The sequence below is a fragment of the Vipera ursinii genome (assembly GCF_947247035.1).
Source record: "Vipera ursinii genome assembly, chromosome: 3".
Lineage (NCBI taxonomy): Eukaryota > Metazoa > Chordata > Lepidosauria > Squamata > Viperidae > Vipera > Vipera ursinii.
Genome location: NC_139516.1, coordinates 148,709,314 through 148,853,492, shown reverse-complemented (window position 1 = coordinate 148,853,492; position 144,179 = coordinate 148,709,314). Strand labels below are relative to the sequence as shown.

The 144,179-nt window shown below is 38.1% G+C and overlaps 5 protein-coding genes across 11 annotated transcripts in view; all 5 read left to right on the top strand.

Moving 5' to 3' along the window:
- The window catches only part of TPMT (thiopurine S-methyltransferase), an 18,453-nt gene extending 2,205 nt beyond the window's left edge, over nt 1–16,248 (top strand). The window contains exons 2-9 of one of the 2 annotated variants that reach the window (XM_083357343.1): nt 110–261; nt 2,275–2,367; nt 4,446–4,578; nt 5,306–5,358; nt 6,742–6,816; nt 8,073–8,158; nt 8,976–9,020; nt 15,954–16,248. In XM_083357343.1, coding sequence (XP_083213469.1) covers nt 122–261; nt 2,275–2,367; nt 4,446–4,578; nt 5,306–5,358; nt 6,742–6,816; nt 8,073–8,158; nt 8,976–9,020; nt 15,954–16,075 — 747 coding nt within the window. In that variant the 5' untranslated portion in view covers nt 110–121 and the 3' untranslated portion in view covers nt 16,076–16,248. Of the gene's footprint in view, nt 1–78; nt 262–2,274; nt 2,368–4,445; nt 4,579–5,305; nt 5,359–6,741; nt 6,817–8,072; nt 8,159–8,975; nt 9,021–15,953 lie in introns of both variants that reach the window. The other variant, XM_083357344.1, reaches the window with a different exon arrangement.
- A 7,432-nt stretch (nt 16,249–23,680) lies between these two features.
- On the top strand, nt 23,681–24,883 carry NHLRC1 (NHL repeat containing E3 ubiquitin protein ligase 1; the record flags this gene model as incomplete). Its single annotated transcript, XM_083357342.1, has 1 exon — nt 23,681–24,883. The coding sequence occupies one exon, from the start codon at nt 23,681–23,683 to the stop codon at nt 24,881–24,883; it is 1,203 nt and encodes a 400-aa protein (XP_083213468.1).
- Nucleotides 24,884–34,831: 9,948 nt separating this feature from the next.
- Nucleotides 34,832–113,717, top strand: KIF13A (kinesin family member 13A). 5 transcript variants are annotated; one of them, XM_083359352.1, is made up of 40 exons: nt 34,832–35,401; nt 36,021–36,114; nt 51,689–51,701; nt 53,352–53,412; nt 55,858–55,950; nt 56,866–57,046; nt 57,879–57,966; nt 59,497–59,631; nt 61,481–61,593; nt 64,119–64,230; nt 64,587–64,799; nt 65,189–65,299; nt 66,933–67,067; nt 68,285–68,415; nt 71,041–71,127; nt 72,337–72,506; nt 72,992–73,202; nt 74,576–74,738; nt 75,750–75,890; nt 77,148–77,297; nt 78,677–78,841; nt 80,622–80,795; nt 82,738–82,889; nt 82,987–83,119; nt 83,219–83,365; nt 88,011–88,052; nt 89,874–89,973; nt 90,784–90,910; nt 93,231–93,286; nt 94,037–94,161; nt 95,249–95,425; nt 97,387–97,479; nt 97,626–97,778; nt 98,387–98,464; nt 99,378–99,422; nt 100,077–100,188; nt 101,856–101,992; nt 102,451–102,555; nt 109,068–110,100; nt 112,247–113,717. In XM_083359352.1, the coding sequence occupies exons 1-40, from the start codon at nt 35,347–35,349 to the stop codon at nt 112,522–112,524; spliced, it is 5,889 nt and encodes a 1,962-aa protein (XP_083215478.1). In that variant the 5' UTR covers nt 34,832–35,346; the 3' UTR covers nt 112,525–113,717. The 5 variants fall into 5 exon arrangements, with proteins under 5 accessions (XP_083215478.1, XP_083215477.1, XP_083215479.1 ...); XM_083359351.1 differs by having other exon boundaries at nt 109,065–110,100; XM_083359353.1 differs by lacking the exon at nt 88,011–88,052 and having other exon boundaries at nt 109,065–110,100.
- Nucleotides 113,718–118,586: 4,869 nt separating this feature from the next.
- On the top strand, nt 118,587–131,184 carry SIRT5 (sirtuin 5). Of its 2 annotated transcripts, none has more exons than XM_083360495.1 (9): nt 118,587–118,963; nt 121,353–121,481; nt 122,782–122,915; nt 125,129–125,354; nt 125,667–125,754; nt 126,656–126,709; nt 128,229–128,346; nt 129,970–130,085; nt 130,472–131,184. In XM_083360495.1, the coding sequence occupies exons 2-9, from the start codon at nt 121,367–121,369 to the stop codon at nt 130,533–130,535; spliced, it is 915 nt and encodes a 304-aa protein (XP_083216621.1). In that variant the 5' UTR covers nt 118,587–118,963; nt 121,353–121,366; the 3' UTR covers nt 130,536–131,184. The 2 variants fall into 2 exon arrangements, with proteins under 2 accessions (XP_083216621.1, XP_083216622.1); XM_083360496.1 differs by having other exon boundaries at nt 121,350–121,481.
- Nucleotides 131,185–134,213: 3,029 nt separating this feature from the next.
- NOL7 (nucleolar protein 7) lies at nt 134,214–141,464 on the top strand. The gene is made up of 8 exons (XM_083360497.1): nt 134,214–135,103; nt 136,337–136,397; nt 137,230–137,285; nt 138,115–138,140; nt 138,733–138,808; nt 139,774–139,895; nt 139,981–140,058; nt 141,254–141,464. Exons 1-8 carry the CDS (start codon nt 134,925–134,927, stop codon nt 141,319–141,321), a joined length of 666 nt encoding a protein of 221 aa, XP_083216623.1. The 5' UTR covers nt 134,214–134,924; the 3' UTR covers nt 141,322–141,464.
- Nucleotides 141,465–144,179: the final 2,715 nt, after the last annotated feature.

Below are 144,179 nucleotides of genomic sequence, written 5' to 3'. Positions count from 1 at the left end.
ATGATTTTAGTCTGAGGATGCAGAACCCATTATCTTAAGAATGTAGACAAAGTTTTTTAAAGGAATGTTAATTCACAGATAGTTTTTGAATGTCTCACGCTGTACAAAGGTTGTCTAGACCATGGAAAATTCCTCCAGCTCCTCTAGAAATGAAGATTGTGATGATCCAAAGTTTCAATGGGATCGAGTGATGACTGGAAAAGAATGGCTAAACTGTTGGGAAACAAACAATATTGGATTTCATAAAAAAGAAGAACATCAGTAAGTATTCTGCTAGCCAAGGAATCCTCATCAGTTTCAACCTGATGGTCACTTAAAAAAAACATTGCCACTTTGCAAAATGTCTTAAGAGCAGCCAGGGCCATTTGCAACATAGCTGCCAAGGGGCATATGACCTCTTTTGAAATGCCTGTTCATACTTTACCATCTTTGCTTTTGACTGCAGTCAACAATTAGGTTTATTGAACCCTTTTGGGCTCAGAGATATTCTTGACATAAAAGTGATACCGCAGCTTGTATTTTACTTTAGGATGTTCGCTTCTGTTTATTACATTTTTATACAGTGGTACCACAGTGTTCATCGTTCATTGGTTCTGGGAGGTGCAATGAGTACTAAAAACTATGAATACCAAGCAATTTTTCCCCATAAGGAATAATATAGTGAGTCACAAGGCAGCCAAAACCAACAAGTTCTAGCTTGAGTACCCAACAAATGATGAGTACCAGGACAAGAATTTCACTTTAAAATGCATTGAGTATCAAATTCAATGAATTTCAAAGCAGTTGAATACCAAAGTACCACTGTATACAGTATAGAAGAGTCTAGAGACATTCCTGAACTACACCTTGGTATAAGGTACTAGTGCCATATAACGATGCTTTTTAGGGCAGATTTTTTTTCCTTTTTCCATCTCTTCCCTCCGTATCACAAAAGACTTATTTACGCTCATAGCCATGGAAATATATTTTGAGGACTATTAATTCAGGAGAATTAATTTTGCTTTGCAGAATCATAGTTCACTTATAGAAAGAGGTATTATAATTATAATTATAATTAATAATAATAATCTATAGTTAGACTCACAACCTAAGATTGGTGGAAATAATTCAAATACTAACCAAGGACCTAAAAATTCTTAAGGTAGCATCTAAGAATGTAGACAGTTCCAAGCAGGTTAGTGTTTTTATGTGTTCAGGTCTGATAAATTCAATATTTCCAGATGTCAAGGAAATCCTTTAGGTATTGCTCCAAGGATTTCAATCATGATTGGTATAACAGTGGATTTCTTTTCCCCTAAGTCAGGGGTGTCAAACTGTCGGCCCGTGGGCCAGATGCATCATGCCAAAACCGTGCCCACCCGATTGCCAGCAATGGAAAAAAAGTCATGATATGTCGCGTCACGTGACGTGAGTTTGACACCCCTGCCCTAAGCATTCAACTTTGATCTGCAAATTCTGATATATTTTGGGGTTTTTTTCCGTTGTTTTTCCTCAATCCTAGCATCGTCCGGAATAGCGACATCAATGAACCAGACTATCTTCTTTTCAACAGCTGTTATATCAAGGCTGTTGATGCCTACTTGTTTGGATCTTAAAATCCCATAAGATCTTAACCTGCTCATTTTCCAAACCTTCTGAACTTGATGGTCCCAATAATTTTAACATATTCCAGTCCACACCTCTGGCAAAAGTTCCCAATGAATAATTCTGGCAATTCAAACACGATGCTGGTTATAGTCTGTGAAATTTGGCTTCAGCCCACTGATCAAATGGTCAATGCATTCATACTTTTTACTACAAAGCTGACATTTGCTATTGTTTGTTACATATTGAATTTTCCCCTTCGTGCAATTAATTGGCTAAGCTTGTTCTTGAGCTGGTAAAATAAAGCCTTCAGTTTCTTTAACACTCTCAATCTTAACTAACTTCATGTGGGTTTTTTAATATTTTTTTTCTTCTATATCCTTCAAGTATTGACCACACATTTGCTTGTTCTTCTAATTAACCAATTGCATTTGGGTTGGTTTTTTTTTCTATATTCAGCCTTTACTTTTGTTTTCAAGAGCTTTCCTTGGTTGACTGCCTTCAGTAAGAATCCTTAGCTTTTCTTAATGTAGTCTTTCAGGCCATGCTAAAGAAAGCTCAGTATTTAGATTGGTATTTTCCAAATTTTTAACTGATTATATAAGAACCTGAGTGTGAAGATCAGTTATTTTATGTTCTTTTTTTTTTAAAAAAAATAACATTTTCTTTTCTTTTTTTCCCCCCTTCCAGACTCCTGAAGAAACACCTGGATATTTTTGTCAATGGCAGGAAGGAATTAAGAATATTTTTTCCACTTTGTGGGAAAGCTGTTGAAATGAAATGGTAAATGAATCATCAGATCATTTCAGTTTTATCTAGATTTTGTTATACTACTTCATGAGTATAAACAAATAACAACTAATAAAACATGGGGGAGGGAGATTGGGTACTTTTGCTGAGACCTTCATGTATTTTCAGTTGTGTGATATTTTCCTTCACTAGGCAAACTTAATCCCTGTACAACTCCACTGCTTTGAAACTCATCGAATTTGGCACTCAGTGCATTCTGACATGAACATTTTGTTCTAGTACCCATCGTTCGTTTAATACTCAATGCACAAACTAGGACATGTTGATGTCAGCTGCCTTGTGACTCACTACATTATTTCTTATGGGAAAAATTTGTTTGGTGCTCCTCGTTTTTGGTATTCATCGTGCCTCCTGGAACCAATTAATGATGAGTACCAAGGTGCCATTATATTTTAAAATCTGCATCAGTCATTCTTCTCAAGCCAAGAAATAAGGCAGCTTTCTTCAACCTGCCATTGTCCAGAGCTTTGGGCTGTAGCATCCATCATCCACAAACTTAACAGGCCAGCTGGGACACATGGAGCTGGAATCCAAAACATCTGAAGGCTGTCTGGTTGTGAATATGGATTAGGATTGAAATAATTTAATCTTAAATCCAATTTAAAATGTCTTCCTTTATAACGTAATCAAATTATTGAGATAGGCCATTGTCTGTTAAAACAAGCAAAAGCTGTGCGGAGACTCTAACAGTCAGTTAGAACCCTTACAGATAGCCAGAGATGTTAGCTGAGAGTAATAGAGCGTCAATAGAGAATTGTGATTAGAAGAGTTTGAGGTTGAAAAACATGTGACTGTCCATATATTGATTAACCATACAAGAAGTCCTTGACTTACAACCATTCATTTAGTGATGATCTAAGTTACAACGGCACTGGAAAAAGTGACTTACGACCGTCTTTCACACTTAACGACCTTTGCAGCATCCCCCATGGTCACATGATCAAAATTCATCTGCTTGGCAACAAGCATGCATTTTTTTTCAGTTGCCGTGTCCCAGGGGATCATGTGATCACCTTTTTGCAACCTTCTCAAAAGCAAAATCAATGAGGAAGCCAGATTCACTTAACAACCATATTACTAACTTCACAACCGCAGTGACTCACATAACTATGTCAGGAAAAGTTGTAAAAGGGATCAAAATTCACTTAGCAACTGTCCTACTTGGCAATGGAAATTTTAGACTCAGTTATAGTTGTAAGTCAAGGACTACCTGTAGCCCCTAAGCCTAATAGCTCAACAACATTTTGGAGGGGCAATAACTCCCTGCGCCTAGAATAATCAATAAAATATGAAAATTTTGTTTCGATAAAATCGCCATCTGTTGGGACGCACATACATTTTAATGTATTATAGAAGTAAAGTTTTTATGTTATTCACAACACCGCCAGCATCAAAATGGATTTTTCTACATAGGTTCGATAGTCATGAAAGGAATTAATGTAATTTGGGCTGTGCCTCATTTTGTACAGAATGGGGAGAGAGGAATCTCATTCATTACATCAGTACACTGATAGTTTACGATGCTGTGTTTTGTCAAATGTTCCCAGTTTTATCAAGGATCCGCCATCTGAGCGAATTTAATCAATGTGGAAATAAACTTTTAAAATGTAAATTAACAATGTTGGCCAGTTTTATATTTAAGGCAAATGCTCTACTCCTCCACACATCTACAGCTTGATATTCCAATTTTATTACGTCACTATTGGGGGAAAAAGGGGAGGAAAGCATCTTATGCTTTTAACTTAATGGGGAAAAAATCCCCATGATATTTAGCAAGTTAAAAAATCTTACAAAAAATTAGAGAAGCAAAGTAGAACAAACCATTCAGTGCTTCTTACCATTCCATTGCATTGTGCTTCGGTTTCTTCAGTCCAAAGTTTTATTTGCTTTTTTTAAAAAATACAACTTTCTACAGATAATATTCTGATTGTTACAGTATGCAGTTGCCCACTAAAACCAAGAGGACTTTGATCTATCTTCTTTTATTGTAAAAAAAAAAACACCCTCAATAACATATGAGTAAACATGGCATATTTTATTGTTCTGTATAGGTTAGCTGAGATGGGACACCATGTATTTGGTGTGGAAATTAGTGAAATTGCATTGAAGGACTTTTTCACAGAACAAAATCTTTCATTTTCAGAAGAAATAGTTCCAGAAATCCCTGGAGCTAAATTACTGAAAGTATGTATTGAACCCTATATTTTCTTTGTAGAAATGTAGTTTATTGGTGTAGCTAAGCCTAAAAGTTTATCAGTGGCTGAAGAGAGATATATCCCTGGTTTATTGATTTAAAATATAGATCCTTGCAAACCATGAATTAAAATAATCACAATGAGGACTGGGCATCATTAAATTACATTTAATGAAATAATATTTATTATTCCAAAGGTAGTATAGTAAGTATTTCATAGCAGTAGGGTATTAATAATGAAAGTGAAATTAAAGTCTATAATCATTATTGAAAGTATAGAATTTCTTGATGATAGACAGGAACTCCTTGATGAAAACTGTAAAAAATCATCCCTGTTTCTCCTTTTGAAGTTCCTTTATTTGAGCTGAAATGTAAATAAACACCTGTCATGTTTAAGGCTAGATACTTCACTGATTTTAAGCATTATATAATTTAATTTAATTTAATTTATATACAATATTTACATACACACATTTATATATATTAAGTTCATCTTAAGTAAAATTTAAAACATGTTATTGCTTTAATTACGTTAATGCTGAATTATTTTAATGCTTAACTTTGTTTTGTGCCTATAGAAGCAATATAGCATTACCAGTAAGAAAATACAACTACCGTAATAATAAAAAAGATAGAATGTTTAGATGATAGAAATGTTAATTACTTTTTTTGTTGCTTTATCTTTTTTTAAAAAAGTTCATTTATTTTTCATTGTAGTGCACATCTCTGAATATTTCTCTGTATTGTTGCAATATATATGACCTGACCAGGTAAGAAGAAATTAATACTGAGTCTTTCCACACATTTAGCATATTTGATGGCTTTCAACTCCACCTGTAATGCAGCATAGATAACATCTATGGGAAATCTTACTCTGGCTCAGGTGCATGTATGATGGGTAATGAGCTTTTCATGCCTTGAAAATAGACATTGGCTGAGCTCACACATCATGCTAATATTTGATAAATGGACTAGATCAGGGATAGGCAAGCTCGGCTCTTTTATGACTCATGGACTTCAACTCCCAGAATTCCTGAGTCAGCTATGCTGACTCAGGAATTCTGGGAGTTGAAGTCCATGAGTCATAAAATCTGAGGTTGCCTACCCCTGGGCTAGATTATATATAATACAAAACCAGGGATCAATCATCTTCTTAGGGACTAAGCACTGTGGCATAATACAGGTAGCCCTTGACTTGCGACTACAATTGAGCCCCAAATTTTTGTTCCTAAGTGAAACATTTGTTAAGTGAATATTGCACCATTTTACAATTTTTCTTGCTACAGCTGTTAAGTGAATCACTGCGTAGTTGAGTGAATCACTGCATAGTTGAGTTATTAAGTTAGTAACACGGTTGTTAAGTGAGTCCGGCTTCCCCATTGACTTTGCTTGTAAAACAGTCTCAAAAGGTGATCACATGACCCCGGGACACTGCAACCGTCATAAACATGAGTCAGTTGCCAAACATCTGAATTTTGATGGGGATGCTGCAGTGGTTGTAAGTTTGAAAAACGATCATGTCACTTTTTTCAGTGCCATTGTAACTTTCAATGGCCACTAAATGAACTGCTGTAAGTTGAGGACTACGTGTATTGAGTAATTGCACAGGTCTCTGAAATGATTTTAAAATATTTTAAAATGGCCCCAAATTCGCTAGTTCATCAAATCACCTGATATTTTGTTCCTTGTATCATAAGGTCTCATGCAAGAATATTGACATTTTATAAGATCTAGTGATATTAGCAGAGTTTGGAAATTTGTAAGAAAACTTAGTGAGGACTTCCTGGATGACAATTGGGGTTCTCTAAGTGCTGTGGCATTTGTCATGATGCATTTTGGTTCACAAAGGATCCTAAGTCAGAATGAACACATCATATTATAGCCTAGCAATGTGCAATTGAAGCAATTATTTCATTTTCTGATCCTTGGATCATATTAAGCATATTGCAATAAAATATATTCTCCCTAGTTCTGTAAAACATTCTGCATCTCTAACAAAGCTGTATCTTTAAGCTGTTTCTTGCTTGTGTGGATTTTAAAACCGTTGTCTTCTGCATGTTGGGGGGTTTTTGTATGCAACATTGCTTTTCTGGTATGACTAAAAATAGTACTTACTAAGCATGGTGTGATTTTTTTTCTTTCTCTCCCTGTAGCTCTGTGACTGGTCATTTTGATGGGATTTGGGACAGAGGTTCTCTAGTAGCTGTTAACCCTTCTGAGAGAGAACGGTCAGTAACTGGGAACTGCATTTTATGTTCGTATCAGGAACTACGGTGTTGCTTGATGAGGCTTTGGGTGCCAAGGAAATTGCTCTTTCTGAGTGATTAACTTGTTCCAGTCATTCTTTACTGGGGATACCTTCACTGAATAACTTTTGCAAAATTAGATGAAATAATTATTGAGATACATGACATGACACAGTCATTACATTTAAATCACAAGTATGCTGTAAGGCATGGTTAGGCTTGAATGACAGCCCTTGACAGCAGTACTTTCTTTTCTCACAACTCCTGGTGTAGCATTGCCCTTATAGGAGATGCAGTGCAGCAAGTTAGTGCAATGGATGAGAGACCCATCAAGACTTTGCTGATGTATATAACTGTTTGCTTCAGGGTTGATTTTACATCCGAACACCTTGGTATCCAAAATAGTTCTCTACAATTCTTTGACACTTTTCTCCATAATTGTGTCATTATTCTTTTAGCAAAATATTGGGTATTGCTCACATCTGGCGTTTTGGAGTGTTTGGCTTTTTGAATTTAATTGTTAACCACCTTGGATGATGTTACTTACTTCTGGAGATTTTGATTGATTTATCCAAACTGTGATCTGTGCTTTCTCTGGACAGTGCTACTTGTCTTTCATTGCACATAGATCTACTATGACATAAGCAGGGGTTTAAAAGTATATATTGTGTATATGTAAAACCAAACAAAATATGCTGTGTTATAGCACACACAGCCAGCCAGTATAAAGCCGGAATCTAAAAATTTAAGTAACATCCTGCATCTTTTTCCCTCCCCGCGCGTACACACACACACACACACACACACACACACACACACACACACACGAGATCCAGTGTGTTAATGTGCCTCAAGTGTGCCATAATATGTATTAATGTGCCACAACCTACCTCACAGGATTGTTTTGGAGATAAAATGAACACTGTATATGTCTCCTTCGGCTCTTAGGAAAAGGAAGCAGCGGCAGCTGCGTTATTTCACACCATGCTAAGCTGCAACATAGTTTTGGCTTAGCCTAGTTATAGGAAACAAACCTTTGCAGAAAGTCAGCTATGCTTTAGCATTATTAGCAAGACATCTGTCTGCATCAACCCCAATTGTGACTTTAAAAGGTTTAAGAATCATAGCTTATCATTGTTATGCGAATCCAACTTTTCTCATGTTCCACTTTTTCTATTCCTTCTTTGTAATAAAATATCAGTTTTCCCCAGTATGTGTTTCTTGTCCTTTCCTTTTAGCTATGCCCAGTTGATACTATCACTAATGAACAGAATGTGTCGCTGTCTTCTAGTTACTATGTTGTATGATGTAAGGAAACACAAAGGTAAGATATTGGGACTAAAAGCTGGATATTGGGAAAATCTTACAGTGATTTACATCCTTTGCAACTGGAAGTAAGCTCTTAAGATTAATATGGCATTGGTCTGGCATGATTAGAGGGCAGGCACAGCAAGTCTAAATTCCTTTCTAATACTTTCCAATGCTTTTATGGTATTTATTCAACGACATGCATCTTTTTCATGGCTTTAGCTTTTAAACTAGTCAACCATGATAATTTATTTTTAAGAAATCTATTAACAGATACAATTTACTGCAAAATATGATTACAACAGACCAGATCATTAATGCATAAGAATATAATATAATGAATAATCAAAATATTCATGACTCTCTAGGGCAGACATATCAAACATGCGGCCCATGGGCCAGATGCGGCCCGCACAGGCCACACCCACCCCAGGCCCACAAAGGCAAAACAAGTTCTGATATGTCACAATACGGCCCATGATGCGATCGGATTTGACACCCCTGCTCTAGAGTATGGCGACAGCAAATCAGGTTTTTTTAAATCATCTATTCAGTATTCTAGGAATCTGCCATAATTTTTATAACATTCAGTTCAGAACTAAAACTGGAGTACAGTTTTAGATGTCAAGAGAAAGCCATTGCACAAGGTTTCTCAAGTGACTTGTCTTTTTCCCCTCGCATTTCTATTGACATTCACCTACTTTTTGAAATATAAATGGACTGTTACAGACTGAATTGACATTAAACTAAGTAAATCCCTGAATTCTCATTTCTTAAAAGGGCTTTGGCTGGGTTTTCTTTCTGATTTTCTAACTTCATCTTTTCTGTTGTAGGTCCACCGTTCTATGTTTCTGATTCAGACGTGAAAAGTTTATTTGGTGAGTCAGTGAAAAAGAAACTTTAACCTATGCCAAATGTACTTTACAGTGGCCCTTGCCTCTTCAGGAAAGAAAATGCTTATTTTCTTTTTTTTTATTAAAAAGTTTTAACATACAGTTTATCTTTAACAATCCCCCCTCCCCCTCCCCTCTCCCTCCCCCCCTACCCCTCCCCCCCCCCGACTTCCCAGAGCTAAATACAAGGTATAAAAAAGAAAAAAAAAACAATCATAAACAACCATATACTAACAACCATAAACTCTAAAATCCATCACTCTCTAGCTTGTATAGGATAATACAAACCTTAATGATATTAAATATATAAAGAGGAAAAAAAAGAAAGAAATAAAGAAAAAGAAAGAGAAGGAAGACTTATTCAAATGCTACATGAAACTTCTTAACCCTATATTTGTTCTGGATATACTCAATCCATTTTCTCCATTCCATAATATAACGTTCTTGCGAGTGATCTTTCAAATAAGCCGAAATCTTTGCCATCTCTGCCAGGTCGGAAACCTTTAAAGTCCATTCTTCTATGGTTGGCAGTTCCTCTTTCTTCCAATACTGACCTATTAAAAGTCTTGCTGCCGTAATTAAATTCAACATCAACTTAGTGTCCACAACCGTAGCATTGTAATTATTCCCAACAAGAAGAGTTGCGGGCAAAACTTTATCCTTTGCTTGAAAATCTTCTGCATATTCCACCAAATTTTTATCCAGAAGGCCTTAACCTTTTTACAAGTCCACCATACATGAAAATATGTTGCATCTTCATCACCACACCTCCAACATTTTGGTTGATAATTCGGATACATACTTGCAAGCTTTTTAGGATCTAAATGCCATCTATAAAACATTTTATAAAAGTTCTCTCTTAGATTTTGAGCTTGTGTAAATTTTACGTTCCTCACCCAAATCTTTTCCCACGTGTCCATTGTAATAACTTCTTGAATATTTTGGGCCCATTTTATCATACAATCCTTAACAAGTTCTGTTTCTGAGTCAATCTCTATCAATGCAAGATATATCCGTTTAATATGTGCTGAACCCTGATTTCTGATTTGCTTTATCAGATTTTCATCAGTCATTGTAAAACCATTTTTCTGATCTTCTTTCCACCTGGCCCGTAGCTGAGTATATTGAAACCAATTCTGAACAATCTTCTCATCTCGCAAGAGACTATATGATTTCAAACACCAGACATTTCTTTCCAGACTTAGAATCTTCTTGTACGTAGTCACATCATGCTTAAAACCAGCATGTATATTTTCTATTGCGTGTTTTGGAATTGCCCACAATAGTATCTTACAGTCTAACTTATGTCTGTACTTCTTCCAAACTCTCAGCAATGCCTGTCTTAAAATATGCACTCTAAACACATTATCTACCTTCTTATCATATAGCAAATATGCATGCCAGCCAAATATCAAGTCGTGGCCCTCAAGATTTAATAATCTCTCTTGTGTCAAATTAATCCAATCACTTATTCCTGCTAACGCAGCAGCTTCATAATATAATTTAAGATTGGGCATTTTAAGACTACCTCTTTCACGAGTATCCTGCATAATCTTGAGTTTAACTCGTGGCCTTTTCCCTGCCCAAATAAATTTATTGATACCTCTCTGCCATTCCTCCAAATTAGAATCTTTCTTAAGAACCGGTATCATTTGAAATAAAAATAAGAATTTAGGCAGGACATTCATTTTTACTGCTGCGATTCGCCCCAACAAAGACAGTTGCAATTTTTCCCAACTCTCCATTTCTTTTTGGATTCTTCCCCATAATTTTTCATAATTATTTTTATATAATTTTGTATTAGAGGGCGACAAAAGCACCCCCAAATATTTGACCCTTTTGACAATCTCAAATCCAGTTAACCCTTCTAAAAGGGCCTTTTGCAATACTGTCATGTTTTTGGCCAAGATTTTAGTTTTTTGTACATTAACTTTAAATCCAGAAACCTTCCCATACTGCATTATTATCTCCATCAGGTCCACAACGGAGCTCTCCGGCTGGGTCACTGTAACAACCAGATCGTCTGCGAACGCTCTCAATCTATAATCCTGATCTCTAATCTGTATACCCTTAATTCTTTCCGAATTTCGTTTTTTTACCAATAATATCTCCAATGTTAACACAAATAACAAAGGCGATAGCGGGCACCCTTGCCTTGTACCCTTCTCAATATTACATACTTCTGACAAACTATTGTTAACTATTATTCGAGCTGTTTGTTTTTGATATAATGCCCTAATTGGTTGCAAAAATTTATCCCCAAAATTCATTTTATCTAAAACTTTCATCAAAAATTGCCAATTCAATTGATCAAAAGCTTTTTCAGCATCTAAAAAAATTAGCGCCGCAGGGATCTGGTTGTTCCTTTCCAAAAATTCCAACACATCAACTATATGCCTCACGTTATTTTTCATTTGCCTACCAGGAATAAACCCAGTTTGATCCCCATGAATCACCCGTTGCAGAACCCTCATCAATCTATTCGCCATCACCTTAGCAAATATCTTGTAGTCTGTATTTAATAGTGATATCGGTCTATAGTTCTTTACTTGAGTAGCATCTTGGTCTTCCTTTGGAATCAGAGAAATAAAGGCAGTTCTCCAAGATGGAGGCACCTTTCCCCCTCTCTGGATTGTCTGGAACAATTCCTTTAACGGTTTAACCATCTCTAATTGTAAATTTTTGTAGTAGGCTGCAGTCAAACCATCCGTACCTGGCGCTTTATCGACCTTCAACTCCTTAATTGCTGTAAATATTTCTTCTTCTGTAATCAATTGATTAATCTCCTCTTTTTGTACTTGCGTAAGAACCGGGATGCTAGCATTCTCCAAATATTCATCAATGTCTTTTTCCTTAATCTTCTCCTTAGCATATAGTTTAGAATAAAAGTCCACAAAGGCTTCCTTAATAAGATCCTGTTGAAACACTACCTTCCCCTTATGTTCAATTTTGTCTATGTTGGAAGCCCTCTGCTTTTTCCTTAGTCTATAAGCTAGCCATCTACCTGGCTTATTGGCATTGCAAAATGTATTATGCCTGGCAAACCTCAAATTGGTTGCCACTTGATCAGCCATTAATTTATCAAATTGTCCTCTTAATAGCTTGATAGCCTCTTTAATCTTCACATCCAATGGATTCAAAATCAAAGCATTCTCTTTTTCCTTAATTTCATTCTCCAATTCTTTCCTTCTAGCTTCCAAAATACATCTATGTTTGTTATTCATATATATCAACACTCCTCTCATATAGGCCTTGCTAGCATCCCAAACCATATCCATAGAAGTATCCTTATTCATATTAATTTCAAAAAAATCCTTCCTTCGCTGTTTACACTCTTCCACATTTTTCTGGTTTCTAAACAAATTCTCATTTACGCACCATGAGCGCCTATCTCTGTTGTCCTTATTAATTTCTAACCATACTGGGCTATGGTCAGAAATAGCTCTTGCACAAATCTTTACCTTCTTAATCCTAGAAAAAAAATTATTTGTCAGCAAAATAAAATCAATCCTAGAAAAAGATTAGTGTCTATCAGAAAAAAAAGTATAGTCCTTTTCATGCGGGTGTGTGTCACGCCAAATGTCTCGCAATTCCAAATCATCCTTCATTTCAAAAAAAGACAGGCAGTCTGGCATGACACGGAATACGCTTAAAAAAACCAGACTTATCCATCTGTACGTCCAAAACGCCATTCCAATCCCCCATAAAAATAAATGATTTGTAATCCAACTGAGTAAGCTTTGTGTGAAGTAAACTGAAGAAGTCAGCCTGTTGTTGTTGTTGATTAGGAGCATACAGTCCAACTAAAAGCGTTTTTTTGCCTTCTAGCAACAAATCTATCATTACATATCTTCCATGCTTATCTGCTTCAATTAAGTCCGCTGTTATAGCACTTTTAACATAAACAACCACTCTGTTTTTCTTATTCATTGCAGAAGCAACAAATTGCGTACCCAATCTTGAGTTCAGTAAAAACTTTTGGTCCATAGCCCTAATATGCATTTCTTGCAAGCAAATAACATCAGTCTTAAATTGTTTTAAATATTGAAAAACTTTCTTTCTCTTCTGAGGCGAATTTAATCCATTGACATTCCAAGTTAAAAATTTAGTCGCCATACTTGTCGCCCCGAAGCTTTTGGAGCACCTCATCAATGGCCCTGCCTCCTTTAGGCCGCGCTCCTCCCACTGCCTCGCTGTAAGTGCGCTTTGAAAGTTCCATAAACTTCTGCTGGTCTTGTTCTTTTATTTGTTTTGCTCTTTTTAAAGCAGCACGCGTCACCCTCAGCTCTCCAACATCAGCCAACAAAGTTGTAGTTTGATCCCCTCCAGCACCATCCTCCTCTGTCTGGCCATCTTCAGCTTGATGAGGTTTTTCTTCACCAAATCCCTTTGCCGCTTCCAGAAGTGATAGTGGGGTTGCTTTTAAAACATTATTGTAGAAATCACGCGCCTGTGCCACAGTAACCAGACGATATCTTTTACCTTCATGCATCGCCACCAGCCCTACTGGAATATATAACGTTGCTTAAGTTCCTGCACAAGAAATGCAAAGTCCTTTCTTCTCCTTAAAATCTTTGGAAAATGCTTATTTTCATAGACTAAGACAGACATGTCAAACACAAGGCCCGGGGGCCAGATCCGGCCCGCAAAGTGGTTTCATGCGGCCCACGAAGCCATCCTGGAAATAGTGAGGGAACGGCCCCCACTGCCTTGGCCCTGGCCCAGAGACCCTCCTTCTGCCAGAGACCCTCAGATCTGTCCCACTCCTGCCCAGGCCCCCATAGGCACCCTTGATGAGAACGATGTAGAGCTGGCCACGCCCACCCAGTAGGCCATACGCACTCTAGCCACGCCCACCCAGTAGGCCACGCCTACCCTGGCCACACCCACCTGGCTCCCAGAGGGCAACCGCAATGCTGATGCGGCCCTCAATGAAATTGAGTTTGACACCCCTGGACTAAGAGGAAGCAGAGCCATGTCAACTGACCCCCAAACCAATAACGTAATATGGTACTTGGGGAATGGGGTGCTATTACATCCAAATGCAGAGGATAAATATCAATGACCTCAATCTATTTCTGCCAAATTTTTGTTTGAAAAACGAGAAACTTGAATCTGGACTTCTAGCAAATGGATACCATATCCTTCCAGTTCAAGGTTACTTTCCATGCTGAGTTCTAGTAATTCAATCTAAATTCTTGGATTTATTCTGACCCTTTTTAAATCACCGGTGTCATACTATAAATTTAACATTCTTTGTGTTCACCTTTCCTAATTACTTTGGACAAAACCTACTTTGCAGATCTAAGACAGGGACATTTTCTTTTTGCCTCAATCTGTATCCTGTTATCGACTGTGCCAATGGAAATGACTCATTTCTCTGCACTGCTTCAAGCTAGTTTGGATCTAGAGTGACGCCAGCACTCTTGTTGCCATGGCCTTGTGCTTCCAGAAGGCTGTACAAAGGACAGCAAAGAATGCCTCGTATTTCTGCTAGCCTTGTGCTAATATGCCTCATGACATATTGAGCAAAGCTTTGTGAGAACAGCGCTTGAGAAGTTGGAAGTTGGCGTATGGCAGCAAACATGGTACATAAGAGATTAGAACAAAACAGAACAATAGAGTTGGAAAGGACCTTGGAGATCTCCTAGTCCAACCTCCTGTTCAAGCAGGAGACCCTATACCAGGGGTAGGCAACCTTGGCTCTTTTATGACTCGTGGTCTTCAACTCCCAGAATTCCTGAGCCAGCTGGAGCCAAGGTTGCCTACCCCTGCCCTATACCAATTCAGACAAATAGGTAGCTGTCCAGTCTCTTCTTAAAAACCTCCAGTGATGGAGCACTCACAACATCTGAAGGCAATTCCACTGGTTAATTGAGATGGCGCAACTCCTTCTACTAGTGTGTATATTAAAATACTGGGTGAGTCCTTGTTGTGGCATGAATTTTGAGAGACTGGCCAAGGTTTTTTTTGCATGCATAGTGTTAAGAGAAGCACAGCATTGTTTTTAAATTCTCATTTCTCATGCAAGACTCTTGTTTTAATTGGAAAATGCATTCCACGTATGTAGGGGCTGTCACTTGTTAGTAGGCTACCTCTGGGTCCAATTTTTAGCAAGAATAACATCTCAATATAAGTGCACATAATTGTATTCTTACTTTTGCCATTATTTGCTATGGCTGCCTGGCTGCACTCATTGTCTTGGTTTGTTTTTAAGTTCAAAAGCATGCAGAGGAAATAGCTTGACAATCATACACCATATTTAGGAATTTAGTGAGTATCTGGTGGTCAAAATCGCTCAGATTCGGGCTGGTCTGCACTCTGGCTGGGTAGTATCTGACAAGGGGGAAGCGATGGGTTTGGCCGAGAACATTTGGGAAGAGTTTGACCCTGTGACTCCGGATGAAGTGGACAGGATCATGGGGAAATTAAGTGCAACCACGTGTCTGTTGGACCCGTGTCCCTCCTGGCTGGTTTATGCAGCTCTGGAGGTTACACGAGGCTGGCTCCTAGCAGTTATCAATGCTTCATTGAGTGAGGGGTGCTTCCCTGCCGCCTTGAAAGAGGCGGTGCTAAGGCCCCTCCTCAAGAAACCTGCCTTGGATCCAGCTATTTTAAATAACTGGATTTTTACGTGCTTTCGAACTGCTAGGTTGGCAGAAGCTGGGACGAGTAACAGGCGCTCACTCTGCTACACGGCACTCGGGATTCGACCCGCCAAACTGCCGACCTTCTGATCGACAAGCTCAGCATCCTAACCCACTGAGCCACCGCGTCCCTATTGTTGATGAGAGATGTTAAAAAATAAGCACTTTTATAATGTGTAACAGAGGAAGGGGAAATAACAATTTACATGAAACCCAAAGAGTAATGATTGTTGTCAAAAACCATTGAAAGTTTTTTTCTCTTTCCTTCCAGGAAAAGACTGCGATATTCAATGTCTTGAAAAAGTCTATTGTTTGGAAGAGCGACATAAGAAGTGGGGTATAGATTATTTATGGGAGGTTTTATACTTGGTCACATTGAAAGAACCCAGATGACTACTAGACCTTCCCCTCAGAGGATGAGGAGAACCACTTGGTTGCCAGACACTGTAATGTTTCTGGACCAAGGATTAATCATTCTTGAGATACTTTCTTATATTATCAATATCTCTGAGCATAATTTTCTTGAAATTTGCCTTTGCAAATAAACCTACGTTGTTAAAATGGAATACCAAGAGTTACATCAGGATTTGTGCTTTCTCCCCACTTTCCTATCTATTGTGTTCATCCTAATAATCAGCATTATGCTGTGCTAAATAAATATGCAACATTATGCAATATTGACTTTGCTGGAAAAGGTTACTTGGCTGTAGGATGTCTACTGGAGGCCTTCCGTTGCTTGTGTGTTTGCTGCCTTTTGTAGTATTTCTATTTGGTTCACCATCTGATGCAGGGCACACAGCTTTTCTCTTGTATAAGGTAAAGACTTCTGTATAAGGCTGTATAAAGTAAAGACTTCACTCAAGTCAAGCTTAAAATTGGATGACTCCATGGATGTGTGTGTGTAGTTTTTATGACAAGGATATGGAAGAGATTCCGCACAGTGGCTTTTCAAGATTTTTCTTTTTTTCAAACACCATTGGGAGATCTTGGTGATCTCTTACGCAAGGATCAGCAAAGGTCAGCTTTGTGCTGGCATCTGCTTTGAGGAAGAAGTACAGCCAGGCAATCTGAGGCAGGAAGAGAATGTGCCAACGTGAAATTCCAGAAGTCAGAATGATTGAATTATTAACCAGTTCGTACAGATTGGGGATTTTTTTTCCCTGCATGCAGTACTATTGCTGATATATTTTCAAGCAGTGGTAGGCATGCCAAACGTTTGACCTTGTTTAGGAGAATGAGTCATTTCCCATGGTAAGAAATCACCAACTGGGTGAGGGAGAGATAATTAATTTAATTTAATTTAATTTATTGAGATTTCTATACCGCCCTTCTCCCTAAGGGACTCAGGGCGGTTCACAGGGCATATATAAATAACAATACAAAAATTAAAAGAAAATTAAACCAATGCCCAATTAAAAACAAGAATGATAAAATAATAAAAACCTATAAAAACCCATATACCCCCATCAGGCCAGACCCGCTAGTTCAAATAAATGGGTCTTCAACCCGCGGCGGAAGGATCGGAGGTCCGATGCCGTCCGGAGCTCAACTGGCAGTTGGTTCCATAATGCCGGAGCACCCACAGAGAAGGCCCTCCCCCTGGGGGCCACCAGTTGACATTCCTTGACCGGTGGCACCCTGAGGAGGCCCTCTCTGTGGGCACGCACAGGGCGGAGGGGAGTTGACGCCGGCAGCAGGTGGTCCTCGAGGTATCACCAATAAATTATTGGCAAGGCTTAGGAGACATTCAACTCCAGTAACTTATGCTGATACCATCCTGCTTGGCTGCTATCACCTGTCAGTTACACCAAGCTGTCTGGAAAAAGAGAGCACAATATATCAGAAGCTGACTCATACTTTATGGGCAATTCTCTTTGTGATGGGTAGAGTCCACAGCTAACACGTAGGCTTGGTTTTGTTTGTTTATCCGTTGTTTATTTGAAAAAAATATTAGTAATTTATGAAAGATTTCCAGCAAATGAGACCTGCTCACCTGTTTATAATCTGAAAAGCACGATATAAAAATATAAAAGAAATATGAAGAAGAAAACAAATGTGAGCATTGGGAGGTTTGTTAAATATTGTGTTAGAGTTTATTGTAATATAAAATACAAATACTGCCAGTTGAGCTCCGGACGGCACCGGACCTTCGCTCCTTCCGGCGCGGTCTGAAGACCCATTTATTTGAACAAGCTGGCCTGGCCTGATGGGGGACGTTAGGGTTTTTAATGGGTTTTTATATTGTTACTGTTTTTTATCTGGGCAATTGTTTAATTCTCTTTTAATTTTTGTATTTTTTATTTATATATGCCCTGTTCACCGCCCTGAGTCCTTCGGGAGAAGGGCGGTATACAAATTTAATAAAATAAATAAATAAATAAATAAATGGAAATAAGGATTAAAGGGGAAAGAAATGTGAGATGAAAAGAAGAAGGTAAAAAAAGCAGTGACTTCTGACTCTTCACTGCAGTAGATTAGAAAATACAGTTATGGCCTTCTCTTTTTACTTTATATTTCTGATAGATATAAGCCAGATTCACTTAACAACTGTGACAAGAAAAGTTGTAAAATGGGGCAGAACTCACTTAACTGTCTAAAGTAGAGGACTACCTATCCTCTATGGTAGTCTCAAATCAAAGTCTCACAGCACCATTTAAAACATTTTTATTATAAGGCATAAGCTTTTGCCAACACTTGGCACATCTGATGAAGTCAGGTGGAGTTCACAAAACCTTTATGCCTTATAATAAATGCTACTAGACTGGATATGAATATGATCTTTGCTCAGTGAAGTCTAAGTGTTAGGAAACATTTGCTCCTCCTGCTTTATTTCAGGAAACAATAATAGAGAAATGACAGAAAATAACATAAAAGTGATGTTCTGATCTTCAGTTAAAAACAAATGCAGTATAAGCCCAAGCCAGTTATAGGCACTTGTGCATGGGGAAGATGTTTCACAGCTGGGGTTCTTCCCTCTTTAGTCAATTTATGGGGCATCTACTGTAGGCAGCTCCTGTAGGCTATGGCCTTTGCCATCTTTTCCATCCACCACCACCCCGCCACACACACATATGTGAAATTAGAAATGGAGACTCAGTTCTGTGTTAAAGTGTCATGAAGGAATTTCACCCAGAGAAGGTTTTGTTTATATACTGCCCTCTTATCATGATTGCATCTTTGATTATGGCATTGGGTCATCGGATACATATCAGGGGTAACTTGTTATAGCAGGGGTCCCCAACACCCATTCTGTGGACTAGTGCCGGGCCAGGCAAAAAGCGAAGTCCCGTTCATGGTAGTCAGGCAGCATGCAAAACCACGCCCTCTTCGGTCTGCGGAAAAAACTCCACAGAACTGGTCCCTGGTGCCCAAAAGGTTGGGGAGCCGCTGGGTTATAGTACTCTGTTCTGCCCCAATGTGGTCCCCATAAGAGATTAGCTATTGCTAAGCACATTTGATTTGTGCTTAGATTGTAGGCCGCCCTGAGTCTTCGGAGAAGGGCGGGATATAAATGGGATTAAAATAAAATAAATAAAAAATAAGAGATCCTGGAATGTCAGGTTCAGGAATCTATTGCAGTTTAGGGGTGAATATAGCCAAGTAACAGGAGAAGACTACAATGGCAGCTTATGTTAGGGGTAAGTCCACTACATCCACAACAATCTGCCATACTGAATGGATAGTAAATTGAGCTGCGCGTTGCCAAATCTTTCTTGTCCTCTAGAATTAGCCACTGAAAATACCAGAATGGGAAAGCCAGTATTATGCCACAGTGGCGTAGCGTGGGTTGTCAGCACCCGGGGCAAGGCAAGTAATTTGCGCCCCCTAACCCGTGGATTTTAGCACTCGAGTCTCTTCCACTAGCTCAGGAATTCTGGGAGTTGAAGTCCATGAGTCATAAAAGAGCCAAGGTTGCCTACCCCTGAGTTAGGTTCAAGGCAAAAAAGGGTCTCTGGAGAAGAGGGAAAATGCTAGTTTAAAACTGAAACAAGGCAACTTTAAGGTGCCTCAGCTGTGATTTAGGATGAGACAAAGAGAGGACATGGCGTTGAAAATGGTTAATGGGGCATGTTTGTTCCACTCTTAGTGGATGTCAAGATAAACCCCACAAGAGAATGACCTTACAACAGATGTGAATAGGCTTGGACTACGTTTGTAGATTGAGTGCATACATCACATGGAGCGATGATGGGCTTCATCAAGATTTATGATCCCACAATTGGCTAGTTTTCTCCATCTTGTCCTAAACCCTGGATACCAACCACGGTTTATGGCTTAGCATGTGGTGTGGGGTGACCCAACATGTTAGGCAACAAACAATGACTTCCAACTTACAATGCCTCAGCTTCCCAAGGTTATTCCAAATTGTCCATATTCCAGATTGTTGCCTCCTGCAGACCCACAGTCCAGGCTACCCCCTTCCTCCCCCTTTCCCCTCCCAACCCGGGCTCGCTCAATGTCCTGGATTTCAAGTCCCAGTCATCACCAATTCGTCCAGGGTCAATCAAGGATGAGGGATGCTGTAGTCGAACGTACTGGGAAGTCTCTGCTTACCTGGGAATGAATCTCACGGAACTTGCTTCGGCTACTTCTCAGCACGGAGGGGATTGGACTATAAAGTGACCTTATTAAATTCAACACGGATTCGAGAGTGGGTCTTGTCAATTTGTCGGACCTACCCCCCAAAGGGAAAACTCTGAAGTCCCGTTGACTAGTCAATTTGAGGCAGATTCCTCTTCCCAACTAGGACTAGGACAAGCGCCGTTCTCTTCCTTCCTTTTCTGGCAGAGATTTCAGGAACTTGGCGCTACCTGGACTTCCGTCCCTCTCCAGTCACCTTCCTCCTCTCCTCAATACCTTCCGGACAAGGTACATTGCCCCCCTCCCCCTCCTTACCCCACAATAGAAACCCAGTGAAACCAATTGCCCAAAGATAGCGGCTGTCTCAAAAGTGAACTTCCACGGCCGAGGGGAAGCTCCTCCGAATTCTCAACCTGGGAGCTCCCGTTTGTCTTGGTTAAGAGGAAGTTCAAGATCAGGGGCAGCCGCCGAGTGATTTTGAGAACCGCCTATCCGTTCCTCTTGCTTAAATGGAGGGTGATGGATTGGTTATTTAGATTTAACACCGACGCCTTCATTCAGGCCCCGTGAAGACGGGCGTGACCCGGCGAGTTCACGACTTCAGCAACCGGGTCTTCTGAATCTAAGAGAGATGGGGGGATCTCATCTTTACCTTTACCTCCGGGAAAGGAGATGGGGGCGGGAGCTGGGTCGGGGGGGCGGGCTTGCAGGTTGAGAGCCAAGCGGAGGAGAGCCGCGGCGGGAGAAAGAGAGGGAGGCGAGATGCCGCCAAGCCTCCCCACCCCCACCCGAGAAAGGAGGCGATCCGCAGCCGCGAGAGGACGGGATCCCGCTCTGGCTGGGTGCAGCAAATGCGGTTGCTTTCTATGCTCCGCCCACTCGCTCGCTCCTCCGACCCTCGGTGAAGCAGAATCGTCCCCCTCCGGCGAGCTTAATGGGCGCCCCCCCAGATGTTGCACCCGGTGCGGCTGGCCCCCCCTGCACCCCCCACGCTACGCCACTGTTATGCCATCAAGAATAAAAAATAGTTGCCTGTTTTAATCTAAAAAGAGTGCAGTGAGGGATTATTGCTTCCTAACCTGTTTCTCTCTCCCTAAAAAGGCACGATGGGTGCATTCTAAACGTGTCCTTACAAAAGAAGACTATTGGACCAATTATTCCGTATATCAGAATATTGATATCATTCGTTCACTGAATTGTCTTTCTACCTGATCTGTTGCATAAAGGAATCCAGAGCAGCAGTTTCACTGATCTCCGTCTTTGAGATTTTTTTTCCTAGAAGTCTTGACTACATGGGGACATGATGGCATTTAATCTTATGTCAGGATTACGATTCAGAATTGACTTATGTAGCAGATACCCAGCAGACAGAAATGGGTAGAAGGGTAGAAGATTGGTTGAAAAATTGACATTGCTGACCGATATAGGGAAATTTGAACCCACTTATTCTCAGGTGGTTCTGCAGATCCCAAACCATGGAACCAGACTGTCTTCTAAGTAATGGTATGTGGGAAAGACCTTGGGAAATGGTACGAAGAGATGCTACCTAGGGTACAGTCAGGTAAGAGGGAGCATAGCCTCCAGCTGCATAGTGGGCGGAATAAGAGGGTCAGGAGGGACCCTCCCTACATTATCAGGCTCTGAAGGTAACAGCAAGAGAATCTAGCCTTGGTGGAGCAGTGGGCTAATGCCTCCAGCTGCCTGCAATTAATGCAGGTTCGCGTCCCACCAGGCTCAAGGTTGACTCAGCCTTCCATCCTTCCGAGGTAGGTAAAATGAGGACCCAGATTGTTGGGGGCAATTAAGCTGACTTTGTAATAATGCCGCTTGGGGTGTGTGTGAAAGCCCTAATAAGCAGGCATATACATAGAATGAAGGCTACTGCTAAGCTTGTAAGCCGCCCTGAGTCTTCGGAGAAGGGCGGGATATAAATGGGATTAAAATAAATAAAAAATTGGGGTCTCAACCTTGGTAGATTATATTAATGTAGCATTACAATAAAGTAGAATTGACTTATTTGGTCCCACCTGATCTACCTGCTAAGGTTGATAGCCTCTTCTTGCCCTATCTGCCAAATTAGCAAGACTTGAGAGATTGAAGGTGGCGTACCTACTTTTACTCTTTAAGGTACACTGCTTCCTAGCATAAAATGAACACTAGGAAGAGCTAGCCGTCTTTAGGAATTCTAAAATACCTTCTGCATGCCAACATTTCCTTTATGTTTGCTGTAATTCCTTTGGTAGGTAATTTGTCCCAGTGACTTCCTATAATTCTCTTTTTGATACTGATCTGATCGGTGGCCAGTCAAGTTGTTTATAAAAACTACTTCCCTTTTTATAACTTGTGTAACGTAAGGTATCTTGGTATGTGGAACTTTTGTTTTTCTCACTATAGGTACCATACAACTACAATGAACATTAAGCTACTGAAAGCACAGGGAATTACTTTACCATTGTTTTCTTCCAATATATCTCTTCTTTTTTTTATTTCCTAGTCCAGGCTACTGCTCTTGGATTTCCTGGTTGTCCTATGTTTTTTTTTTTGTTTTGGGGGGGGGGGATCAGCCAAGATCAGTGCTTCCACCTAGTCATTCCTGGCTTTTTAGATTTTTATTTTTTTAAAAAAAATAGCTACCAAAGTACTTTATAGATAATACATTTAAGGGAAGGATGTTTTTAGCAAAACTATCAATAGAGGTAGTCCTTGCTTGGTGACTGCCTTATTTAGTGACAAATTGCAGTTACAGTACAATGATGATGAAAAAGTAATTTTGCAACCAATGCCCACATTTACAACTTTTGCAGGTCTGTAAAGCAAAAATAAAATTGAAGTAAGATCGTAAGCACAGTCACAGTTTCATATACCCACAGCTTTTGCTTAACAACTGAATTGCAAGTCCCAATTGTCACTAAAAAAAATGACTTATATTGTTAATTCTAATACGCCGAGACTGCCAAATCAACTTTCATCCTTCCCTGCTTTATATATTTTAGTGGACTTTAGTCTTACGTGAGTTGTGAATACAATCAGACTTGCTAGTTTTACAACCCCAAACCCACTGGAATGAATTGTGAAAGTTATGTTTATATGGAGTGTATTACAATTGTTGGGATTCATCCTTCAGTGATGCTGGTGCATAGCTCTATCTGCTTTCTCTCACATTATAATTAATAATAAAAAACGGAATGCATCGATTATTTGCATCCAGATGTTCATCCCAAAAGAACTTCTGTGAATTTCCTCAAGAGGGCACCAAACATCAACGCAAGATCGCATTATGGCCTGCAGCCCTCCCAGCAATATGCGCAAAGGCCTCTGAGGTAAGAGGGTCTTGTGACCACACCAATGTGACCAGATGGCACGGCACTCCCCCCCCTCCTCAGCAGCACAACAATCAATCCTCTTAGACTCGTACTAATGACTGCCAAAGCTGCTGATCAAACAGAAATCATGACAGAGCTGCTAGATCAGTCTGAGAACAATCTGCTCGAATGCAAAGTGTGCTTTGAAAAATATAGCCCGGAGAAAAAACATCGACCGAAGAACTTACCATGCGGGCATGTGATGTGCCTGGAGTGTGTCATGTCACTGGCCCACCCTCGGAATTTCAGGCTGGAGTGTCCTTTCTGTCGCAGGGCTTGCAAATCTTCAGAGACCAGTGACTGCTTGCCGTTGTTGCACCTGATGGAAATCCTGAGTCCTTCAGCCAATCAAACTCCAGTGGCAGGAAGGACAGTGGGGAGAAGGGAGGCTGTGGCTGCCCCTGGATCTCAAGTCTTCACGTTTCATCTTTCTTTCGGAGGCTGGGGAACGCTGATCAACCCCACGGGGCTGGCCGTGTGTCAGAGCTCGAGCTGTTTAGCAGTGGCCCATGATGGCAAGAAAAGAATTAAGCTGTTTAGCTTCAGTGGCAACTGCCTACAGCAGTTTGGAGAAAAAGGGCAATCAGGAAATGACCTCAGGTACCCAACTGACGTCGCGGTCACTTTGGATGGTCATGTTGTTGTCACCGATAGTGGGGATCGTTCGGTCAAAGTGTTCAATTGTGATGGCAGGAGCAAGATGGTCATTGCAGAGTCCTTTTCCTTGCCGTGGGGCCTGGACACGACGCCTCAAAATGACATCCTCATGACCGATTCAGAGGCAGGTGCTCTGTACCGCTTGTCAGCTGACTTTAAAAAGGGAGAATTGAAGAGGGTGAAAAAGTTATACTCTAACCTGTGTCACCCAAGGAAAGTGGCTGTTTCGCCCATCTCCGGAGCCATCGCAGTCATCGAACATCTGATGGACAAAGGGCCCTGCTACGGCAATACCAGGCTGAAAATCTTCAACAGAGACTTGCAGCTAATCAGTCAGGTGGACAGTTTTGGCCTGAATCTTGTCTTCCCTTCCAAAGTCCATGCCAGTGCGGTGACCTTTAGCAGGGAAGGGCAAGTAATAGTAACTGATGCTTATAACCAAGCCGTTTTCTCTCTTGGAAAACCTGAAGAATTCCCTATGTGTAAACCTTTGATAACTCAGGGTCTTTCCTATCCTTTAGCATTGACTTTCATATCAGACCATTCTCTAGTTGTTTTGGATGGTGGTGATCATTCTTTAAAAATATATACTCTCAGCTAAACACTGTTCTGGGTGGGACTCAGCTCACAATTTCAAGGAAGATTATTCAAAATGCTTACCGTAATTCTCCAGCTGGTGGGTTTGAGTGGCTTAGCTGTAGTGGATTTCAGTTCAAACAAGTTGAAACAAACTTAGCTCTACAGCTTTATATCTCCCTCCCTGAATGGAAGTCATGTTAACTTATTTCTGAGTAGAAGCAAACTGCCAAATGACCATCCCTACTAGAGTTACTGTAGTAAAATATATAAAGCCAGATATGACTTACTTTGAAACTGTATACATTCAGTTCTGGATAGGATGAGTTTCTCTTGGGTTATAGATGATAGAAAGCCAGTCTATTTGATCTTTACACCAGAAACTTAGGGTTTCTTAAAACAAAATAAAGGATTCTTTTCTTTTCTGCGTTACTAAATAATTCTGATTTGTGTTCGTTTTTCTAACCTGATGCCCTCCCGTTATGTTGAGCATGCCAATCACATTATTTCTAACCAATGTGACTGAGGATTCTGGAAGTTGATATTTCATTTAAATTTGTAAATTTAGAAAGGCTGGTTTATAACCAAGATGGACCCAGGAAACATCAGGAAAAATGATATTTGTCAGTTATTCTGGGAATAGTTGGCTTCAATAAATACTTTGCAGTGTCACCATGTAAGTAATTTAGAGTGGAACAAAACAGGGTATTGGAGTGACATGTTCACAGCTAGTCAAGGCATGAGGATGACTCACATCCATACCATTATATTAATTTACTTTAAATATCTTGCAGCTAGTTAAACCAGTGCAAACCTGCATGTGGAGAACATTAAGCAGTAAGCAAATGTTAAGATAATTCTGTACTAGCTACAGAATATCTGTCAAGGAAAAGATATAGTTTAAATAAACCATTTCATCAATGTAAGGGGCAAACTACTGTACATATGCAGAGCTACGTTTTACATCATGTAATGGGTGTGAATGAAATACATAACACATAATAAATAGTGATATTTTTGATGCATTTCTATGCAGGTAACCAGGGCTTTTTTTCTCATAGAACGCTCAGAACGGAGTTCCGGCACCTTTTTTGAATGGAACCTTGTAGGGTAGGCAAGGCGGGTTGTATGACATGTGTGAGTTCCAGCACCTTTTTCTTTTACAAAAATAGCACTGCAGGTAACATATATCTAAATGTATTAACTACTTGTGTGTGTGTGTGTCTGTGTCTGTGTCTGTGTGTGTGTGTGTGTGTGTGTGTGTGTGTGTGTGTGAGAGAGAGAGAGAGAGAGAGAGAGAGAGAGAGAGAGAGATTCTTCAGAACTATAAATTCCATTTAAATTGAAACCTTCCCTCCCAAAATAAACAAGGGAATTCTGGCAATTTTCCTTGGAGCTATTTTTCTGCTCAGTATTATCTACCATGATTGCTTTCATCCAATAAACATCCAGAAAATTAGCTTCAAAGAATAAAATATAGTTGGAAACCCATTATTACTTGGGGCAGGGAGTGGGAGGGGGAATTTAAGCATTTTTACCCCACCCTCTTTTCCTTTAAAGGGTAAAGTCTCAAAAAGCATGCTATTTTTTAAAAAAAAAACAAAAACAAGCCCAAAATACACATGGTTGCAGCTAAGATATATTTGACTTAGATTTAAACTTCCTTCAAAATCAGCTAGTTAACTTCATTAATGCACCCATGGAAAAATGGGTGAATAGTTTGCCATTGTTTTCTTTCAGAATTTTTTCCCCAGTTTTCCAGTCTAGTCTACAACTAGATTATTCTCTGTGATCTCCCATCCAATTATCAACTTGACCCAATCCTACTTAGATTTTATTTTTATTTTATTTTAATTCCATTTATATCCCGCCCTTCTCCGAAGACTCAGGGCGGCTTACAAGCTTAGCAGTAGCCTTCATTCTATGTATATGCCTGCTTATTAGGGCTTTCACATACACACACCCCAAGCGGCATTATTACAAAGTCAGCTTAATTGCCCCCAACAATCTGGGTCCTCAGATTTTAAAGTTACACATGGTTAAGCAGGTGCTGCTTCCTGCTTTTTCAGTCTTGGTGTTGTTAGGATTCTAGAATTTACAACAGGGGTCTTCAAACTTGGCCGTTTTATGACTTGTAGACTTCAACTCCCAGAATTCCTCAGTCAGGCCTGCTGGCTGAGGAATTCTGGGAGTTGAAGTCCACAAGTCATAAAAGGGCCAAGTTTGAAGATCCCTGATTTACAACATAAGGAATGCAAATGTATTCCTCACAACACAAGACATACAGTTGTTGCTGTTTTCTAAACAAGAACAGGGATGAACGTAAAGAATCTGTGTTAGCAAATTATTTTCCACTCCTAGGGGTTTAGAAAAATGCAGTGCACTCTTCATTGGTTAATCTGGTGGAATTTTTACACTTTACGTAGCATCCTTATATAAATTAAAATTGTTGCATATGAAAAACTCATGAGAGGCTATAAAAACATCATATTCTTGGAAACCCGCATGGAAAAACAATTCTGAGTCAAATGACTAAATTGCGTCCAGAGTTCTTCTGAGTGGAAGAATAAGGAAGGCAATATTTGTCATTTCTCCATCTTCTCCTTTATACTCTGGAAGCCTGGGGCATTCCCTTGAATAGAGAAGCACTAAATTAGAACTTATTGCAATTTGGGCCCCATTCTCTACTCTCAGAGCAAACTGCTGTTAAATCTTAGATCCTTTTGCCAATAGAAGAAAACATTTTGATTCATCGGAAGCTAATTCTGGATCCTTGCCACGATTTGTACAAAATTTACCATCTGGTATGTTGTAGTTAGAACAGGAATGGAATTAGGATAAAAAAATAACGTTTACTTTTTTTCCCCTTGGTTTTTGGAGAAAACGTTGGCAGTCAAGTATCCTACAGTTACTTCTGGCAAAAAAATAAGTTTCATATCAGCACAGACATGATACCATCAGAAAAGTATCTCCATGTTCATTTACAGAAGTAAAGCTTTATAGTATCTTCCAAAACTGACAGGATTAAGAAGTATTTTCAATACTAGTTCCATGTACTGAAAAGTAAAATAAGGTCAACAAATTGACTTCAACAGGCAGAAGTGTGTGTGTGTGTGTGTGTGTGTGTGTGTGTATACATATATGTATATATGTATATATGTATTTGTTTTCTGAGGTTTTCGTGGGTGTTCGTATGTGGTTCTTTGGTTATTTGGGTTTTTCCCAGCGTAGAACTAAAGGTGTAGGGGCGACGTTTCGACGGAATCCCATCCATCATCATCAGGCTAGTGGCTTCTGCTTCCTTCTTCTGGGAGAAGCATGTGGCTGTTTGTTCCTCTTTTTTAAACTGCCAGAGGGGGTGTGTTCTGTGGGTGGAGGTGTGCTCTGATTGGGTGGGGGAGTAAGTGTGTTCTGATTGGGTGGGAGTGTGTTTTGAATGGTGGGTGTGTTCTGATTGGGTGGGGGTGTGTTTTGAGTGGATGGGCTGGTCTCAGCTGCCAGCCTTAGACCTGAGCTGTTGAGTTGTGCTGCTTTTGTTCGGCTTCGTGTTTGTGGTGGTGCCATGTTTTTATAGTGGGTGTCAGTTTGCTTATTGTGTGGTTTGGAGGGGTTTAAAGTGGCTGATATTGCAGCTGTAGTTAGGTTTCTGTTTTGTGGTTGTGCCTCGTTATCATTGTGGGTTCGGATTTGCTTTTTGAATGGTTGTGTGGTGGTGATGTCATGTGGTGTTATCATGAGTTTGGGTCTATCATTCTTGGTGGTTGGGACTCGTCTGTCAATCAAGGCGGGTTTCCAAATGGTTGGTAGACGAGAGGTATCATCTCGTTTGTTTATGCTGTGGGGGCGTTTTTCTATCTCAATGGCTTCTCTGATTATTCTGTTGTTAAAATGTTCAATTTTGGCGATAGTTTTATATATCCCACATCCACAAAACAAGTATTAAGTTTATTTTTAAAATAACCTATAAATAATCACAGTAGCATTTGATTCATTTAATAGCTGTGGGCCAAAAGAGATGTAGTGACAGTAAATTGAGTTGGATCTCTTGAACGTTGTTTTCATTTCTGCCAGGAACTCTTTCATTCCAAAAATCTATTCTATAAGCAGGAATAAATGCAGCCCTGAATCACATTCAGCTTGCCAGCATTCCTATATTGGTGGCTTTCAGAATCCCCCAGAACAAAGGGGAACCAGAAACATTACCCCTTTTTAAAAAATTGTAGGCAGGTAAGAAAAAAATATCTTAAACACAGAGAAAGCTTAAGATATCCATTGTATGCCACAATATCCCCCACCTACCTTCCCATATTGGGGGAAAAAGTTATACTTTTTGGAATGAGATTCCTAACACAAAAATTACAGCAAAGCTTTCCTTTTTCATCTGCATGCTCTTATAAGGGTCGAGAATCTTTTCCTGTCCAGTTCCTCTGGATTGTGAGTAAAAATGAAGACCAAAATGGGCAAAGCCACCCTTTACTTATTTTATTTCTCTTTCTCCTTCCTTCCTTCCTTCCTTCCTTCCTTCCTTCCTTCCTTCCTTCCTTCCTTCCTTCCCTTCCCTTCCCTTCCCTTCCCTTCCCTTCCCTTCCTTTCTGACACCAACACCAATACCCCCTTTAATTTTGGTTTGGTTTGGGTGTTTTTTGTTTTTTGCTGCAAAAGGAGAACATAGAACAACTCTGGAAAATTAATGTTATTTTCTCAAGGGAGTTACAGGTAGTCCTCACTTAACAGTCACAACTGGGACCACCAACTCTACTGCAAAGCAATATGATCATTAAGCAAGATGTAACTATGATGGATTTATAACCTTACTTCTACTCAATCATTAAATGAGTCACTTGTGGTTGTTAAGCGAGACGTCATGAGTGCAACTTGCAATTTTATTGCCAGATTCTCCATTGACTCTGCTTGTCAGAAGCCAGCTGAGAAGTTCACAAATGGCAATCACGTGACTGTGGGATGCTACAACAACCATCAACACCCACCTCAGTTGCAATGTGCTTGAAACTTCACCATGTGACTGTGGGGATGCTGTCACGGTTGTAAGTGCAAGCACTGATCATAAAGTTACTTTTTTAACACCACCATAACTTCAAACAGTTGCTAAACCGGGTAGTCCTTAAGTGAGGACTACCCATATGTTCAATAAATTAAACTTGGTATAGTATGACATACAGTATACTGACTATATTAAGGTAGCATATATGAGAAAATTGCCTCCCTTTGTCATATTCTTTGCAAGATTACATTTCATAATAAAAAATAACCTTCAACTTTGGTGCTGTTCAAATTATTTCAGGGCAACATAACCTAAATCCATCAGAAAACACTGCAGATCTATTTTGTGTTAGAGTGAAAGTATTTGCAGTTTTGTAAATGGAAGGAAAGATAGCCAGTGAAAAGAGAAGAACTTCCATTCTACCCTGTCTCCATCAGTACCCCAAGTTGGACTTGCTCACCTGATTAAGCTAACAGCTCAATGTTATTCTTGTATTTGTAGATTTGATTCGGAACTGACTTGAAATGAGAGTGAAAATCAGACACGTATAGGCAACAGGCCGTGGAAATGACCCTTACAGAATTCAAACTCAAAAAAGGGGGCAAGAATGGAGTTCCCTGCCCTCATTCCTCATCTCTCCATTATCCTTTACATTTTAAAGAAACACACTGAATGGTTTTTATGGACTCGCAAACTGCATATGGGACAAATATTATCTATTGCTTACCTTCAAGGAAAATAATAAAACCCCATAAACATTCTAAAGAACAATAGTACAATATTCAAGCAGCACCATTTCCAGAATTTAGGAAACTGAGAAACGACATATTGGATGACTTCCTACAACATTTTACACTGTGCTAAATTGGAACGTGATAGTCTGTTCTTTTGAACACTGCAAGAACTTAATCTTCCTTTTATCATGTTCTTGTATGAGAAAGGGCAGCACATTAATCCATAATTTTGTTTAGCTGGATATGAATTATATGAGACCCAGGTTTCGGTTTTAGTATGTTGCGTAAAATCCTCCGTTTAAAAACAGCTATTGCTCAGAAACTGCCATCCTTTAGGGATGTCCTCTTTTTCCAGTTCAGGGACATCACAATCACATGGAATACAATGTAGCGACGTTACACAGAGCAAAACTAAAGTCAGAAAAAATTGCGAACAAAATCCTGCTGAAGCATGATTGCGTACAATGTCATATTGCTATTATGATATGTTTTACCTTAATCTTTTCCCTCTCCGTGGGATCTAGTGAAATAACCATCCATTTCAAGAAATGAAGATCGTTAGATTTGCGGAACTATCAGATTGTTCACTTAGATGAGGACGAGCAAGGGGAACAGATTCTGACAATTCTTACACAATAAAGAAATCAATCACTGGGCCATTCTACATGCAACATTTGTACTAATCTGGGACAAATGTTGTGCCCTGTGTTCTTTTAACATGGGAGCTTGTTGGCAGTTCTCCAACTCTGTTGCAATGCAGGAAAACATGGTGAAGAGAGTTTTTGCAATGTTAATATTGGAAACTTCCACTGGGGAACTCTATCTTATCTGGAAGCTTTTTCTCCCCTCCTTGCTGAAGTCAAAGAACCATAGTGCTCTACCACTCTTTCCCTATATATTTTTTTTCTTCATTGGAAAATAACATTGAGACAGGATGCTAACGGGACACTTGATTTCATATATTTATAATGCCTTCATCAATGCATCAGATTTGCTCCATTCGGGTCATCAGAATTATGATAGTAATTATATCCCTGGCAATATATTGTAATGAAGAGGTGCTTCTTATCTTAACTAAACTTTCCACCAGCCAGCTTCACAGAAAAACATGGTCCTATTATTTACCCCAAAAGATATTTTTAAATTCCCTTTTACTTTTTCCTAAAAGTTGGTCCACCAGTTTTGATTACACCAATTGCTTCTTTCTGCATTTTGTAACAACTTCCTTTGTAAGATATATTTTAGCTAGAACTGCACACGTTCTAACTAATGCATTCCAACTGTGGCCAGTCTAGAGATTGTATAAAAGCATTGTTAATACAAGGACTTCTTTATGTTTTGCATAGTTCTATGGAATTGGGTGCCTATCTATTATGTTAGAATTTGTTATTTTTTTATAGTACAAATCTACAATGACACACAAATGGGCTTCCCATTTATAGAAAGGCATTTTAGTTTTAAGCAAGACTTAAAACACGCCAATTATCTTGAAATACAAATGCTATGGTTTCTGTTGTGTATATGATTTCAGAAAGTATCTTTGAAAACTATACATTTTAGATATTTGTTCTAAATTTCTTTTCAGATATTGGCCTCTTTAGTCATGAACCCCTGGTGTCAGTTCAGAATCCATGTTCATAACTGAATGATGGGGATCTGTTTCTTGCATACCAGACATTCTTTTGTCATAATGAAGAGTGTATGATTTAGGGAGGGGCAAATAATGGAAGTCTTGTTTTCTCTATAGTTCATGCTAATTTGTGTTGAATATGTCTGAAACTGAAAACGGGTTGCTAAATGTTGTATTTATTTTCCAGTTCCAGAATAGAGAAATGAGAATGAAAAGTGAAGAGAGTAAGAACAATGACCATCCAATTAGACATTAATCATTATGCTTTGCAATAAAAGGAAGTACTGTAACATGATGTCAATCTCAGTATGCTAATTTCTCCCTCACACACACTTCTTTTGTCTGCCTATCATAAAGCATACCACCATAGGGACATGCATGGAATTGATATAGTATTGATTAAATAAATAATAATAATAATAATAATAATAATAATAATAATAATAATAATAATAATAATTGATTAAATAATATATAACTTTTCCTATTGTTTGAATCATGTAGTATGCATTTGCATCACAAAGCCTAGAGTTCCTTCCACACCAAAACACATGGCTTCAAGGGACAAACAGCACTCATGTGTTTAATGACTGTGTCATTTTTTTAAAACTACAATGTACTGAAAAAGCTCTTGTGGTTTGTTTGTTTTTTCATTAAGAAGTAAGCTATAATTGGGAGAGCCAGTTTGGTATAATGGTTAAGGCACCAGGCTAGAAACCAGGAGGCTGCAAGTTCTAATCCTGCCTTAGGCATAAAGCGAGGCTGAGTGATCTTGCACCAGTTACTCTCAGACCTAGGATGGAGGCAATGACAAGACTATTTTTGAAACCTTCCTAAGAAACCTGCAGGACTCGTTCAGGCATTTGCCAGGAGTCAAAAACTGATTCAAAGATTCACACACACTCACAAGCTATAATCAGATAATACATAATCAGCAACAAGTCAAAACACAGCATACGTACATTGGGCAGAACTAGCCTTTGGCCTAGTTCACATCCTGTGCTACGACATGTCACATTGGTGGTGAGGATCAAAACAGAGAATTTGAGGCACTATAGATTTTTATTAGTCATAGATCAAAAAGAAAAAGATTTTTTCCTAAAACATTTAGGGCAAAAGACAGGATAATAATTACTGTAAGGGTTAGGGCTCAGAAAGGGTAGTGTTTATACTCTATAAGACAACTTAGCAACCTTTCAGGTGCATGCATGCACTTAGGAAGGGGACAAATCCACATTCTTCTCTCAGTATGTAAGAGTTGAGGGCTAAATCAGAAGTATGCAGGTATTCCTTGACTTTTGACAATTGAGCCCAAAATTTCTGCTGCTAAGCAAGACAATTGAGTTTTGCCCCATTTTATGTCCTTTCTTGCCATAATTGTTAAGTAAATCACTGCAGTTGTTAAATTAGTAAAAGGGTTGTCAAGACTTTGCTTGTCAGGTCACAAAAGGTGACTTTCATGATCACATGACCTCAGGACACTGCAGTCAGTTGCCAAGCTCTGAGTTTTGATCACTTGACCACAGGGATGCTGCCATGGTCACAAGTGTGTAAAAGGGTCCTAAGTCGCTTTTTTTTCAATGCCATTGTTATGTTCGGACAGTCAGCAAACAACAGGAGTTCCTGTATGTCTGCATTCATTCATCCTGGTCAATAGAAAAACCATCTTGTGCCTCAGGACCCCATTCTGCCCTGCTCTAAGCTACTTTACCAGCAAGGAGAAAAGACTTGACAGAAGTTAAGGCACAAAGCACTCCTTGTAGGACAAAATAAATAAATAAAAATAAAATAAATCCAGCCCTTCTAGCCCAGGGGTTTACAAACTTGGCCCTTTTATGACTTGTGGACTTCAACTCCCAGAATTCCTCAGCCAGGCAGGCTGGCTGAGGAATTCTGGGAGTTGAAGTCCACAAGTCATAAAAGGGCCAAGTTTGAAGACCCCTGTTCTAGCCGGACGGGGGAAGTTGTTCACAAGAAGCGGCGGACCCAGAGAAGGGAGGGAGGCTGGCAAGTGAAGAAGGAGGCGAAAGAAGAAAGCAGAAAAGGGGACGATTTCTTTTTGTAAGGTGCCCTTTGTTGCAAACAGGGCTAAAAGGTGGTTCCGTGATCTCAAAAACTCGGGACTAGCGCCGCACCCCGATTTCTTAAGTGATTTATTCAGTCCCGGCGAGTCGTAGCTGAAAAGAAAGAAGGAAAGAGCGCAGCCTGGATCCCGAGCAGACCGGACCCGCGTCCATTTCATTCTTCCACATTCCACGCTTTTCCTTCACACGGGCAATCGCTCCCGCGCTATTTCACGCTCGTCCCCGTCTCCCACCGTCCGCCAAGGACACGCCGTCCGCCTTTCACTTGCTGCTCCGTCGGGCGGCGAAAGCTCTCCGTCGCCGCCCCATTGCCTCTTTGCAATCTCGACCCCGCCGGCAGCCTCCAGGAGGAGAGGAGCGAGCAGAACCACCCGCCTTCTCCCCACTGACACGCGTCCGATTGCGCTTGCGCCAGCCGCCCTCCCGGCTGGCGGCCTGGGAAAGTTCGCGCATGACTTTTAGCCGCCCTTCGGCAGTTGGCTGGGCCGTCGAGTCCTTTCCCCCCCCCCCCGCCACCCCACACGTCGCTTCTCAGGGGCGAAGTCGCTCGGGTATTTCCGACATCGGCCCTCGCTGCCCCTCCCCCCCCCGGCCCTGGAATCTCCACAGAGGGACTAAGGCAGGAGCCGCCGGGCGCCGCCGCCGCCGCCGCCGCCGCGGAAGCTGGAAGATGGCGGTGGCGGGGGAGAGGAGGAGGAGGCGGCGGCAGCAGCAGCAGCAGCAGAGGCGGCGGCGGAGCTTGTCGCGCAGGCGAGGCTGAAGCAAAAAGCGGCTGCCTCGGCGTCTCTGGGAAACTCTTCTTCGAGCGGCTGCTTCTCAAGCTTTGCGCGGCTTCCCCTGACTTCCCCCCCCCCCCCTCCTCCTCCTCCTCCTCCTCGCCCCCCCCCCAGGCCGGGATGACCCTCGTCGGCGCCGCGCTCCTCGCGCTGCCGGGGCGGCTGCGGCGGCGGCGGCTCTGAGGCGAGGGGGTCCTGTGAAGGGAGGCTCCAGACCCGCGTTCGCTTCTGCGGGGAGGATTCACCTTGGCTGCCGGGAAAGATGTCGGATACCAAGGTGAAAGTGGCCGTCCGAGTCCGGCCCATGAACAGACGAGGTAATAAATCCGATGGAAGAATAACGAGGGTGGCTCATTTCTCCCTGAGTGACCCGCTTCCTTCGCCCCCTCTCTTCCTCCTCCTCCTCCTCCGCGGGCAGACTTGTGTTTGCAGAAGGCACTTGTTTGCCAAAGGGTTGGGGAAAGCGAAGGTTCGGAGTTGCAGCTTTGTCGGGGAAGCGGGTGGTGTTGTCCCGACTTCAGCGAAAGTCTTTTTGGAACGGCGGGAGGTCGTGGGAAGCGGGGGTGGAGAGAGCGGACCTGCGAAAGCGAGCTCGGGTGGCGCGGCGGCTCGTGCGAGCGCGGAGAGCGCCGTGTAAGCAGAAATCTCGAGTGTCTTTCTTGGCTGGGCTTCTTCTCCCCGCGCTCCTTGCATGATTTTTGGAGAAGAACAACGCCCATCGCGTTTCCTACGCTTCTTAGTCGTAAATGGGAATGGTGTGCTAGGCGTGAGAAAGAATCAGGATAAAAAAAAAAAAAAGTTCTGCTGGCTGGCGATGAAGTACGTATCGATCGATCAGTCGGTCGGTCAATCGATCAAGCAAGCAGAATAGAGCTGGGAGGGAAGTATCCTGGGGGGGGGAGACAGAGTTCTGAGGTCCCTTGTGTTACATTCTAGAGTTGGAGTTGAATACCAAGTGTATTGTGGAAATGGAAGGGAATCAGACTGTGTTGCATCCTCCGCCTTCAAACAACAAGCAAGGAGAAAGCAGGTAAAGAACAAATCCAAACCTGTGTTCTCAAGTCCAGCATCTTTTGTTATCTGCACATCAGCTGCTTCTGTAATCTGCCTCTGTTCCAAAAAAGAAAGAAAGAAAGAAAGAAAGAAAGAAAGAAAGAAAGAAAGAAAGAAAGAAAGAAAGACGAAAAAAGATGGTTTTGGCCATGATCCTCCTCTGACTCACGCAGGTGCCAAATAGAATAAGGTTAATTAACTTGCACTTGAGTATTGAGCTGCATGAACAAAAAGTTATTAATGCTATCTTAATCTAAGGGATTTGCATTGCAGTAATGTGTTTGTGATGATCTAAAAGAAAGATATTTAGAATTTCAGATAACAATGGGTTCTGTTGGCGCTTAATGCAAAGGTTTAAAAATACATGCAGATAATCTACTGGTTTCTTTATTAATTGTGGTAAGAGTGGCTTTTATTTATAAATCCCTGAAAAGAGCAATTGGAAATCATCCAAAATAACTTTAAAAATAGATCAGTTTTTTTTCCATTCATTTGAGATTCAAAAGGAGGACTTATGCAGCAAACATGCAGAAGGAAAATTTACATTTTCTACTTTTTGATAGTGATCTCCTGGCTATAATACTGGCATGAATCTGTCTCTGTGTGTTTTTATTCAGTGGATCTGAGTTACAGCTTTCTTATAAAAAAGGAAAGTTATATTATTTGAGTCTCTTTAAATGAAAGTTACGTGTCTTAATTATGGAGATGAGAGATAAGTGAACTATTTAATATGTAAGAGATACTTCTGTATAATGTTACAGCTTCTTGTGTTACTTATATTCCAGCGTTTTATATTATATCAAGACAGTTGTTTCAAGGAATTAAAGGAAATATTAGGGCTGTGTGAAATTTGGATTCAGAGATTAGATGGCAATTAATTTGACTCTCCTAGTTAAATTAGCTTTCCAAATCAAATCAGAATGCCAAAATTGATGCTTTTACATTTATGTAAATTATTTCAAAATCTCTGCATATTCCCAGAAAGTTTTTTTTTAAATTCAAATGGAAATTCAAAACAAATTGACCCAGCTAAGCTCAAATAACTGATTTGGATTGATTTTCTGACTCTCTTTGATTCAACGTCAAATTTACTTTCTAAATCAGATTCATTTGAATCGGCTCAAGTTGATTATCTTTTTGAGCAATTGAGACTCTGTCCTCTATATCAGTCCAGTACCAATTGTATAGTTAGTATGGATTACTGTGCTTGACTTACAACATTATACTAGGAATGCAAGTCACTATAATGTAAAGTGTAACATTGACATCTGAATGCATTAAACAGTAGGGCTTCATATGGATAGTTTGCTTCAATGAAAGATAAAAGAAAGCTCGTTCTGGAATCTTTTTCTTGAAGAAACATGGCTCCTTCACTTTTCAGAACAAATTGAAGTGGCCATATTGCTTTGCTCTCTTCCACAGCATCCTGCAGCTCCTCTGGCACTCATAATTAGCAAGAATCTTCCAAGTCAGCTAGTAAAAGAATTAGAAGAAGTTTCTACACCAGTACAGTACCTTACTGAAACTGTACTAACTTTTGCAAGTGCTGGAGGAAATTGCAAAATGCTGGGAAAGATTGAGGGCAATAGAAGAATGGGACGACAGAGGATGAGGTGGCTGGATGGAGTCACTGAAGCAGTAGGTGTGAGCTTAAATGGACTCCAGAAGATAGTAGAGGACAGGAAGGCCTGGAGGAACATTGTCCATAGGGTCGCGATGGGTCGGACACGACTTCGCAACTAACAACAACAACTTGTTCATACAAGTGTTAGTGGCTCCATGTTACTAATTATGTTTGTAAATAGCTCTCCAGGTAGCTTATACTGTGCTGAAAACGTATGTAGGTAGTCCTCGACTTATGACTGTTCATTTAACAATGGTTCAAAATTATGACAATCTTGGAAAAAGTGACTTATTGTCAGGTGCAAGAAACCAGAATCATTAGTGAATACGCCCAGGTAGATATTTTATTGTTGATCACCTATAATTATAAGAATCTTGCCAGAATGACTGTATTCCCTTGGGAATGGTCAGAAAAAGCTTTAGGGATTCTGAGATAGGTCAAGTCTGGAGTTTTCCGCAGTGCAAGGATTCCCCCTCTTAACACATCCCTCCCGTATAGCTGGAGTTTCCACCACAGTATGGTTTGGACCTCAGTCATTTCCTCCCCCAAACTGATTCCATGCTGGGAATGTCTCTTTATTCCCCCTAGACCTAGAGGGTCCCCCTCTCCTCCACCGGTAAAATTCCACCATACTTACAATCTGTACTCTATTTACAGCCATTGTATCACCTCTACAATCATGTGATCACAATTCAGGCACCTGACAGCTGGCTTGCATTTACAACCAGTTGCAGTGTCCTATGGTTATGTAATCATGCTTGGCAGCTTTTTTGTCCATTTCTGGCCAAAAAAAAAGTTCTTTAGGGAAGCTGGATTGACTTAATAACCGTGTGATTTCCTTAACAACCACAAAAATTGGGCTTGACTCAATCTATGATCACAACAACTTACAATGAAAATTCTGGTGCCAATTCTGGTCATAAGGTGAGAACTATCTGTATAGTGTAGTCTAATAGTTGAAATAAAGATCCACAGTGAAAATATTATGAAACAACGCAATAGGTGAATTAAAAACTTGCTTTACAGCTTTTTCAGAAGAAAGAGCAAGATAGGACTCTTGCAGGAGGTAATTGTAGAGTCTGCTGTCCACTGATGTGAAATATCTATTCCCTCCTGTCCATTGATAGAGCTTCAAATGGAAGTAAGCTGTGAACCAGATTTTTTCAGAATATCACAACAATATTAGGTCTGGCTGAATTTTGTACCAGCCACAGGTTCCAATTATTTCTGAAAGCACTCCTGTATTTGGCAATAATATACCTGCTTTAGTAACAGCTCCAGGTGTAGTATCACCAAAATCTGATTGGCAATTTTTTGAGCCATAGTATCTTATCAGCCCATGAATAATGATGGTTCCAGAAGCGCTTTCACATCAGACCTGATATTACTAAAAGATTCCTATCTATCCACTGACTTAGTTGCAGTTCTTAATTTGTTATCAAAAACCTAATGAATCTATAGTCCAGTACCATCTAAAATTAGATATATCCAAAGATAGTAAAAGTAATAAGCTTCAATATGCCCAGTTCTGCTATCTGGATACTATTACTTACTGTTAGTCTTGCTTAGTGGCATGGTTCTTTTGTATTTCACATGTTCTTCCAATAAAGCTTACAATGTGAAAAGACAGGTTGTTTATTAGCTGGCTGTCACTGATTAGGCTTCTATGTCTAGGACAGGGGTAGGCAACCTCGGCTCTTTTATGACTCATGGACTTCAACTCCCAGAATTCCTGTCAGCATATGCAATCTTTACTCTATATGCTGACTCAGGAATTCTGGGAGTTGAAGTCCATGAGTCATAAAAGAGCCGAGGTTGCCTACCCCTGGTCTAAGAGAAGACTAAACCTGGGTCTTTCCACTCTGAGTTCACCGTGCTGGTGCTTACATAGAATCAAGTTGATAACAACGAAATAAGTCCCATTGTAACATAATTTATATGTCTTTAAGATTTAATAATTTTTGTGTGCTTAAGTCATAATTGTTTTCTATATTCTCCAATGCAGATTGAAATGATTACTATATTTAATGTAGGAATGTACAAAATATTTTGAGTTGAAACACCCAGTATCTAGTTCAAAGTGAGTTATTCAGACCTATCTGAAAATGTTTCAAGCTCAGAAGAGTTATTTCCAAGTTCAAAATAATTGCTTTAAGCTGGAACAGGGCTTCTAAACATTTCTGAGGTGATTGATGCAATGTATTTTGGACATGAAATATTTTGATTTTAAAATATTTTGAATATCTTTAACAATTTGTATTTTTTCATAGATCATATGTTATGCAGAGATTTTAAAAACTATATATTTAGATAACACTTTTATTGTACTTTTAATTAACTTTTTTAAAACCACTTTTTCATTAGAAGCATATACATACCATTTATAGTGACTGATGTGGTTATTTATCATACCTTCAAGCTTTAGACCTCAATAGGTAAAAGTTATAACTCTGTTGAGTTAGTAGGTCATTGTAAAACCCTCAATTTCATCTTATCTAAGTGGGGTGTCTGGTGAAATGAGACAGATACCAACTGTTTCCTTATCCAACATATTATCAGCCAAATAGAAACTGCTATGCAGGCCCTCTTAATATCACCTGCCAAAGCAGTGGATGGTATAACAGCTGACTGCATCTTTTGCCTTTATTTATAGAAAACTAAAACAAAGTGATTCTGACTTCTCTTAAATAGGTCATCCTGTTCATTTTTTCAGTTTATAAAGTATTAAAATATTGTTAAATAGAAACATTTATCTGTTAACTATGTTACGGTACATTTGTCTCAGATGTTGGCTGAAATACTAATCAGTAGAGTGTTATTCTAAAATTATGAATTATTAAAACCCAGGTCCTAAGATTTCACCTGTGGCAATATTCTTAAGGTATTAAAATAAGGATCTGATTTTTAAAAAGCTTTCTTTTCTGGTCTTGGCCCCTATTTAGAAATATCCCAGTAGATTTTCCCCCCAGAATTTGTAGGACTAAATCTCAGTTTAAATAAATTATATCTTCCGATATTATTTTTGGGGTTTAATAAAAAAATTTTCCTGAGGTCTTCAAGAGCTAAAAATTACATTTTTGGTTGTAGGGAGATTTTATCCAGTGAAAGAAAGTATACTTTACAAATGTTGGAAATATGGTTTAGTTATAAAAGAGCAAACATCTCATTTTGATAGAGTGTTTCAATATTTGCAGTTAAGGATGAGTTAGGTTAAGGTACAGTGAGATATAAAAGCAATAATGATACATCAATCAGGACAAAAATATATTACCGTATTTTCCGGCGTATAAGACGACTTTTTAAACCCATGAAAATCATCTCAAAAGTTGGGGGGTCGTCTTATACGCCCAGTCGTCTTATACGCCAGAAAATAGTACATAAATCAATCGAGCGCCCCCGTTCTTGCAAAGCAACTTCAAGCCTCCTTAGTCCAGTCCCCCCTCCAACGTGACCCTCCCTTCCCACCCCCAAGAGCCTCTCAGCCCCTTCCCCTCCCCATTGCAAACGCCAGACTCTGGGAACTCTTGCGTCTATTCCAAAGGGTGGGTGGAAGAAAAAACCCCTTTCGGCTCCGGCTTGGCTGCAAGTCAGCGAGCCCGGGAAGGCACGCCCTCCCCTCTCACTGCGGAGGAAGCAGGGCAGGCTGGCGTCTGGCGAGAGCCAGCAGGTCAGTCCTGCGCACGTGCGCTCCCCGGCTCCTAAGGAGTGCTCCTTAACAGCTGGGGAGCGCGCGCGTGCGCAGGACTGCCCTGCTGGCTCCCGCCCGACGCCGGATGGCTTCGCCGGTGCCACCTCAAGAGGGAAGGGTGTGAGGCGCCTGCCATGGCTCCCCGAGGACTTTTTAGGAGCCGGGGAGTGCGCACGTGAGCAGGACTGCCCTGCCGGCTCCCACCAGACGCCAGCCTGCCCTGCTTCCTCCACAGTGAGAGGGGAGGGTGTGCCTTCCCGGGCTCGCTGATTTTCTGGCGTATAAGACGAAAAATCTTGAAAATCATCTCAAAAGTTGGGGGGTCGTCTTATACGCCCAGTCGTCTTATACGCTGGAAAATACGGTAAATAGTATAAGGATGATTCCTTTAGGTATATCCAACATACAATGATGCAGGGTATTTGATAATAGCAAAACACAAAACTTTACAGATAGTCCTTGATTTACGATCACAATTGAGCCCAAAATTTCTGTTGCTAAGTAAGACAGTTATTAAGTCAATTTTGTCCCATTTTACAAACTTCTTGCTACCATTTCTAAGCGAATCACTGCACTGGTTAAGGTAGTGACACGGTTTGTTAAGTGAATCTGGCTTCCCCAATGACTTTGCTTGTCAGAAGGTCGCAAAAGGGACCTGGGACACTGCAACCATCATGAATATGAAGTAAGCGCTAAAGTTTGATCATGTGATCATCTGGATGGAGCAACAGTCATAAATGTGAAAAATGGTCATAAGTCACTTTTTTCAGTGCCATTGTCACTTTGAACAGTCACTAAATGAATGGTTGTAAGTCAAGGGCTACCTGTAATTTGTTAACATCCAAAACAAAAAGATGACATGTTGCTGTTCCCCTATGTCTTGACTCTTTGCCTTGAATCAAAAGCAAGCAAGTCCTAGATTTTTCTATTGAAAATACAATAGCATATGATCCACTGCATCTATTACATCAGGCTTAAATGTTCTAAATATAATATTAGTCTCAGATAGAGATTTTGGGACCCTCCATGAGAGGTTTCAGAAAAGTATTCAATCAATCCAAACTAAAAAATTTGTACGACTCTTGGATATCTGGATATATAAACATCTTGCTATAGTAAAACCCTCTTTTTGACCAGAAATTTTAAATTCAGGTTTCAAACTCATATTTCTTTTTTCTTTAAAGCTATTTTGGAACTCTCCATCCCTAAAGAGATTAAAAATTGGATTGAAAAAATGATAGAAATCCACCATAGAGAATGAAGTATATATTTTTGAAACACAGACATTAATTTACCAGTACATTTCCCTTGTGCCATGTTTTATGACAAAGTTAGTTATGTAAGGACTGGCATTTCAGGGACAATTTAATTGTTGGTATCAGTAATACTATCTGTGAGCATAAACAGAACAGATAAATCCTCACTTACCAAACTCAGTTTGGACTGGAAACTCCATTGCTAAGCTGTGTGGTCATAAAGTGAAAAATATGACTACCGATTCTGCTGACTTACAATACTGGCTATAGTCATTAAGAATGATGTCATGTGACTGTGACTTGATTTACTGCTGGCTTCCCCATTGACTTTGCTTGTTAGAAGCCAGCTATATAAACTTGCAGATGAGATCATGTGTCCACACGAAACTCCAGCTGCCACAAGCTGGCTGCCTACTACCTGAATTGTGATCACACATGACTTCAGGGATTTTGCGATGGCTGCTTCTTCAAGTACTGGCCATAAATTTCCTTTTCCAGTGCTGTCGTAACTTTGAATGGTTGCTGAATGAGAGTCAGTAAGTGAGGACTGTCTTTATGTAGACTTATGAATTTGACATTGTGTTTTTAAAGGAAGCTTGACTGTTACAAAATATATATAAATTGGCATAATCTCATCATAAGTATTTTTAACATAGGGTTTTTTTCCTTCAAAATTCCATGATTTGTATCAGCAGGGCTGGAAGTTTTTCACTTAGAAAATTTTAACCTCTATAAATATTATTTCATTAATTCTTCAGAAAGGTGATGCCCATTATTGTTGTAAAATCAGATGTAACTCAGTTAACTATTACTTTGCAATTTCCAATCCAAATTGTGGTTGTAAGTAGAAGATTGCCTGTATTCCAAGTTTTCCTTGTACAGATCCAGTAAAGGAAAGTCTACTTCCCAGGGTAATTATGCTACACTAGAAATTCATTGTCTTTTCTAAGTATCTTCTCCATCTCCTTATCCAAGTTATTTATGAAACATTAAAGGGTTCAGAATCTGTCTGAACTTTGTGGCACCCTATTGTATCATTCTTCCAGAAATCACTAATTACTATTCTTTGAATAATAAATTTAAGTCTGCTAGGTATTAGCTGTCTGAAATTGCAGAATCTCATGCAAATTAGTATAAAATTGATCTAAAATTGGTGAAAATCTGATTGTTAGAAAAATTGTTGTCATTCAGCAGTAAATATGCCAGTAATATATAGTCTCCTTTTGGATAGTAAAGTTTTCACTCTCCCTATCATAATCCTTTACGTGCAGTTGAATATAAATATGTTAAGATATTTTAAATTAGTCATTTCCTAAATTCTTAAAAGAATTTAACTTACTAAAAAGCATAACAATAACAGCAAATGGCCTGTTTAATAAAAAGAGACTTAGATGCATGCACAAAATGTTTTCCAGTATTATAACCTTGTTTCAGTATCCTCTTGATTCAAGTATACAGCAACTAAATGTAGTCCATAAATTTTGAACCTGCTGAAACCTGCAACTTCCAAAAAAGCATGAACATAAATACGATTGTGACCTAGATTAACACATGTAGTAAACAATCACTTCCATACTGATGTGATCAGTTAAAACCATGGGATTGTAATGTTCATTAAGCAGTAAGCAAAAGATAATGTCAATGGGACTAGAAATGAACAACAAAATGAGGGTTGAATGAAAATTGATGCTTCCAATGTTATAAATCACCAACAGATGGCAGTACTGACACGCTAGAACAGGCATGTCAAACTGCCGGCCCACAGGCTGGATGTGTCATGCGGAAACTGCGCCCACCCTATTGCCAGCAATGGGGAAAAAGTCAAGATACGTTGCGCAATGTCACGTGACGTTGCGAGTTTGACATGTCTGCACTAGAAGCTCTGGTGTGTTCTCTCACTTTAGTTGACAAGAAGTTACTGTGAGAAAAAGTTGCTATTGTGAAATTAAAAACTGTAATGAGATCTTGTCAATTGCTTCAAAGATATACCACCCTGGGCCAAAAAATATAAAGTTATGAACCAGGAAGAGCTGATTTGTGTGATTAAAAACCAAGTGGAAGAGTTAACAAGTTTCATATGAAAAAGATTGATATACTTCCAGGCAGTCAGCAAAACAGTCAAAGGAAATTTTTTTGTCAATCTTGGTATTTCACAGAAAAGTGATTCCATTGTTTATGTTCTTCAATATTAGAAAGTCTGTGCTAGATGGCCATGGCAAAAATTAAGCTTCATAAGTTGAAATTTGCCCATAATTGCTGTCGCATTATCAGAATAAATATGAGGAATTTCTTGACAGTATCACGACAGCTGCCCCCCTCCCCCCCTGCAAATAGGCTAATTGTTATGGCTCAGAAAAAAACATCAGTCCATGAAGTATCATCACAAAGCTGATAGAGAAAGAGAAAGAGAGAGAAAATAGACCTCAGATCTAATTGCACATGAGGAGGTACATACGATGTTATTCACATTGATTTTCCTTCAATCTGCCACCACAGTCAACTCAGTGCTACACTGTAACATTCAAAATTTGAAACTACAATTTAGTAGCATTCAGAAACACAAGAAGGAAATGTTCTGCAACATGAAAACACTGCCTCACAAGTCACCCAAAAGGCAGTTGTGATATTAATTCTCACTGCTAGACTATCCAGACCAAGTGCTTTGCAAATCCCACCTTTTTGCAAAATAATAATAAAAAAAACCATTGTGGGTATCTGTTTGACTCAAATGAAAAGATTGGAAGGTTTGTCAGGATCTGCTTGAAGGGCAAACTGTGGAGTTCTTTCATGAGGGCTGTAAGAAGCTTGTCCCTTGTTGACAGAAGTGTGGAGCAAGTAATGGTGATTATGTGGAAAAGTAAATACAGGTAACAAAATAGCTTATTTCAAGAATTATTTTCCTGTTTCATTTATTAATGTACCCCAAATTAAAACTAAGGATATGGAGGTGAAGCATTACTTTTCATTCAACCATCATGTAGTAGTAACTTTTTTTCTTTCTTTAAATCATGTCTGATTCCTCTTTACATTGCCCAGGCAAACCCCTGCATTTTTCAGAAGTGGTTTGCCATTGTTTCCTTCCTAGGGCTGAAAGAAGGTGACTGGCCCATGATAACCCTGCTGCTTTGTGCCCAAAGCAGCACTAGAACTCATGGTCTCCTGGTTTCTAGCCTGATGCCTTAACTAGGTAAAGGTAAAGGTTCCCCCGCACATGCGTGCTAGTTGTTTCCGACTCATCTCCGTTTCAAAGCCGAAGAGCCAGCGTTTGTCCGAGGACGTCTCCGTGGTCATGTGGCCGTCATGACCAGACGCCAAAGGCGCACGGATCGCTGTTACCTTCCCACCGGAGTGGTCCCTATTTTTCTACTTGCATTTTTACGTGCTTTCAAACTGCTAGGTTGGCAGAAGCTGGGACGAGTAACAGGTGCTCACTCTGTTACGCGGCACTCGGGATTCGACCCGCCAAACTGCCAACCTTCTGATCGACAAGCTCAGTGTCCTAACCCACTGATCCACCGCGTCCCTAGATGCCTTAACTACACTACACCAAATTGGCTTTCAGTATAGTTACATGCAAAACTTTAAGCGCCTCTGGATTTCAGTGGGCACAATCATCATGGAAAGCAACAGTGTACAATCGGATTTACTGAATCACAGTTTGAATACAATTGTTAGTTTTATACACTTCACAATTCCAGTTAATAATTGAAGGTAGATAACATTGATCAACATGGTTTTTCCCAAGCAATGGGGTTCTGTAAATTAGCCACAGTAGCCCAAAGTTCTTGATGCTGTCTGATTTCAGAAAGCTATCCCAAAGTAGAAAAGATAGCAAGAAGAAAAAGCTGCCAAAAAGCAGTAAGCAAAATAGTATGCTTGACACACACACACACACACACACACACACACACACACACACACAGAGCATACTCTACTAGTTCCTCTTTCAGCTTTATAACCAAAAAGTATTGGACTCTGACCAGTTGGTTTTTATCAGTCTTGTCTTAGAACAATGTTACAATTTAAAATGCAATTTCAGGAGGGGTCTGGCTGTTTTTAAGCAGTTCTGCATCTTGAAAGTTCATGTCCTGACACTTGGCACTATAATCCATTAGTCATACCTTGATCAACTTCTGGTTTGTGCGTATCATTGTTTCTGTCCACCCTACGGTTAAAAGATTATTTGCTGGACAAGGCTGCAAAGAGGTTTCATTCTTCTGAAACATAATTTCTCTCTGGTTCAGCTAGCAATGTCCAAAGTACCCTTCCAACTAGAAGAAGCTGATGCAACTTCTAAACCTTTCTGCAAACCTGAAGGCATATTTACTGTGTGTAAGTTGTTTACAGATCTAGAATAAGAAAATAATATGAAATTGCAAAGGTTTGGATGCACTTTCAGATAGTTTAAGACCTCTCTTGGCAGAAATAAATATTTCCACCTTGCTGAGTCTTTCAGGTCTTTCTGCTGGATTTCCCCCTCCCCCCCTATTTTTTTTTCCTTGCAGAAATACTCTTGTCTCCTTGGGTGTATGGCATGTTGCGATCACTCACAGATTTTCAATAATAATAATAAAAATTCCAAAATCTTTACTTTTCTTTCCTGTAAATACTTTGTGGTAGATTTGGAGGCATTTTCAGCTAAACTGACTTCTGAAATATCCAATATCTTTTCAGCTTCAGTTTGTTCACTGACTGTGAATAGGTTGATATACATTTTTAAGATTCTTTGTTATCTGTGAAAAAATTTGGCCAAGAGTTTTCTGCCAGTTTTCAGTTGAATTTACTATGTTTTTCAGTTTAATTATTTAACTGCATTTTTCATAATACATTGCTTCCTTCCATGGAAAAGCTGTCTTATCACATTAAATGCGACATGACAAATCCTTCTTATGTTTCATGTGACTCATCTCTCCATACAAAGTACATACACTATGTACAACTCATCACTAATCTTTCTACAAAAGGAACAATGAGGGGGGGAAATTGATCAAACATCTTCTCCATCTGTTAAGCAGTCATAATATAGAGTACAGCAGAAGTCATTTTATTGTTCAAAACCTGAGGCTGAGCCTTAATCAGAGATTCCAGATAGAATAGTGCAACAGTGCATTAGTGAGATCTCAAATGCATATAGGTAGTCCTTGACTTATGACTGGAAATTGGCACAAAAATGTTGTGAATTCATGTTCTGGTCATGTGGGTGCCACAACTTACATAACAATTGGGAAATAGGGTTTCAGTTGCGATCATAAGTTGAAGATTACCTGTATTGAAATATACTAAAGGAGTATACGGCTGTGTTGCGTAAACATTTATTTGTTAAATTTATTTGCTGCTTATCTTGTATCTTGATTTTTTGATGTTATGTTTTTATAAATTGTCTTATGATTGGAATGATTGCAAAACCGCTCCAAAAGGATCTTATGATCAGTAATATTGAAAGGTGCTAAGAGGTCGTAAGAATTAATAGAATCATATTCTTCCTTGAGTCTCTCTTAGGGAATGTCATCTCATAGTATGTTCAAACTAGTTTCTCTGCCAAAACCTAACCTTGACTGACTGAAATCATTTTAGAAAATAATGTTTCATTCAGATGTGATCTGATTAACCAGTTTATTTAGAAATTCAGGCTCTATTTCTTTTTTCTAAGTGTGGCTTCATTTCTTTTAAGAAATAGTTTATAATCGCCTAGACTCAAGCCAAAAGGTATTTGGCCATATTGTATCCCACACTTTTTCTCGTTAAAGGAAAAGGTAAAGGTTGTCCCGCACATGCGTGCTAGTCGTTTCCAACTCTAGGGGCCGGTGCTCATCTCCGTTTCAAAGCCGAAGAGCTAGCACTTGTCCAAGGACGTCTCCGTGGTCATGTGGCTGGCATGACTAGACGCCAAAGGCGCACGGAATGCTGTTACCTTCCCACCGTAGTGGTCCCTATTTTTCTACTTGCATTTTTTACGTGCTTTCGAACTGCTAGGTTGGCAGAAGCTGGGACAAGTAACAGGCGCTCACTCTGCTACACGGCACTCGGGATTCAACCCGCCAAACTGCCGATCTTCTGACCGACAAGCTCAGTGTCCTAACCCACTGACCCACCGCGTCCCTTGTCTCGTTATCATACCTTTAATAGTTATAACAATACTTTTATAAATCTGATCAGGTAGTGCTTTGGACAGAAATTTAACTTCCAAAATTGTAGAGCATATGTCCTGACATATATGCATCCTAGATATTTAATGACAAAACCAAACAAGGCATTTGGTATTAAGAGTTCTATGGAATCTCCCATTAGGCCATAAAGCTTCCAAATGCTAAAAAAAAAGAGAGAAGTTAACTAGAATCTAGGCAACCAACTTGCCAGGCTAGTAAAGTAGTTCAGATAGGAAGTATGCCCAGATGAATTAATTCTACTTTATTATAGGGTTAGATTAATAGAATCTGTTAAATCTGAACGTACATTTCTCCCCTGTTGCCTTTACATCCCAAGAAACTAGAGAGAGTCCCTTTTGAGGCATTTGTCACACCCACATTCCTTTTGTAGATTAAGCTTCCTCTTATCTGACTGTTCCTCTGGCTGCAATTCTTTCCCAAGGTGATTCCCACATGCCACTATAGCAACAGAGGGTACACTGAAAATACAGTTGCAAGAAAAAGTATGTGAACCCTTTGGGATTACGTGGAGTTTTGCATGAATTGGCCATAAAATGTGCTCCAAACGTCATGTAAGTCACAACAATAGAAAAACACAGTCTGCTTAAAATAATACTACACAAACATTAGCTGTTGTCATGTTTTAATTGAACATAACATGTAAACATTCACAGTGCAGAGTGGAAAAAGTATGTGAACCCCTAGCCTAATGGACCTCTCCAAGAGCTAATTGGAGCCAGGAGTGAGCCAACCTTGACTCCAATCAGTGTGATGATATTGGATGTGTTGCTGACAGCTGTCCTGCCCTTTAAAAACACACACCTGTTTTGGGTTTACTGGTCTAAAGAAGCACTGTCTGATGTGAACCAGGACAATGACCCAAAGCATACAAGTAATTCAACCAAACAATGGCTTCAACAGAACAGAATACGCCTTCTGGAGTGGCCCAGTCAGAGTCCTGACCTCAACCCGATTGAAATGCTGTGGCATGACTTTAAGAGAGCAATTCACACCAGACATCCCAAGAATATTGCTACACTGAAACAGTTTTGTGCAGAGGAGTGGTCCAAAATTACTCCAGATCGTTGTGCAGTTCTGATCTGCAACTACAGGAAACGTTTGGTTGAGGTTATTGCTGCCAAAGGAGGGTCAACCAGTTATTAAGTCCAAAGGTTCACATACTTTTTCCACCCTGCACTGTGAATGTTTCCATCTTATGTTCAATTAAAACATGACAACAGCTAAAGTTTGTGTAGTATTATTTTAAGCAGACTGTGTTTTTCTATTGTTGTGACTTACATGACGTTTAGAGCGCATTTTATGGCCAATTCATGCAAAACTCCACATAATCCCAAAGGGTTCACATACTTTTTCTTGCAACTGTACACTGGTGTTCTTTTTAAATTGAGGTTCTTTCTTTATCACTGCAGTTTTGAGAATGAAATCTTATTCATGTTTTATCAGATTCCATTGAGGGTTTTTTCTAGTCATCTAACTTTTTATGGTCTTACTAAATAGAAATATCTATTTTAATTGCAAATCAATACCTTTCCCCCCATTTTTACTGAAATTAGTTTTGCCTGTTTCCCATTTTAGAATGGAATAAAAATTTTATTTAAATGATTGATGTCATTGGTTTAAGATAAATACACATTTTGAAGCCATCAGCATGCAAGAAAATTATCAGATTAGTGTAATCTGTATTAGAGGACAGTTCAACCTTAGTTTATAGCTGAAGATGTCTTACAGGTGGTTTTGGGGTCAGTTTCCTCATACTTTTTCCAACATTTTGTTAAAATGTAAATTCTTTCATAATTTACTATGAATCATGCATAATATTTGTCTTCAAAAATTATTTTTTTTGATGATATTACTATGCCCTTCATAATTTATGTATATTTTTTCTTCATGGAATGATTGAAATTTAAGAACATAATTGTTCTTCAATATAGTCACACATTGTTTTAGTGGCTACCATATTTAGCGGCTATTTGCAAATACAACCATAAAAAAAACATTTTCAATGAAAGCATGCATTTATGACCTAATTTCATGCATCTACATCATTGTAGTAGATGCATGAAATTTGGTCGTGCTTCTGCAAAGGGGGCACAGTGGCTCAGCTGTTAAAGTGAGTTCCCATTACTTGTCCGAGCTCCTGCCCACCTAGCATTTTGAAAGCATGCAAATGTGAGTAGATTGATAGGTACCACTTCGGTGGGAAGGTAGCAGTGTTCAACGCTCTTTTGGCATATAGCTATGCTGGCCACATGACCACAGAAAATATCTTCAGACAACGCTGACTTCCTCAGTCAAGAAATGGAGATGAGCACCGTGTCCTAGAGGTGGACATGACTGGACAGTGAAACCTTTACCTTTTACCTTTACATTACCAGTGTACATTGTACATTGAAGTGAGAATAATGCTAGCATAGCTATACAAGAGAACTTCATTAAATGAAATGGTAGCAATCTGTGATCTTGACAGCATATCTCTCTCTCTCTCTCTGTCTCTCTCTCTCTGTCTCTGTCTCTCTCTCTCTCCTTATGCTTTATTAGTAACGATTTTGCTTCTGATTTAAGGAAGGGATTGCAGTCACCAAATGAGGAGAGGATGTAATGTTACTAGAGTGCTAAGCAGTTATTCTTATCTAAATCTTGTTAGTGTAACTTTTTTTGGAAGAAAATATATTTTTCCACTATCCATGGATATTAAATTCAACTATCTTTCACACTAGAAAAACAATATATTAAAGTGATCTAATAGTTACCAACACTAATCAGATATCATTTTTTTTAATGCCTACTCATCTTCCACTTGAATTTCCATACCACAGGAAACTACCAAAGGTAAGCAACTTATTTGTGTTCTCTTTGATTTTGTACTTTCAAATCAAGATCATTTGCTTATAGTGATACATAATACAGATCTTGGTTTTAAGCACTAAAGCCAGTTTGCTTTATGAAGATCTTATATTCTGCTCACTTACTAATTCATTGAAATACATAGTTTTCATTAGGGGCTGGATGCCTAAGCTTTCACATGCAGCTGTATTCATACTGATCTCTAGTAGGGCTGATGACAGCAGGAATCATGTTTTTTTATATTCTATGTATATAACACATAGAAAATGTATAGTAAATTAAATTTGGTAACTAACACCCAAGAGAAAAGGAGCATCAACTTTTTTTTTATTATGTGCGGACTCTTTAAGGGGTGTGGATTTTTAAAAAGAATCCAGGAAGTCATCAAAATTCTTCCCTCAAGTTTGAGAAATGTTTGGCCTGATGCCTAATGGTTAAGGTTTGTCCTGAAAGGATATTTCTGTGATTATCAACATTTGAATTTGCCATGGCCAGAAATTTCCAACAATTTTTGACAACTACTTTAAATGCACTTAAGAATGTTAGCAAGACAAGAAATATATATGTGTGATAGAAATACGTTGGTAAAATAATACACACAATTGCCAACATTCTGATACCTACCTAGAGATGAATAATTGAATGTTTAATGCATTGTTGAAGATTGAATTGAAGATTAAATTTTAATTTAATGTGTTATATAATGGAGGGGAGTTGAACTCTTCAAACAGAATGCAAAATGGAGCTCAAATCCTGAAGATCCAAGCTCTGTTCCTGCAATCTGCCAGAGCAGTTCCCTTCCTTTCGTGGAAGGGAGCTGAACTCAGCAGGCAGCTCTTTAACTCCATCCTCTTAACAATGTGGGATGTCCCTTAATGACCACAACTAGGAGTGCCATAATTGCAGTCATTAAGCGAAACAGTCATGTGGGCATCTTGTTTAATCACCACTTTGTTCAACAATCAAGATTCTAGCTCCAATTTTAGTCATAAGTTGAGGACTACCTGCATTCGTATGTGTTCCTGTCAACTTGCTTATTTAGCCCCTCTTGCCAAATCTTTTTTTACTATACGTTAAATTAGATTTGTAAAGGCATTTTTCTTTTAGTTAGTTGCCAACCAGAATCTAGCTATCTTGACTTCCAAATGTAGTTGTCCCTCAGCATGGATTAAGGTTGTCAACCCAGATAGGCATTGTCATGTAAAACATCAAGCTTCTCTGCAGGAAGCAAGGGGGAAGGCACACCTCCCCTCTTCTAATCCCATACAGGAAAAATTCTGTGGGGCTGAGTTGGTCTATGAGAAAATGACTGGCTCAGAGATACCCAGTGAGTTTTCATGTCTGATGATCCACTAGAAGTAGGGTCTTTCAATGCTGCTCCAGGGCCTTACCACTGCTGCCCTATAGACGGACCATAGCTATTTAGTATAATTTAATATGAAATCTTCACTAGGAATAAAGGACCAGCATATTAGACTGGATTTTAGTGTCTTATTTTTGGTAAGAAATCAGTTGAAATAAAGTAAAACTAAGAATTAAGAAACTAAATATGTAAGCTTAATTAACTTTTTAAAACGTGATTTGAGGTTCATATAGTGCAAGTAGTGATCTAAAGTACAGTATGTTTACCCACAGGTATTTGCCTTTGATTACTGTTTCTGGTCTATGGATGAATCAAACACTGCCAAATATGCAGGTATGATTTTTTCATTCCTACTATTTTTAGCTGATTCAAAATCTTCTTCTCCATTCCTGATTAACATAAAACATTCTTGTTATTTGTGCTAATATATTTTGGCTGTACAGGTAATCCTCATTCACTGACCACTTGTTCAGAGATTGTTCAAAATTATAGTGGTGCTGAATGAGCGCTACAACTGTTTCTTGAAGTTTCCTTCATTGCAATGCTGCCGTGGTCATATAATTGTGATTTGGGAGCTCGGCAACCAGCTTACACTTACGATGGTTGCAGCATCCTGTGGTTATGGGATCACCATTTGTGACCTTCCCTGCTAGCTTCACAAGCAAAGTCATTGGGGAAGCCCACAGGAGAGGTTGCAAGATGGTCTGTTAGGTCCTATCGACCTTCCAATCATTGGTCACACATCCTCAGCCAAGAATCAATCCTAACAACTAAATTTTGGATTCCATTAAATGAACTGGTGCCAATTTACAGTTCACACTAAATTGTAACTGCACTTGCGGCCCTATCTAGACCGGGATGCCTTGCGTACAGTCACTCATGCACTCGTGACCTCCCGTTTGGACTACTGCAATGCTCTCTACATGGGGCTGCCCTTGAGGACTACTCGGAGGCTCCAGCTGGTGCAGAATGAGCTGCATTGGCTTCTGGTTGACCTCCAGGTAAGATTCAAGGTGCTGGTTATGACCTATAAAGCCCTAAATGGCATGGGTCCGGGTTACTTACGGGAGCACCTGCTGCCGGCATCAACTTCCCTTCGTCCAGTGCGCTCCCACAGAGAGGGCCTCCTTAGGGTGCCGTCGGTCAAAGAGTGTCGACTGGCGGCCCCCAGGGGGAGGGCGTTCTCTGTGGGCGCGCCAGACCTTTGGAACCGTCTACCGGTAGATCTCCGGATGGCTCCCGACCTTCGCTCCTTCCGACGGGAGCTAAAAAAACATTTATTTGAACAAGCCGGCCTGGTCTGATGGGTTGAGGGGTATTTTATAGTTTTGTATTAATTTAGTGAATAGGGCTGTAGTATTTAATATTTTTTTAATTTTTGTATATTGTATTTTATTGCATTGCCCCGTACACCGCCCTGAGTCCTTCGGGAGAAGGGCAGTATCTAAATTAAATTAAATAAATAAATAAATTAAATTATTTATACTTGCACTAATCATGACCTATCTGTATGTCCTTCTCCCATATTTCCCTCGGCTAGCCCAAGCTTTCTGCCAAATTTCCCTCCACCATCTTGAGCCTTCTTTATGAAGCAGTGGGTTCTGTCCTGTTCTTCCTTTCCACTAGGAAGTGGAAGCGAATCAACTTCACTCAGAAGACCAGCAAGAGACTATTATGGCTTATTCTCTGACATTATACGTCAGTAAAAAGTAAAAACTAGATTATGGCAGCAGAATCTTAAGTCACTTAGGTGAGATAGGCAGTATACAGGTAGTCCTTGACTTAGGACCACCATTGAGCCCTAAATTTTTGTTGCTAAACAAGACAGTTGTTAAGTGAGTTTTGCCCCATTTTAAGACATTTCTTGCCGCAGTTGTTAAGTGAAGCACTGCAGTTGTTAAATTAGTAACCCAGTTGTTAAGTGAATCTGGCTTCCCCATTGACTTTGCTTGTCAGAAGGTTGCCAAAAGGGGATCTCTGACCCTGAACCCTGCAACCGTCATAAATATGAATCAGTTCCCGAGCTTCCAAATTTTGATCATTTGACTATGGCGATGCTGTAAGTTTGAAAAACGGTCATCATTTTTTCCCCCAGTGCTGTTGTAACTTCGAACGGTCACCAAACGAATGGTTCTAAGTAGAGGACTACCTGTAAATAAATAAATAAACTGAATAAATAAATTAAACAATTATTGATTTATTTAATATTTATTTATTTAAATAAATGAATAAACTGCAACATAAAGCAGATATATAGACTTTATGCATAAATAAATTTAGATAAAAGGAAAAATTGAAAATGGCACAAAGATCCACTCCTTTCAAGCATCTTTTTATTTTAATCAGTAATTTAAAAATGGTAAGAATTTAATAAATCTCTTTATTACAAAGGAATATAAATCTTATTACAAACATGTTATGTTATTCCTTATGATCGAACATTTTCCCCTTATTATTGCTCTCTTTTTTTTGCCTTGAGGTTCTATTTTTAATTTCAGCTGAGTTTTTTCAAGCATGTCTAGCATCAACACCTTAACATAAAATTGATAACAAAAAATAGATAAAAAATACTTTTACATTTTTATTTTTATTTTTTAAAAAGTAAAATAATCTCCCATATATCCCCCTTCTAATTTTTGTCTCAACGTAGGTTAGAATTGCTGTCGGTGAAAAGCAACAGTGGTAACCCTAGGAACGATCTGATTGATACAGAGCGGGCAAAGTGCATTGCAGTATAGATAATTCCATCTCAGTTGTGCCTTTTCTTCTTTTTTGTAGATCAACAAGTTGTGTTTAAGTGCCTTGGAGAAGGAATTCTTGAGAAAGCCTTTCAGGGATATAATGCTTGCATTTTTGCATATGGACAAACAGGTAAGAGTTGTGTTTATAAGTTCCAAATGGAAACGAGATATTTTGCGGAGGTTGTCGCCATCTTCTGGGAAAGAAGAACCACTCACCAGTGTCTTCTTTGCTGTGTGAACCTCTTCTTAAGGTCAGGACTTGACCTAGGTCCAATAATCCCATCCCCCTCACCACTGCTCTGCATTAATATGGCTTTTTAATATATAAACAGAAAGGCCCTGTCCTCTCTTGAATTTTCCTTGATCCAGTTATTTTTTGTTCTGGATTTCTTGCCTGGTTTCCTATTGTCATGTTGCTTTAACCCTGGTGGTTCTCTAGAACAGGGTCCCCAACCCCCGGTTTGTGGACCAGTACCGGACCGTGGCATGCCAGCAACCGGCCACACAAACAAACAAATCCCCATCCGCAAGATGCAGGGACCACATGAGACCACACCCCCTCTGATCCTCTCTCCACAGAACCGGTCCCTGGTGCCCAAAAGGTTGGGGACCTCTGCTCTAGATCTCTTGGAGGCTGAGTGAGTGGTCAGGATTGAGCATTGGGAATATTGTTTTACAGTGGTTCTGATCTTTCCTGTTGGGTGTTAAGGAAAAACAGGGTTATGTGGAGATATGAAATGTCAAATTGAATTGAAATGTCAAATGTGATTGTGAGTATATGTGGACATGCATGAAGCATCTTTTGGGAATACTGTAAAGCAGCCATTTCCCCCCCTGAGTTTATGAATCTTCCCTCTGCAGCTAACATGCATTCTTGGGAAATAATACTTTGTTGTATGCTACCTCCTTCACTTAAATACACATTTTCCTGAGATGGTGCAATTTATACTGTTTATTATTTGTTACTTATCATTTTCAAAAGAGACAGCAATTGATAACTTTTCCATTTTTAAATATAAAATGCATTTTTATATTCCTCTTTTAGGCTCAGGAAAATCCTTCTCAATGATGGGAAATGCAGAGCAGTTGGGTCTGATCCCGCGCCTCTGCTGTGCTTTATTTCAGAGAATCACTTTAGAACAAAATGATTCACACACTTTTAAAATAGAGGTGTCCTATATGGAAATCTATAATGAAAAGGTCAGAGATCTACTTGACCCTAAAGGGTAAGTGACCCTCCCAGCCCTTTTTTATTCTAGATGTATAGTATGTTTGAGGGAACTTTAGTCTCGCTTTATAGTTTGTATTTTTCATTGTTTTCCTAATAGTATATAAGAATAACAATGATTAATATTTGTTTACCCTGCTAGTTGCTGTGCCAGGTTCAAATAAGAATTTCTTTTTAATTTGACAGTCAATTACACATCATGGCTGTGTCACCCCATCTTTAAACTTAACTGTTCTTAATGAGGAAAATGTATACAGACAAGAATGGAAACTATTTTCTTAACTGATAGCATTTCTATTTGTTGCCCTTCTAATAGCCCTCTACCACCACTTTATCTAAATTGGAGAAACCAGTTTGAAGTCACATCTCTGCTGCTGGGATGTGTAATGTAAGCCTGACCCTGTTTATTACACAGAGTTATAGTTATTCAAGCAGAATTGTCAAGGGTCTCTAGTGAGTACTGTAGTGCTTATTAAGGCTACTAGTTGTAAGATTTTGTCTTAAAAAGAATACACATATGCCAGTTTTAATGGAACAATGGGATTTTTTTAAACAATTATGGAGATGTTAGAAGGTTACTTAGTACCTTTACAAAATTTGTAAAGGAACCAGATTTTTTCAAGGAGGGTGTTAATTTCATTGTCCCATTTTCTGTTTTTCCATTCATCTAGCATATTCAAGTCTTTTTTTTAGTAAAAATATTTATATTTCTGATAAATGTATTTTCCGTTTGAGAACAAGTTTATATGTTCATTGGTCTATAATGAGTTAATTTTACTGATTCATTTTCCTAACAAAGTTTAAATTATGACAATATTTTTATTTCAAAGGAGTCGGCAATCCCTCAAAGTTCGTGAGCATAAAGTTTTGGGTCCATATGTAGATGGTTTGTCTCAGCTAGCTGTTACTTGCTTTGAAGTAAGTAAAGTATAAGAAATTGGCCAATATAATGGTATCCCTGGGTTGAAGAATAAATTTGCACAGCAACTGCATCATACTACACTATGCCATGTTAGATAAACAATTGGCTGAATATAGGTACTTCTGTGCTTGTAATGCAGGGTGAGAAAAGAAGCCTGGGGGCTAATTTATATATGGACAGTATCTGTGTAAGAAAGTAATTTGTGCTAAGACAGATTCACTTGCATAAAAACATGCATGTGTTACACACATTGTTAAAGGAAACAGAGATCGGAAATGTGCATTAGAGGAGAAAATGTAAGCTATATAAATGATTAACAGTAATGAGTATTTAAAACACAGCCACTAATACATAGAATGAAGGCTACATACATAGAATGAAGGCTACTGCTAAGCTTGTAAGCCGCCCTGAGTCTTCGGAGAAGGGCGGGATATAAATGGAATTAAAATAAAAAATAAAATAAATAAAATAATACATTTTAGATGTACTGATCTAAATACGTTTTCTTTAAAAACATTAATTTAGATTTTCAGTTGACTCAGCTATTTTGGAGGAATGGTTTGAATTAGGTGTATCAAACTTTAGACAATTTTGCAAATCACATACATGTATGTATGTGTGTGTGTGTGTATGTGTGTGTGTGTGTGTGTACACACACACACACATACACTGAGTTTTTATTTTATGCTTGTGGAAACTTTTGAAATGGTTTGGCCTCTGATCTATTTTGGAATATGCACTTTGAGATGATTTATAGGTTCAGTTAAGGACAGGCAAAAGTGTTGTGAGTTTAAATTTATTTAGATATCACATTATAAAGGTTTAGGGCAAGAAACGCAACTCCTTCAGTCAGCAAAACAGCATAAAATTATATTTACAAACATGGAAATTCCTCCATCTTTCTAGGGTTATTTTGAACAGCAACCTCAGGGAATAGATCTCAACCTTGCTTTTGAAAGTAATGCAAATGGAACTTTAGTAGGTGTAGAATGGAAAGGAGTTCCATAAGAGTGAAAAAATATAACATGCATATAATGCTTTAAGTTGTATTTGTTTATTTACATCTAAAATAATAGGTTTATATAAATTGCAAACGCTGCGACTGGAAAAAGGAAATTGTTGTGTCCAATGTTTTATGTCAGGGGTGCCAAACTCAATTTCATTGAGGGCCGCATCAGCATTGCGGTTGCTCTCAGGGGGCCGGGTGGGTGTGGCCAGGGTGGGCGTGGCCTACTGGGTGGGCGTGGCCTACTGGGTGGGCGTGGCTAGAGTGCGTATGGCCTACTGGGTGGGCGTGGCCAGCTCTACATCATTCACATCAAGGGTGCCTATGGGGGCCTGGGCAGGAGTGGGACAGATCTGGGGGTCTCTGGCAGAAGGAGGGTCTCTGGGCCAGGGCCAAGGCAGTGGGGGCCGTTCCCTCACTGTTTCCAGGATGGCTTCGCGGGCCACATGAAACCACTTCACGGGCCGGATCCAGCCCCCGGGCCTTGTGTTTGACATGTCTGTTTTATGTTATTCATCAGGATATAGAATCACTAATGTCAGAGGGAAATAAGTCCCGGACAGTTGCAGCAACCAACATGAATGAAGAAAGCAGCCGCTCTCATGCTGTCTTTAACATTATCGTCACTCAGACACTTTATGATCTGCAGTCTGGCGTAAGTGAATTAATTGAAGACATTTGGGTAATATGTTAAAAAAATTAAATCTTGCCCAGTTGATTTCAGTTGTATAAATGACAATGCATTCCCACCGAAATTTCTACTATTACAGGTGTACATAATATTTTTTAATCTGGAATTTTGAGGATCAATTTGGTGTAGTGGTTAAGGAATAAAGGACTAAAGCGACATTGGGTGATAAAACAGTTTTAAAATTAAAATGCTTTGACAGTTAAATTCAGCCAAAGAAGGCACCGAGTTTCTAATATGAAAGTGAATACAGATTTCTGATGCATACTACAGTTTATTTTTGCATTAAATATCAAAATAAATATTGAATTATAAAGGTCCAGTATGACACCTAACTACATTTATTTGATATAGTTTTTCAATGTGTGCCTATGCAAACAAACAAAAATAGGCGCACTCAGCAATCTGGAACTTTACGTAAGTAATTTATTGAAGAGTGTTGGTCAGTAGTCATACCTTAGCTCTGTGATGGCGAACCTGTTGGACTCCGCATGTCAAAAATTCAGAAAATGCTTACCTTGCCTGCTGGCATGTCATATCACCACCTGCATCCTGGCCAAAAGAGGCCTCTCAGGACCACCTCTCTGGACTCTCCTCTCCACTCTGTGGATCCTCAAAAGTCACATGAGAGAGCCTTGGTTTCGCAAGGCTTCTGGAACCTCAGAAAATTGTGTGAGAATCCTTGCATGATTTTCAGATGCCTCAGAGGCTGTGCAAGAGAAAGACCCTCTCAGATGAGTTTCAGGGGGTCTGGAGGCCTGGCATGTCACCAAACATGGTGTGGTATGTCACCTGTGACACCCATTTCATAAATTCACCATAGCTGCCTTAGGTGTTTGGTGGTAAGAGAGTGACAGACTGAGGTCAGTAAACTCATCTTTGTTGCATGCAACTTAATCTTGTCTCTTGTGATTAAAGTATCGTGCAAATTTTATGAACAGATAAAAGAAATTGGTCCATGTTTAGAATCCTGATGCTACAACAGTTGTAAATGTGAAAGACGGATCATAAGTCACTTTTTCAGTATCATTGTAACTTTGAATGATCAATAAACAAATGGATGTAAATTGAAGACAACCTGTATATGTCCTTTAACCTTGTCTTCAAATGTAGTATATGCATAATTAATTTGTAACTTGTAACTTTTATAGTATAGTAATGCTCTGTGCTAAAATGTTATTTGAATATGAAGAAAATTAAAATATGTAAACTTTTGTGCTATAATGATAAGCTCAATAACAATATTTGGGTATTGTTTATAGTACATAGTACTATGTACATCACTATAATACATAGTACATTATTATGAAATGCTTTGAGAAGCTAATAAAAGACATTATTGTATCTAGCTGCCCGCCAGCATTTGACCTGCTTCAGTTTGCTTACTGACCAAATTGTCCAGTTTGCCTACTAGATGCAACAACAAACGCACATGAGTATTTCTTTCCTCTAAGTGCTTCAGGCTCAGATGGAGAACAGATGAAATAGCATGCCAATTTGGCCAGTAAGCAAACTGAAGCTGGTCAAATGCTGGTGGGAGGCTAGATACAATAATGTCCTTTATCAGCTTCAAATAACATAATAAAGGTGGCTTATCTCTAAAGGTTTTCCTGTCCTATACATAGCTTTATTTAAAAAAAAAAAGTATTCAGCCATTTGGCCATCAAATTTCAGCAGCGAAATCTCTCAGTTTTGGGTGTGATCAGTGAGGTGCTGTGGATGTACATGTGCGTTCTTAGTTTTTACTTCTTTTGTAAATTATAATGTCCATTAATAAAGCTTCAGCTTCCCCCCCCCCTCATTTTTCCCTACTTAGAACTCTGGAGAGAAAGTGAGCAAAGTTAGCCTGGTTGATCTGGCTGGTAGTGAGAGAGTATCTAAAACAGGAGCTGCCGGAGAACGTTTGAAGGAAGGCAGCAACATAAACAAGTAAGGCACTGATGAAATTATATTATCCAAATAAATTGATTCTAGCTGCACTTATAGGAAGGCCTTCAAATCACGTTTCTGGTCTTTTTGCTACCTGCAAATTGTATTTTTATGTTCTGGATGTCCTATTTTTTCCCCGCCCTGCACTTATTTTCTGTTGATGAGTTTGAAATATAACTGAGACAGGATCTTCTGCTTTGAAGCAAATTCACTGAAATCAGCCCAAGCAGTTCCCGGTATGGCAACAAGGCGAGATTAGGTTCACGGTTACAGACGTTTTCGAACTATTCTTTCCACGGGGTTTTAAAATATAGTGATAAAATGTAAGAATAGTTAACAGGGTACAGGGACACGCTTTCAAAATGTATACCTGTTAAATAAAATGGGAACAATCATAACTGAAGGGTTCCTTCACACAATTAATGTACTTTTCGGAAACAAATAAATGATGCAGTTTTAACTAAGTATTTTTTTTTCAAAAGAAAAGGTTCTGATCCAGAACTGCCTTGTTTGCCTTAAAATTGTCTTATTTGCTTCCACTAAAGCTATTTACTGTAGTCTTTTTTTAATGAAACAAAGGATAGCTGATGAAATAATTATTTCTTATATGCTTTTAAGCCCCGCCCCCAGCCCACCCACCCCAGTCCTTACTTTCTGGAGTTGATTTGTGGAGCTCACTGCCCGGCCGGTGCACCTATTGGGCTTGTTTTGGGCTGTTTCTTTTGCAGAGTGTGGTCAGTTTTCCTTCTCCCATCTTTCTCTTCTGTACCTCAGCAATCTTGGAGCATGAAGACTTGCAGTTTTGCTTCCGTATCTGGGGACTGCCACTGAGTTTCTTGCCTCAGTGTTGGACGCTTTTTCCCTACTTGTCTGCTGTCTTCCTGGCTTGATTCCCTTTTTCCACACCCACACCCATGCCTGATTCATCTGATTCATTTTATGTAACAAAGTCTCCAATTACGGAGCGGTTGGGTCTGTTTCAACCCTCGTTCCTAGTCAGCACCAAAGTGCTGGATCCCAGGAGGAAAGGAGTAATGCCTGCTCACTCTGGGTAGCGAGTTCATTGTCCCTCCTTGGTCAATTTTATTAGTTGATTTTTGAACCTGATGTTTTGAGAAAGAGAGAAGTTTTCCATGTCATCCATGGTTTTATACTCTTTGATCATTTATTCATGTATTTATTTTAAGACACGTATGATCTCCCATCTCAGATATAATAATTTAACATCAACAGCAACAAAGATAAATAACTTTAATTGATGCCGTACAATGATACTGAGATCTGAATCAGTCCCTTCTCCCCAGATGTAAATCATAAAACCAGGTTTACTTAACATCCTGGCCCAGGGCATGGGGATACATCCAGGTGTTAAGACTTTGCAGAAGACCCACAAGGGGAGGACCATCCAGATCACAAGGGGAAATAGTGTCTATAGGGCAGGCAAAATGAGGGAGAAGGCACACTTCCAGGATCCCACACTTTCATCGTCACTTTACTTGGGTCACTCTAAACAGGCCCTCTAGTTAGCTCTCGATGGACACAATAAGGGTGGGAAAATATTTACTTTTTGCCATCCATATGGCCACAAAATAATCCTTAAGAAAGATTCTTATCAATGCTTGGTCAGCTTCACGCTTCATCTATTCTTCATCTTCTCTCAATGGCATTCTAGAGCCATGTTTCTCAACCTTAGCAACTTTAAGATGTTTGGAGTTGGAACATCCACTAATACCGTTCTAAGCATTTTTATATACTCTAAGAACTTGGATAGATCACTGCTTTCCTCATTTCTTAATTCTCTCCATTAAAGAAGGCATTTCAGACCCGGGGATAATTTTTTGTGTGCAGTGTCTCACAATATACTAAGATATTTTGTTATTTTAATTCTCTGTAATTGTGCCAATTCTCTCCCTGAAAAAGTCAGAACTAGTTCAAGTATTCACAAATACTAATGCTTTCCATATTTAACTGAAAGGATATGCATTCCAGTCGATGTGTACTTTCCTCTGTTCTATGACATGCTCATGTGTACAGGAGAGGATTAGTGTTGCTTAGCTTTACATTACATATAACAAAGTTTTACTTGGGCAAAAAAGGAGAACAAAATCTGAAGACTTAAAAAGGCTTTTTTTTAATGTGGCTGGTGTTATTATACTACAAAGGATTTTTTCTTACTGTATGCTATGCTATATGAAGCAGTTTTAAATTACAAATAAACAGTATTAGAAATCACACTGTACCAAAACTAATCATATTTATCAATTAGTCATAACATTACTACATTTAAAGACTTTAAATAATGGAACTAAAATAGGTTCATTTGAATACTTTTTTATTACAAAGAAATCTTAAACTTGCATGTATGTATAGTGTCATCTTAGCATTCTACAGATTCCTGTTCCCCTTCAAAAAGTTTATCACATAGTGTAGAGCCTGCTTTTTAAAAATAAGGCGCTGTCAATTGTAAATGTATTTCCAAATTATGTGTCACATGCCCAAATTGATCACATTTACCATTTTAATAGGTCCCTTTCAACACTAGGCTTGGTTATCTCATCACTTGCAGACCAAGCAGCAGGAAAGGGGAAAAATAAATTTGTGCCTTACCGAGATTCTGTACTCACTTGGCTTCTCAAGGTAAACATAGTTATATTCTATTCCTATTTAAAAATGGAGACATCATTTATTACCCTCAAGTAACCATGCACATGGGTGTACAAGCTGCAGCATATTTAGTAAAAATGAGAAATACTGCAATAAGATCTCCAGTGGGGTTTGTATTTTTCCTTTATGATCATTGCAACAAAATTTATTCTAATTTTTATATACTGATTTCTAATGCTGAATGTTAGAAATGTCTAAGGGTGACCAGATCAGTTACAGCTGAAAGAGACTTTAAAATGATATCTGTTAAGAATAAAAAATATATTTCAGGCATAAGAATACTTTAATTTTGTTTTACGCATTTTATCTATTCCTAATAAACCTTTTAGGACAACCTGGGAGGAAATAGCCAAACAGCCATGATAGCTACAATCAGTCCAGCAGCTGATAATTATGAAGAAACATTGTCTACATTGAGATACGCAGATAGAGCTAAAAGGATAGTAAATCATGCTATAGTGAATGAGGATCCCAATGCTAGGGTTATCCGAGAACTACGGGAAGAAGTAGAGAAGCTGAAAGAGCAACTTTCTCAGGCAGAGGTAAAGCAGGTGAAAATTTTGTTTTATCCAGTAATATTTAAAACATGAGTAAAATGGAAATAAGAGAAAGGGACAAATGCATTTACATTTAGACAAAACTTTGGAGTTTTCTATGAACTTTGTATCAGAAAAGGGCTTTGCTGAAGGTTGATATTTTGAGTTTCCAATTGAAAGGAAACAGAGAAATATAACTCAGTATACATTCTATGATTCTATGAAAGAGAATGAAAAGTAATGTCTGCAGTTTACAAATATACCCCAAAAGAGTGATTTGGTCTGAGCTCTCTGTTTTCCAATTTTCTTAATTATAATTTTGAAATGAAAATATTTGATATAAACCACTCTGGAATTTTGAGAAAGTTGTAACAGGTGTATTTTGAATATTAAAGGCTATGAAAGCGCCAGAATTAAAGGAAAAATTGGAGGAATCTGAAAAACTAATACAAGAATTAACCATTACCTGGGAAGAGAAATTAAGAAAAACTGAAGAAATTGCACAGGTATTTATGCAATTATGCATTTAGTACTTAATTGAGATGGATTAAATTTATATTCCTATTTCTTAAACGTTCCAGGTGCAACATATTTTTAATTTTTGCAATAATGTTACAGAGCAGACATGTCAAACTCGTGATGTCACGTGATGTTGCGCAACGTATCGGAGTTTTTCCCCCACTGCCGGCACTGGGGTGGGCGCAGTTTCCTGGTGATGCATCTGGCAGTTTGACACCCCTGTTATAGAATCAATACACACAATGCTGGAGTTAAAGAGGCTTTGAGTCTTATGTATGCTGTAGGTAGTCACAGCATTTCGAAGGCAAGGATTGCTCATTGTAACAGATAAATGCAACTCTTCATTCTACATTGTATTAAAATTATATCTGTGGCCTGAATTCTTCAAGGAAAGCTGAGCATTTTTAGAGTTTCTACACATTTGTATGTTGCAGAGTTTGGCTTATTTCATTTGGTGTTTTGTGTATGATGCTTCCCTCCATATCAAATACAAGTTCTAAAATAATGGAAGCCAACAGTTGTTAGACTTCATCATTAGTTGACACCACTGTTTATTGGCACTACTATAACACTGATAAATTGTAGTTTTTTGTGAAGGAATATGATATGTCTGCTTTTTTATTTATTTTTGTAGCAATTTTATTAAAAATTACAACTATAATAAAAATTAATACAAACTAAAACATAAAGGAAAAAGAGGTAGGTACAGAAGAGAAAGGCAAAATAGAGAAATAGAAAAGAAATAAAAAAATAATAAAGAAAAATATATATAAAGAATTGACTTCCAATTTCATCATAACAAATATAAATAATTTTAGTAACTTATAACCTTCTTTTAAAATAAAACACCTTCCTATATTCCTTCTTTTATCTATAAACAAATCCATAAAGCCTCATCATTTCAGTCCTGATGTCAGCAAAAGTCCATTAAGATTTACCAGAAATAACAACATACAGGTGGTCCTCGACTTACGACCACAGTTGAGCTCAAAATTTCCATTGCTAAGTGAGACACTTGGTAAGGAGTTTTGCCCCATTTTACAAACTTTCATGCCACGGTTGTTATTCCACGGCTTTTCATTCTGCCGCAGTCATGAGCTTTGGTTTTTGCAGACTTGTCTTCAGTTAAGTTCACCATTTCTTCCCTGGAAACCATGCTTTTTCTCACATAAAACAAAACACGTTGAGTTTTTATATAATTTATTTCCTTTCAGGTTCATTCATCTTTGAACAGAGGGTTATGAATAAAATAATGATAGAAAAAAAACTTGTACCTGTTTCTGTAATTTTTTGTTTTAAGTTCATCTCATTAGCTGGGTTCAAATTAATGTCTCTGCTCATAGCAATATTGTGTGTGTGTGTGTGTGTGTGAGAGAGAGAGAGAGAGAGAGAGAGAGAATATTGAACACTACACAAAAAATTGTTCTGCTGAATGGGAAAATGATACAATATCTTATTCAATACCCAACACTATTGCAAAAACTGTGGCATAAGTATTTATAGAGAAGTATTAGCAAGTATATTTCTTCCACTTGTGATTCTTTGGACACAGTTCATAATATTTAAGTTCATTGTCGTGAAAATAATTACAGCTATTCAAACTTTCTATTAATTTTACAGGAAAGACAAAAGCAATTAGAGAGCATGGGTATTTCTCTTGAATCTTTGGGGATCAAGATGGGAGAAGACAAATGCTATCTGGTGAATTTAAATGCAGATCCTGCACTTAATGAATTGTTGGTTTATTATTTAAAGGTAAAAAACAATCACACTTTCAAATTCTTTACTTTTATTGAAGTTTGTCAAACAGGATTTGGAAAAAAAATAGGAAGCTTACTATGTCTACAGCACCCAGCAAATTTTTTACTCTAGTCCTTGACTTAAGACCACAATTGAGCCCAACATTTATGTTGCTAAGCAAGACATTTGTTAACTGAGTTTTACCCTAGTTTACGATCTTTCTTGCCACAGTTGTTAAGTGAATCACTGCAATTGTTAAGTCAGTAAATGGTTGTTAAGGGAATCTGACTTTCCCATTGACTTTGCTTGTCAGAAGATCACAAAAGGTGATCACATGACCCTGGGACACTGTAGCTATGATAAATATGAACCAGTTGCCAAGTGTCCAAATTTTGATCACATGACCATGGGGATGCTGCAGTGGTTGTAAGTGTGAAAAACAGTCATAAGACACTTTTTCAGTGCCGTTGTTACTTGGAACAGTCACTAAACAAATGGTTGTAAATTGAGGACTACCAGTATTTTGAAAGTATGAGTCAGTGTTTAATGAAACCCTTGTAACAGGCTAGCACAGTGATGGCGAACCTTTTGGAGATTGCCCAAAACCCAGACCTGCCCCAGCCCGCTCCACCCCCCCACCTGCCCACAGGGTCACCCACCGCCTCCACAACCCGCCGCAGATCGCCCAGGCAGCCCACCAGACCATGGCAGCCACGCCCTTTGCCTGCGCCCTGCAGCATCAACTGCGTACAACGGGGTGCGAGGGTGGAGTCTTGTCCCCGCTGCCATGTCCTTGGCTGCGCTGCTCTGCATGGGCTGCACTCAGTGGTGACTCTCCAGGGGGTCTGCTGGTGAGGAGGGGGCTGTGAGGAGAGGCGGGGCTGGCGCATGTGCCCACAGAGGGCTCTGAGTGCCACCTCTGGCACGCGTGTCATAGGTTCACCACCACTGGGCTAGCATATGAAGATTTCTCATGTGATTGTCAAAGATTTCCAAATAGCTATTTCTGACATACTTCCTCTCAGTATACATGAGCCATGGAGGAACTAAAGAAAATTAAATGAGTTTGAGGCAGTGCTCTGTAGAAAGATGCAATATCACCCATTTCACATTTTACAGTAAATATAAACCTTTGAGTTTGGATTGGATTGCACATACATTGTAATTTATAATTCTTTACTTAGGATGATAGAAGCAGCAGATTTTGTTTTCACTCTATTTGTCTTAATCAGGACCACACTAGGGTTGGTGCGGATACCTCACAGGACATACAGCTATTTGGGATAGGAATTCAACCAGAACATTGTGAGATAGACATTGCACTAGATGGAGAAGTTTCTCTCTCACCAAAAGAAAATGCAAGGTAAGGGCATCTGTAAAATTGGGAGCCTTTGTAATTTAAACAAAAGGACCTTGCATTAACAAAGAGAGGAAGACTGTAAACTTGCCTAAACTTTGAAAGCTACAGTTTATTCTAGCTAGTACTAATTTCTGTTCCTGACTTCTTCCTTCAGAAAAACTCGACAGCGTTCATACATTTCACAGAGTTTGTGGCTAATGGTTCCAAGTAGTTTTGAGGTTAAGAGCCATCCTTATTTCACATCAGGCAGATATTAGTATCAGTAATTTTGGGATTGAGTGCTGATTTGTGTTCACTTACACATTTTATCATTAGTTACACTTTTGATACTTTTTAAAGCCAAAAACCAAGCAGGGAAATATTTTTCAGTAAGATTTTAGTTAAATTGTATTAGACAGATTTTACAGAAATATTCTTATTCTTTCATTGGGGAAGGCCAGCTGTTGGCAAACATGTAAATATATAGAAAATTAGTTTCACTGTGTTTTTTGTAAGACCTGAGTGTGTTACCATGAAAGTTCAAGGCTTAACAACAAAAATATTCCAAACAGATGGAATTCATGTTATGATAGAGTTGCATTGTGAAGAATTAGTCATTTTGACTGGCAACAATAAAGAGGCATGTCACTGGAAAAAATGTATAAATAAATAAACTTTGTTTAATTTGTATTTCATCCAAGATTTCTAAATAAGCACACACTACTTTATAGAATTACAACTGACAATTGAATGAGTTCATTGTTGATTCTTGTGGAAAAAGCAATTAACTTCTTTATGATTGGAAAATGAATTTAAAATGAGGATTTTTTTTACAGTTGAAGTACTAAGGATTATTTATATTGTCAGCCACAAAACAAAGAAATTGTGCTTTAAATATCACCTGCTTGAGAAAATTGACATGGATAATTAATTATTTTCCTGGTTTATGTGCCTCTGTTTATGAGCAGAGTAGAACATTATACAAAAGCTACTTCTTTTAAATTATATTCCAAACTGAGAATAAAAGATATATTTTGCTTCTTTTGGCTTATACAGGGAATGAACTTTATTTTCATGGAATAACTGCATATTGGAGGAATTCATATTACTGTTGAAATGCTTTAAGTAAATGTCTCATTAAAGAGATTTAAACTAGGATTCTGCAGATGGCTTGCAGTAAACAGCCTGTGACCCAGTTACTTAAATACATGCACTGTATCAACTATTTCCCTCCCCCTCCTTTTTTTACAGTAGGGATGTACTGCAGCAAATATGTTTTTGTCAGTAAGAATGAAAGTCTTAATTAAATCCTTGATGATTTAACACTGAATACAAAGTTATTATTTTTATTTATTTCATGTTTGTATTAATCCTATATGTAATGGGTAACCTATTGATAATATATTCCCAAAACTGGAATACACAAGCTATAAAAATTCTGTCTTCTTAGTTTGCAAAATGTTGTAAAATACAGAAAAATATGAGTAGCAAAAATTAGTAAGGTATAAAATGGTAGCCTTTGATGGATGCTGCTCAATATCAAGCAATTCCAGTTGTAATTATAAGACCTCAGTATATCATCAACCATCAGATTCAGATGGAGCATCTGCAGTGTGAGCTTCTCGTGTCTTTATAGGTCTCATTTCGGTGTGGAGGTGGGTGAGAAGTCCCATATGATTCTACTATGGGGTGTGTAAGGCCATAGTTTATACCTTCTATCCGGTCATGTGTATGTGAAAGAGTCAATCATTATTCTCTTCAGGACTGCATGTTTTTATTTATATATCCACACACAAATTCTGTCCTACAAGCATGTGTACAAATCCCTATATTCACTCCATTGCAACATTCACTTTGCAGTGGGTTAGAAAGAGCCTTCTATACACTTTCCAGAAGAGCAGCAATACTAAGGTTCAGGGTTGTCCTGGTTAAGATATTTTAAAGAAAGTCTATCTAAGTTCTCCTTGTCCACTCATTTCCACCCCATGTGTGGCTCAGATGACCTAAGCAGTTTCCTGATTTTTAGCTTTTTATTTTCTCTCTGCTTCAACCATACACGCTACAACAGCTTGCTGGGTTGAGTGTAGCTATTCACATGTCATTTAAACTGCTATATTTCTCTAGCCTAGCATCAAATCAAATCACTTGGATGAAGTCTTGGGGCGTGCAGTCTATAAAGAAACTAGAGTAGTGAGAGATTTGTCACTTCTATGTTCCACTACACTTAATGGCCACATAATTGTATTTAGCCTATCAAGCAGTGAGCTGCATCAATTTACTTTAATATCATAGTGACCTGGCGGTGATTTGAAATGGATGGTCAATCTAGCACTTACTAAATATAGCCTGTCTAAGGGGACATTTGGAACTCTTCCCAGATTGTTGGGGAATGAGGGCAAATTCACAGCCAAAAGGCAGTGATTATCCACTCTTTCACTAAAAGACAAAAGAGGGAAGAGACATTACCAGGCTTTCTGTTTCTCCCATAGAAAGAGGTAGCAAATGTCAAGGCTTACTCATCCTCCTTTAATCTTACTGACTAGAATAATTCTCTGGTAGACTGGACTTTGCTGAAGTACTATCCACAGTGGTGTGGGAACTTGAATATGAAGAGTGATTTTAGTCTTATAAATGTGTTTTATTTTTCAGATCATGTGTAAATGGCACACTGGTGTGTTCTGTGACTCAGCTGTGGCATGGAGACAGAATCTTATGGGGAAACAACCACTTTTTTAGGTATTTGTTTTTAAACATGAATGTTTAATGTTCAGTTGTAATATTAGGTAGCAATACCTGGCCAGCCCTTTTCTGGTGTCATAAACTTAAGCATGAAGGGAACTGAATTGTACTTTGCACTGATGAGAGACCGCTAGGAATACCATGTCTGTTGGCTAGACTTTGAAGTCAAAAAAGCATCTCTGAAGAAGATAGCAGCAAACCACATATTTTTTTCAGTGAAGAAAAATAACATGGATTTGTCCAGGAAATCACCAAGTGTCAAGGCCAACATTTTACTTAGTTTACCTTATTTATATAGATATATACAAGTGAATAATTTTGCTCACAAAGGATACTTCCAAAAAGCATTAATTAAAAAGTTACTATATTTCAAAGTTCAGAATTAGTTTTTCTCAGTTTGAGATAGTGATATACAGGCCCCAGCAACTATTTCTAGAGTTTTATTCAGCCCACTTGATATTTTTGTTATTTCATACTGTGACACCTATATTGAAGAGAATTTGAACTTAATTCAATCTAAATTCAATTATCACTTCTATCAGCTTTTAATATTCAGCCATATTCATCACAAACAATCTTGATAGCAAAATGTAACAAATATCATTTTCATAATATAAAATTGTTTTATTCTTTTTAAAAAAAACAAAATCAAATTTTATCACATTTACCACTGGTAGTAGGAAGACTGACACTTCAACACAGTGGTTTTTAGAATCTTTGACGCAACTACCCGCTTTCCCAGATTAAATAATGACATTATCCCCACAAAAAAAACCTAGGCTTGTTACTTTATATAAGTATCTTGGTGGTAGCAACTCCAAACTGGATCCTTGACTCATAACAAACTATAAATTGTTCGATTCTCTCCAGGCTATTCCCAGAGTACCTCCTTGGGGAGTAATTATTGATGATCTAAGAATCCCTACTGTAATATATAGTGACTTCCTGCTAGTGCTGTCTTCCATAATGATCCTCCATAGCAGTAGTTTAGTGACGTTTCAAGGGCTTGATGGACAGCTAGCAGTATACTTTTGTATTCACATTTTGTAGGATGAGCAAGGACTATAATCACATTTTTTCCTTCTTTGTTTTGGAACAAGTATGTCTTTTCCTGCCTTCCCCAGTTCCTTCATATAGATGAACTTTACACAAATTTATTTTAAAAAAACATGTTAGTAATTTTATACCTTTTTATTTTTCATGTAGAATTAATCTTCCTAAGAGAAAGCGTCGAGATTGCTGTAAAGACTCTGAAAAAGAAAAAGAACATGATGCAGAACATGATTTGGATGCAGCCAGTGAAGCTTCTTCAGAACCAGACTATAACTATGAATTTGCACAAATGGAAGTTATAATGAAAATGCTAAACAGCAATGGTGAGAAAATTGAGGTTCAGGGGTGCTGAAACCAAACAGGTCTCTGGTTTGTAGTATATTGATACATACTGTAGTACAAAACATACATTTTTTCTATATCAATACATCAATAATAGTAGCAATTTTCTGTAAATAGATGTTCTAATAGAAAACTTGGGAGTACATTTTCCCAACGTTATTTTTATTCTGATAGATGGAACCTAAACCTGAAAGTTTTATGGGATTAAAAAAAAGAAGAAGACGCATGCAGTTTTTGAGTCATGTCCTTTATTCTACCTTAAATCATTTTAGCTATAAGAATGTGTGAAAATGTTCCATGTTAAGAAATAAGCCAAACTATGCAAAAGGCATATTGGGACAGTATTTTAACCAGGTCAGTGCATAGGGTTTTGAAGCCTAGGAGGATTTTCATAAAGTGATAATGTTATATTAAGCATTCCTACTGGAAATAGTTTCTAAAATAGAGTGGGCCCTTTTCTGCCTAGATCCATTACAAAATGTGGTCCAGGTCTTGGAGAAACAGTATTTGGAAGAAAAACGGAATGCTTTGGAGGAGCAGCGGATATGGTATGAGCGGGAGCTGGAACAGCTCAGGCAACAGCTTTCTCCAGAAAGGCATTATCAGCAGTGTGGTGGCAGCCTTTCAGATGCTGCCCAGGCTGCTGAGCAGAAAATCAATTTCTGGTCAGAAGAGAGGTAAGAATATTGTTCTTTAAGTAACTTGAGAGATTGAGCTGTAGGGCAAAATTTCTTGAAATCATTTCGAATCAATAGTGATACGAAAGGGTTACCTACTTAATTTGTTGCTCAAATCTGAGTCATTTTAGTTTTTTTGCACTCTGTGTCTGTAAGGCCTTCAGTGCATTTAACTGGGTTTTTTGCATGGTCTCCTCGGTAAATATTGTGTAATCCAGTTTGCTAAGAGACTATACCTGCCTTGATTTATTCTAACGGTCCTTGCTTAATAACGGTATTTGGGATCAGCAACTTTGTCGCTAAGGGACATGGTCATAAAATGTGATGTCACGTGACCACATTTGATTTGCAACAGCAGTTGCAGCAGTTCCCTTTGCTGTCCTTAGGCAAATCACATATGATTGCAGCATCCTGTGGTCATGTAGTCTCCATTTGCGACTTCCTTCCAGCTTCCCCATTGACTTTGCTTATCGAAAGCTGGCAGCGAAGGACACAGATGGCCATGATCACAAGGACGCTGTAATCATCATAATTGCAAACTGGCTGCCAAGTCCCCGAATCAGAATCATGTGACTGCAGGATGCTGTGATGGCTGCAACTGTGAGGAGCGTTTATAAGTCCTCTTGTTCAGAGTCGTCATACCTTTGAATGGTGGCTGAACAAGTGGTGCTTGTTGTACATCTGTTGTACATCTACAGAGGTTCTCAGTCATTCAGGTCACAGTTGTCCCAAAAGTGCTTCAGAAAGGGCAACTGAACTTTCTTGATGTTTCTTGAAACTGAAGAAGCTCCTTGGAGGAGAAGTGAAACATCTTCAAGAAAAAGTCCAGTTGCCTTTTTAAAACACTTTTAGGATAGGCCTACTGTACCATTTGGGTATTACATACTAACATTCAAAATATTTTATCCCAATAATTTGGAGAGACTTGGAAATCATTGAATAAAAACAGGTTAAATATTTGTTTGAAAGTAGAAAATGCTCTTGATTTTGTCAGAAGGCTCTAGTTTGCTTCAAAGCTTTCTTCATGTGTTATTTGTAAAACAATAAAACAAAGAGTCTTTAGGCAATAATACATAGTTTAAATTTGGTCCCATAAATCAATCTATATTCCAGCTTTCAGGAAAACATGGTTATAAATAATGTCTCTTAAAACACCTGTAAAGATGGATTAATTTATGAATATTAATGTTAGTATTATGCTTTCCTGATGCATAATTATTCTAATTTTCATCAGAACTCTACATCTGGTGACCAAATTTATGCTTTTTCATTGAGAATTTACTAAAAATAATGTAGTCTTCTCAATACTAATATCAGAAACTGATTTTCTAAATTACATTTTTTGATATATTTAAGTCTTGTTTCCTTTATAGGGATGAATTATTTCGACAAAGCTTGGCAAAACTAAGAGAACAAATAGTTAAGGCTAATACATTAGTAAGGGAAGCTAACTTTTTAGCTGAAGAAATGAGTAAGCTAACAGATTATCAAGTCACACTTCAGATCCCTGCTGCCAATTTAAATGCAAACAGAAAGGTAAGAAAATGTATTAGCAGAAACTATTTTATGTAGAATGCCAAAAAGTCCACAATCATTTTGTGCTCAAGTTAAGATTTAGAGTCTGATTTTGTGCATGAAGTAGACAGAATGAGAATAGTTATACATCAAGAATAAGCAGCTTCTTTCATTTTTGTCTCTGTAACCTCTACATATCAGAATAAATAGGGTTTCACACATGTACTGTACTGAAGTACTAAAATATCCAAATTAAGCTAAGAACTTGGTGATTATTAGTTCACATTTGATAAGACAAAGTCTTGTATAGAGAGTGAGAGCATAGATCACTTCCATTAATGAATATGCGTGGAATACTCAGATCATAGAATGTTAACATAGAATGAGGTAAAAGCTTTCATTTTGCATGCCAGCTTTTCCCATGCAGGCCGATTCTGATATGGTCATGCAAAAAAGACTGTTCAAAAACTGTGCTATATTTTGCCCACATGTTTGTCTCTCCTAACAAATAGCTGACTGATGTATTCAGTGAAGTGGATATAACCATGAAACATTATGCCAAAATAAAGGATTCTTTGTTGATTGCAATACATTCAGTAAAGGAGATTTGTATTCATGCATGAAATCAAAATTACATTTAACTAGAGTAATTCCATGTGATTAACATTGAAAACAGATTTTCAAATATATTCCTTCAAACATAAAAAGAGAAAGAAATATATAGACAGCAACTGAGAAACATACAGATATATAGATTTTTAAAACACATTTTAAGCCCTGAACTTCCATGTTTTAATAAATTAATTTTAAATATTAATATTAATGTTACATTATCAAATATTGTAATGTAATGTTACATTAATTGAATATAAACAAATTAATATTAATTACAATAATAATGTATTATTTTCTTACTCAGGATGTTTTCATTGTTGATTCATGATTTTACATTACCAGAATACCTTGGCAGATCTTGCCAGTACACAAATTGAATAAATACTGTAAATAAAATGTTTGTGTTTTGTTATTCAGAGAGGAGCAATTGTCAGTGAACCAGCTATTCAGGTAAAAAGAAAAGGAAAAAGCACTCAAGTGTGGACCATTGAAAAGCTAGAAAACAAATTAATTGATATGAGAGAGTTATATCAAGAATGGAAAGAGAAATTTCAGGAGGTATTTAACCATTTTTCCAATACCAGATTTATAAAAGTATGCTTTCATAAAACCCCGTATAGACTCCATTGCCTCATTCCTTTTTCATGTTAGTTTATTCTAATCCAGCGATGGCAAACCTGTGACATGCGCATCAAAGGTGGCGTACACCACAACGCTTTCAGTGATGGGATACCCGACAACAACTAGTTTTAAAAGCACACAATATTCTCATGATTTTCGGAGGGTATGGTGGCTACATGAGAATGAAATGTGGGCTTGTGTAACTCTGGAAGTTGCACAAGAATGGGGCCTCCTTTCAGATGGTTTTCAGAGGTTACCAAGGTTGCAGAAGAGCCTTCTCTGAAGCTTCTTCAAGAACAAAGGCCATGTGCAACCATCCTCAGATAAGCCCAGATGTCTGTCACCAGAAAAAGAACATTTCCTGAAAGCAGCAGATCCTGGAGACTACTGGGACGGCATGCAGCAGATCCTGGGGGGGGGGGGCAATCATACCATTCCCCAAAACTCACATGCCTTGTGGAATTGCCACAGGTGCCTTTTTGTGTGGGAGTGGTAGCACTTGAGCTAAAGTCAAGGCCCGGGCCTTGACCTCAGGCCCAACCTCTGCTAAGTGCCGCTGTTCAGGGTGGCCTAGATAGTGCGTAGGGAGGAGAGAATTGTTTCTCTTTTGGGGGGGGAGGGGTGACACGCCAGCAGACTCTAATTAGACATTTTCCAAATTTTCGACACACCATGACCAAGAGGTTCACCAACACTCGTCTGGTTCATTATGCTACCCATATTACATGGCTAGTGCTTTGTAATATAGTTCCTTTCACTGATTTTGTTGGGCATTACAGGATATATTGCCTGCCTAGCAATAAAAAATAAGCATTATCATTATGTTTTATTATTACATTTACATTTCTATCCTGTCTTGACAGTTAAAATGATCCTAATTACTACCTTGTGTCTTGTATTTCAGAGATAATAGAGATTGTTTGAAGCCCTTATTATTTCTGTTTTAAAGATAAATAAACTGTTGGTCCTCAAAATGTTTTTTTTTAACTGATGTAACTTTTTGGTGCAAATAATTGTATGTTTCTGCTGTGATACGTAATATTACTACAATAATAGTAAAAATGAAAATAATAGTGTAATTATTTATGATAAATGATATATATTCCAAAATATAGCTCATCATTTCCATGTTGTTGAATCATTTTGATAAACCTTTTGTGCCTTTGAAATTCGTATCTTCTTTTTAAAAAATAGATGAAGAGACTCACAGGAAAAAGAGGTGATCCTTTCTATGAAGCCCAAGAAAATCACAATTTAATTGGCGTAGCAAATGTCTTTTTGGAGTGCCTTTTCTGTGATGTTAAGCTTCAGTATGCAGTACCAATAATTAGCCAACAAGGGGAGGTAAGTCTTAATCCATAATAAATATTGCACTTTGTTTGTGAAATGAGTATCTGTTTTGCTGTTATAGTCCTCTCCTTTCGGCTTTCTGAGGGGCCTTGAAGACTTGGCTCTTACCCCTAGCATTGAGCTAGGATGGGGGTTGAGCTGGGAGGCTTGTTTGGTCTGGTCTTTAGGGAAGAGGGTACTTTGGTTTGTGTCTTTGCTTTATTGGTTGTTGTGAGCCACCCGGAATCATCATATGAAAGGTAAAGGTTCCCCCGCACATGTGTGCTAGTCGTTTCCGACTCTAGGGACCGGTGCTCATCTCCGTTTCAAAGCCGAAGAGCCAGCGCTTGTCCGAGGACATCTCCGTGGTCATGTGGCCGGCATGACTAGACGCCAAAGGTGCACGGAACGCTGTTACCTTCCCACCGAAGTGGTCCCTATTTTTCTACTTGCATTTTTACGTGCTTTCGAACTGCTAGGTTGGCAGAAGCTGGGACGAGTAACAGGCGCTCACTCTGTTACGCGGCACTCGGGATTTGACCCGCCAAACTGCCGACCTTTTGATCGACAAGCTCAGCGTCCTAACCCACTGAGCCACCGCGTCCCTTCTTCATATGAGATAGGCAGCCATATACATCCTGTGAATGACTGCCTGAGGGACTGACTGAATTGCAAATAATGGCTGATGTTACGTATGGCACAGTTGAAATTGCCATCTGCTGTGTTTCTGTTTTTCTCTTTGTTTATTTGGTGCTGCTGCTGTTTGCAGTCTGCATTAGCAAAGTGTTAGAAAAGGCAAAGGATGTGGCTTAAAGGGGGGAAAAAAACGCCAGACGTTACATTGTTGATCTGTGGAGTGAAAGCCTGAGGAAAAGAAAAATCATCCATTGATACCCCAAAATAAGAAGGACATCTGTGGAACATACGGAGAACAAATACATTTCATATGGCGACAAATAGTTTCTCCACACTGAGTTCTAGTGTGCTTAATTTAAAAGCCATATCAATGAAAGAATGGTATCTATGCAAAAGGATTTTCAAAATTATTTCTTTCAGAATATGTAAATTAATAATAGGTTTAAGTCCACTGAGGTTAGATGTACAATTACATACTGCGAGGGTATGTGGGTCTTCTTCCTGTTTTCCAAGGTCATTTCTACATACCATCACACACATAAATCTTTGAAGTATAAGTTTATTATCAATATTGTTTAAGAAGACTAGTATGTCAGACTTGAAAATATTATATATGTATTTTTCTTTATTTAGTTACTGAAGATACAGTTGTATGATATAAATTACATATAGGAAATGTATATGTATACCACCTGCATTATTGATATTGGATGTTAGGGACTTCTTTAACATCTTAAGTTACTGTTTTTGTAATACAGGTGGTAGGACGTCTGCATGTTGAAGTGATGCGTGTCACTGGTGCTGTCCCAGAACGTGTTATGGATGGAGACGATTCTTCTGAAAACTCTAGTGAAAGTGGAAGCTTAGAAATCATGGATAATAATGGAGAAATTATTCACAGACCAAAAAAACTCACATGCAGGGTAAGGGCTGCATCATCGATGTCCCAGTGTTTTTTAGGGGTAGATTTTTTTTTTTAAAAAAAAATACAATTGGGAAATTACACATTTTAGAATGCTGCAATAGGAAATTGTTTCTGTCAATATTTAGAGCTTCACTTGACTGCCAATATTAAAACATACATGTGATACATGAAGCCACTAGGAAAGGTTGTCAGGCAATTCAGAGCTGTATATCCTTAATATGCTGATGTTACCAGGTATATATCTTCAGCTAGGTTTAGCAGGTGATAGTGTCAAAAGACTTGATGTAGTAGCTAGGGTTTGTGTGGAACTGGATAGGAAGAAACAAATAGGGTTTTAATTCCAAGAAGATCAAACGGCTGTTGATCCTGGTCTGATTCCAAAATAGGCCCATTTTGAAGGAGCATCTTCAATTTAAGATGGCTTGGTTCTAATTAGAGCTTAGATTGAGATTTCTAATTAGATTTTGCCTGCTTCCTACAGCAAGGACACAGACAGGATTCCAACCCTATAGGAAATAGGTGGAGCGGGACCTTGGAAACAAGCCTTGTGTGGTTTCCTTTCTCTTGGAATGCTTGCTTCCCAAAGACAGGGTGGCTCCTTCCGCATTTATGCTCTAGAAAGTACTGTTCTTCCACAGTTAGATTTTCTAGGGTTAAATCTATATTCTAGCTATGTTCAGCTAACTGCCAGTTAGATGGAAGTGGTTAATAAGAAGTTTTCAGATTGGGTTCCTTTAAGAATAGATCAGTTGTATTCTGTACTGAAGACCAGAGACAAAATGAAGCTTTGGGTGGGGGAGAGACTCGTGTCCAGGATGCATAATTCCTTAGGCCCTGCCCCTCACCAGAGCACTGAAATAGAAGAAAAAGCTTTCTCTGCTTTGTAATCAAGTGGGTGGGATGGGAACAAAATTCTTTTCTCTCTGCCACCATTTAGAAAGGGTCAAAAAATAAGTTGTCTTCTGTGGCCCTGAACGGTAAAAGGAAGTCCAGCTCAGAACTGGGCAGGGCAAAATTTCCCTCAGCTGCTTTGACTGAGCAAAGAGAGAAAATAGGGCTGGAAAGATGCGTTTGTGAGTGAATATGCAAGTATTAACAGAAGGAATATTCATGGTTGCCTTACCTTCTGCTGGTCTGCAGCTTCTAATAACCTCTCGGTTGAACTCAAGTTCAGCTCCTTGCTTGGAAATAATTCCCAATCCTATTCTTACATGAGTTTATGATTTCTTTCTATTGGAGGTGTATTCATATTTCAACCGACACTTTCGCTGTCAGTTTTAGGAAAAGCTGCTGTTTTGTGAGTTAAAACAAAGCAAAACACCAATTTGAGAGATGTAAGGAATCCATTTGCTTTAGGGGGTCATTTTTTAACTGACATGTAGGCAGTTGACCCTTTCAAAATGTTATACATACCTCCCTGCCTTCTCTGTCTTTCTCTCTAACTCAGGTTCATGCAACAAATTCGGATTCAGTTTCAAAAAGTGTTTTGGAGCACAAACATAGCACTTTTCTGCAGCTGTTTCAAAGATGGCAGCTGCATGGTTCCAGAAAAATAAGTGTTTTAATAATTTGCAGAGAAGGATCATGTCTGAATCCCAATGTACCATAAGTACCTTTGGAAGTACCAGAAGAACCTTTGGAATCAAAATTGTAGTGCTGTGCTAATTAAAAGATACATTTTTCCCATCTGAGGCATATTTCTGCATTTTTGTAACTAAATACTTGTTTAGAAACATAAATAATTTGGTTTATTGAATTTACATTTCATCATTCTCCAGGTAAAAATTAAAGAAGCAACAGGACTGCCACTGAATCTTTCAAACTTTGTCTTTTGTCAATATACCTTCTGGGATCAGTGTGAACCAACCGTTGCAGCACCAGTTGTAGATCCAAATGTGCCTTCAACTCTGGGCAAAGATGTCCAATTTACAGTGACTTTCTCTCACTGTAGGGTAATTATTTGTTTTTCTTTAAACTATCATGTTTATGTTTTTGACTTGTGTATTGCATGTACACTGTGGGGTAAAGGGATTTGGGTTAATCCATTTTTGTAAATATTAAAAAACCTCAATATTTCTTCATATGAAAAACATGTATGCAAATTATTTAGTATCTATTTGCAAGCCCAGTTCATTTGTCTACCTCAAACTAAGAGTAGTTCGTAGATACCTCAAAAAGAAGTACACACAGAGCATTGCTTTAGCAACATATTTACTTTTGTTTTTAAGATGGAGGGTTCTTTGTGCTAGTTTTAAGAGAAGTCTATGCAAAAAGAAATTATTTCAGAGAATAATTCATTTATCTGCCTATTTGAAGTTAGTAATACACTTTTGGGGCTGCCTGTATTATAATTGATTCTATGTATTTTGCTAGGCAGGCGTCTCGATATTTAATCATTTGTGGATTTTATTAAACCACCATATATTATAAGCTATTAGATATATCAAAGAGAGACATTATGTATCCCGCTTCTGATAGAATTCTTACAGGTTATTCTTAGCTTGCAACAGCATTTTGGACTGGAATTTCCATCATTAAGCAATGAGGTTGTAAAGCATGATCACATTGCTTAGCAACAGCAATCTCTGCAGTCGTGGTTGCCATCATTATCTGAATCCCATGGTTGTTAGACGAGGCAAAGGAGGTGCAGGTCAGGGAAGGTGCGCAGGGGTGAATGAGTGCAGCACAAACACAGATAGGTGTTGGGGAGGATGCACAGGTGGGGAAGACTTATCCCTGAGATTTCTGACCTTTCCTGCCGGCTTTCCAATTGATTTTCTGGGGAACCAGCAGGGAAGATTGCAAGGGCGCTGTGATTGGTCATCAGTGGAAACAGGTTGCCAGGTTGCAATATCATAACGGCAAGGGTGCTGGGATAGCTATAACTCTTGAGTGCCAGCCTGACTTCGAATGGTTGCTGAACGAATGGTTGTAGGTTGAGGACTAACTGTAGGATAATTTAAACTTCAGAGAAAAACAGTGGAAAAAGGAAGTTCTTAAAAGAGTCTGGTGAGAGAAAAAAAAGCAAGCCATTTTCTTTTGAACGGTTGGTATCAGAGGATAAGCATGAATCCAATTTATTTATTGGATTTACATCTACAGTTCAAAACAGCTTTTCTCAATTTTCAGTTAGTTTTAAACATATGCAATTAATATAAAATAATTGGTGAAGGGAGCTAATTTGGTGTAGAGGTTAAAGGCAGCCTGCTATAAAACAGGAGGACATCCTATTCCTGCCTCAGTATGAAAACAATTGAGGGTTCCTGGACCGCACACTCCCTCTCAGCTCTAGGAAGAGAGCAGTGGCGAACCACTTCCAAATATTTTGACAAGATAAATGCAGGGATAATTAGTACAGTCTGACCAGAATCAACACTGAGTCGAAGGCACAAACAAATGAATCAAACTTTTAGCTAAAGCCAACAGAACCAATGAAAAACATATAATCATTAAAAGCAGGGGAAAAATTGCACATTGTTATATAAATAACCTTATGATAATATAATTGAAAAGATAATTAAGTAATCCTGTAACTTAAAAATGAAAGTTTATTGGGGGAGAGGTGATAGCAATCATTTCAAGTGCAGTTTTGCCGTGCTGAAATACAGGTTTGAATACAAAATATATTGTATCCACCACTATAAAAACTGGTTTTTGATCATTTCTGAAAACATTCTATTGTTATAAAATAGAAATCGGTTAACTATATCCTGGAATCTGCACAGTACAGCATGTCGGTGCAGATGAACTGATTCACGGAATGATCTGTCAGCTTTAGCTGCATTTTTCTCTATATTTGCAATCCATTTTGAGTCTGGGAATTTGATGTATTTCTTCTTTACCGTACAGGGCATACATTATGTTTTCTGTGGTAAATGTTCCCATTTTTTTTAGGATTATATGGTGAATGTAACAGAGGAATTTCTGGAGTTCATTGCGGATGGAGCTCTTGCTATTGAGGTCTGGGGTCACAGGTGTGCTGGAAATGGGACCTCCATATGGGAGGTAGATTCTCTTCGTGCAAAATCTAGGACCTTGAGAGACAGGTATTACATTATCCTTGAATCTTCAACAGGGATTAGTTATTCTGGGGCTTCCGAAAAGCATATTTATTGATTTTTTTTTTAAAAAAAATGTCTTCAGGTGGAATGAAGTAACACGTCGAATAGAAATGTGGGTTTCAATTCAAGAACTAAATGAAATTGGTGATTATGCAGCTGTGGAGCTTCACCAGGCAAAAGATGTAAACACAGGAGGAATTTTCCAACTTAGACAGGTATGGTGGATGGGCTTTTCTCCTCTTAAAAAATAATGCTAGTGTATTAGTATATTTTTATATTACTTCCACTCTCCCCTTTTTTTTTTAATTGTGCAGGGTCATTCTCGTAGAGTTCAGGTGGTAGTTAAACCAGTGCAACACTCGGGAACATTGCCACTTATGGTTGAAGCTATTCTGTGCGTTTCCATTGGGTGTGTGACTGCCAGATCAACCAAACTGCAACGGGGCTTAGACAGTTACCAGGTAGGCCTTTTAAATATTAAAATATTAAAGCATGATACAAATTTAGTCTTTCAGTTGTAGTGGGTAACATAGCTGTCAACATGTACATTTGAGTTGCTTTCTCCAAGTTCTACATCATAATTCATAAGTGGACCATTGCATCAGTGTTAGGATGAGTTCCGTGTACGCCACTTCTTTCTGACTCTCTTGTGACCTTCAGATCACTATAAGATCATCAGTTCTTTATAGGTAGTCCTCGATTTAGGACCACAACTGGACCCAAAATTTCTGTTGCTAAGCAAGGTATTTGTTAAATGAATTTTGCCCCATTTTATGACCTTTCTTGTCACAGTTGTTGAGCGAATCACTGCAGTTGTTAAGTTAATAAGAGAATCTGCTTTCTCTACTGACTTTGCTTGTCAGAAAGTCGCAAAAGGTGATCACATGATCTTGGGACACTGAAACTGTCATAAGTATGAGTCAGTTGCCAAGCATTTGAGTTTTGATTGTATGATCATCGGGATGCTGCAATGGTCGTAAGTGTGAAAAATGGTCATAAGTCACTTTTTCATTGATGCAACTTTGAACGGTCACTAAATGAAATGTTGTAAGTTAAAGATTACCAGTACTGGGAGATACAGAATGATAAATAGACAGGTCCTGGGTAGTATGGAAGGAAACAACTGAGGACCTGTGTAAGATACTTTGTCTTGCATAATGGCAAGGCAAATACAGATGGGCATAAATAGTTTTATGAATAAATAATTCACTACAGGCATAATTATAAGAGCCTTGGTGGAGCAGTGGGCTAATGCCTCCTTAAGTAACACCAGCTGCCTGCAATTAGTGCAGGTTCGAGTCCCACCAGGCTCAAGGTTGACTCAGCCTTCCATCCTTCCGAGGTAGGTAAAATGAGGACCCAGATTGTTGGGGGCAATTAAGCTGACTTTGTAATAATGCCGCTTGGGGGGTGTGTGTGTGAAAGCCCTAATAAGCAGGCATATACATAGAATGAAGGCTACTGCTAAGCTTGTAAGCCGCCCTGAGTCTTCGGAGAAGGGCGGGATATAAATGGAATTAAAATAAATAAATAAATATATGTGCCAGCAAAACTAAAGTTATGGGTTCTTAATGTTCTTATTCTCTTCCTCCCTCCCTCTCTGTCATGTATCCCAAATCTCAGTGGTGCGGATGATTCCTGTCGCCCATTTAAATAATGGGTGACGTGTAGCTATTTTGAGCTAAAACTTTCATAATTTCTGGCCTTAGGACAGACTGGTTGGGACTTTTGAAAATGTATCTCCAAGCACTGAGAAAAATAGGTTACCTATTCGGATATAAACTATAATTTAGAATTTCTTTTTTTAAAAAAAACCACATTAACACTACGGGTACGTGTATCTCTACTTACAGAATACCCTAGGCATTTATTTGCTTCTTTCTCAGATGTAAGTGGAAAAAAGTTAAAACATTTTCATTTTTAGTTATGATGAACTGTAGCTCTCTACGATGTGCAAATTCTGAAGCATAGTACGTGCTACACTAAAAATGTAAAACTACCATTCGGTATCAGTCTGTTTCATAAAAAAAAAATCAAAAGTGGAACCATTTTCTCTTCACCTTTTATGTTTAGAAAAAGAGAGCACAAGCCCAAAGATCAATATAGATTGTTTACTAACTATTTATTTATTTATTTATTTATTTATTTATTTATTTATTTATTTATTTATTTTTGGGACTTATATGCCGCCCTATCTCCCGAAGGACTCAGAGCGGCTAACAACAATAAAAAATACAATAATACAAAAGTTAAAAAAGGATTAAACTAGCAGCCCCAATAATAAAATTAAAAACATTTTAAAAATCCCTGTTGTCAGTCCAGGTCAGCCTGATGGAAAAGGAATGTTTTAAGGCCGCGGCGAAAAGACTGGAGATCCAGTCTTTTTGAACTTTGGGCTAGCCACTGATAGTTGTTTACATACATACAGAAATTTGTAATGTATTTCCAGAGAAAGAAAATGGCGCTGTAACTGGCAGCCATTTATCTTCCCTTATTCTTCCCTTTATATGTAATGGGTGTAATAGGTGTAACAGGTTTTTAACCCTAATAAATGGGAGTAATTGATTCTATATTTGAGTTAAGAGAGAAAAAATGCAAATTAAGTTTTGGATAGCATGAATAAAAGTCTTAACTAATCCTACAGAGTAGCTATCAGGATAAAAAGGATTAATTTAATTTAATTTAATTTATTAATATTTCTATACCGCCCTTCTCCCTGAGGATTCAGGGCGGTGTACAGGGCAAGAATAAAACACAGAAATGTACAAAAATTAAAAGATAATTAAATGCATGCCCGATTAAAATACAATTAAAACATAGTAAAAACCCCAATAAAAATGATAAAAAACCCCACCAATCCCCCTCATGCCAGGCCGGCTTGCTCGAACAAATATGTTTTCAGATCGCGGCGAAAGGAGCGCAGATCAGGCGCCGTCCGGAGCTCAACCGGTAACTGGTTCCATAGCTCCGGGGCGCCCACAGAGAAGGATCTCCCCCTGGGGGCCACGAGACGGCATTCTCTGACCGGTGGCACCCTGAGGAGGCCCTCTCTGTGGGAACGCACAGGGCGCAGGGAGCTTGATGCCGGCAGCAGATGTTCCCTGAGGTACTCCGGCCCCATGCCATGGAGGGCTTTGAACACCATTACTAGCACCTTGAATCTCACCCGGAAGACAACCGGCAACCAATGCAGCTCACGGAGCAGAGGTGTCACATGGGAGTATCAGGAGACTCCCAACACAACTCTCGCGGCTGCATTCTGTACCAGCTGAAGCCTCCGGGTGGTCCTCAAGGGAAGCCCCATGTAGAGAGCGTTGCCGTAGTCTAGACGAGAGGTCACGAGCGCGTGAGTGACCGTGCATAAATCATCCCGGCTTAAATAGGGCTGCAACTGGCGCACCAGGCGAACCTGGGCGAAAGCCCCCCTAGTCACGGCCACCATGTGATCTTCCAAGGTAAGCCGCGAATCTAGGAGGACTCCCAAGTTGCGAGCCCTATCTACGGGGGGTAATAATTCACCCCCCATAGCGAGAGGTGGAATGTCCGAATAAACCCGGGATGAAGGTATGCAAAGCCACTCGGTCTTGTCGGGGTTGAGTTGAAGTCTGTTCCTCCCCATCCAGACCCGAACCGCCTCCAGGCAATGGGACATCACAGTGAGGGCATCACTGGGGTGGTTTGGGGTAGAAAGAAAAAGCTGGGTATCATCAGCATACTGATGATACCCAACTCCAAAGCCACGAATGATCTCACCCAGCGGTTTCATATAGATGTTGAACAGGAGAGGCGAGAGGACCGACCCCTGAGGAACTCCACAAACGAGAGACCTCGCGGTCGACCTCTGCCCTCCTGTCAACACCGACTGCGAGCGTCCCTGGAGATAGGAGGAGAACCACTGTAATACCGTGCCTCCCACTCCCAATCCCCTGAGACGCCGCAGCAGGATACCATGGTCGATGGTATCGAAAGCCGCTGAGAGGTCTAATAGGACTAGAACAGAGGAATGACCCCTGTCCCGAGCCCTCCAGAGATCATTCACCAGCGCGACCAATGCCGTCTCCGTGCTGTGCCCGGGCCTGAAACCCGATTGGTACGGGTCTAGATAATCCGCTTCATCCAGGACCAAAGGGAGCTGATGCGCCACCACACTCTCAACAACCTTCGCAAGAAAGCGAAGGTTGGAGACCGGACGAAAGTTGTTCAATACATCTGGGTCCAAGGCAGGCTTCTTGAGGAGGGGCCTCACCACCGCCTCTTTCAAGACGGCAGGGAAGCTACCCTCACTCAAAGAAGCTGATATAACTGCCTGGAACCAGGTGCGTGTCCTCTCCCGGGCTGCATAAAGGATGAAGACACATTTGTGCCACCGAAAGCTCCTTAGAAGAAAAATAAACTATACATGAAACAAATAAATCATTCTACTTTTCCAATAACTAAATGTAGCTTACAGTCTTTTAACCCGTCTTTCTTTGATGAGTTTCTCAGTGCAGGAATACTAGCTTCCCTTTGATTGCATATGCTATCCCATAGTACACCAAACTCAGCACAATTTTTTGGGTAATCAAAGAACAGATGTGCTCTTCTCCCTTCAAACATGACTTCCAAATTGTTGAACTGCAATTTTCAGTTTACGTAATCCAAGAAACTCTCCTTTGTAGTGTTTACTTCCCTTGAGAAAGTGTAACTGACAAATTGCATCTCAGCAGCATCGAAAAGGAAATCCCAGCCTTGGGGGAATTCCCGATTCTCTTACATACACAATAAAGGTATGGAAGCTCAGGCTTCTTTAAAATGTGTGTGTGGACTTCAACTCCCAGAATTCCCCAGCCACCATAGCTGATTGGCTGGGAAATTCTGAGAGTTGAAGTCCATACATCTTAAAGTTGCCAGGGTTGGGAGTCCCTGGCGTAGAAGCCTGAGCTGCCATAACTTTATTGTGTATGTAAGAGAGACATTTGATTGCTTCCTTGAGCATTGTTAGTCGACTGCTGAGGCTAATTTGATGGGGGTTTTCAAAATCTGTATTGCATGTATCTCGCATTTGTTGAGGTGTGTTACCAATAATGCATGTTCTATATGTTTATAAAGCTTATTTTTTTCCATCAGAAAGGAGATGATGATGATGATGGTGATATGGATAGTTATCAGGTATTGCTGCTGTTGCTATTAAATCACACGGCATGGGGCACAGCTAATGCTAATTGTTACCAAAGCATTTCTAGAATATTAGCACAAACAGTGCTAGCTTTTGAAGTACTCTCTGGCTTTAAAGGTCTTTTCAATTATTTAGATTAAATTTGACCGTAAATTATATTGTTGCGCTTGACATCTATAACTATCAATACGCCATACGCAGTATTTGTTGATTGAAAATGCATTTAGCTAATCTTTGTGTTAAAAATTCTGTTAATGACTTGCAAAATAATTAGAACAATAAAACAGCATATAAAATAAATGCAGTAGATCGAAGAATAGGTGCTTCTTTTAATAGATAAAAAACATGAACGTTATAAGTAAAATGCTTGCCTTAGAAATTTTTGTACATATATAACCTAACCAACACAACTGAACAGCATTCTCAACAATCTCCAACACAACTCAGATTAAGTGAATTACTTGACAGAATAATTCTTGCACAAAGTTGAAATCTTTTTTAATGTATGAATGTCTGCCTTTTTAATTTCATACAAAATCCTGTTAGATTTTTAAATTCAGTAATCATCCAGAATTTAAGTTTTATTCTGATTTAATGTTGTGCAAATTCAATTTTTAGTCATATGTTAACTTTTTAAAATATCAATGAATGCTTCTTTCCTAATAATAGCCTGTAACAGATTTCAGAATTAAGTAATACATTTTAATTCAGAACTAATAGAGGTTTTTAACTTTTAAACTTTTAAGAAGCAGCAAAATTAGCACAGGTATTAGTTTCAACATATTCTAAAATAGTTTAATAGATTGTACAGTGACTTATTATGGACACTTAGCTTGAACTACTTGTAAACCTTTATGCTGAGACTCAGATTTGACTCTTATCATGTACAAAGAAGATCATATGGATCTAATTTAAGGGTTTGTAGGTAATGAGAACTGAAACCCATTCCCTTTCTCCAGTCAATCCTCTATGATTAGATGCATTCCTGATTCTAAGCTGGATTGAAGGGAAGGTGGCTTCAGGTTCAGATTACGGGAAGGTAAATTATATTAGGCAAAAATTATATACCCCCCTTACTCCTATTTGAATTCCATAGATCCAAGTTTAAATGCACAACTAAGCTGCTCTCACAAGTAGTTTGAGCCCAAATTAGCTACTAATGTGCTTCTTGCTGCTTAAAGTGCTTCTTGATAATGTATGCTAAGGAACAGATGAAACATTCCTGTAATGTCAAAAAGCATGACTGCATGGTTTTTGGTTTTGCATGGGGATGGTTTAGTTCAGGCATGTCAAACTGCCTGCCCGTGGGCCGGATGCACCACGACAAAACTGTGCCCTCCCCATTGCCGGCAATGGGGAAAAAGTCGTGATACGTCGTGCCACGTCACATGACATTGCAAGTTTGACATGCCTGGTTTAGTTGCATTGGTAAGAGCGAATTATGAAAGAATTGATGCAGTTTTAAGGGTTCTTATATTGATTTAATCGACACTTCCTTGTGCTGCAAATAATTTGTTGACTGCTGCATTACTTTCCTGCTTAGGTTTAAATCACAGATTTAAAATAATGAATTTGAAATAAATATTTCTATCAATCTGATGCATTTTCCAGCTTTTCTTTCTCTCTGCTGTTTGCAATCTGGGCGAGCTTGCCTTTTGGGGCAATTTATTGTGACTCTGTTGTAATTGAAGTATTTATTCTTCCCTGTATCAATAATCAAAATGATTAAGTAATCTTCTCCAATCAAATCTGAAGCTGTAGAAAATTAAATATGTATATTATCATTTCAGCTATATGTTTTTTTTCCCCACTAGGAGGAAGATTTGAATTGTGTGAGGGAGAAGTGGTCAGAAGCGCTAATAAAACGCAAAGAATACTTAGATGAGCAAATTAAAAAAATCAGCAACAAACAAGGTTTGTGAGCCTTGTGACTTAGCTTCTTTTATAACCCCCTTTTCTATTGTTTGCAGATAGTGTATAGTGCTGTTATGGTCTCCTACAAATATTTATTTTAATATTTGAAAATTACATAGTTAAAAGAGAACTTTTAATACTGCTACCATGATGCTGTTTAGTTTATTATAAAATGAAACTGGATAGCTACTTCAGTGACAGAAATTATCATCATCATCAACAACATCTTCATCGTCACAGTTGGAGGGGACCTTGGAGGTCTTCTAGTCCAATCCCCTAGACCCTATACCATTTCAGACAAATGGATGTCCAGTCTCTTCTTAAAAGCCTCCAGTGATGGGGCACCCACAACTTCTGAAGGCAAGCCATTCCACTGGTTGATTGTCCTCACTGTCAGGAAATTTCTCCTTAGTTCTAGGTTGCTTCTCTCCTTGGTTAGTTTCCATCCATTGTTTCTTGATTTGCCTTCTGGTGCTTTGGAAAATAAGTTGACACCCTCTTCTTTGTGACACTCCCTAAAATATTGGAACATGGTGTCATGTCACCCCTAGTCCTTCTTTTCACTAGAGTAGACATACCAAATTCCTGCAACCCTTCTTCATGTGTTTTATCTTCCAGCCCCCTAATCATCTTAGTTGCTTTTCTTTGTACCCTTTCATGAGCTGTGTTAGAGCTGATTTTTGTCCATTGTTAATTTAAAAATAATCTGCCATGCTTCCTCACAATGTTGAACAAAATGTATTGTATCTTAAGGATTTTGCCTCCGATATGGTGTCTCTTGCCTTCTCCATGTATTACTTTGCCTTATAGAGAAAACAGATGATGACATAGAAAGAGAAGCCAGGCTTGTAGAACAATGGGTGGGACTCACAGAAGAGAGAAATGCTGTGCTGGTCCCAGCACCAAACAGTGGTATTCCAGGTGCTCCTGCAAATTGGTAGGTGGAGAGAATCACTGCATCACATTGCACATTCAGTGTAAAATAAGTTCATATGAGTATCAAATTGCGGGGATAGGAGGTTGCTGTGTTACAATGTGTGTGGGATTTTTTTTTAATGTTAAATTTTATATCACATCAAGCTGATGCTCTGAAAAAAGTTCACAACATAAAGTAATACAAACCCAAAGAGAAGGAACCCAATTATAATAGGGTAATATATCATCGTATAATAAAGAATAATTCACTTAATCTCTTTTTCTCCCCTCTGTTTTCTAATGGTGCAGTTAGGCATGGTAAAGCTTTTTAATACGTATCTTTGGAATAATTTTTCCAAGTCTGATTGCAATAGAAATTTGGGACAAATAAAATTTATATTTAATTAATTAATTTAATATATTTAATGAATTCCTCCTTCACCAGTTTAGTAGACAAGTTATAAATTTAGATTTATTTTACGCTGTAATTCAGGCCAGTGTGGTGTAAGGTGTTGGACTAGGAGTTGGGAATTTCACTCCTGAATGGCTTTGGCTAATCGCACACTCTCAGTCCAACCTATTATACAGCCTTGTTGTTACGTGATACAATAAAAGGGGGGGGTGTCTTTTGGGTGAGGCCTTGATTTCTTTCCAAACTGTAATAGACTTATCCAGACTATTTGATTTCTGCTCTGTCTTTCATCAAGGAATTCAAGATGATAGCAGTTTCTGCATGTAGCGTTGATGAATGCAAAAGTATATTCTTTGTTAACTGTTAAAGTCTTACTGCATTGTCTAAATAGTCTTATAAGGATCTAAAGATCATGATTTCCAAAACTATTAGAATTTAAGGCTGTTGTGATGAATTTAGAGGAAGAAGTGGGGGAAAAAAGAAGTAGAAGTAGAATGTCAGGTCTGAGGCATTAATGGCTTATTACCTAAATGAGTGGTGGGGGGCACCTGAGAATGTCGCTGAAATCTGATGAACTTGTCAAATCTCATCTGAAGTTCCAGAATTATTGTGAAAACTTAGATCAGGCCACAAATTAGCCAGCACTAGTCACCAAGGGACACGGTGGCTCAGTGGGTTAAGATGCTGAGCTTGTCGATCAGAAGGTCGACAGTTTGGCGGATCGAATCCTGAGTGCCACATAACAGTGAGCGCCTGTTACTCGTCCCAGCTTCTGCCAACCTAGCAGTTCGAAAGCACGTAAAAATGCAAGTAGAAAAATAGGGACCACTATGGTGGGAAGGTAACAGCGTTCCGTGCACCTTTGGCGTCTAGTCATGCTGGCCACATGACCACGGAGACATCCTCGGATAAGCGCTGGCTCTTCGGCTTTGAAACGGAGATGAGCACCGGCCCCTAGAGTTGGAAATGACTAGCACGCATGTGCGGGGAAACCTTTACCTTTACCTTAGTCACCAGAAACATTAAATCAATGCTGCATGCCCTGAATTGGTGGCCCCAAAGTTTCTAATTGCCTTTCAGAGTGCTGGCTTTAACCTACAACTTTAAATAATTTGGCATCAAGATATTGTCAGGATTTAACCTATTCAGTGGATTTATTCCAAGAGAAAGTTCTATTGAGTACCTTAAGTTAGAGATGCTTTACTGTTCTAAGGTCAGGAGATAGCATGTTTTTATTATAGGTCCAGTCCCTCCTATCCCCCTCATCCCACAGAATCAGCTCAGAAAGATCCTGTGGTCAACAGTATCAAAAGCAGCCAAAAGATCAAGAAGCACCAGGATGGATACAGCATCACCATCCAGCCTCTGCCACAGATCATTAACAAGCGTGACTAAAACTGCTTCAGTACTATATCCTGGCCTGAAACCTGATCTGAAACAGGTCTAGATAACCTGTTTCCTCCAGGGTTTTCCACAGCTGATGCTAGCCTTACCAGGTAGACCAGACAGGAAACACGAGCAAATAAGTGAATTCTGCTTTATCATAAAGCTACATTAACAGAACTTCGCATGTCTGAAATTATATTTGCCCCACCATCACATTTACAGCCCAAGAACCTAGGGAGGGTCCCTTCTGTGCTTCTTGTTTAGCCCACTATGCTATGCCCGCTCTTCTCTGCTGGTTTCCTAGGCAGCGTCTCTTCACCCATCTCCCAAGGTCATTCCCATATCTGCAGACTGACAGCCTTGTCCAAGAAGAGAAGATTGTAGACTGGATGATAGTTACCAAAAAGTATTGGGTCCAAGGACGCCCCCTCGAGGAGGGCATGCCTCATTGCCACTTCAAACCCAGGAGAGCTTTAATTTACCATTAAAATATCTCTGCAAATTATGATTCAATCTATTGATTGATATATTTCTTTGTTATTAGGGTCCCACCTCCTGGAATGGAAACACATGTCCCTGTACTTTTTCTTGATTTAAATGGTAAGTTCCAGTTTGGTATTCATGATATAGAGCTATGGATATTCATGATACAGTTTAGTACTGCATCGAAAAATAGTTTTCAATTGCACCTTGGACTTGAAGTGACTTTTGGGAAATACATCATTGGATTGTTGAATGTGTTGAGAACAATCCAGTCTTGGGCAATAAAATTCCTCTAAAATATGAGAAGATATGCTTAGGGACTTTAATAAAAATATAGGTCATCTAGATGTTGTTTCTGCTGAGGCAGTACCATACTACCAAAATAAACTATGGTAAGTCTTATAAATAAAAAAGTAGCTTATGGAACATAACAACAATTTAAAAAGCCAAAATCTATTCAAAAATTGTTTGTAGGTTTTCAGTTTGTTCATAATGGTGGGTGATAAATTAAGCAAGAAGCTGGCTGTTGTTGAAGGCATATATTTTGCTGTATTTAATTGCAACTTAGAGATGAAACATGGAAGGATATTGCAGACATTTGAATAAAGTTTTATCAGGTATTGTGAATAAATTTAGATTGCACTAAAAGTAACTTGAATAACCCCCTATCAGTCATTATCCTCATTTAAGAATCCAGTGGCTGATATTGATTGCCAATAAAGCAAAAATCTTTTTCTCAGCAGTGTAATTTGTATTTTGGATTTATTTTATATTTTTTGTTTGTTGTTACAGTTCTACTCACATGATCCTGGGTAGAATTTAAAGCTAGTCCTGCCTTAATTGTAGTTCCATTTTCTTTGTTGGTAGCTGATGATCTTAGTGCCAATGAACAGCTTATAGGCCCACATGCCTCTGGAGTGAACTCAATACTACCAAAGGAGCATGGAAGTCAGTTTTTTTATTTGCCAATAATAAAGCAGAGTAAGGATGAGGTAAGTAGATTTATGGTTATTCTGGTTCTATTACTAGTGATCTGTTACATGATTAATATTATTTCATTCAAATCTTCAATACTCATTTCTTGCATTTTCTTTGTTGAACAATTTGTTTTGCTTAGACTTATTCCTCAAGAATAAAATTTAACATATAGATGTTTATAGAGTATCCTCTAGTTTTTTTTAACTCCTATTACTGTAGCCATTTTGTTGAATGAATAAATAAATATTAAATTATTAGTTGTTATAATTCCCCAACTAATCTGCATCAAAATACCAATGAACTCACTTTCAGTTCTTGAACATCTTATTGACTACTATGGAAAATAAGATGTAGACTAAACTTCATTAATATTCTGTTAGGTAGATACGTTCAAACTATAACTCCTCAAATTTATAGATATTATGGTCAGTAGTTCGGAATTCTGGGAGTGGTATTTCTAATAAGAGGACACCAAATTCAGGAAAGCTGCATTAGTTAGAGCTTCACTGTAATCCAAATGGGTTTGTATTACCTTAAATTAAATAAGAAATGTGATAGCATATTTTTCTTGTTCATTTACATACATATTTTACGTATGTAAAAGTACGAAAAAGAGATTTTTCCTTATAGTAGAGAAGGATATTCTAAAACTAAGTTGCTCCTCCCACTTGGCCCAGACTTTTCAATGAAGATGTGGTAAACATGAAAGCATTTAGGTCAACAAAACAAGAGAATATTTGTAGTTTAGGGTTGAACTGCGAGTCCTTGGGGCTCTCTTGAGCTTTGTTAGACTAGATAACATCAGTTTTAGAAGGGAGTGGGATTAGCTCTCATTTTATATACAAGTAGTTTGCCTGTCAGTGTTGGTAGGAGTGGTCTTAGAATGGCAGTTGTTAGAAGCATAATTATGAATTCTAGCACCAGCCACCTCAACTTTAAGAGGAAATGGGGTGTTGCTTTAGTCTTCTGTTACCTGTCTCAATGTACACTTCATTATCTAGGATAAATAATTTTCTTCAAGAAAATATATCTTTACACTTTGGATCCTCATCGAGGTGAGGTGAGTTTTCTATTTCACCTTCAACCAAACTATCCATTTAGATTTCAGCCACTGCAGCCTGGGATTCTTCTGTACATGATTCAGTCCACCTAAATAGGGTAACACCTCAAAATGAGAGAATATATTTGATTCTCAAGATTACAGTCCAACTCAGCCATCCTGCTGCAATGGAACTGGTATTACGTAAACGGATTGCTGCTAATATTTATAATAAGCAGGTATGTGGTGTCTTATATTCCCTAGATCTTTCCATACATTCTGTTTTGCTCATATTTTTTACCATTTTATTATTTTAGCAGTTGAAAGAAAAATGAGATATAGTAAAGTTAGAAAAAGGGACGCGGTGACTCAGTGGGTTAGGATGCTGAGCTTGTCGATCAGATGGTCGGCAGTTTGGCGGGTCGAATCCCGAGTGCCGCGTAGCAGAGTGAGTGCCTGTTACTCGTCCCAGCTTCTGCCAACCTAGCAGTTTGAAAGCACATAAAAATGCAAGTAGAAAAATAGGGACCACTACGGTGGGAAGGTAACAGCATTCCGTGCGCCTTTGGCGTCTAGTCATGCCAGCCACATGACCACAGAGACGTCCTCAGACAAGCGCTGGCTCTTCGGCTTTGAAACGGAGATGAGCACCGGCCCCTAGAGTTGGAAACGACTAGCACGCATGTGCAGGGGAACCTTTACCTTTAAAGTTAGAAAATGGGAAGCAGATCTATTCAGTATTCTTCCATTTCCATCTGTAGTTTAATTCAAAAGTAAATATTACCAAGCAAACCTCAGTATTATATTTCACTGCTTTAGTAATTTTATAATTGAACAAAGAACAGGTAGTCCTCAATTTATGACCACAACTGAGCCCCAAATATCTGTTGCTAAGCTAGACAGTTGTTAAATGAGTTTTGGCCCATTTTACAACTTTTATTGCCACAGTTTTTAAGGGAATCACTGCAGATGTTAAGTTAGCAACATGTTGTTAAGTAAATCTGGTTTCCCCATTGACTTTCCTTGTCAGAAGGTCACAAAATGTGATCATAAGATCCTGGGACATTGCAGCCATCATAAACCACTTGCCAAGTGTCCAAACTTTGACCTTGGGGAAGCTGCAAGAGTTGTAAGTCTGAAAAGCGTTCATAAGTCACTTTTTTCAGTGCCATTGTAACTTCAAACGGTCACTAAACATATGGTTGTAAGTCGAGGACTACCTGTATACAGTAGGTAGTCTCTACGAGAGTATTTTTGCACACAAGTTTTCCTTTTCATTTGCATTGGTAATTTGAACAGTTCCTATATCTATGATGCAATAATTTTAGAACTTGCAGCTATGTCAGAGAGATAAAAGGCCAAATACATCTGATACTGGAAACACACAAAATGATGATGGCCATTTCCCATCATGCATTTTTGACATTATAGTTAAATCTTCTCCATCCTTGAAAAGTTCAAAAGGGCTTTAGTATCACGCTTAACCGTTTTATGTTCTACCACTTACTAGATACATTCCCATTTAGTTTTGCAGTTTGAAAGAATTTCACGTGGACTTAATTTAATTTAATTTAATTTATTGAGATTTTTATACCGCCCTTCTCCCAAAGGGACTCAGGGCGGTTCACAGGGCATAAATATAAATAACAATACAAACATTAAAATACAATTAAATCAATGCCCAAGTTAAAACAAGAATAATAAAACAAGCCTATAAAAAACCCATGTACCCCCATCAGGCCAGACCCGCTAGTTCAAATAAATGGGTCTTCAACCCGTGACGGAAGGATCGGAGGTCTGATGCCATCCGGAGCTCAACCGGCAGTTGGTTCCATAACGCCGGAGCACCCACAGAGAAGGCCCTCCCCCTGGGGGCCACCAGTCGACATTCCTTGACAGGAGGCACCCTGAGGAGGCCCTCTCTGTGGGCGCGCACAGGGCGGAGGGGAGTCGATGCCGGCAGCAGGTGGTCCTCGAGGTATCGCGGACCCATGCCATGTAGGGACTTAAAGATCATAACCAAAACCTTGAACCTTAAGTGATTGCTGTGTGTTGAACCATATGAAAAAAGACCCCATACTTTTTCTAAAAGTTCATATATGTGCTGTGCCTGAAGTAGATTTGAGAAGAGATATTCAATATATATTTGATACACTAGTTTAGAGAATTGGCTCACTTATTGTTTACTTTTTCCCCCTAGAGTTTTACACAAAGTCTCAAACGAAGAATATCTCTAAAAAATATATGGTATGCTTGTGGTGTGACCTATGAAATAGTATCCAACATACCAAAGGTAAATACAACTATGCTCCTATCAAGAAAGTAGAATACCATTTGGTTTTTCATACTAAGTCATTCCGACATGAATCTTGTCGCAGACAGACTTGCATTAAATCTAAAATTGCAATCCTGCATTGAATCAAAATTTTAATTTTTTAGGCCACAGAAGAAATTGAGGATCGAGAGACTCTAGCTCTGATGGCAGCCAGAAATGAAAATGAGGGTACCTCTGATGGTGAAACATACATTGAAAAATATATACGTGGGGTATTACAAGTGGAGAATATTTTGAGTCTTGAACGTCTGAGACAGGTGAATAGGAAAAAAGCTTTAGGCTTATTGCATTTGGTTTTTAGGTATGAGCCGTATTTGAATCTGAATCAGAAAAGGTCAACTAAAGAAGCACTTGTATTTGAGACAGGCCAAGGCATGCTTTGGTGCCTCCTTACTCAAGAATGCATTTTCATGGGAGTGAATGGCTACCATGTGAAGAGGTGTTGACAGGTGTGGCATGCCTACCCATGAGCCCTCCAAAGCATTGTTCCTGCATCTGATTTGAAGCACTTCACATCCCAAATGTTTCCTTAATGTTGTCATCATTCTGGAATTAGGTGGATGGCAGATCACCTTAAAAACTTACTTTTTGAAATACATTTGTAAAGTTATGACTGATCCTTGATGTATCTCGAGATAATAAAGATGGTTATCACTGGATTAAGCAAAAGCAAAGAAAGAGCATGCTTATAAATAAATGTAGCTCCTATTTAATCTGAAATGTGATTTAAGTTGCAATCTTTATATATGTACTGAGAATGGAGACTTATTTCTAAATAGATACATAAACATACAATATTGCTTGTTAATTGCCTAGCTCTATTAAAGGAAGTAGAGTTCATCATGTTCCTTTTATTTTAACACAGGCGGTGACAGTTAAAGAAGCTCTTTCTGCTAAGACTCGACATCTACAAAGGAGTATTAGCACACCAAATGTTCATAATGTAAGATTATCTTCTAAGATGTTGCATTTCTTTATTACTGTAAATGCTAATGTTGTAGTCAAATGTGTGTAAATCCACACTGTGTAATAAATGGGCATTTCCTGAAATGTAAAATTAGTAGATTTCTGCTAGTTGTTTGGGGCAATCTACAATTTTATTTGGGGCATTTTTATTTATTTACTCAGTTTTTAAGTCTGCCCAATCACAAAGCAACTCAAGGTGGCTTGCAGAGGATTAAAAGTACATTGTAATAACAAGAATAAAAAGGATAAAGCATTTATGCACAAGAAAAACAGAAACTTCAGTTATATCTCATCCAGCTGGTCCACAAACTGCCTCCAACCAGTGTCTGCCAGCTTTTTTGAAGCCTTTCTGAATTACAACAGATTTGGGATACAGATCCTAGGGAAAGTGCTGATTCAGAGGATTCAGCCCATAACATGTTGTTTAGTTGAAGGTACCTGTATATACTAACTTTGCTCGTTCTTAAGAGGATGGGCATTGGGTAGAAAGGTGGTCCTGCTGATATCCAGATTAAGTTATGGAATGGAAAAATGGTTTAAGTAGTAGGAAATTTCTTTCCCCCTACCTTTAAAATAAATTGCTTTCTAAGCCACCTACAATCTTTCTTTCAGTGGTTGTCCATGTCAGTTGACTAAATGTTTTAAAAAGACATTTGGAAATCTCAGTTGTATTTTTAATAAATTCAAGAACTATTTGGTAGATACACTGAAAAGTGTGTTTAGAAAAACCAATCATAAATGTATGATAAATTGTAGATTAAGATTTGTTTGCTATGGATGTTGGTATCATGTGTCAAAACATGGTGGTAGATAGCCTTGGAATGTACTGTAATTTCTTAGGAGGTTGATAACATTCATTAGATTAAAATTTGTTATGATTGTTATTTTAGGTATCTTCTAGTCGATTAGATCTTTCTGGCTGTGATGAAGATAAGGTACTTGAATTATTGGCAATATATTTAGTACTTTTGAAAATATGAATATCCTTTTTTCTTTATTTTTAATACAGGATTATATAGATGTCATTTAAAATCATGTATATCAACATTTAGAAAAATGTAGATTGTTTAGAATAAGTATTTGGTATCAGTGAGTAGAAAAGAAATCTGAATGTTAAGTTCAACAAAATTTGTTTTCTCTTGATTGATGGGAAAAATTATAAAGATAAATACAGTGTAAATTGTACCAAGTATGCTAGGTAGGCAAGTTTTGTCATTTGGATGGGATAATGATAAATATTAATCACTATTAACTCAGTGGTCCCTAACCTTTTTGGCATCCGGGACAATTTTTCCAGGGGGCGGGGGAGGAGGAGCACACAACCTAGATCCCTCACATATACAGTTTACCGTAGGTTTCACGGCCTGGTTTCTAACAGGCCATGGACTGGTACTCATCCATGGCCTGGGGCTTGGGGACCCTGTATTAACTGCTCCAAATCCGTACAATCATAAAACATGCCATAATGCCCCAAACCACCAGTGATGTAGAAAATATATAGGAAAGAGGAATTTCTGTTGAAAGCAACTGAAAATGTAGCTATTGTACATGAAAATTAATGTATTTTTTTTCTTTGTTTACATCACAAGGGTTGGCTGGAAGGCCAGCTAGATGTCATAGACTGTTCTTCTAGTTATCAAGATATATCATGTTATGGTACTTTGCCAAGAGATTCACCTCATAAAAAGAAAGATAACAGTGGTAAGGTTTTCTTTTGTTTCATTTACTGGGCTATTGATGAAATTATAAACTAATGAAAGAGAAATTAATAGTGTGAAATATAAATGCTCTTGCAGTTGTTTCACGTGCAACTTATAAAGGCCAGATAAGTTTTATACTGTTGTAATCTAAGCAAACAATATCTTTTGCACAGCTGCAGATTTAGGACACTCTGAATTCCCAGATTAATCTGTTTTTCTAGGATTTTCTCAATAACCTTAATAGAGAACCCTTTTCAAGAAATAATGTTGCTAAACATAGAAAGTCATTACTTGTCAATTGTTTTTTTTAACAAAGCCATATCATACAGGATTTTAGATTCAAAGTTGAAAAGGTCTTTTAAAACATGCAGATGTGTTGCCCTAGCCTAGCATAAGTCTGCAACTCTGAAAATCAGCTGTATTTTCTTGAGATTGTGTAGCTGCCTTCCAGCACAATGACAGGAAAATATACATTTGGGGTAAGGAGTTGCAAATAGATATTGCATGGATACTCCAAAGTGTCTTTTTTCTTTGAATCCTAAGTGGTATATAGCCCTATTTCTTACTTTACCTTGATATATTGCTATTCCTTCAGATTTCTCAAGTTCTGTATTTGATTTTTCCATATCCCATCTCTGGTTTAGATCCAGTTTTCTAGCTACTATATTCTGATCTTAAATCTGTTGTTTTTATGTGTACAGAAATCAATCAGTAGGACTCCAGAGGACTAATACTTAAACTATGCCTTTAACTAAGGGAAGTTTTACATTCATATGCTCATCCAGCCAAGAAACGCATCATCCAGGCATTATGTACTAACAGTTTTATCTCATAAAGTTAGTGAGATAATAAAAAGGATTCATCACTGTTATCCTAGTCTTTTGCTAAAGCACTTGAAATGGTAAAAGACAATCTATTGGTGACCATTTAAATAGATACAAAAGGTGATCATTTAAATTAATAAATACAAACAATCCTTTTTATTATTTCATTAACTTTATCAGTATTTTACTGTTTTATAGTAGGCAATGTATTTTTGTTCTTAATATTCACCAATGATGTTATTTTAATATAAGAATTTACTTATTTTACAATTAATTATATATTATTATACTTGTTGCTTTTTCCAATGTGTATGAATGCACCCCATTGGTTAGCACATTTTATATAAAGCAGTCTCCATATTCATTTGAGTTTGAGAACCTCAAACCTTTTTCATTGTTTAGTAAATTATTCTATGTTTTGCCATTAGTGCATAATGCATTTGGCATAACAACATTACTATAAAGAGAGTAATTTCTCTGAATTCTACAGCGGGAAATTCTGTAGAAGGGAAGCATAGGAAGAACGCATATTTATGCCGTATGAAAGTAAAGAGAGGTGTTTCTTTAAAATAGAATGATTGGATGAATAATAGGATTAGTGAATCTATTCCAAGGAATCCTATGAAATGTAAATAATCCTGCTTCATTCAATATCCTCTGTTAGTTTTCTGAATAAACAGTGCTGTGAGTTCAAGAACAAAACCATTAGAGACATTGTGATGAATAGTAAACTCAGGACTAAATACTTTGTGAAGCTTTATTTGCCTTTCACAGCATTTGCCTATTTATTTTTCAGTGGATGTTCAAATAATGAATGTTTGTGGTGTTTTTATTTTGCAATCAGAGAATCTACACACATCAGGTATCAGTCCGTTTAAAGCTTTCTCTCCACAACCACCCAAATTTTTCAAACCATTAATGCCAGTAAAAGAAGAGAACAAAAAGGCCTCTCTTGAGACGCAACCTCTGCTTACCAAAGAGGTAAGTAGTAGGAAGAAATTTCGACTTTAGCAACATTCTATAGCACTATTAGACTTTATATGTGGATAGTAGTTATTTTTACCTAGGAAGAAGCTAACGGCTTGTATCTATGATATGAAACATTTGCAATTGTGTCTTAAAACTTGGGTCTGTTTATTAAATGGGGTACTATTTCTGTGTCACCTCCCTTTGGCAAACATTCTTGCATGTCTTGTATTTTAGCTTAAACATGTTTGCATGTATAAATGTTTAACCTGAGCTGTCATATTGTATCGTTGTATTTGAAATAATGTCTTTAAAGTCAAAGCTCGTTTTGCATGAATTTCTACAATTAATTTAACTGTCATGCCTGGATTATTTTAAGAAGAGAACAAGAACCCTTTTGTGTTGTACTAATATGCATGGTTCAGTGTCAGTGTTTTCTTTGTGTGATGTTTTGTGTATCTTAACCTTTGCAGAGCATGTCATCATCTCAGGTATATAATGCTGATTGTGTTGTGCTGTCAGGAAATAATGGCAATAGCATGCCGTTAGAACTCAATAGCATACAAGAGGCAAAGACTGTAAGTGTTGCATTCATTTCTGACTTAAAGCCTGGTGGTCATTCTAAATAAGCATTTATGCTGCAGCTATAAAGGGAAAATGCATGTATACAGTGTTTTTTATTGCATGGTGGTGCTTACGAAAGTGACAAAATCCATATATTGATGTTTTAGGTTGATCATTTATGTTAAGGAATTTGTTGTGCAGAGGTCTCCTTGTGCTACCAAGGAGTTGCACAGACAAGGAAGGGTACTGAGAGCAGTAAAAGTCACACAAGAATACACTGAGTTATAAAAACAAAAAGTAGTTTACTTTTGAGGTGGTGTAAGAACAAAAATGCACAGTCAAAAAATAAACAGTCCAAATCATAAACAATAGCAACAATCCAAGGAGTAATCCAAACTACAAAGTCTTCTTACCGGTCCAGAGGTCAATACACAGTTCAGGTTTACAACAGTAGTAAACCAACAGCAGAGCAAAAACAGTAACAGTAGAAAGCAGTGAATTCAGAGAGAGAGAGAAGCTACGTTCCTAGCTTCCTCTTATGGCCATGAGAACACTTACACACCCATTGGTCAATTAACAACTTAAAGACATAGCATTATGGCTAATATATTTTCAACCCAACATTGTAGGCTAACACCATATGCCTAACAATTTATTTATAATAGTTCCATTTTTAAAAAGGGATATAAAAAGGGTAAGATTTAAAGATTTTTTCTTCATTCCCCCCCCCCCCCCAACTAGGACTGAAACCTGAAAAATTGGCACTGATTTCAACTTTTACCAGTGTTCTACAACTTTTCATTTTTAATTTTCAGAGAACTTAATGGACAGTGATAACTTACCTTAGACTGAGCACAGTTAGTATTAAAAGCATGTAACGAGCAGGTTTGCCACTCATTCGTGCATTTATGTATATGTGCATGCATTCATGCGTGCATGGGCCAACTCAATAAAATATAGAAGGCAGAATCCAGATTTGACACACATAACAGGGTGACAAAATAGATTTTCCTGCTCTGTTCTCCACAACAGGCTTTTTAATTCCTTGACAATATTATATAGAAAGTCAAGGGACTCTACCGAATAAAGGATGAAGTGGGGCATGGGGCAGAGGGAGAAGTGAAAAGTCCTTCAAGAAGCAGGTCCTTTCTTTCGCCTCTTTACCTTTGCTCTAGAAGACCAGGAACTTTTTGTATAGTGTTTTGGAATTTGAGAGGTTTCCCAATTCTGTTTTTTGGTGAAAACAAACAGAAAACTTGTGGCAAATCTGTTTTAGGGCTTATCAACTCTAAACTTCCTTCCAGAATGCTTAAAATGCTTACTCTTCCTTGTTTAGAAATCCTAGCCCTATGTTTTCAGTTGCGTTCCATTATCTTAAACTATTATACTAACAATCCCCAATCTTTGCAGCTCCGTGGACCGGCATGGTGGCAGGAGGGTGGAGGGATGGTTTTGCGCACACTGCTTGCAAATATGGAGCTTCGGGCACTTGCCTGCCACTTGCTCAGCCCAGTTCATGGACCGGGGTTTGAGGACTATAGCATACATATGATTATAGGTGGTCTGTGACTTACAACAATTCATTTAGTGACCATTTGAAGTTACAGTGGCACTGTAAAAAGTGACTTATGACCATTTTTTATACTTATAACTATTGCAGCATACCGTAGTCATGTGATCTACATTCAGATGTCTGACAAATGATTCATATTTATGACGATTGCAATATCCCGGGTCATGTAATTAATTCCCTTTTGCAACCTTCTGATAAGCAAAATCAATGGGGAAGCCAGATTCACTTAACGACCATGTTACTAACTTAACAATTGCAGTGGTTCACTTAACAAATGTGGCAAGAAAAGTCATTAAATGGGGCAAAACTCATTTAACAAATTTCTCACTTAGCCATAGAAATTTTGGGCTCAATTGTGGTCATAAGCTGAGGACTACCTATATTTCCCATTACATTGGTAAGCCAGTTTCTTGCTGAAGTGATCTAGCCATGCTTACTTTTTCTGCATCGTAATTCAGAATATAATGCTTAACTTGAAAGTAAAAGCTGAATATAAAATGCCCAATAGATGTTGCAGCAATACAGTAAAAAGATATTTTTTACAAGCGAGGTTATCCATTTGTTATATAGCCATGTTTTTGCAATTTTAAGATTGAGATCTATGAGGTTTCCTTTTAATGTTCTCTGTTTTTAGTGTAAGCCATCCAGAATCCTATGGGAGTTGAATGGCTTCTAAATTTCATAAATAAATATGTTGAATATTCCATGTGAAGATTTGAGTTCAGTGGTATGAATATTGATAAACCCTTTATTCTTAAACTAATATAAAAATCTGATGCGTGCACCAGCAAACTATTATGAGTACTATCCCTATGACATTCAAACAAAGGTAATAATGAACACGTTAAAATCTAGATTTATTATGTAAACATCTAGTGTAACTTAAATTCATCTAGAGCCACTGTCCTAAATTGTCATACTAGGTTTATAGATAGCTAAGTATTATAGCCCATACCACAAATTGCCTAGTTCCCTTTTTATTTAAAAGCATTCATCAAATAACATCTTGGTCAAGATTCAGTACTTTTTTATCAAGTACAACCACTTTCTTCATGCACAAAACGTGTGGGTTTTTATTGTCTTGTTGATACAATGCTGCCAAAAACTAATTTTCCCCTGGCTTTTATTTCTTCTCTGGAAGGATTCTTCAGAGTAGAAGAGAGTTGCCAGGAATTTTCCCCTTGTTCCAGAACATTGATTGGATATATTGTTTTTTGATAACTTAGCTAATGAAGGATAAGACAAGAAGATTCTGAAATGATTAGACCATTTTGGACTAGTTTTAAAAAGTCTATTGAATGGTGAGCCCATTTTATAGATTATTTGGATCTAAGACATTGAAATAAATATTAATAACAGTATGACTGAAGTTTGGCCAGTATGTTTGTTTCAAACTACTTTGAGTACTGACACATTTTCCAAAATGGAGTCTAGTATTGTATTCAGATTACATGGTGTTGTTTTGACGTGCTCAGATAGTTAAAATCGATAGATATAATGTGTAACTTTGGAAATATAAGAAAATAGCAATGTCTGTTATACTAATCATGGTAAAGTGATCAGTATTGTCCAAAAATCACTTGGCAGCGAGACTGTTGACTAGAGAACGTTGCTTTAATTTTCTGAAGCTGCCTTAGAAAACAGCACAAGATCTATGATGCTTAAGCCTTAAGACAATCATAATGTATTTTTTAAAAATACAACAAAAATCCCCTCCCAGTGATAATAGAGAATTGAGATCTGGAGAGCAACAGAAGATTCAGTAGTGACTGAATGATATTAAAGTGTATAAAAGTAGTTTCAGATCTTGCAAAGGTTTTATTGTATTGTGATCTACTGAACAAATTAACTGAGCATTCTTGGATATACAGCCAATTCTATTCATTTAGCTAAAGTTATTTGGCCATTAATTCAAATTATGTTTTTAATTAAAAACAGCAACTTACAATGAATTTACATTATTTGCATTGCTCTCTGCAGAAAAAAAACTTATAAATTTAGGAATTATTTTAAAAGGACATATTTTTAGACTTTTAAACATAACTTAATATGTGAACTGAATATTTTTTTAAAAAATGATCTCTCACTTCACTTTTATTAAGTCCCCCTGAAAATTGTTCCTGCAGTTTAAACGACCATCTGAGGAGAGCATGGCCACTACTATTTTAATTTCTGCCTCAGCCTGCAATTTATAGGACACTCAGGATAGCTAATAATCAAGAGAAAAACAAAATATAAAATAGTTAAAACCCAGTAAAGAAGAACTAACTAAGCTTTATTACTGATCCTGTTCAAAAGGCCAGATTGGAAGAGAAAGTCTGAACTTTTTTTCCTAAAGCTGACACAGCATATAAATGCAACTTCTAGCTTGGGATTGTATCTGCCATGCCCATCAAGTAGTAGATATCTGAATACTGCAGTAAAGTCTCTTTAACAGTAGTGCCTTCATATTGAGGCAGGCAAATTTGTTTGGAGCTTTAGAGATTATAATTAGCAGCATCAATACTATGAAAATTACCTGTTGATAGCTGCTGCTGATTATCAAAAATACACAGTGATATTGTAGAAACAAAGAATAACTCCGCAATGCAAATTCTGGGTCTAAACCATAGATTACTGGGTGTAATTTGCTTTGGTGGCCAAAGGTATAATTTATGTCTTCTGTCATTATAGAAGCTTTTGTGTAGATTTTTATTTCCTTGCAATAATGATGGGTTGTAAAGCCATATAAAAATTACGCATTATTTTAGGACAGTTGTGAACATTCATTTTATCTTGATTGCCTGTGTTTGGTAATTGCCAGACACTGTTTCATATAATGCTTAGTTTTTTTTAGCAACTGATCTTTTGCATAGTGCCATAATAAGTAATATCTCAGTTTAGGGCAGCTTAGATGGTAGCACCTAGCCAAGCTAACCATGATGGTTCTGGTTAGTAATAGCAATAGTACTTAGACTTATATACCACCCCAAGTTATATTCTGCTCTACAGTGCTTTATAGCACATTCTAGGCAGTTTACAATGTTAGCATATTGCCCCCCACAATCCAGGTTTTACCGACCTCAGAAGGCTGGAAGTCAAACTGAGACAACCTTGAGCCCATCAGGATCGAACTCCAGGCTGTGGGCAGAGTTAGCCAACAATACTGCGTTCTAACCACTGTACCACCAGGGTTCTCATGGTTAGTACTTAGATAGGACAGAACTAGGAGGCCCCAGGACAGTGTTTTTCAGCCTTGGCAAATTTAATGCATGTCAGCATGCTGTGGAATTCAGAAAATTGAAGCCCATGCATCTTGAGCAACACTGTAAGCTAAATTAGGATGTTGAAAGAACTAACCTGGGAGAAGGTAATGGCAGACTATTTATATTGTTGTCCAGAAAACTGCTAGGTCTTATTTTTGTATTCACCAGGAACTGAGTATGTTTTAAATAAGACTTTTTTTCTTAAGCACTGCAAAATATTTTTTCGAGGGTGCATTGCTTTTGAAACTATAAACTGCAAAACAAAATTTCATTGGAAAAAAGGAAGCTTTTCTAGCATCTGAATACCCATTAAATATTATAGTTTTAGGAATGCCTGATTCGTTGCATTCCTTTTATAATTCAGATTTTAAAAACTGTGATCTTCTGTACAAAATACATTTGGGCATAAAGTGGTAAAATGGGTATGTTGTAAAAAGGTGTAGGCATTTATATTAGATTTTTTTCCCCTGGATTTTCCATATTTCATATAAATGGCATCCTGATACACTTGTGCTAATGGTTATATGTGATAGTTAATTGCTTGTTTTCATTTAATTCCAGCACCAATTCTTATTGTGTTGCTAGCTTAATAAATAATGTATAGGTACAAATCTATGCAGTTAACAGATTTGTATTTTTAGAGAATGATATTAACATCCATATTATGATAGTAGCTTAATCAGAATGAAATAATAGATGTTAAATTAGAACTTGATATTATTCAAACTCTTAGATGCTAGAATCTGAACTTAGTTTTTCACCACATATCTTCATGTTCACTTTTCTTAAACCATACTGTATTCCATCTGATTCATCCTGGCAAACTGTTAAATCAGAATGGATATTTTTTAAAACAAGTATGATGCGGACTGAAAGAATAGCAAACATCTTGATGGATGCACGCCATTTTCTGAATAAGCTCTATACAGCATTTTAGATCCCAACTGTAAATAGCAATAATAATACAAAAAACACATGTGAGAATAATATGAATAGCAGATGCTCTTAAAAAATAAGACTAATAAGTTCCACTAAAGTAAAATAAAATGAAATTCATGCCTGGAAGTTTTTAGTATTTGGAAAAATAGCATTATTTTCCTAGTTCATTGTAACAAGGCTAACGTATGATAAAAAAGTTATTCTTTATTAGAAGTGAATTTAAGGGGAAGTACCCACTATTGTTATTGATAAAAAGAATTTCAAACATATATTAAACTTTTTTGAAAGTTCACAATGTAAATATTTTACAATGAGCTTCATTTTGTTCCATTTCATATAATAGGCATTTATAATTTTATGAAAATATAAGAAAATTGTGCTTTTCTCTTGATTCTACATGTTGGAAACGGCCATAACCCAAAGTTTTAAATGCATTTAATGATAATAAAATTAACAAAAGTAACCTTTTCATTAAATCAGTTGTAATACTTGCCTTCTATAGTTTGAGATAATTACAATCCAATATAATTATGAATGAAGTAAATAGTTATTATTCATGTTGTTTTATCTAATATAATAAATTACTAGTTTTGAAATGATAAGATTACTAGAATTGTTGAAGCATTACACTAAGTTCTCACTTCATGCTAACTAAACAATATCACAGTAACTTCTTTACTTAGGCATTAATCATATGCCTTGTTCATTGATGACTTACGTTTCCTTTAAAATGTAGGAGTATTGATGTCTTATTCTTATCCTTTAGCAGGACTCTGAGGAAGATGATGATTTGGAGATTAATAACAAGAAACCTTATGTGCCTGTGGAATTTGCTGACTTCAGTGTTTACAATGCTAGTCTGGAAAATAAGGAATGGTTATCCACTAAAGGAGATTGTACAAACTCTTGTGTTACTGAGAAAGAAGTATCTCGTAGCCCCACCACAAGCAGTATTACAAGTGGCTACTTTTCTCATAGTGCCTCTAATGCAACTTTATCGGATATGCTTATTCCATGTAGTGAAAGCACGGACCAATTAGCCAATCAAACGAGGGATTTGGATTCAAATGACTACTCTGTAGCACACCTAACACATGTTTTAAAATCATCAAACCAAGGAGTTTCAGAGTCAGAAAGGGACTTGGCTAAATGTAAAAAAATGGTATCGCCAATCACAGGAAATTGTGCCTTAGCAACAGAAGTTCAAGGGTCTGAAAGCACAAATGTAAATGCTCCAAGGTTACAGTGTTCTTCTTTGGATTCCTCTAACAAACATGATATTGAATTTCCATCTCGAGAAGCAACAGTTGAGCACATTTCAAATGTTTTTGAGGATCATGCATTTACAGAATTCATGGGTGTTGATGATGCAAAAGAATTTGAATGTTCCACAAGTATAACTTCTAACAGAAAAAAAAAGTCATTAGTAGCTGGAATGAACTCTGTCATACCTTTCTCAAAAAATGTTCATGACCAAGATAGCACTTTGAGCTATCTGGAATCCACAGTGGTGGGATACGACCTGTCAAGTAGTTGTGAAAATCCTTTGTTGAAAGCCAGAGAAAAAGAGTCTTCCAATTGCCAACAGTGTGCAGATTCTCTCCCAGCAGGTGATTTCGTTGGAAAAAGTCATTTAGATGCCCCAGGTTCTGAAGATACTATTTCTGAAGGACATCCTTACTGGTTGGCAGTAGGCGAGCAAGTATACGTTGATGATAATAAGACTGGCACAGTAAGATACATTGGTCCTGTGGATTTTTCAACTGGTACTTGGGTTGGCATTGAATTACACATTCAAATGGGTAAGATTTCATTATTTAGAATCTTGTACCAGCCAGTTATTTAGTAATATTAATATTATTTCAACATCAGACAATCAAAAAATGCGATGTTAGCAACATACTATTTTCATTGGTTTACATCACAACTTTCTTCACCATGAAGATCAAAATAACTGAGGAGTAATGTGTGGAAAATAGACTTAAAGTGACTTAAAGTTGAAATTTAAGAGGCTGGTTATTCCATCCTTCTGTAATCATGGTCTCTTCTGCATGGTGTCATGTTTTAGGAAATGTATTTTTAATATTGAAGTTATCTTGAGCTTTTCTTATACACACAGATGTGTACATATAATAACAATAATACTTCCCCCACCACCAAATCTTTCCTTTTGTCACTAGATGGTAACCAAACCTTAACGTAGTTTCAGCAACATTGTTATATTAGGTGCAACAATTCATTGCTACATAAAATGTATTTTATGGGTTATCTTAAATTATTTAACCATTAAGAAATAATTTGCTGCAAACTTTTTTTTTAAAAAAGTAACCTTCATTTATACCTTCTAATTTATAATTTAAATTTAAGTTGAATTTGCAATTGATTTTCTTTGCCATTTTAATCAAAATTGATCATATGAATTTTAAAAGTTTACATCTGACATCAAACATTGCATTTTATTATTGACAATTAATATGTGAGATTATTCCTGATCGCTGATTAAATGAGTGCAAAAGGTATCAAATATTGTTACAGGCTGCCATAACAGTTGATTGCTACAAAAATGCCAATGATTTCTTTTGTTCGGGCAGTAGAATATACATCCCTGACAGCATGTCAAAATAATGACTTGATATTGAATGCAAAATATTGTCAGAATAATTGCTTTATGTGAAGGATATTCTTTAGCAAAACAGAGTTAGAAGACTGGGAAATACCATTTTTCTTTTGTCTTGGGCTTCTAGTAAGCCTAGAGCAGGGGTAGGCAACCTCGGCTCTTTTATGACTCATGGACTTCAACTCTCAGGAATTCTGGGAGTTGAAGTCCATGAGTCATAAAAGAGCCGAGGTTGCAAACCCCTGGCCTAGAGAAATGGAAATAGAATCAAAGGTCCTGGAAAAAAGAATCAAAGGCCCAAAGGAGGCTCACCAGAACACTCACTGACAAAAAGGGAGCTAAAGCTTTTTTTTTTTTTATCCTCAGGACATTTCGACCCTCCTTTGGTAATAACGCAATATTGGCTTCTTTTCCAGGTTTGAGGCATCTTTGCTCCCTGCAATACTCCATTTTTTTTTTAGTGGCTGAAGAAGTTAGTCCTCAAAACATTCCTAATATTGGCTTGTAAGGCTGCTTCTGAATAGTAGGCACTCTCCTTTTCACCAATTAGTCCATTAAACTGGAATTTCCCTGAGTCAGTTAAATTCTTGAGGAATTAATTCTCTCAGATCAAATTCATGCACTGGAGCCAGAGGAAGGAAACTTGCTACTCGAGGACACCCTCATCTCTTTGTTATATTTATATATTTATATTTATAAAAATTTTATACCGCCCTTCTCCCGAAGGACTCGGGGCGGTGTACAGGGCAATAAATATCAAAATACAAAGTACAAAAGTTAAAAAAGATTAAATAATTATGCCCGATATAATACAATAGTTAAAAGCTATGTTAAAACCCAAACCCAAACCCATAGAAGTCAGTTTTGACTTCTGGTGATTACATGGGCATATACATGGCAGTTCTTTTGGCAACATTTTCAGAACGGGCTTGCTGGTACTTTCTTCCTAGAATTGCGAGAATGAGTGATTGGCCAAAATCAACTAGCTGGATTCGTGCCAGAAGAGAGGACTAGAAATCAGGTTTTCTTACTTAAGGTTGACACTTATCTGCTATGGCAACCTGGCTCTCTCATGTTGGCTTAGTAGAGTGAATTATAAACTTGCACAGAGACATCCTCAGCGATAAATTCACTATCTACCAAAACGGTTATTCGCAAAAAAAAGTTCCTTTAGCTGGGGAATCTCAGTCCAGAGAAGATAACATTTTAATGAATATTTGCATAGTTCTAGAAATAAATTCCTCTGACTGTAAATTTTCAGATGTTCAATCTAATTCTTACTAAAATTGCAGCATTGACAAGGTGATAATTTAACTTGTATTTGTTTTAAGGAAAACATGATGGAACTGTAAAAGGCAGAGAGTACTTCCACTGCAAGCCACAACATGGGATATTTGTTCGTCCTGAATGCCTTGCTAAATCACCAGCTCAAGTAAAGTTACGCAGTAGAACTTCACAATCTCAGGTATTGTCCAATGTGGAGAAGTTGAAGAGTTCAACATTTCAAGGATCATCGTCTCTCAGAGCAGAAGCCTTCTGTCAATCAGGAGATGCAGCAGCTTCTGCTTTTTCTAGAAAACAGGAGATTAGGAAATCTTGGATGAACTGAAGTAGGTTTTGGTTTTGCACTTGCTGCACATGTCACTGGGGGGGAAAACAGTTTTCATTTTTAAAACAATTGTAGTTTTAATATGTGATTGAATGTTTGAACCACGGATATAATTCTGTGATTTTTTTTTAAATAAAATAGACAACCTACGTCGACTGTGTATTATTTGCCTACCTGAAAGGCAAATGTGGTTCACACTAGAGTACAATCCCATATCATAAGCTGGATATGTACCCCATTGAGCTCAATTGGATTGAGAATGGATGTATATCAATGCACTGTTTGTAGATAAAACTGTGAGTTTTACTGAATGTTACTGAACAAATTGGGTTACATTTTATACAGAATATTTTATTGGGTGGAAAGGTCATGGGATGCAAATATGCATCTTGAGGGAAAACCTACAACATGTTAATTACCAAAGAATTTGTATTAAGAGTAATACACATGCTGTTTATATCATGGTTTAATGGGTATGTATATGTTTTAACTGACAGCTTGGTGCCATATTTGTAGAGATTAATATGAGGCACCATGCTACCATATGTCTTCTGTTTAATATGAACACTGAAGATACTGTTTTCACTTTGATTTTATGTTTTGTCTTCCTATGGGCCTGCCACTGTGTCAACTTGACATTTATTGGAAATATTTAAAATGCCTAAATGTGTATATGGCATTTTTGTGTGTGTACATGCCAACTAGGCATTTTAGGTGCAAGAACAGTATTACTGCTTTTTAAAAACATGGGCACAAGAAAGAAAATAGCAGTACAGCATCACAAGTACAAAAAAAATGCACTGTTTGTTGCTGGCTATGTGACAAGATTTAGATAAAATGTTCTGAGGTGATTTTATCTGTAAATATATTTTTATATGAACTTGTATTATGCTTTGAGGGTTTTAGGGAATTATTCCATGTATAGATATTATGTTGGGTATATGTAAAGTAGCAAATGGTTCAAGAAAAAGGAAATATGAATGGCCTGCTGTAGTTTTCACTTTTTAGAAAGTAATTGAGATAATGGGATCTTATGGGCAAACTGCTGCTACTGCTGTTTGATTTATATGTATAGTAAGCTAACTCCTAGTATTTTGCAATTAATGTAAAGAATGTAATTTATATTCTATTTCTGCTATACTGTATTTAATTGGTACAGAACATTTGTGTTAGAATACAGAGTGTTTACTTCAGATTTTTATAAATGTTTTTGCTTATTTGATTTTATATTCTGTAACACAGCATTTTATTAACTAAACTGTTCAGTAATTCAAAGTTTAGCATATTCTATACACGTCTGGAAACATTTTTTGAAGAAGATAAAGTATTAAAGACGTAAAGTAAATTCATTGATAATTTCATCAATCCCCTCTGCAAAATAATCATTCTTCATGTTGATTATGATGCATATGGTCTTCTGTACCAGGTAGCTTTCAGCTTATACATGAAAGCTTCTTGATCATACATAATTATTGAATTGAGTCCAAAATTATGGATTTCTGCTGGTGGAGAGAGAAGGAAAGTAATTTTGCCAATTTTCCCTATTCCTTTTGCCACTTGAAAAGTGCAAGGAGGATCCTTATCAGCATCAAAGGAGTATGGGAGGAACTAGTGATAATCATTTGTTCTATTCATGAAAAAGCAAGTCTCAGTCCTACTCACTGTAGCAATATTAAAAAGATTAGAATTTGCAGTATGCATAAATATTAGGATTGTGAGCTGCTTTAGGTGTGATTCTACAGGGCTGCTTCAGAGCACAAACAATAGCACTTGTCTGCAACTTCCACATCTTTTCCCAGGATTACATGTACCAATGGAAGATAAACACATATTTTTTTAAAAAAAGATACAGCTGCATTAAAGGACACAGGCAGCTGCTCTTCCACATCAGAGCACTTCACATATCTAATAAATAGCCTATGAAAAAAGTTGTGTATAAGCATGACGTACAAATGATGGTACATTTCTTTCCTGAAAAACAAGGATAGCTTTGAGGGTTATAGCCAGTTGCTTGTCTAGTGAACAGAACCATTTTTATAACATTTAAAAACAGCTTGTCTTTCTATTCTTATTTATCTACCTTTCTTCTTGCCTCACGCATTTATGTACCATCTCCATTTTCACTGCAGCTATTTCCATTCTAGAATACTGTAAAGGAAGGAGGGAAAAGTGTGTGTGTTGAGAGAATGGTTGGTATATGCAGGTAGAAGGTCACTTAATTTTGTAAATGGGATATATTATTGTATAGGCAATTTCAATTGGTAGTTATGAGCTCTGTTTTGGGGGGAATGAAGCTTCTAATGCTATATATACAGTCATGGCCGAAATTGTTGGCACCCCAGAAATTTTTCCAGAAAATCAAGTATTTCTCACAGAAAAGTATTGCAGGAACACATGTTTTGCTATACACAGGTTTATTCCCTTTGTGTGTATTGGGACACAACAAAAAAGGGAGGAAAAAAAGCAGATTGGACATAGTGTCAAAGGAAACTCCAAAAATGGGCTGGACAAAATTATTGGCACCCTTAACTTAATATTTGGTTGCACACCCTTTGGAAAAAATAATTGAAATCAGTCGCTTCCTATAACCATCAATAAGCTTCTTACACCTCTCACCCAGAATTTTGGACCACTCTTCCTTTGCAAACTGCTCCAGGTCTCTCTTATTGGAAGGGCGCCTTTTCCGAACAGCAATTTTAAGATCTCTCCACAGGTGTTCAATGGGATTCAGATCTGGACTCATTGCTGGCCACTTCAGAACTCTCCAGCACTTTCTTGCCATCCATTTCTGGGTGCTTTTGACATATGTTTGGGGTCATTGTCCTGCTGGAAGACCCAAGATCTCGGACGCAAACCCAGCTTTCTGACACTGGGCTCTACAGTGCGACCCAAAATCCTTTGGTAATCCTCAGATTTCATGATGCCTTGCACACATTCAAGGCACCCAGTGCCAGAGGCAGCAAAACAACCCCAAAACATCATTGAACCTCCACCATATTTCACTGTAGGTACTGTGTTCTTTTCTTTGTAGGCCTCATTTCGTTTTTGGTAAACAGTAGAATGATGTGCTTTACCAAAAAGCTCTATCTTGGTCTCATCTGTCCACAAGATGTTTTCCCAGAAGGATTTTGGCTTACTCAAGTACATTTTGGCAAACTGTAATCGTGCTTTTTTATGTCTCTTTGTCAGCAGTGGGGTCCTCCTGGGTCTCCTGCCATAGTGTTTCATTTCATTTAAATGTCGATGGATAGTTTGTGCTGACACTGATGCTCCCTGAGCCTGCAGGACAGCTTGCATTCCTTTGGAACTTGTTTGGGGCTGCTTATCCACCATCCAGACTATCCTGTGTTGCAACCTTTCATCAATTTTTCTCTTCTGTCCACGACCAGGGAGATTCGCTACAGTGCCATGGGTTGCAAACTTCTTGATAATGTTGTGCACTGTGGACAAAGGCAAATCTAGATCTCTGGAGATGGACTTGTAACCTTGAGATTGTTGATATTTGTCCACAATTTTGGTTCTCAAAATCCTCAGGCAGTTCTCTTCTCCTCTTTCTGTTGTCCATGCTTTGTGTGGCACACACAGACACACAATGCAAAGACTAAGTGAACTTCTCTCCTTTTTATCTGCTTTCAGGTGTGATTTTTATATTGCCCACACCTGTTACTTGCCCCAGGTGAGTTTAATGGAGCATCACATGCTTGAAACAATCTTATTTATCCACAATTTTGAAAGGGTGCCAATAATTTTGTCCAGCCCATTTTTGGAGTTTTGTTTGACATTATGTCCAATTTGCTTTTTTTCCTCTCTTTTTTGTTGTGTTCCAATACACACAAAGGGAATAAACCTGTGTATAGCAAAACGTGTTCCTGCAATACCTTTCTGTGAGAAATACTTGATTTTCTGGAAAAATTTCTGGGGTGCCAACAATTTCAGCCATGACTGTACCTACAGATATAAATACAACACACCAATGCAATTATTAAGGAGAGAAATCTTGTTTCAGCTAGAGGTTTAACAACTATAAAAATGCCATTTAAAAACAGTATTTTTAGTATTCTTAATCTGATGCTGAAAAACATCATCGTGGGTGCCATATACTGTACATATTTGTGGAAAGGGCATAAAGTAAACTGGATACTGTTATTATAAAGACACTTCTTTGTGGTCACCCATCTAGCCTACTCCATATCCAGAGGACGACTGAATATTTTTGGCATGGCCATACACAATGAAATACAGTATCATTTAGTTTTTATTTAGTTACATGTTTTTAAATTTATATGGCTACTTGGTTAACATGTAGCTTTGTCCTTTGCTCTCCCACTATATATTTTGCCAGGAAAACCACTGGGAATCTGCATCTAGCAACGTACTGATAGCAAGAATCTTGTTGAGCAAAGGAGCTGTGCAAAGAGCTTTAGTCTGAGCAAACACAAGCTATGAAAAGGATAACGCTGCCATATATCAAAAACATCTTAGAAACAACCAGCAGACTATTACAACCACACATCACCCATCACTAGGACACAAACAAACTAAAGCTCTCCAAAGCCTCTCATATAAACCAAACACTCAACAGCCAAAGAAATTCTACAACATATAATGTAAGAACTGTAGTGGTTGCTATGTAGGACAGGGAGAAGACAAGCAGAATGCATCCAGGTACATCAACTAGCAGTCAGGGTTGGATGAAAATCTTTAATCTCGGAGCACATGAACAGACTCAATCATAGTTTCAAGTGGGAAACTGAGCATCCTAAACCAAGCTAAATAAAATAATAAAAAAAACCACTAGGGAATTCTTGGAAGCTTGGCATTCAGAGAAATCAGCCATCAATAGACACATAGAGAGAAGCCACATTTACATACCTTTCAAAAAGGTAATTCTGAATGTTAAGAAGGAAACAGATCAGAATACATCTTCTCCAAAGTCAACACTCAGATAAGCAGATATTAACACCTGTCCCAACAATCAAGCAGAAAACAATACCTCAAGATCTCAAACTTAGTTACTATAATCATTTTTTAAAGGAAAGTCAATTGTATGACTTCTAGGTGGAGGCCTGATGGCTCAGCAGTTAAAAGATGCTGAGCCCAAGTTGAAAACCCAACCACACCAGAGGGTGAGCTCCCTTACTTGCCCCAGCTCTTGCCTACCCAGCAGTTGGAAAGCATGCAAATGTAAGTAAATAAATAAGTACCACTTCGGTAAGAACATAACAGTATTCCTTGTGCCTCAGTGTGGCCACACGACCACAGAAATGTCTGAACAATGCTGGTTCCCTTACACGACTGGACAGAGGAAAGCTTTATCTTTAAACCTTCTAGGATTGGAGCCTTTCTCCGGGTACTTCTGAGCAAATCCTAGCGATTGATTTCTGCATAAACCCTGTTCCAACCATTGTTCAGCTGCTCCCTTCCACCATCTAGCTCAGACATGTCAAACACAAGGCCCGGGGGCCAGATCTGGCCCGTGAAGTGGTTTCATGTGGCCCGCGAAGCCATCCTGGAAACAGTGAGGGAACGGACCCCACTGCCTTGGCCCTGGCCCAGAGACCCTCCTCCTGCCAGAGACCCTCAGATCTGTCCCACTCCTGCCCAGGCCCCCATAGGCACCCTTGATGTGAACGATGTAGAGCTGGCCATGCCCACCCAGTAGGCCATACGCACTCTAGCCACGCCCACCCAGTAGGCCACACCCACCCAGGCCATACCCACCCGGCCCCCTGAGGGCAACCGCAATGCTGATGCGGCCCTCAATGAACTTGAGTTTGACACCCCTGATCTAGATTCTAGAACAGGGGTCTTCAAACTTGGCCCTTTTGTGACTTGTGGACTTCAACTCCCAGGATTCCTCAGCCAGCCATGCTGGCTGAGGAATTCTGGGAGTTGAAGTCCACAAGTCACAAAAGGGCCAAGTTTGAAGACCCCTGTTCTAGAAAGCCTCCAAACGTGGCCACTTTAAGACTTGCGGACTTCAACTCCCAGAATTCCCCCATGAAAGGAGTTGAAAGCCCCCAAGCCTTAAAACAGCAAAGCTTGGAGCACCCGATCTAGAGCAGCGTTTCTCAAATTCGGCAACATTAAGCGACGTGGACTTCAACTCCCAGAATTCGTAAGATTCCCGTAAGATCCCATAAAAAGCCTGGCGCTAAACCCCGCCTCGCTGGGCGAGGCTGTCAATTTGAAGCTAGAAAGGGTCGAGACGTGGTCGGCCGCCCTCCGTCCCCCTCTTTCCCCCCCGGCTGCCATAGCAACCTCAGAACGGGCACTTTAGGGACGACCTAAAGCGCGCGGGGGGAACGTGCCGCCCTTCACGCGGGGCCTCCTCGTGAGCGCGCGGCGCAAGGCCGCTCTGGCGGCTGGGCCCGCTTTGCCACTTCCTACGGTCGCGCTGGCTAGGACGAGCCCGGGGAAGCGTGAGGTGGGGCTCGGGGTAAGTAACGCGGCCGCCTGGCTGGGCTCGGTTGAGACTCGCCGTCTTGGGAAGCGGGAGCTTTGGGCGGAGTCGAGGTCTCCTTTCCCGCGTTGCTCTCCGCTTTCGGAAACTGGGAGGGGGGAAACCCGACAACCAGCGGCGGCCCGGGGTGGGGAGGGCAGTTTTGTTCGCGGCTTTTCGGCTGCCTTATTGCCGGAGGAGGAACCAATTCCAGACCCTCTTGGGCGAGTCCACAAACGCTGACTGGGCCGGGGTCGGGGTGGGAATGGAGGCGGGCCCCTGGTCTGTTTAGGGCCTGCTTCTTGCCGTTTGTGGGCAGAGACAAAAATAACAAAATATTTATAGCCCAGCTTTGTATGTACGTTACGTATTGTACGTCGCCTCAAGGTGGCGGCGAATATACAGTTGGTGCTAACTTAAAAGATCTGGTGCTTTTTCCTTCTTTCCCCTCCATTAATTATCTGCAGCAGGCAGAACTCCTGAAAAGGTTAGGAAACCCCACCCACCCCCCAAAAAATACAAGTTTGCTGTGTTGAAATGGCCGCTTAATGTAGTCGTGGTTTTTTTTTTGTTTTGAATGTAAAGCGTTTTTTTTAGGCTTCGTGGGATGTCTGCTGCCGTCTGTAACTCCAGTCCTGCTTTATTGATTCGGAAGCTTTGGGTGGCTCGAATTGGTTCAATCAAAACCAGGGGTAGGCAACCTTGGCTCTTTTATGAGTCATGGACTTCAACTCCCAGAATTCCTGAGCCAGCATGGCTGGCTCAGGAATTCTGGGAGTTGAAGTCCATGACTCATAAAAGAGCCACGGTTGCCTACCCCTGATCAAAACACATCTTCAGGAATTCTGGGAGTTGAAGTCCATGAGTCATAAAAGAGCCACGGTTGCCTACCCCTGATCAAAACACATCTTCAGGAATTCTGGGAGTTGAAGTCCATGAGTCATAAAAGAGCCACGGTTGCCTACCCCTGATCAAAAGACATCTTTCCGTATAGTATTTTTTTTCTTTTAAAAATTTTGTTTTTCTATTATTATTATTATTTTTTTGCCTTTAGAAAGTTAGTTCGAACTGAATGGGACTGCAGTACTGTGTTCCGCTGAGCCATTACCCTCCTTTCTCCCTCTCCCAAACCCCCATTTCTAAAAAACAACTCTTCCCCCCCCCCTACTTATTTTGGCAATGGGGCTTCTATCTAATATCAGCATTCCTAGTGAATTTTTACGACTAAAAGTGAATGTGTGAATACTTTAATAACCAAATCCTTGGGTGACATCTGGTAAGTCGTCTTGTAAGGACATCTGTAATTGGAACAATTTGCTTTGAGTCACTTAGCATGACAGCGAAGTCCCTTTGAGTCATTTATCATCACAGCAAAATTGAGTCGAGCTTTTTGAGAGCAATTTGGCTAAATCAGCTAATGGTTTTTAAACCATTTCTATATCATGCTAAGAAAACTGCAAAGATGTGTTCGTGTATCGTTACGTAAGTCAATCCTCACTCAGATCCAAGTATATACCAGGCATTGGTTTAAGAAAAGCAATCTAATGCAGTAGATTTATAGATTTTATAGTAAGGTTTTCTAGAACACAGTATTTAAGTGATTCTGGAGTAAAATCACAATAAGAATTGTATGCCAAAATAATAGAATATGAGAAATATGGCTGCAAAGCAAAAAAGTGGGCCAGTCTCTCTCAGCCCAATTCAATTCACAGAATTGTTGCCACCTTGAGTTATTTATAAAAACAAAGATATTCATTAAAAAAACCCCACAGTTAGCACCAGTACACCGATAAGGCAGTGAATGTGAATAATGTTATCTGAGTTGGTAGACTGTATATTGAGGTAGATGTTAGCATCGGATTTAAAAATGGTTTTATAAAAAAAATAAACCTAGTTAGAAAAGAAGGGTAGAATTTAAAAATTAATGCTGTAGATTACATTGAACCTTGTCCTTAGGTGAATAAAATTAGACTTTTTCATTAATGTGAGAAAAAATATATTTTGATAAATACTTTCTCAAGCTTCCAGTTTCAGGTGTTCTCTTTATTTGTGTCAGTCTCGGAATAAGCATTAAAGAGCTCTTAACAACTTGTATTAGCAGGAGGGTCATGGGCAAAATAAAGAAAGAAGATGCAATCTTTGTGGAAAATTTTATCACACAAGAGCTAACGTAAGCAATGTATTATAGTATATGTATGCGCTCTGGACATTAGCACTAGAATGGAATGTAACTCATGTTGGCCAATTTATTAAGGCGGTATTTACTGTGGTACTATGGTAATTACAGTGAAATACATCCAGGATAAATGCAGGCAAACATATTCTGCTTTTTTATTTCGTCAGATAGCCACTTTTCCACTTTATTCTTTTCAATCTCACTTAGCAGTATACTGGATCCTAATGAAGCTTTTCAACCTTACCGTGAGGAACATGGTTTCTCAAGTATATTGCGGGCTTAAACTTGCTCCAGCCAAGAAAGAAAGAGCATACTTTGAAATGGCACGACCCAGTTCAAGTAAGAAGGATTCTTTTATATGCTCAGAAGTTTAAAAATATCACTTCTTGTATAACAAATGAATTGTGTCCTCAGATATGCAGCATATGGGCATTGAGAACTGTTAATGATGGAGACTGTACAGATAATGGAATTTAATTTAGTTTCTATTTATTAAAGGAATGTTTTGGGTACACTTAAGGTACTCTTTAAAAACAAAACTGCCAAATGCATTAGCTTGAATGAAGAGAACAAAGAAATTGTTTAGGACCATATTAAATAAGAGGGGAGGTAATTGCTTCTCCTGGGTCACTATATCTTCCTCATAATTTCTCCGTCCATGTCCACTCTCCCCCAAAAATCCTTTGATTTAAAAACATCAATCAGGAGATTCATGTTCCCAAATTTGCTGCTGCTTCTCTTCAGATCAAAAAGAGAGATTTATTTTATTTATAATATAAAATCTGAACTTGGGGGGAAACAGATTGCATATTGTATTAAATTATACGTATAAAATCTCCTTGTTTCTTATTCCTTAGCCTATTTTTAAAGCTAGTAGAACATTTTTCTTGACTCAGGTTTGCAGTAAAGTTTAATATTTAGAAAGTTTCCAAAACCTGACTTTTCCCCTAGACCTTACATTAGTGTGGGTGGCAAGTCCTTATATCCCTTTATATGTTAGAATATTTTTTTTATTTTGGATGTACTTCATTCTTTCTCTTACTGTATTGGTTTTTGGGTTTTTTTTGAATATTGTATACAACCCAATGATTTTACAGAGTTGGGCCTCCTAAATTTTACAAACAAATAACAATTAAAATTAGCCCCAGAAAGGACATTTTTTTAAATAAATTGATTAGATATGCTAGATAATCATAGAACTAAGCTGTTATTTCTTTGACATATTTGGGTAAACATAAGGAAATATCAGTATAAATTGTTGAAAAGTCTGTTTCTAATTTTTACGACTTATATGCCAAGCTGTATAAGATTCCTTAGATTTCACCATGCAAAATAGATTTCATATGTAATTAATTTTGAGTATAAACTATTCTCTTTTTTAGCTCCAGTTGAAACACTCAAAATACTAATATACAAACATAATTTACCTTTGGGACATACTTGCTTCTCTTCCTCCACAAAATGTTGAGATCCATACCTAACATTCAAGGCAGAGCTTATTGGATTGAATTCATTTAGGACCACCCAGAACAGGAACCTATATAGTTGAAAAATAATTTCACTAAATTTTCCACACTCTAATCAAAATTGAGAATGTATTTCAAAAATGTACTAATTGTGTTTTCCTTATTTTTTAAAGATATGACTGAATTTCGAGAAATATTTGCTAAAGCAAAACATATAGCTATTATCACTGGGGCTGGAATCAGTGCAGAGAGCGGTGTTCCAACTTTCCGAGGTGCAGGAAGCTTTTGGAGGAAATGGCCTGCACAAGTATGTACTGTTGGTATACTTTCAGGAGGCTAAATATTATTTAAGAGCTGTAGTACTTTTTAAGAACCCAACTACCTAGGTTCAAATGTGCTAAGCTTTGTGTTTGCTTTGAGCATGGTTTGTAAAACAGAAGATACTATGTTCTGGCTCATGCAGTATTTTAAGTCAAAACCAAGTCCTTTGCTTAGAATAAACAAAGGACTTGGTTTTGACTTAAAATACTGCATGAGCCAGAACATAGTATCTTCTGTTTTATACATAGAATACATAGAATGAAGGCTACTGCTAAGCTTGTAAGCCGCCCTGAGTCTTCGGAGAAGGGCGGGATATAAATGGAATTAAAAATAAAAATATAAATGGAATTAAAAAATATAAATGGAATTAAAAATAAAAATAAATAAATGTTACTCTATAGTAGACTTAAAATCTTGGTGTGTAGGTTAATTAGACAATAAGTGTATTATTAGATGAAATACAATAGTGTCAAACTATTTTCAAAATCATCTCAGTGTAGTTCAGAATGCTTATGTGTAGTAAATATAAATGTAAATTCTGCTAGAATTATTAACTTACTAATATACAATAAAATCTTTAATGGATTAATGGAGGGAAAGGGTGTTCATTATTTATGAAAGATACATGGGGTAATTTGCATAATATGCATAATAATTAAACTTGCATGCTGTGCAACGCAATGATGCAATTCAATCAGTATTCCTCATACAAATCATGCAAATTACATAATGTATTAAGGAATGATAGCGACACAAATGGTGTTTTCATCAATATATTTGCAAACGATACTGATTGGTGCCATTGTAAGAATTAGTCAATTCTAAGTGAAGCTTGTGGCATTTTTGGTACCTAGAGATTTCACCGAATTAAAAGTATTATTTGATGAGTTATAGTGCTTTAATATATCCTTTTTTTCTTTTCGAGTCACAAATTGACTCTCTTGCTTATTTTCCCAAGATTTGTAATATCTTTTAAGATTTTCCATGTCATATAGGAAGGATATACAATTTTAGTGTAACTGAGATCGCCTTATTTGTGTACCTGTCTCTGCAGATTAAATTTTTCTCAATGTATTTGTTTCCGATTTTAAGAATAGTTGATTAAGTTAATGGCTAAAAATTAATAATGTTTATGCTATTTCAAATTTCACCGTAAGTACAATTTCACTGTATTTATTGAACCAATCTTATTTTTACACAACTTGAACATCAGTTAGTGAAGTTAGTCCTATCTTTGAACTATATGCTATCAAGTCAGTATTGACTCTTAGGGACCACATGGATGGATCGTCTGCCTATGTATGATCTGTCCTCCAGAATCCCCTTAGGTTACTCCAATGGCCCATCTATCACTGCTGTCATCTAGTCCATTCAGCTTAATGCTGATTGTCCTCTTTCCTACCCTTCTATCTTTCCCAGCATTATAAACTTCTGAAGAGAACTAGGTCTTCTTGCATTTAGTCTCGGTTTCCACTCTGCTTCTTGACTTCCTTCCTCGAGTTTCCAGTCATTTGCTTTTTCAGCTTTCAAAGTAGTATCAGTATAATGCAGGTTGATGTTTCTTCCTCGAGGTATAATACTAGCTCACCTTCCAATCCAGTTTTCTTCAGTATGTATTTTGCACGTAGGTTGAATGAGTGAGTGAGCGAGCGAGCAAATGAACAAATGAATGAATATCATGGGAAAAGGTTAGTATAACTTTGGCCTGTTTGGTTTTTGGGGGGGGGATCAACCTAGTGTCAATCCATTGATTATGACAGGAATTTACTGACCGGCTTGTCCCCTGAACCTGACATTGTCTTAATTTACTTTTCAAAATGTAATTAGTAAGATAAATGCCATAAAAATCTAGCACTTTGAGTAGACTGTGAGAAGCTGAAATGGAAGTTATTGCAATGGAGATTCTTCTATTTGAATTCTACATTTTGTAGCATCCATTATTAATAGGCTTTACAATTCTATATTTTCAATGATACTATAAATCTTATATAAAAACTTCCTTTGATATAACGTGTGGTTTTGAACAAACAGGCCAAAGTTATACTAACCTTTTCCCATGATATTCATAAAGCATTTTGAACATAGAAATACACTATATAAATGCACTTTGGTTTGATATCATTGCAACTTCAGATAATCTTCAGAATCAGCTGTGGATTATTTCTTCTTTTAGCAAAATAACCAATTTTTCATTCACAGGAACTGGCTACTCCAGAAGCTTTTGCACGGAATCCCTCTCGGGTGTGGGAATTCTATCATTACCGTAGAGAATTAATGATGACCAAACAACCAAACCCCGCACACCTTGCCATAGCAGAGTGTGAGACTAAGATAAGCAAGCAAGGCAGGAGTGTTGCAATCATCACACAAAACATTGATGAACTCCACAAAAGAGCAGGATCAAAGCATGTTTTAGAAATTCATGGTAAGAATTCCCAGAAATTGATCATTTAACCATATTTTATATTAATAATTTGGTATAATTATTTGCCAGTATAAATTCCATACTAATAAAGATCTTGTGCATGCTATGATAGAGTTCTTCCTTTGTCTTAATAACTTGTATTAACACATTCCATTTTTCAAAATATTACAATTAACTTTGATTTTGCTTTCTGTTGTTGAAAACTATATTGTTACTTCTTATTTTTATAGGATGCATCATGTTCCTAGTTTTCCAGGAAATAAAAATTTAAAAATTAATATTGTAATCTGATATTATTACTTAACTTTACAGGTAGCTTATTCAAAACCCGATGCACCAGTTGTAGAAATGTTGTGGAGAATTACAACAGTCCAATCTGTCCTGCTTTAGCTGGAAAAGGGTAATTATCTGTAATGTGATAGTCACAATTTTTATTAAAGAAGAATGATAGAAATATAGGATACCTTTAAGAAGCCAGGCAAGCTGTATGAACATAGAGTGGACGAGCTGCTATCTTGTGTATGCCCCTACATCATATTTATCATATTTGCAAATGGAAAGCTGTTCTGCTTACATGTAGGATAGTAACAGATACCTGAATAGAGTGGTCCCTCACATCAGTTTGGCTCTTAGCTATGGGGGTTTAAGTGATGTTTTTAAAATTAATATGTACTTTTCCTGATTTCACTATTTTTTACTACTGTCTATTTAAAACATTTGGAGAGTTGTCCAGAAATTTGGAGAGTTGTCCAATTTTTTTTCATCAAAAATTTAAATTCCAAAACAAAACACAGAACAGCTAACACCTATATGTAGAATTTTATTGTTGCTGCTTTGTAGAGTTGTTAGCGGTTTTATTTGTGATTTTGGGGCACTGTTTCAAAAACAGTTGGGAGGGTATAAACTTCTATTTGAGCATTTACACAGGTGAGCAGTTGAGATGTTTGAGATACTTCCTAAATGTTTAAAATTTCAAGAAAATTATATTTCAGAAAATAAGATGTCTAAAGTAGGAAAAAGGAAAGAAAAAAGAAAACCTTTATTACATTGAAATTTGCAAAATACTCTATTCATTTCCCAATAGAGTAAAACTTTTCCTTGGTGTTGCCAATGAAACCTATTTCTTAAAATGATTATTGCTTTTTCCAAATTAGTTTTCAAGTGAAATAATGTGCATGTTGTTGGTTACCTCATTAAAATAAGACCAAAACTAGAGATTTTCTGGTACCAGGGAGAATATGATACTTCTGTTACTTTGCTTTGAGTAAAATATTTGTTCTTATTATTGCTAACAATTCTAGTGCTCCAGATCTTGAAACTGAAGAAGCTACTATTCCTGTGGAAGATCTCCCTCGGTAAGTTTTGATCTCATGCAAGTTTTTTTTTTAAAAAAAGTGTGTGTTTGTTCATGTTATTATGAGGTACGACTGATTTGCCTTACAACAAGATCTGTGTTGCAGTTGAATGACCACAAGCTTGCAGCTTTCATATTCATTACAGGTAATCCTCAACACAGCTCATTTAGTGACCGTTCGAAGTTACACCGGTATTGAAAAAAGCAACTTACGACCTTTTTTTCACACTTATGACCATTGCAGCATCCCCATGGTCACATCTACAATTGGATGCTTGACAACTGGTTCATATTTATGAAGGTTGCAGTGTCCTGTGGGTCATGTGATCCCCTTTTTGCGACCTGTCAAGGAAAGTCAGTGGGAAATCCAATGTCACTTAACAATTGTGTTGCTAACTTGACAACTGCAGTGATTCACTTAACTGTGGCAAGAAAAGTCGTAAAATGGGGCAAAACTCATTTAACAAATTTCTCACTTAGCAACATAAATTCTGGGTTTGCTTGTGGTCGTAAGTCGAGGACTACCTGTAATGTTCAGAGAGGGAACAGAATTATACATGCTGCCTCTGTTCTGTAAGAGGTTTGTTGGGCAGCATAAAAGAATGCACATGATGTACACTCTTGTTCAATCAGAAAACATTTGCATTGACATTAAAATGCTTTGTACTTGAAAGTATTGGCAGCATCTAGCTAGTGTCACACTCTTGATAAAAAATAATCCATCAGTGATAGGGATCTCTTTTCCAGGATTGTTCCCTTTATTCCCCCTCCCTACTTCTAAATTGGCTTGGGAATGGACTCCAACCTTAGCTTCCAGGCAGAAGGAGAATTGGCTCAAATCTCCCTCAAGTTTTGCTGAGGGATGACTTCTACCATTTGTGAATACCTACTGGGCTACTGACCCCTGTATCATAAACTGCACTTATGATATAAACTGTATTTATATTTAATTCAGTGACCCTTAATTTGAAATGCAGTTGCTTCGAATTTAGCTGTTCTTCTGCTGCTTATTCTAAGAAGTTTTAGGATTAGAATCTTATCAAATAAGAAGGAATTAAAATCACAGTGTATTTATGCTATCATAGACCACAATGATGAGTTTCATATTAATATTATAAAAGTTCAGCCTTTTATTATATGACTCATCTAAGCTGAGTATTACTATTTTTTTTGCCCAGTGATTTTTAGCAGCATTATGTGTATAATTTTCTCTTATTTTAAAATCTAAAAACTTAGATTTGGTTCATTGGCTGGAATATTTATTTGCGAAACAACAATATCAAGATTGGTGAAATAGTTTGAGTAATTTATTTGGATTAAATATACTGTGTAAAGTATGAAGATTTTCCTAATGAATTTTTCTAGAATTTAAACAATATACAATAGTTTTGCACTGAAGTTGATACATGTGCAACTTTTTCTAAAGTATAGTAATCGCCTCTTTTAAACTGCTTTACTAACCTTTCTGCACTGCTTTAATTATGTAAATAATTTCTCCATATTTGTGGGGGATGGGGCAGATGCGAACTGTGCAATGGCCTCTTGCGACCTCATGTTGTATGGTTTGGAGAAACTTTGGATTCTAATATCCTTACAGAGGTTGAAAAAGAACTTGAGATATGTGATCTTTGTTTGGTGGTGAGTAATTTTTAAAACTTATTTGCTTTTCTTACTCGATTAAACTTTGTATTCCACTTTTAATTCAGGAGTTAAGTATCTGTACATAGTATTCCCTTCTTCTGTTTTCTCTTCCAGTACACTATGAGATAGGCTGGGCCAAAAAAAGTACTCAAGGCGTTTTCATAACTGAAAGACGACTAGGATCCAGGTCTCCTTGACTCTAGTCCAACATTTTAACTTCTGCACCAGTGTTTCTCAGTATGTCAGGACATTTAGTAAAGTAAATAAGTAAAACCATATTTTTTTTAGGACAAGTATCTCTCAACAAATATCAAGAGTAGCATGCTTCATTGACAACAATATAGATGATACACTGCTCTCTTCTGGGTTGTTGTTTTTTCATTTTTCCAACCTAGTAACCAGCTCTGATTTTTTTCCTGCTCCAGCCCTGCTTAGTTATGTGCCATCAAGTCATTGTCAACTCTTAGCACCCAGACAATCAGATTTTCTCCACGATGATGTGTCCCTATCCTGGGATTTCATATCTTCCAACAGTGCACCCATCACCACCTGCCTGCTGGTTTACTTCTTCTCTTTCCTTTCACGTTTCTCAGTGTTAGAATCTTCCCCAAACAGCTAGGTCATCTGTCCAAAGTAGAATATTTGGAGTCTGGTCATTTGTGCCTGGAATGAGAAGTCTGGGTTGATTTGTTTGATCATCCATTTGATTGTTTTCTTGGCTGTCCGCAATATTCTCAGAGGTCTTTCCCAACACCAGTGTTCAGAAGCGTCAGTTGAGTGATTTTAATTAATAGTTAAATTAAAATTATAATTTTTTATTATAATCAGCGAGGGCCAGTTTGATGCAGTGGTTTAAAACACCAGGCAAGAACGTTGTGAGTTCTAGTCCCATCTTAAGCACAAAGCAAGGTGGGTAACCTTGGGCCAGTAACTCTTCGGAAAAGAAAGCAGTGGCAAACTGCTTCCGAAATCTCACCAAGAAAGCTGCGTGGACTTATCCAAGGAGTTGCCAAAGTAAAAAATGACCCAGATATACAAGCACACACACACGCACACACAAATTGGTGGGCAAAAATAATTGTATAAATGGATTTGATATTTGTGCTAATTGCTAAAACTTACTGTAATGGGCTGCGAGAGTAACTTTGAGGAACAGAAGGAAAAGCTACAGCCAATGCAACGGTCAGATAAGAAACATTTGAGTCCACAGTGGGAATGGCATTTGAGAAAATATCTGAGACTTGACTGTGCCTAATTTTCTTTAGGATAAAGGCAGAGAGGGGGAAAGTACATTCAGAGTTACAAGATTCTGATACTGTAATCCTGTAATAAAAGTAGTTTTAATATTCATACTGATATATGTCTGCGTCAGCACTAACTATCATAACTATTAAGGAGAACTTAAAGACAGCTTCTAGATCTGTGGCCAAAGGCTAGTATTACATCTCTTTAATCCTAATGCTGCATTCCTATGGCTGGGGTCAAGCTTTCTAGTTAAAAGAGATTGAGAAAGCAAATGTTTGCCTCAGGCAAAGTTAAGAGGGCAAGCCAGGTGAACGCTTTATTAGTTCAGTCAACTGTTGAAGACTTTGATACAGCTGTGTTTTGTTTCTCTCACAGATTGGAACTTCCTCTGTAGTGTATCCTGCTGCTATGTTTGCTCCTCAGGTATCTGCCAGGGGAGTGCCAGTTGCAGAATTCAACATGCAGAGCACTCCGCAAACGGATAAATTCAGGTAATACCTTTTGTTGTTATGGTGAGGTCCTGTTTTCGTAGTAATGTAAATAGAATTAGAAGGATTTATAAATGCTTGTTAGAAAGACACGGTCATCTTCTAGTTTACAGGACTGTAGAAGTCCATGGAAAAACAAATGAAGACCAAATGAATGAATAATAAAAAAGGCTTGGCAGTCTATTTATAGATTTCCTGTACTGGCATGAGGGGTGAGACACCTGTCTCCTACGATTGCCTTGTTTTTGATTGAAGTTTTGATGTAATAGCCAATAGCATTTGTAATAGGCACTGCTGTGGGAACTCCATAAACGGTTTAAATTAATAAAATGTGTACTGTATGTATAACTTACTGAAAAACAATTTTAATCACAAATCTTCTTTATCAGATTCCATTTCCCGGGTCCCTGTGGTACTACACTGCCCCCAGCCCTTGCCGGTAAAGAAACTTGAGATCACCTCTTGAATGTTTGAGAACTAAAAAAGAGAAAAGCTATAATTGCCTATTTCAGTAATGGTGCAAATGTAAAAGGAACCTGTCCTCCTTTGGAAAACACCTTGCCTAAAACTGAACAATGATGGTGAACAAAATAAATCATGATTCTCAGATGACAAGAACGAGCAGTGGAGAAGGATGATGGACAGTGACAGGAAAAGTGGTTATCGCTCTTGGGGGCTGGAAATCATGTATATACAGACTGCTCAAACGTATGAAAAAATTGTACTCTAGAGTTTCAGATTGTATCCTTGATAAATGTCAAGCAAAACAAGGATGTTACCATTATTCATGTTTCACAAAATTATCTTCTGAAAACAGGGGTAAAATTCTGAAAATTTTAAGAATAAGCTAGCTTTTAATAGAGCCTACACTCCAGTACTTTGCAGGAAATCAATAAACAAAAGTATTCTTTGTTATGAGATGATGCTCTCTATGGGTTCAAGATTGTAAGCAATATAAAAATAGCAGATTAATAACTTCAATTTGCATATGGTTGCCTACTTTAATTTCACTTCCAGAGTTGAATGAATATATGTATGAACTTAAATACAGCTTTTAATTCTTTGCTGTCCTAAGGCACTAAAATAAATCAATGCCTTTTTAATTGATTAATATTGTTTTGTTGATCAAAAGGTGAGGCTATATTATCTCATGTTAGCAGGTGGTAGACAGGAGGCTGATTTTTTTTTTACTTCTGCCCCTTATTAGAGTAACACTGATAAAACACATGGAAGGGGAATGAGCTTGATGTACAAACACTTTGAAGTAGATGTAGCAATCTTTTAACTGCATGACTTAATAGGTTCCATTTTATAATTTAATATTCAGACTAGGTTTGATTAAATGGAAAGCAGTGCTTATCAGAGGTCTGCCCATGGTTCCTCATGAAAAGCTTCTGTGGAATGTGGAAAACAATTAGCAAAGTGGTTTCCTGCCCCTTCCCCCACTTAGGATGCTCCGCTGGTTTCTTCCACGGTTAGCCGTTCTGAATGCCTGTAATGCATTTTTACAGAGATGCCATTAGCCAAGGTGGTGCCCCTCTCCTTTTTAGCAATCATTTTGGGTGGGTGAACTGGGAAGAAAATAAACTTCTCAGATCCTAAAGTTACAAGGGGCCAATCTTGCTCAGTTTAAGAATCCAGATTAAAGCATTCCACTGAAATTGGTACCAAGCCTGGGATCACTCTCTCTTTGGATTAGTGATCAGTCATGTGACAAAAAGATGCTTAGGAAAGCATAAATAAGATTTCATAATTGTAAAATCCTAAAAGCAATACAATCCTAAAAGTAAGACAGCATTTTCTTACAGTAGCTGTAATAATTGTGCTTGTCTGACAGTATAAAGCAAAATCATGCTCAGAACAAGTGGAACTTATGCTAGCAAGTGCCATTACAAGGGTGGGGTACAACTTGCTGTAGAAAGAACAAAGGAGTAGGTAGTGTTTCTAGTTTCTCCAAACGACAAGAGCAAAGTTCACTGCAAAAGAGGTATTGTTATACATATATTATGGAAAACCAGATATAAAGTGAGTCAAAGCAAGCACCACAGGAACAGGTAATATCAAGTGTGTAATCTGCTGGTTCAAAGACTTTCTGTTTTATCTGCTGCCACTCACTATTGGTTACCTAGATTGCCCTGGTCCACCTGGACAGACTTATTGAAGACCTGCTGCCAAATTAAAGTTCTAGCTTTTAATGGCTCTAAGGCTAGCAGGTTGGTATGAGAAAGAACAGTGGCATAGCTCATTCTGGATTCTAGTTTTCTGGAAAGAGGAAAAAAATTGTCAAAGTCGTGGTAAAAGAATCATTGGAAAAATGAACACGCCAGCAGTATTTTGAATTTTATTGAATTTATATACCGCCCTTTCCCGTAGGACTCAGGGCAGTTTACAGGGTATATAAAACATCGATACAAAAATTAAGAACAATTTAAAAAGATTAAATTAAATCCCTGAAAAAATATAAAACCCCAATTAAAACTCAGCCTGGGCCGGAAAGCTCGAAGAGCCAGGTCTTCAGGTCTCGGTGAAATGATCGAAGGTCGGGGGGCAGTCCTAAGCTCCACGGGCAGCTGGTTCCAAAGGGTAGAGCCAACACATGTAGATTCTTGGCAACAGGATCACCTCAGTTTTAAGTGGATTGCTGCATTTGAAACAGCAAGGTACCTTGGGTCTCTAGATTGGATGGTATTTTAAGGGCTTAAAAACACAATAACTCATATAACGAAAGCCAAGTAACATCTGGGAAATGGATCCGATTTTAAAAAGTCTTATGGCAGCGAGTACGGATTTACTTTCTCCAGTATAAAAGAAACACGTAGGGCTTTAGCTCCTTCCAGCTTTCTTCATTGGATTTTCCTTCTAGGCCTGCTTGCTTGCTTATTTATTAATCATGTTAGAGACTGCCCATCTCACTCTTTGAGCGACTCTGTGATCTGGTCTTTTCTAAGCCTCTTCCAATTTCTCTGAATCCTAGTACTCAGAACTGGAACAGTACTTGAGGTGGAGCCCTTGGCCAAAGCAAATTGGAATACGATTTGGAAATATTGCTTTCCCTGATGCACGTTTCATTTCTCTAGTAAATTGGTAGTTTTTTCACAACAACACTTAGCAAGATATCTCTGTCTTGTTTGTGCATTTGATTAATTTCCTAAGGATTGTGTATGTTTGAAATGTCAGTTATTTTCAGCCCATTTCGCTAAGATCATTTTAAATTTTATGTCCACAAAACATTCTAATGTCTCACCCAGAAATTGCTAAATATTCTGTTCTTTTCATCTAAGTCTTAATAAAAACACTGAAGAGTAGTCAGGCAGTGGACTTAGCCTGCTGAAACAGGCAGGCCAGCCGAGCCAGGGAGACAGTGGTGAGATGGCAGCTGCAAGAGGCCAAACACAGTTTTATTTCTTTTCCTGACAGAACAATTAACCAGTGGAACAACTTGCTTGCAGAACTTGTGAGTGCTCCAACACTGGAGGTTTTAAAGAAGAGATTGGACAATCACTTGTCCAAAATTATATATCCTGCTTTAGAAGACCTCTAAGGTCCCTTCCAACTGTTACTCTGTTATTCTGTTACAGTGCCCCTGCTCTGTGGGGCTTGAGGATGGCCAATGGCGGTCCAGAGGGAGGCAGCAGCAGGTAGATGGTGGTGGCTGAATACAGTGATGTCTTCATCTTTGCCATTCTGTGCAGGGATGCCAAAAGAGCAGAGATGGGGAGGAGATAAGCAGATGGTGGAGTTGAAGGAGAAGCAGTTTGTTCAGCAGAGGAAAAGTGAGAAATCCCTGCCTGTATGACTTAGTCTTTGTTTAGCCACTGCCACACAACTGTTGTTAAGCAGCACGATCACTTGATATTTTAACAACTGCTTTGCTTAGAAAAAAAATTCTGATCCATTAAATAAGGATTATCTGTAATGGAATTTGCACCCTTTCATGCTTGTCTATGTCTCCTACAATAAAAGAAGTGGGGGTTTCAGAGCAGTTGTGATTGTCTACTGCTGTGTCTGTCAGGAAATATAAGGTGGCAACACAGACCAAAATAAATCAACTTTTATGTAGTCTGTTGGGGTGTTAAATTCGCCACGAGAATACTGAAACCAATTGCCTCCCTAACGTGGTAGTGAAAAGAGCTCAGAGCAAAGGCTTGGCCGTAGAAGATTGTGCAAGTTATTTTTTTCCTTCAACATCGAAGCCAGGATGCTGCGAACCCTAGTGAATTGTCCAGCTGTTCCAATCTGCTAATGGAAAAGCAGCCAACAATTTTCCACTGTGTTTGGGGAAGGTTGTTACATTTGGCCGGCCAAACTCTAGCAGTCGTCCGACTTTTCGGTCCAGTTACAATAGCCCGGGTTTTGGACTACACTTCCTACCACTTCAGCTATCACTACCTTAGTTTGCCGTTCAAGATGAAGACGGGCGATTTAGAAAAAAAAAAGACGCTCATCCAAAGCACACAGACAGACGCACCGAAAGGGCCTGAGCCGGACCCGCTATTCATTTTGGAAAGAGCGGGAAAGCCCAAAACGCTTCCATTGGTGTAAGAAAAATGTCCGAACCTGCGTTTTGGGTTTTTTTCCCTTTCCCGTGGTCCTTATAAAAACACTTTAGTTTTAACGCACAGTTACAGGTATTTTACACTGTAAATGGTTTCTGTTGCCTCCACAAACCACCAACGAGATGGTTTTGTTTAAAAAACGGTCTAATACGGAGAAAAGAGGTCGTCCTCCGGGCGTTTTAAGATTTTTTTTTTTTTACAGCTCTCTTTCTCGGCACACGAAGGGAAGTAGGCCGATTGCTTCCGGCGATAGAGTTCGAGGTTAACCGGAAGTTAGGTTAGCAAGATGGAGGTGGGCGATGGCGCCGCTAAGGCGACGGAGGAAAGAGAAGCGGCGGTTGTGGCGGCCGCCGCTGCCTCTTCCGACGGGGAAGAAAGCGACGAGGCCCCAGAGGAGGTGACTTTCGAGAGGGCGCGGGAGGCCGCTGCGGAGGAGCGCCGGCTGGCGGGGGAGCGCGCCCGCAGGTAACACCCAAGCCTTCCGGCACCCCTGGCGAGAACCGGCGCGGCAGGGGCAAGTTTGGGGCGGGCGGCTTCGGAGCGGCCTCACCGCCCTGCCCTGCCGATTGCGCGCCATCCTGAGGGCGCTTCCCCAGCACACAGCAAGGCAGAGAAGCCAAAAACAAACCGAGGCAGCGGGAGGTTGCATTTAAAGTCAACGCAACGCGACTTTTTTTATATGTTTGCCCTGTTCACCGCCCTGAGTCCTTCGGGAGAAGGGCGGTATACAAATAAAATTATTATTGTTATTGTTGTTGTTGTTATTATTATTATTATTATTATTATTATTATTATTATTATTATTATTATTATTATTATTATTATTATGGAATTTCCCTTCCTTAACTCCACTCACCATAGTCTTTGGCCTTGTTATTTATGTAAGCAATTGTAAAGCTGCCTCTCGTCCCAGAGCATCTGAGGGCGGGAGAGGAAGTAACGGATGGAAACATATAAAAAGAGAGACCCAACCTAGAACTCGGGCGACCCTGATGACACAGATAAACCTCAACCACTCTCTAAAAGAATGCAAATGAACAGCTGTCTGCAGGAGTATAAATCTTTCCATTCCCCAACATCCAGTCAGAGCTGAAGAAGCTTCTTGGATGAGAAGTGACACATCTTCAAAGAAAAATAAGACAGTCCAGTTGCATTTTTGGGACAACTATGACCTGGATGATTGAAAACAGTTAATTGGAGGAACGTCTGGCCTCCAGAAGTTGTAGGTGCTCCATCACTGATTCTAAAAAAAAGATTGGACAACCACTTGTCCGAAATGGTTTAGGGCAGACATGTCAAACTTGTGACGTCATGTGATGTCATGCAACGTACTGGGACGGTTTTGCCATTGCTGGCAATGGGGTGGGCATGGCTTCCGGATGATGCGTCTGGCCCGTGGGCCGGCAGTTTGACACCCCTAGTTTAGGGTCTCCTGCTTGAGCAGGGGGTTGGACTTGAAGACCTCCAAGATCCCTTCCAACTCTGTTATTCTGTTAGTGTTCTGGGTGATAATGTGTATTGCAAGAATAAAGATTGTAACCATTATGACACATCCCAGTAGCCATTTTTTTAAAAAAGAAAAACCCCTTAATTACATCACCTTGTACGTAGGCAACACTTTGTGAAAGCGTTTAGCTTTGATTGTGGAGAAAATGCATATTTTAAAAAATTCATTCATGTCTTATTTTGCTTTCTTAGAGAAAAGGCCTTATTGAAAGAAAAGAGACGACACAGAGAAGAACTATTTAAGGAACAAAAGGTAATTTTTGCATCTCATGTTCATAATTCTTTAGATTGTTTGAAATGCTAATTGTACTTATCACGCTTTGTTAAACATAAAAAGGTTCAGACGTATTTACACCCTACCTAGGAATAAATTTCATTACAGTTTGACTACATATACAGCCTCCTGATTTTGTGAGAATTGTAACAGCTTGTTGAAATTATTGAACAAGGATTTGTCTTAATGAAAAGCTATGTAAGTGTTGCTGTTGTACCTCCCAAGTGTTCCAGTTAGTATTTTAAAGTGGCCTTTCTTAATGTGTCCTCCAAATGAGCTAGACTTGATTGAGGATGATATGAGTTTTGTTCAGAATGTCCAAAGAGAACCAGACTGGGCAAGGCCCTTTTAAGCAATGAAAGTGACAAGAGAATATGCGCTGAATGCAGTAAATCATACAGAAATGAACTATTCTTAGGGATTTCTTTCTCACCACGAAAACACTTTATACTATCAGGATATCTGGCAGTTTGCAAAAGTAAACCCCTTGGTGCTATTATTACCATCTGAAAGTAGGTAATTCTGGGTCAATAACAAGCAACATTACGCAGAGATTTTCGGCTTGCATCACAAGTGATCCTGATCAAGGATTTTGGGAGTTATAGGTGGGAAATATCTGGAGGGTACTGTGTTTCAGTACCATTTCAATATGTGCTTGATTTAATTATTACATTATTATTATAATGTAGCTATATTTTCATAAGATTTTTTGCCTTAAATTAACTAGATCTACAGTTTATAATTAACAAAAATTATAGGACTACGTTAATTTCTAGACATAGTATTAACTGGAAAAATTTTATCTTCTCAGAAAAGAAAGCTGCTTCCTGAAAACGTCTTGGAGGAATTAGCATCCACACCCAAAAGGTAGACAAATATGTGCTGGTCTACGTGTGACTATTCTAGGTTTTGAGCTACATTTTATTTTTGTCTGCAATCCTGAGAAATAGTTAGTTCCATCATTTCTCTCAGACTTGATTTTTCCATAAATGACAATACTATGTGTTTATCAAATTGTGTTACAGGTAGGCCTTGACTTACAATAATTCAATTTATTGATTGCTCAAAGTTATAATGGCACTGAAAAAAGTGAGCTATAACTATTTTTCACACAACTGTTACAGCATCCCTGTGGTCACATGATCAAAATTTGGATGGTGGCAACTATTTCCTATTTATGATAGTTGCAGTAACCTGGGGTCATATGATCACCTTTGTGATCTTTTGACAAGCAAAGTGAATGGGGAAGCCAGATTCACATAACAACTGTGTGTTACTAAACAACTGCAGAAATTCACTTAACAACTGTGGCAAGAAAAGTTGTAAAATGGGGCAAGACTCACTTTTTTGCTTAGCAACAGAAATTTTGGGCTCCATTGTGGTCGTAAGTCAAGGACCACCTATATAAGGCATTTGTGAAACTAAAAGTAACTTGTGATGTAAGAAACAGCTTGAAATCTTTTTCTGTTAATGAGTCAATTACTTGACTATTTTTATACCTACCTGAAAGAAATTATTTCTTCCAGTTCAAAAAATTCTGTCAATTTCTGGAAAGAAAGTATGAGGAATTTACAGTCTGTCATATGAAATTAATATGTTTTAGTTAGCTCAGTATTGATAGTTTGCATGTAAATAACTTATTGTAAATAGATTATGAAATCTCTTCCTAATAGTTATGCAACTTTTCTTCCATTAGCACAAATCAGACATCTGATGAGCAAGGTATGTATAAAAGTCTACTTTTTATGTTACCTCTAGTTTATCATATTGTGAATGTAGTATAAAGTATGTCTTGAGTTCCATATTTCATCTAATACAACAGGCTAAGTGTCAAATAGAGAAAATGAGCAGAGTGATTTGAAAAAATATAAAGTAATATTTAATACATGAAATAGATGAACACATAAAATACCGTGTCTCTGATACCCATACAGATGCTTCTAAAAGGTTAGAATAATGATGTGAAAACCTTAGTCAATAAGACAGTACCCTACATAGAAAAATATTACCGTTCCTTAATATTGATCTATAACTACTTCTATGCACCTTTTTTTAATTTGGCATTTTTGTAATCCCATTCTATTCAGATAAAAACCAAGTTGATTCTTAAGAACAATTTGCTGTGGGACATCATGTAAATTTAGGTTAGCAGAGTTGTCTCCATGAGCAAGTACAAGTGAAGGACTCTGGCTTTTATCCTTGTAGAAGTCAGAGGACAAAGTTAAGCAAGAGTTTCTAGAATCCTGATTTAAAATTTGTTGAAATATATTACTTTCATACGGCCTTTAAATTCAGTACATATATTGATTTATAGATCAGAATGTTGAAGATGAAGTTGAAAATCAAGAAGATTCAGAAAAAGACTCAAAAGAAGAAAGTTTGGCAGCAAGGTATGGCTTAGATTAGCCTTCCCAATTTTGGATACCCTCTAGATGTATAGACCAAGTCTCTGAATTTCTTGACCGGCATGAGGATAATTCTGGATATAGAATTCCGTACTTAAAAGGACCCCTGGTTTAGCAAGCCCTGGCTTGGTTGTTCTTATTTAGGATGATGAACTTAATTATTAAGTAATTTCAAGGAAAGCTCACATCTTAGCAAAATCTGATTTCTTTATTGTTCCATGTGGTTAGAATATATGAAATTTATTCTCAAATAAAAGCAGCATTCTCATTAACCTTTAGAAATACTTTGTTTTAGCTTCAAAAGGTTGTTCCTATAGCTGTAGAATTGATGTGCATGGTAAAGAAGCCTATATTATGCATGGTGGGGCTTTGTAATGATCTAGAGTGATCCTTAAATGTTATAATAAGTATATTTGCCATTGCACATTCGTTTTGTATCAAGTGGTATTTTGCAATAGTGTAAATCTGAAAGTGTCAATATCCTGGAAATCATTGGCCTCAGATGCACCATTCCAACTGAGGTACCAGTTGCAGACAAAGGGCAAACTGTGTAAGTCACACCACTGTATGTAAGCTAAATATCTGAAACAGCAAAACTCTTGATAAGCTTGAGTTTAGTCTTACTTCATGCTGCAACTAGCAATTCTTCAAATTAAACTGCTTAATCTGAACCTAAATGAGCCATATCTACCTACCGGTATCTACTATTCTTATTTTATTGTAAACCTGCCCAAAGTCTTGGGAGTTGGAACAGTCCTGCCCAGAGTCATGAGAGTGAGGGAGTATAACCATGTAAATACGTAATTGAAATATATTTAGATGCTACCTTGTTTGCATGTTATTGCTTTATTTGGTCAAATGTGGCAAAAAATAGGGAACGTGTTTTTGATTCTGTAAAATGAAGTAGAAAACCAAGGCAGTAAATATGTTAACTGTTTCTTTATCATTAGATGCCCCCCAAATTATATGGCTGTACGGTTAAAAGACCAGGAGCTAACTAATCAACAGCAACAAGAAGCCAAAGACTTTATACAAAGACAGCTTTATGGAGCAAGCTGCAATCGAACTACTGGTAAAGGAGCTTTGCATAATGAACTTACAAAATATACTGATTGTGTGATAATTATAATTCAGTTAAATCCCTCTTGTTATTCCAGCAAATCAATATTTTTCTGTTGAAAGCAAGAAAAATACGGTTAAAAAAGCTGCGATCCAGTTTGTGAATAAATCTTGGGGTAAGATGATATTCCTTTATGTGTCTTATAGCAGCAATTTAAAAGAGCTTTTGTAGTGATTGTGCTTTTATTGACTTCAGTGTTTTAACCTCAGGTTTTGCATTGTATGCCCGTTCTTCTTTTAACTGAGGAACATATACTAAAAGTGAAACTCTGGTCCAAAATAACTGCTCTAGTCATTTTGAAGGACTTCTATCAAAATGGTAATTTTCTATATACTCCCACATGTGAAGAACAAAAATATAGTCAGGTATAATACAAGCACAAGTAGCTAAAGATGTCTGTAACATGAGAGACATTTATATCCTTGGAGTATGATTAAGAAGCCTGAATGTGAAATTGGATGATAAAGCTGTCCATATAATTTAAGAGCTGTTTACTTCTGAGCATATTCAAGATGTCTTACCATTCAAAGCACCTGTAGTCTTGAACAGGGACATGTGACAGCACATATAGTCAATTTTAGTTCATTTTAAAAAGCAAACAGGGTTTGACCTGATAACAGTTGGAGTCGAGACCATCAGGAGATTCCAGGATGTAGGTTTCCATGGAAAGTGAAAGGGGAAAAAATGCAGAAAGTAGCAGATACCAAATTGCTTCAGTGTTTTTTCCAGAAAGATTAAATAGATGTGTTAATTTGAGAATTGTAATTTATATATAAGGCCATGTGAGTTTGTGAAGGGTCGAAGACCTGAATGAAAAACCTTTTTAATTTGCAAATCCTGTAAAGGCTTCCCAGGAACAATACACACTTTTGTATTTATTCCTATAAGAGTGGAGAGTGAGTTCTGATATTAGTAGATGCCTGATTCATCGCCTAGATACCAGGTGAGGAATAAAAGAGGCAAGGTACTTTTGTCTCTCTGGGCCACCAAATCCATGACATTACAGAAAGGTACAGAAAACAATCTCAAATTCCGGAGATGGAAGGAAGACTTTCCCCCCCTTTCTGCTTGATTACCATAAAATGAGCATAATGGCAATCCCAACCAAATTGTTCACGAATGCTGTATATGCTGTAGACGTGTATACTTTTAGTTGTTTTGTATCGATTCTGTTGAGAGTGAATGAAAAATGTTTTCTTAAATGGGATGCTCAAGCAGTGGCAAATCCAAGCTTTTATGGAACCTACAGCAACAATTTTACTATTATTGAATTCTGTTTTAAACTAATTGTTTGTTTTTTTGTTCCCTAGGTAAAGTAAAAAAAGAAAAAGCTACTCGGTTTACAAAACATTGGGTATCTTCAAAAATAATTCCCTGAAATATTTTGCTGTTGCTTATGTACAATATCACTGCAAAATGTCTTGTATTTGAATTATATAATGTCCTTGCTATTGTTTTATATATTGTTAACATTTTTATGATTTCTGTTTTCATTTAAAGAGAATTAAAAAGGATAACCTAAATTAGGATCTTGCAATGTTATGTTCCAACTAAAAGTAATTTTATCTGGGTCTTTTGAACTCAGTTACATTTTTGATTGAATGAGAGATCAGTTTCTTAAATATTTTTGATACTCTTTTTGCTAAAGCACTTTTTAACATTGCCTCTCCTACATCTGTAAATTGACTTACTAATGTACCCAGGACATCTTTTTGGAAGTACATTTCAGTTGTAAAAAAAAGATATATCTTGAATAATTTGTATATAGGTTTGCAAATATGGGAAATATTACATAAAATATTGAATTTAGTTTTCCTGAAAATAATTCCCATGGAATTAGTAAATGTTCCAACAAGTAGGCTGTCTAGGTGCCTATGGGAAACACAAGCAAGATGTGAGTCAGTAGGAATTCCTAATTCATTAACTGCCTGTCCCTACAGCTCATCCACTGGGATGAGAGGTATATAGCCAAATGGCCCAATGCAAGAAGTCAGCAGAGAATACTTACAACAGGCAATGGTATAGGCCAGGGGTAGGCAACCTTGGCTCTTTTATGACTCGTGGACTTCGACTCCCAGAATTCCTGAGCCAGCATGGCTCAGCTTGGAAATCTCTCCCTTTTCCCTCAGTGTGGCTGGCTTAGGAATTCTGGGAATTGAAGTCCACGAGTCATAAAAGAACCAAGGTTGCCTACCCCTGGTATAGTTATAATCCAATCCTGAATTTCTTTAAGAGTCAACACCAACAGCAAAGCAGGTCCAAAGGATTTATAGAATGCTATGCCAGAGCAAAAATCAGGTTGACAGGAAATTTATTTCATGATGGGTTCTTTTACAGTAAAAGTTTTTAAAACTTGGAACCTGATGTCCTTCACCTGAATGAATTTTATACTGATCAGAACTAACTGTAGAATTTGAGCTATTCAGGAGGAGGTTTCCAGTACGTTAAGCAGACCACTATTCTTAAGATGTTAAATAATTGGGCCTTTTTTTCTTTGCCGTTTGTCTCTTGATGTGGTAATTCCATGGTTCTTGTAGCCCAGATCTACGAATCGATCTGAATGCTGGTTAGAATTAGGTAATGGAAGGTGGCTCCACTAAGATCTCAGTATTATTGCGATATCACTGGATTATATAAATTTGGCTTTTTACTCAAATTTTGTTGTCCCTATTCCTCCAAGGGAATTGGGCTAACAGCTGGCATTATATGTCAAGTCATTGCTGACTCTTAGCAACCATATAGATTTTATCTGTCCCTAACCTGACAGATAAAAGAAGAAGGGGACGACAGAATGAAATGGCTGGATGAAATCACTGAAGCAGTAGGCGTGAGCTTAAATGGACTCCAGAAGATGGTAGAGGACAGGAAGGCCTGGAAGAACGTTGTCCATGGGGTCGCGATGGGTCGGACATGATTTCGCAACTAACAACAACAAACCTGATGCTTCAGATCTCTCAGCAGTGGTATATTCATTGCACTGTGTCTGGATCCATCCTTTTTCATCTACCTTTCTAATATTAGAACCTTGCCTCATGCCCAAAGTAGGATCACTAGAGTCTGGTCATTGGCACCTCAAGTGAGAACTCTGGTTTGATCTGTTTATGTGATTTATTTTTTGGCTGTCCACAGTATTCTCAAGAGTCTTCAACAACCAAAATTCAAAAGCGTCAATACTCTTCCTATCCAACTTTTCAAAGTTCAAAGATACATAATTAGGAAGCTAACATGTATTAAATCTGGTGGTTATTGTATTCAGAGGTGATCGCATCACCCCTTCAAATTTGGAGACTCAACGGATTGACTTTGCAGAAACTGAAACTCTAGCTTTACATCTATAGCTATAACTAAGGGTTAGGCTGAGTAACAAAATGGGCTGTGATACTGATAATGATAGTTGCCCAAATCTTCACCTTGCAAATTCTGCCTATCACAGCCTTGGGAAAGTACTGCTCTGCTACTAATGTTGCACTTTTCATTAGATTTTTTTTTAAATTTGCTTGGAGACATACAGGACTTACACTATTCTTTTCATTCTACGAATAGACTTGAGCTAGTATGCTGACAAATGGCTGCAAATTGTATACCTTCTTTACAAAACAGAGCATAATAAAGGTAAAATAATCGTGTTCAAGTGGGGCATGATCCATAATTGTCAGGAGGAGCTAATGTTGCCTATGAGCCAAAAAATCTGTCAGGTCAGAAAAGCAAATGGTTAAGAGCGTGGTACAATGAGACCAAAATGCTTACCAAACAAAAGCATCAACAGTTTTTTATGAAGTTGGACCATTTTTGCCCAATATAAGTTCTTTACTTGATAATTCAGGAACGTTTCCTTGCCACTGCATTAAGAGGAACAGGTAGATTATTTCAAGTTCTATTAATATCTGAAGGAACTGCTATCCCTACTATTTTCATTCCCTTCAGACAAAAATAATGAAGCAAATGCATGCATTTTGATTCTTTCCTATTATAGGATAATGTCACATCTTGTATAACATCCTATGTTGCTACCATTAATGTGAAATATGAAACAAATATTAGCTCATATGTAGACCCCCCTGCTGCATAGGATAAGTATAGGGTAGGACCTATGAGAATCATATTTTGGGTATCCATTGCCTTCACTTGTTGACACTTGGTATAGGTAAACATTCTGCTAACCACTTACACCACTTTTATATCAGCTATATATGCTTATAAAAAGCAAAAAAACTGCAATAATTCAGGGCAGTTAAT

Excerpts from the sequence above, each read along its gene's own strand:
- KIF13A (XM_083359351.1), top strand. The coding sequence starts at position 35,347 with ATGTCGGATACCAAGGTGAAAGTGGCCGTCCGAGTCCGGCCCATGAAC. Across the intron at positions 102,556-109,064 it reads GCATACAAGAGGCAAAGACT|CAGGACTCTGAGGAAGATGA; the intron begins GTAAGTGTTGCA and ends CTTATCCTTTAG. Across the intron at positions 110,101-112,246 it reads TGAATTACACATTCAAATGG|GAAAACATGATGGAACTGTA; the intron begins GTAAGATTTCAT and ends ATTTGTTTTAAG.
- SIRT5 (XM_083360495.1), top strand. The coding sequence starts at position 121,367 with ATGAAGCTTTTCAACCTTACCGTGAGGAACATGGTTTCTCAAGTATAT. Across the intron at positions 122,916-125,128 it reads GGAGGAAATGGCCTGCACAA|GAACTGGCTACTCCAGAAGC; the intron begins GTATGTACTGTT and ends TTTCATTCACAG. Across the intron at positions 125,755-126,655 it reads CCTGCTTTAGCTGGAAAAGG|TGCTCCAGATCTTGAAACTG; the intron begins GTAATTATCTGT and ends TAACAATTCTAG.
- NOL7 (XM_083360497.1), top strand. The coding sequence starts at position 134,925 with ATGGAGGTGGGCGATGGCGCCGCTAAGGCGACGGAGGAAAGAGAAGCG. Across the intron at positions 137,286-138,114 it reads TTAGCATCCACACCCAAAAG|CACAAATCAGACATCTGATG; the intron begins GTAGACAAATAT and ends TTCTTCCATTAG. Across the intron at positions 138,141-138,732 it reads TCAGACATCTGATGAGCAAG|ATCAGAATGTTGAAGATGAA; the intron begins GTATGTATAAAA and ends ATTGATTTATAG.